Source organism: Columba livia, chromosome 5 (assembly GCF_036013475.1).
Source record: "Columba livia isolate bColLiv1 breed racing homer chromosome 5, bColLiv1.pat.W.v2, whole genome shotgun sequence".
NCBI lineage: Eukaryota > Metazoa > Chordata > Aves > Columbiformes > Columbidae > Columba > Columba livia.
Window position 1 is genome coordinate 5,302,066 of NC_088606.1, and position 130,297 is coordinate 5,432,362.

General features: G+C 51.5%; 4 protein-coding genes and 1 long non-coding RNA gene across 15 annotated transcripts; 2 read left to right on the forward strand and 3 right to left on the reverse strand.

Annotated features, from left to right (window-relative positions):
• The first annotated feature begins 3,591 nt into the window (after positions 1 to 3,591).
• On the forward strand, positions 3,592 to 19,484 carry NID2 (nidogen 2). 2 transcript variants are annotated; one of them, XM_065063192.1, is made up of 22 exons: positions 3,592 to 3,926; positions 4,579 to 4,887; positions 8,168 to 8,400; positions 8,930 to 9,363; positions 10,186 to 10,335; positions 10,413 to 10,658; positions 11,295 to 11,495; positions 11,628 to 11,846; positions 12,212 to 12,355; positions 12,679 to 12,807; positions 12,892 to 13,035; positions 13,114 to 13,233; positions 13,322 to 13,564; positions 14,102 to 14,338; positions 14,469 to 14,690; positions 14,844 to 15,013; positions 16,028 to 16,157; positions 16,519 to 16,690; positions 17,216 to 17,373; positions 17,735 to 17,858; positions 18,515 to 18,627; positions 18,715 to 19,484. In XM_065063192.1, exons 1-22 carry the CDS (start codon positions 3,726 to 3,728, stop codon positions 18,723 to 18,725), a joined length of 4,110 nt encoding a protein of 1,369 aa, XP_064919264.1. In that variant the 5' UTR covers positions 3,592 to 3,725; the 3' UTR covers positions 18,726 to 19,484. The 2 variants fall into 2 exon arrangements, with proteins under 2 accessions (XP_064919264.1, XP_064919265.1); XM_065063193.1 differs by having other exon boundaries at positions 13,325 to 13,564.
• A 210-nt stretch (positions 19,485 to 19,694) lies between these two features.
• On the reverse strand, positions 19,695 to 33,025 carry RTRAF (RNA transcription, translation and transport factor). Its single transcript, XM_065063198.1, has 8 exons — positions 32,809 to 33,025; positions 30,494 to 30,618; positions 28,879 to 28,978; positions 27,664 to 27,750; positions 26,823 to 26,911; positions 24,208 to 24,276; positions 20,674 to 20,722; positions 19,695 to 20,038 (listed from the first exon to the last, which is right to left on the reverse strand). Exons 1-8 carry the CDS (start codon positions 32,867 to 32,869, stop codon positions 19,884 to 19,886), a joined length of 735 nt encoding a protein of 244 aa, XP_064919270.1. The 5' UTR covers positions 32,870 to 33,025; the 3' UTR covers positions 19,695 to 19,883.
• Positions 33,026 to 35,922: 2,897 nt separating this feature from the next.
• On the reverse strand, positions 35,923 to 62,214 carry GNG2 (G protein subunit gamma 2). Of its 5 annotated transcripts, none has more exons than XM_065063205.1 (5): positions 61,909 to 62,130; positions 46,482 to 46,536; positions 41,175 to 41,241; positions 39,405 to 39,520; positions 35,923 to 38,448 (listed from the first exon to the last, which is right to left on the reverse strand). In XM_065063205.1, exons 4-5 carry the CDS (start codon positions 39,489 to 39,491, stop codon positions 38,320 to 38,322), a joined length of 216 nt encoding a protein of 71 aa, XP_064919277.1. In that variant the 5' UTR covers positions 39,492 to 39,520; positions 41,175 to 41,241; positions 46,482 to 46,536; positions 61,909 to 62,130; the 3' UTR covers positions 35,923 to 38,319. The 5 variants fall into 5 exon arrangements, with proteins under 5 accessions (XP_064919277.1, XP_064919278.1, XP_064919279.1 ...); XM_065063206.1 differs by having other exon boundaries at positions 46,482 to 46,532; positions 61,909 to 62,106; XM_065063207.1 differs by lacking the exon at positions 46,482 to 46,536 and adding an exon at positions 42,079 to 42,171 and having other exon boundaries at positions 61,909 to 62,093.
• On the forward strand, positions 61,536 to 66,203 carry LOC110361548 (uncharacterized). Its single transcript, XR_010472700.1, has 4 exons — positions 61,536 to 61,659; positions 62,939 to 62,983; positions 64,350 to 64,565; positions 64,913 to 66,203. It is a non-coding gene; the product is annotated as an uncharacterized LOC110361548 (long non-coding RNA).
• FRMD6 (FERM domain containing 6) lies at positions 66,126 to 106,023 on the reverse strand. Of its 6 annotated transcripts, XM_065063202.1 has the most exons (16): positions 105,800 to 105,940; positions 105,492 to 105,564; positions 99,212 to 99,310; positions 79,067 to 79,250; positions 78,146 to 78,236; positions 77,743 to 77,885; positions 76,987 to 77,063; positions 75,736 to 75,922; positions 73,773 to 73,928; positions 72,836 to 72,901; positions 72,688 to 72,756; positions 71,901 to 72,075; positions 70,773 to 71,108; positions 70,046 to 70,171; positions 69,070 to 69,161; positions 66,126 to 68,950 (listed from the first exon to the last, which is right to left on the reverse strand). In XM_065063202.1, exons 4-16 carry the CDS (start codon positions 79,163 to 79,165, stop codon positions 68,666 to 68,668), a joined length of 1,902 nt encoding a protein of 633 aa, XP_064919274.1. In that variant the 5' UTR covers positions 79,166 to 79,250; positions 99,212 to 99,310; positions 105,492 to 105,564; positions 105,800 to 105,940; the 3' UTR covers positions 66,126 to 68,665. The 6 variants fall into 6 exon arrangements, with proteins under 6 accessions (XP_064919274.1, XP_064919276.1, XP_064919273.1 ...); XM_065063204.1 differs by lacking the exon at positions 99,212 to 99,310 and having other exon boundaries at positions 77,806 to 77,885; positions 105,800 to 106,023; XM_065063201.1 differs by lacking the exon at positions 99,212 to 99,310 and having other exon boundaries at positions 105,800 to 106,015.
• Between the last annotated feature and the right edge of the window lie 24,274 nt (positions 106,024 to 130,297).

Here is a 130,297-nt window from a genome sequence, read left to right on the forward strand (position 1 = left end):
ACATTTGCATCCTCAAGGATGCATCTGAGCAAGTCCTGATGTACCTTCTGGTGCAGACCTGTTGTGGAAGGGTGTCCATGTGTGTGGGAGCAGCTGGACAGGGCAAGAAGGTGATGAGTTGTGAGGTGAAGCTGATTCAAAGAAATGAGACCAAAGTCGATGAAAACCGTTCCCAAAAATGGAAATACCAAGAGTTGGGCACTGCGCTGGAATCGGCCATTCTGCCACAGCTTCCTCGCTGTCAGCACCCAGCGGGATGTTCCTGGGAAAGGAAAGAGCCACGAGGAAGACAGTGAGCCCAGCCAGGAGTTATGGTCCCACGGACCATCAGAGGTTGTTCCTGACAGCGTCAAGCTGGGATCACCCCAGCCAGGCACCTGTTGGGGTTTCTCAGATGGTTTAAGCTTTGAGCTCAAACCCAAGGCTGCACCCACTTTCTCAGGCAAGGTAGCAGCTAATGGGGTCTCTCATTCTCCTCTCTAGTTTTACAGACCCTCAGAGACGCTGCTGTCAGATTTGGCTGGAATTGTTCCAGGAGTTTCTAGTTATTAAGGATGGGGGGGCGTGGAAACCTGATAGACCTCTCTTTTTCCTCAGGACGTGAGGCCAAACAATTTGTGTGTGCTGATTCAGGGAGATGTGCACAACCTCTTGCCTGCGAGCGTTCTTTCCTACCAGAAGCAGAAGGATGTTTGAGGCACTAATTTGTTGCTCTTCCTGCCAAATAGCTCGACCTCAAGAAGGACTGGTTTCCGATGACCAGGAGGAGAAATGCTCTGAGGACATTATTGTGGTGACCCACTAACCCAGCTGGCAGCTGGACATTGCCAGCTTCTACCCCAGCCCCACACCACCCCTGTTCCTGCCCCACATCCCGAAGTGCTGAACGGCTCCTGTGCACCCTGCAGCATTTACTTTCTACAGCAGCCTCCAGCCACGCTCCAGTCACCGGGAATCAGTTTCCTTCCCTGGCCATCCCAGGAGAGATGCACATTTCCTGCTGCTTCCCTTATCTCCAGCGCTCGCAGCGGCTCAGCCATCCCAGGGCTGCCAGGGCTTGGGGAAGAGGCTGCTGGGATTTCCTGCCCAAAACAGCAGGATTTGCCTGCCCTTCCTCCTCCTCCTCGCTGGGACCCTTCAGCAGGGCAGGGGGTTGCTGCCCCCTCCTTGGCAGCCACATCTGGCAGAAGCACAGCAGGGGGGTTTGCTGAGCATGGAGCGGTTTGTCCTGGTTTGCCCGATTTAGCAAGTGTCCATGGTGATGGGGGCTTTGGGTCAGGCTGGATCCATCCCCAGCCCTGTCCTGCAGTGCATCCTCCTCCAACTTCAGCACATCTGTTTCTGCACAAAACACCACCAAATCAATGCCTATTGATTTTTTTTTTCTTATGCCCAAGCTATGAGCAAGACTAACCCCCCAGCCAAAGGCGCTGCTGACACACATGGAAGAAATTACAGGGATCAGTTCCCACAAGCACCCCCTTTTCCAGCACATGGTGTGAACAGGCACAGTTTGTCCCCATTCCCATTCCCAGACTCACTCATATTCTTATCCCCATCCCCATCCTTGCTCCCATCCTCATTCTCATCCCCATTCCTGTCCTTGTCCCCCTATCAGTCCTCAACCACATCTCATCCTCATCCCCATCCCTGTCCTTGTCCCTATCCCCATCCCCATCCCTGTCACCCTCCCAACTGCTCCTTTTTTAACTGATTGGTGCCAGTTTTGCAAAGGGAGTGGTAAAATGCATTTTTTAGCATCTTAAAGCTTATGCAAAAAGCCCAGTAGCTGCCCCTTCCACATGGCAGAGGGTCCTCAGGGCCTGCAGGGTCCCTTTTGACTGGGCACAAGGCAGCACTGGCTGGACCTGGTGTAGGAAATTTGCAGGCTTATCAGCTCCTCCCTTGCAAACCCAAGTTAATTTACCCTTCAAAAAACACATTAGATGATAAGTATCTTAATGAAATGTCTCAGGACAGCAGCCAGAGCAGCCTGCAGGTCATCCACCCAAATCTTTCCCTTGCAAGAGCAAGACATTTTAAAACTATGACACTTCCACCCCGCTGAGGATGGATGGGTTTGTATTTTCAACAGCCCCCAAACCTTCCATGGGGCAGCAAGGCTGTCCTCATTCCTTTGCCCACCACCACCTCATTGGTGCCACCAAATGCCACCATTCGCCGTGGAAGGGACATCATGACTGGGGTCTCACCAGGCAGAGGGGCTTCCAGCCCCTCGTGGTGCCTGATTTCCCCAGAAACAGCCCTGGGGTTGTCTGAGCTTCAAAAAAAGTCTATTTTTTTGGCACAGGGAACTCCTCGAAGGCTGCAGACTGTGTCCAGCTGGCTTGAACCCTTCTCACAGCCCTAATGGTTTTCTATGGCCAGGCGAGGAGTCTCCCTCCAAGGGCTGGAGCCGGCCAGCTGCCTGCAGCCAAAGCGGGGGCAGCCTGTCCGGATTCGGCCCCCGCCGGGTCATGCTCGCTGGGACAGCTCGTCCCCAGCCCCGGCACGGGTGGGAGCTGCTTTCCAGGATACCAGGGCTGTGGCAGCCCACATGCTGCCCGGGATGGAGGGAACAGGGGCCACAGTGACAAATCCCCAACAGCACAACAGGGATGGCGCGGATGGCATCCAGCTGCTTCCCCTGGGAGGATTCCTACCAGGAATGCCATGAATGTGTCCCTGATTTATTTCTCTCACCAGTCTAGGGGTTTGACACTTCTCTCCTTGTTATCTGGCATTCCTCGGGCATGTATACGTTTTGGGACAGATGTGATATTAACAATGGCCTGGGGCCAGGGAAGCAGGGAGCTCTCCAAGAAGATGGAGCCAAACTTTTGACTGTAATGGATTTCCAGAGCGCTCAGTGAGTCCAGCTGCCTGGATTTGGGGTTGTCCTTATCTCCACCATTGCAGGTCCCCCCAGCCCAACACCCCAAATTCAAAGCCAGGGAATTCCCCAGCTGCCTGTCCTCGAAGTGTTGACCCCTCCAGACCTCTCTGAGTGGAGACGATGACGGAAGATGGGTCTGAGAAAGGATAAACAGCGGTGACTCCGTGCCCAGGCCATCGCGTGTGGGGACCCCATGACCTCTGCTCGCTGACAACTTCCCAGTTGAGCTGCACGACAGTTTTTGGCCCTGTGGCTGCTCAGTTTTCAGTCCTCCCCCCTGCAACTCCCCGGTCCCCTGTGGATAAGGAGTCACGTTTCTGCGCGGCTCCAAGGGAGCGGGATCCGCGGGGACGGAGCGGGGAGCGGCTACGGCCTCTCGCCCACGCCCCGGCCCCGGCCCCGGCTGGCTGCGGGCCCAGCTCCGGGGGCGTTACAGCGGGGGGAGGTTAATGGGGGTCCCGGGGAGCAGCGAGGCACGAAGCGGGGAATCCCCGCTCTCCCCTCTGCAGCATCGCTGATATCCCACCCCCCAGGATGCCCAGCCCGGAGAAGGGGGTGGGCGGTGAGGGTGGTGGGGGGGGTCTTACAGCCCGGGGCGGATTTTGGGATACGACCTGATTGGTTGGGACTGGGGCTGAGGGATCCAATAGCGGAGCGGCCGCGGGTTGATCCCGCCCCACTAGCGGCGCGCCCCATCTCGTCCCGCCGGCTCCGGGTCCCTCCGCCGGGTCCTGGCCGTCCCGTCGGTCCGCTCAGCTTCTCCGCTCCGGTTCGCCCCACTGGGTCCACTCGGTGCCGGCGCAGGGAGGAGCCCTCGTGTGCCGGCGGGATGCGGGGGGTGGTGACGGCGCTGGCGGCGGTGCTGGCGGTGGGGACAGCCGTGGGGACAGCCCTGCCCCGCCCGGGGCTCCTGCCGTACGGGCCGGCCCGCGGGGATGCCCGGCTGCGGCCCGGGGACGACGAGAGCTCGCCCGGGGTGTCGCTGAGCCGAGCCCTGCACCTCTACGGCCACGCCGCCCGCCGCCTCTACGTGAGTCCCGACTGGTCCCGGCCCTCCTGCCCTCCTCCCCCCGGCCCCCAACTCCTCCTTTCAGCCCCCCTTCCTCCTCTCCAGCATTCCCTTCTGTCCCTCCACCTTCCCATCTCTCCTTGTTTCTCCATCTTCCCACCTTCTTCTCTCCACCCCTCTGTCCCACCATCCCTCCCCCCTTCCATCTTTTCCCCCCCTCCATCTTTCTCTCCCTCATCCTCTTTCTCCCCAGCCATTCCCCTTGGCACCCCACTCCACTTATTCCCTCTCCCTGTCCCTACGTCTGTGTCCTTGCTGCCTTCACCCCTGCACCACCACACGTGTCTTTTCTCCATGCCTCCCTTTTCTCTATCCATTTCCCCCTCCACACCACTCCCACTGTCTCCTGCCCGGTCTCTCTGGCTGTGGAGGAACAAGAGGGCCTTCTCCTTCGCAGCTGTTCCCCACCAGCAGCAGCTGCAGCTGGGATGGCCTCAGAGCTGCAGCTCTCTGGGGGCTGGAGAAACTCGAGGTCTTTGTTTTCTCCATGGCCAGACAGGGCCATGTGGTCTCAAGGCTCTCAACCCTGTGCCCCAGAGGGGGGACGTGCTGGGGGACCCATGGCAGAGGCACCTCTGCAGCTCCTGAGCACCTTGTGCCACTCTCCCTGCAGGTGGGGACCAACGGGGTCATCTCCACCCAGGATTTCCCCAGGGAGACCCAGTATGTGGATGACGATTTCCCCACGGACTTCCCTGTCATCGCTCCCTTCCTGGCTGACCTTGACACCTCCGGTGACAGAGGGAACATCTACTATCGGCAAGATGACTCTCCAGACGTGTTGCACCAGGCTGCAGCCTACATCCAGGCTGGGTTCCCCCACATTGCTGGCTCCTTCATGCCCACCAATGCATTCATTGCAACCTGGGAGGACGTGGGTGCCTACCAGGAGCTCTCACAAGACACCAAGCCCTCCCAGAAGGTGAGGCTGATGGGCTGAAGTTGGACGCACAACTTACATGTTATGGGAGGATGATTCTTCCTTGCATAGCACCCAAAATGTTCAGCCTCTTCTTTCTGGGCAGCTGGATGGTGGGTCCAGCACTGGATGAGCACCAAGAGAGGTGTGGAGCTTCTCCTCTCTGCTCAGAGCTGCAGTGGTGGTGGGTCTGTTGGCTTTGCTGGTGGGCAGAAGAGGTTTAAAGGTTGCCTTCAACTCCATGGTTGGAGGTGTTCAAGGTGTTCCCTGCTTTTCAGGCAAAGCTTTATGGTGCTGGTGCCTCTGGATTTGCAGGGCAGGGTTGGGAGGATCTGAGGAAAGCTGTGGCCCAGGTCACCCATCGTGTTCCAAACCTTTTGCCGGTGGCTTGGAGCTGGTCCTTCCTTCTGATTAATGCTGCTGGCGAGGAACCAGCTTCAGAGTTTCCACCGTGGGTTGATTTTTTTAATCTGGAAAACAAGCTTGTAGGTGGTCCATCGGGTTGGGGAGGTGACCTGAGACTGATAAGGCTCCTGCGTGGGTGCGTGCTGCTGGACCTTTCCCCGAAAACGCTGGATCTGCTGCAGGAGCCCATCACATTGAGCTGATGACGTGCCAAGGAGGTGACGGTGACGCTCTGCAAGCAGGACAGGCCTTCTTGAAATGAGCTGAGTGTGAAGAGCTGCAAGAGGAAAACTCTGGTGATGAGCACCCAGAGCCATGCGATGGGCGATGAGCTCTTGCCGCGGTGGGGTGGGCTGAACCCAAAGTCTGTCAGCAGCCACCAGGTCCCCATGGGTCACCAGGAGCCGTCTCCACTGGCTGTCCCCTGGCTCTGGGGCCCTTTGGTCGCGGGTTGCTGAGAGGGAAGCCAAGCAGGGGAAGAAACGGAGGTTTGGAAGGAAACAACGGACATTTTTTCCTCTAATTTAAAACTTGAGAAAGCAGCTGAAGAGATGCCATCAGGGGCCTCACAGTGACCTCGCACTCACCAAAAAGCACAGCCTCCTCGTCTCTTCCCAATTGTGTGGGTTTTTTTTTCCTCTTTGAGAAGTTGGATGGGGCTTTAAAATGAAACCAGTCTCGCTTGGAGATGAGCAGCTCCAGGGAAAGCTTCTTTCAAGACGCACTGAAATGCAGTTTGTGCCTGTGCTTTGCTGAGCTCCCTCTTAGCCAAAACTGCTACAAATCTCCCCAAATGCAACTGGTTTTTTCCCTTACCAAATATGCCGTTTAGTGAAATGCTGCCTTCCAACTGCTCAGAACCCGGACTGACCTCAAAGCCTTTACCCTTTGGTTTGGAAAGTTGTGATTTATCCTTTTTGAGCCACAAAAGCAGAAACCTGGGTTAAGATTTGGGGGGTTAAGACACTCCCTGGTCCCCAGCCTTGGGGGTCCTGCTGCCAGCAGCACCCTGTCCCCTCCAGCTCCTTGGGGACACGCGCCTCATCCCTGCAGTGACACTTTCCAGGGCTGCAGAGCGGGGCGAGAGCTGACGCCACTTCTGCGGGAGGAAAAAATGCCCTTTTGGGCTGGAATTTGCCCTTTGCAGCTCTTTGCCTGGAGCCACCGGCTGCAAGCCAGGGGCTGCCTGCCCCCTGCAGTGTCCCGCAATGCCAGCACATCGGTGTCACCCACCGGGTCCCCCCCTTGCCACCCACCACAGGGAAAAATGAATCCTGCAGCTGCTGCCACAATTTGGCTGCGTGGGGGTGGAATCCAACCCCGAGGCGGGGGAGTTACCCCCCCTGACTTTTTGGCTGCCTTTCCACAGGGTCTCTGAATGCCCGAGTGTGTGACACACACAACAAGGCTCTATATCCTGCTGGGCCACTGGGAAACCCTGTGATGCCCCAGGGGCCCTTCACCCCAAAATTTGGGCTGGTGCTGCAGGGACAGGCAGGGCTGGGCTGGGGGGAGCCCCCACCCCTCCTACTCACTGCTCTGGGGCTGAAACTGGGGATTTAATAATTTTTCCTTTGCTTGTTGCTGGCAGTTCCTGGGGAAGAGCTGCTGCTTTGTGCTTATTTTTGGTTTTCTTTTAATTTATTGGTCCAGCAGGACATATGCAGGGTGGGGGGAGGCTAACCCGAATGCTGCAATTGTTGGTTTCTCCGCATTTGGGTTGACTGTGAGGTGTGTGTGGATCTCGTAAGGGTTGTGCTCACCCACCCATGGGTTCTTGCTGTGGTCCTGTTCCCCAGTGCAGGGCTGGCCCATCCCCAGGGCTGGCAGGGCTGTCATGGTAGGTGGTCAGTGTGCCTATAGCGGGATGTATGGGTGTGGGGAAGGCGGGAGCACGTGCATGTTTTTTCCTGAGGAAGCCAAGCTAAAATTGTTCTCGGGGGAAGCAGGGGGTGTGGGTTTTCCTCCTGTGCTTCTGGGATGGAGGGAGGCTGGTGGTGGCAGGAGGGGATCGGGAGCGACCCGATGGACAGGATATACGGTTAGGGATGCTCCTGGGCATGGTGCAAGGCTGTCATCTCCCTGTGTGACAGCTCCAAGGGACATCCCTACACCAATGCAGCTGAGAGGGGGTGGCGGGGCTGTGTCGTGGGCTCCCGTGGAGGATGCTGAGCATCTTTCCAGCATGTTGCACTGGAGTCTGGCCATGCACAAGCAGCTCCTGCTCCTCCCCAGGAGGTATCTGCAGGCTGATCATAGAATCACAGAATGGTTTGGGTTGGAAAGGATCTTCCCAGCTCCCCCAGTGCCACCCCTGCCATGAGCAGGGACATCTTCACCAGCTCAGGTTGCTCAGAGCCCCGTCCAGCCTGGCCTGGGATGTCTCCAGGGATGGTTCATCCACCACCTCTCTGGCCAACCTGGGCCAGGCTCTCACCACCCTCAGTGTCAAACATTTTTTCCTCATGTCTGGCCTGAATGTCCCTTCCTTTAGTTGAAAACCATCACCCCTTGTCCTATAAAAGCCTGTCCCCATCTTTCTTATCAGCCCCTTTTAAGTATGGAAAGGCCACAATAAGGTCTCCCCAGAGTTTCTCTTCTCCAGCTGAACACCCCAACTCTCTCAGCCTGTCCTCCCAGCAGAGCTGTTCCAGCCTCAGATCATTTCTGTGGCTCCTCTGGCCCCTCTCCAGCAGGTCCATGTGTGTCCTGTACTAGGGACCCCAGAGCTGGACAGATGGGGGGTTGTTTTGGGGTGCTTGCATGCACTGTGGTGTTTGGGAAGCTGGCTGTCACATCTCTAGTCCCCTTCCCTGTCTCTTCTGCTGAGGTCCTGCCCCTCCATGATGTCTGTCTGTTCCTGTTCTCCCTTTGGCAGCTCAACACCTTCCAGGCGGTTGTAGCTTACGATGATGAGGACACGTACGCCATCTTCCTCTACCCCAAAGGTGGCCTTCAGTTCCTGGGGACACGGCCCAAGGAGTCCTACAACGTCCAGCTGGAGCTGCCGGCCAGGGTGGGCTTCAGCTGGGGGGACGGTGATGACCCGAAGAGGGACGGGCTCTTCCACAGCCTGGCCAGCAGCGAGCGGGCGCTGAGGCTCCTGGAGCGGTACGTGGGGCTGGGGGGTTGGCAGGAGAGCAGGGTCACCTTCCCCCAGCCCTGGAGCCTTTGAAGGTTTGGGAGAACGAGGGGAGTGAGCTGGGGGTGATGGGCTGTGTTGGGGGACTTGGCCCTATGTGCACAGGAGCTTTTTGGGGTGCTGGGAGGGGTGGAGTGGAGTGGGGTAGGTACCTTTGGGGTGAGTTTCCCACCACGGCTGTGATGATGAGGGGTTTGGTTTCATCTTCCAAGTAACAAGTGGTAGGACGGGAGGAAACAGCCTTAAGTTGTGCTGGGGAGGTTGAGGTTGGATCTTGGGAACAATTTCTTCCCAGCAAGGGCTGTTGGGCATTGGAACAGGCTGCCCAGGGCAGTGATGGAGTCACCATCCCTGGAGGGGTTGAACAGACGCAGAGATGAGGTTCTTAGGATCATGGGTTATTGCTAGGGTTGGGTTAACAGTTGGACTCGATGATCTTGAGGGTCTTTTCCAACCAAAATGATTCTATGCATGTGCATGTGTGTTGCTGTCTTGCAGGGAGAGTAACACGGGGATACCTGGTGTGTGGGTCTTCCACGTGGGCAGTGTGTCCCCCCTGGAGCACGTGGAGCCGGGGGGCGGTGGGGGAGCCAGCCCTGGGGTGCCACAGAGCCCCGAACCTCACGTCCCTGACACCGCTGGCTACACCCACGCACTCTACAGCCATGCAGACCACGTGGCCACAAACCTGCCAGTGCGACACGGCTCGGCGGCCATGTCACCACATCCCGATCACGGACACCATGCCCCTACACTGCTGGGCATCGTCCCCAGGGGTCTGCCTGTGTCCCCATCGGGGCAGGAGCGGAGCCGCCGCCTGCACCTTGATGGGGACGTTGGCACCCAGCAGAGCTACTCTCCGAACCCCTCTTCCTACAGCTCCGGGCATCACGGCGTTGGCGTGGAAGAAGATGTTCATTTTAACCCTGATGGTGAGTGGCTGTAGCCCCTCTGATGATTGAATGGGGATGTCTCATGGTGGGTGGCTTCTTAAGAAAGGTCTTTTTGCTGCAATCTCATCCCTTTCCTAGACATGAGGAAGAAATTTTTGCCCCTGAGGGTGGTGAGACCCTGGCCCAGGTTGGCCAGAGAGGCGGTGGATGCCCCATCCCTGGAGACATCTCAGGCCAGGTTGGATGGGGTTCTGAGCAACTTGAGCTGGTGAAAATGTCCCTGTTCATGGCAGCGGTGGCACTGGATGAGCTTTGAGGGTCCCTTCCAACCAAACTATTCTATGATTCCTGAGCAGCCAGGGCTGGAGCAAGTGTGGGCTGACAAGGCTCCAGCCAAACTTTTGCCCCTCCAAATCCTCCCAGCCAAATCCTGCTGCCAAAGAGCTGCTGGGGCCATATGTCCCTGCTGCTGGGTTTGCCGCTGCTCTGCCCCATGTCACAAGGAGGGAAGCTCAGGAGACAGGTCCTGGCATGGGGCCCTGCTGACCCTCCATCACCAAGCTGGCTGTGAAGTCACCATGGCATGTGCCCTGGGGAGCAAAACCCCATCCCCAGATGGTTGTCTCCCAAAAAATATGCAGGAACTCGACCTCTTGCCCTCTGTCAAGGGTGAAATCAGGCAACAGGTTCAAAACTCTCAGCCTCCCCTGTGCATCCTGGGTGGGTTATTTGAGAACCGCTGCTGCCGGCTGTCATGTCTTCCTGATGGTGTTTTGGGGATTGAGGGGACAGGGTGTCAATCCGACCATGAGAGGTTGGTTTGCCTCTGTGTCCTCAACCCTCTCCCCTCCTTATCCCCAGTGTTCACCTACAGCGCGGCCAGCAAGGAGACGTGTGCCCAGCACCACGGGCGCTGCTCCCCGCACGCCTTCTGCACTGACTATGCCACCGGTGTCTGCTGTCACTGCCAGGCCACCTACTATGGCAATGGGCGGCAGTGCCTGCCCGAAGGTATGTGGATTGGGTGGCAGGGACGGGGACCCAGTGATAGGGTGACCACTGTCATGGGTGTCCATCTCCCTGCCCAGGAGCTGTGCATCGCCTCAATGGGAAGGTGAGCGGGAGCCTGATGGTGGGACGGATGTCCGTCAGCTTCCAGGATGTCGATCTTCATGCCTACATCGTGGGGAGCGATGGCCGAGCCTACACGGCCATCAGCGGGGTGCCCCAACCCGCTGGCCGGGCGCTCCTTCCCCTCCTGCCCCTCGGCGGCCTCTTCGCTTGGCTCTTTGCGCTGGAGGACCCTGGCTCTGAGAACGGCTTCAGCATCACTGGTGAGCACAGGGGACCTGGGATGTGACACCGAGCCCCATGGCTCTGAGGGACACAGCTCCTGGTGGAGCGGCCTGGCTCCGGGGAGGGCTTATTGTGGCACTTCCGTACTCAAAAGGGGCTGATAAGAAAGATGGGGACAGACTTTTTAGCAGGGCCTCTTGTGATAAGACAAAAGGTGATGGTTTTAAACTAAAGGAGGGGAGATTCAGGCTGGACATTAGGAAGAAATTGTTTACCCTGAGGGTGGTGAGAGCCTGGTCCAGGTTGGCCAGAGAGGTGGTGGATGAACCATCCCTGGAGACATCCCAGGCCGGGCTGGACGGGGCTCTGAGCAACCTGAGCTGGTGAAGATGTCCCTGCTCATGGCAGGGGTGGCACTGGAGGAGTTTTGAGGGTCCCTTCCCACCCAAATTTTTCTGTGATTCTATGATGTGTGGCTTTGGGTGGGTGACGAGGGGTGCGGGTGGGCACTCGGGGCAGCGCCACGGCTCCTCCAATCCCCTCCCCAGGCTCAGCTGGTTATCACCTCCCTGCCACCCTCGTGGGTGTGCCAGAGGAGCAGGGAAGGATGCTTTGGGGATGTATTCCTTAAAAATCCTACAACAAAATGCTACCTGTTCCATTTTCCCGCCCAGGTGCTGAATTCACCCAGAGCCTGGAGGTGACCTTCTATCCTGGGGGGGAGACGGTCCATGTCACTCAGACAGCCGAGGGCCTGGGGCCGGACAATTATTTAAGCCTGAAGACACACATCCAGGGCCAGGTGCCGTTTCTCCCAGAGAATGTCACTGTCCACATCACTCCCTACAAGGAGCTCTACCACTACTCCAGCTCAGGTAGGAGCCCGTGCTCAGCCCATCCCTGCGTGTCCAAACCTACCCCATCCCCACTGTGCTTCCCAATGTAACAGACATCGATGCTGAAGCTCCTTCTCCCCCATCCGGGGTTTTTTTCTTGCTGTCTGGCAGTCGTGACATCCTCTGCACAGCGGGAGTACGTCCTGGCCGCGGGGACGGCCAACCAGACCTTGTCCTACCGCCTGCGCCAGAACATCACCTTCTCCGGCTGCCCGCACACCCGCCTGCCCGCCCGGCAGCGGCTCAGCGTGGCCCGAGCCTTCGCCCTCTACGACGGCCACGAGCACGTCCTGCGCTACGCCCTGGCCGCCCGCATCGGCTCTGCACCAGGTGAGCTGCAGCACCCACCCCGGGGTGCTCACCCCCACCCAGCACCCACCCCAGGGTACCAGCCCTCACCAGGTGATGCTGCTGTCTCCTGCCTGCTCCCAAAGTGGCAGCCTGCTTGCTTTACCCAAAACCAGCCAAAATAAGTTATTTTTTGTTGTTTTTTATCCCAACTGAATCACTCCTGGCATGGAGGTGGGGACTGCAGTGGTGGTGGCACTGGGTGACACAGCCACAGGTCCCTGTGTGGGATGTGGGTGCTGTGGTACAGTGATGATGCCTATGGCAGATAGAAATGGGAATGGTCGTTCCCTGCTCCCCGTGTCTCCCAGGCCTTTCCCCCCGCTAACACCCACCTTTGCACGCAGATGGTGCCGAGAACCCCCTGGTGAACCCATGCCACGATGGCACGCACAGATGTGAGGCACCAGCACGCTGCCAGCCTGGCACAGGGATGGAGTACACATGCGAGTGTGTGGCTGGGTACCGCAGAGACGGATGGGGCTGCCGAGGTGAGCTGGGGCTGCAGGTGGGTGCAGGGGGGTGGCTGGTGCACCCCGTCCCCTATGGGACACCAGGGTGGCCACTGGGATGTGCCACAGCATCACAGCACCTGCTGTCTCAAGAGCTCCCAGAGCTGCACTAAGGAGATACGGATGAATCATGGGGGGAAACTGAGGTGGGGGGCTGAGGAGGTGCTGCAGGAGCATCGTGGGCACGGAGGAGGTGGCAGATGTGGGGTGGGCAGCTTGGGATAGGACATCCCCCCCGCAAGGCTGGGAGCAGTCAGAGCCCAAAAATGGGGTTGTCCCCTGGTGTCCCCCTCTTCTTCTAGATGTGGATGAATGTGCGGAGGGCCTGAGCCAGTGCGGCCCCTTCGCCATCTGCCTGAATGCACCGGGCAGCTACCGGTGCGAGTGCCGCAGCGGGTACCAGCCGGCAGGGGATGGGCAGATGTGTGTGCGTAAGTGCCAGCCCCAAAGTTCGGGGTCCCACCACCTCTGTGTCCCATGGCCCAGCCATCCCCTCACCTGCCCTGTCCCTGCAGCCCTGGTGCCAGCGACCGACCCCTGCGAGGATGGGAGCCACCCTTGCGCGCCACCGGACCGGGCACGCTGCTTGTCCCATGCCGGGGGACACCCCACCTGCGAGTGCCTCCCTGGGTACGCCGGTGACGGCATCTACTGCTCCGGTATGGGGACATGGGAGGGATTGCTGGGTGACACCAAGCTGTCCTGCCCTGGTTGATCCTTCTCCTCTTCACACATAGATGTGGACGAGTGTGCCGAAAACCCATGTCACCCAGCCGCCACCTGCTACAACACACCAGGCTCCTTCTCCTGCCAGTGCCCACCTGGCTATGAGGGTGATGGCTTCCAGTGTGTGCATGGTAAGGCTGCCAGGCTCCCTCCTGAGCCACCTCTGTCCCCGTGGCTGTCCCTGTTCTCACCATGCTCTTGCTTTGGGCATCCCGCCAGCAGCAGGGAGCACGCAGCGGCTGTCACCATGCCAGCATGAGCAGCTGTACCCGCGGGAGGTGCCATCAGGACCCTCACCCGTGGGTGACAGGCACATGCCCCAGTGTGATGAGGAGGGCGGGTACCGGCCCCTGCAGTGTCACAGCAGCACCGGGCACTGCTGGTGTGTGGACACCGCAGGACAGGAGATCGCGGGGACCCGGACAGCGCCGGGCAGCACGCCACCGCGCTGCGGGAACCCAGGTCAGTGCCACCTGCTGCGCTCGAGAGAACAGGGGAGGCTGGTCAGGTCCTTGGGCATCTCCTTGGCAACTTGATGGGGTCAGTGGGCACCCAGGAGTTGCCCTGGCTGGCTGGGCGGGTTGTGCTGGGTGGCAGAGGGTGCTGAGGGGCTGCTGGAGCACGCAGAGCTCTGCCCATCCCGCACGGCTGTGGCAAGCATGGGGGACCCAACCACCTGACCAGGACTTGTCTGCCATGGCCTGAGTGCAGGGTGCTGCCAAATGGGTGTTTGGGCATCTCAGGGGGCTCCTGGATCTTTAGGGCACCATGGTCTGTGGGGTTACAGTGGCAGTGGGCACAGAGGAAACAGCCACAGGATGCCAAGGGGGCTGGAGAGGGGCAGCCCCAGCCCAAGTGGGGAGGCCAAACTGTGCTGGCAGAGCATCACCAAGCACCTGCAGCCTTGAGTGAAGCGAGCACAAATCTGGGTGCCAAGCAGGTCTGGGGGAGCTGTGTGGCACCCCCTGAGCCCAGGGTGGGGGTGTTTGCTGCCGGCAGAGTCCACCCAGCGGCTGACCCCCTGCCAACACGAGCGGCTGTACCCACGGGGGGTGCCACCGGGACCCTCGCCCGTGGGCGATAGGCATGTACCCCAGTGCGATGAGGATGGTGGGTACCGGCCCCTGCAGTGTCACAGCAGCACCGGGCACTGCTGGTGCGTGGATGCCGCGGGGCAGGAGATCGCGGGGACACGGACAGCGCCGGGCAGCACACCGCCACGCTGCGGGAACCCAGGTCAGTGCCCATCCCCTCCCTGCAGCACCCCAGCCTCCTTGGCAAGGAGAGGGGGGACCCGGGGCTCTGGCAAAGCCCTGAGTCCCCCCTAAGCTTGCACATGGAGTGACTGTCACCTTCCCCATGCCAGAGCCCACAGAGCGGCCCCGCAGCATGTGTGAGCGCTGGCGGCAGAGCTTGCTGGAGCACTATGGGGGCAGCCCCCGTCGTGACCAGTATGTGCCACAGTGCGAGGTGGGGGGGGAATTCACCCCGCTGCAGTGCCACGGGGACAGCGGGTACTGCTGGTGCGTGGATGAGAGCGGCAGGGAGATCCCGGGGACGCGCTCAGAGCCTGGCAGCACCCCCCCATGTAAGAGCTTGGGTTTCCAAATGTGACCCCTCTCCTCATCCCCAGCATCTAGCACAGCATGGGTGCCTGGCACCACACCCTGCTCCTGATCCTGGTACCTGATGCTCCCTGAGCATTGTATCTCTCCCTGTTCCCCCTCAATTTATGTGCCAGGTCTCCCCAGTGTCGCGCCACCCAGCGTCCGCCCGTCACCCCGGCCCGATGTGTCACCACCAGCCACGGGGACATTTCTGCTCTATGCTCAGGGACAGCAAATCGGTTACCTCCCGCTGAATGGCACGCGGCTGCAGAAGGAGGCGGCGAAGACCCTGCTCTCCCTGCATGTACAGTATCTCCTGCGCCGGAACCACAGAGATTAGGGACAGGCTGATGCATTTCACATCTCCCTGTACCCCTCTTGTCTGGGCTGGGGTGGTTTGGTGGTCACAGAATCATAGATTCATGTAATCATAGAATAGTTTGGGTTGGAAGGGACCTTCAAAGCTCACTCAGTGCCACCCCTGCCATCGATGCAGGGACATCTTCACCAGCTCAGGTTGCTCAGAGCCCCATCCAGCCTGGCCTGGGATGTCTCCAGGGATGGTTCATCCACCACCTCTCTGGCCAACCTGGGCCAGGCTCTCACCACCCTCAGGGGCAATTTCTTCCTCATGTCTTGCCTGAATGTCTCTTCTTTTAGTTTAAAACTATCACCCCTTGTCCTATGGCAACAGGCCCTGCTGAAAAGTCCATCACTTCCTGAAAGTTGATGTTGGATTTTGGGGACATTGGAGGATGGAGGAGGAGGAGCAGGTCACATCCTGCCAAGGGCAGGAGCTCAGGTGCTGGTGGAGCTCCCTGGCCCTCAGTTGTGGTCCCTGAACTGCAAGTCTCTACAGCAAAACTTGCCTTTTCCCTTCCTTGGGCTCCTCTTGGAGCCTCATGTGCACCCCCAGCCAGGCCAGAGCAAGGGAGAGGAACGCTGAAAGCTGGACCATGACCTTCCCTGCACCCCGGGGAACTGGAACACCTTGCCAAGTCTTTCCTTTCCCCATCCTGAAGGTCATTCCTCAGGCTGGGTTCACTGTTGGAGCAAGTATCTCCATGAGCCGAAGGGGTTTTAAACCCATCTGGATGTGGGTGTGTGCCTGCGACAGCTGGGCTGAAAACCTTGGCAGCAGGCTTCAGCTGGGGGTGTGAAGGAAGAGCCCCTCCGTCTTGGGTTTTGTTGGGGAAAAGGGATTTGAGCATTATTGCTAGATCTTGCAGAGTGCGCCGGTGGGATAAAGGTGCTTTTTGAGGTTCTAGGCTGTGACTCAGGTGGGATTTCACCCCGTGTCCCTCTCCAAACCCCGCAGGGCTCCATCGTGGTGGGGATCGGCTACGACTGCCGGGAGAAGACCATTTACTGGACTGATGTGGCTGGGCGGACCATAAGCCGGGCGAGCCTGGAGCCAGGGGCTGAGCCAGAGACCATCATCAGCTCAGGTGTGTGCCCTTCACCGGTGACGTCTCCTCAAAGCCATGTAGAATCATAGAACAGAATCATAAAATCACCTTGGTTGGAAGAGACCCTCAAAATCATCGAGTCAAACCATAATGTAACTCTGTCACTAACCCATGTCCCTAAGAACCTCATCTCTGCATCTTTTAAACCCCTCCAGGGATGGTGACTCTACCACTGCCCTGGGCAGCCTGGATATCAACAGCTCCACACCAGTTTGTGCCCGTCACAGCTCTGGGTCTCTCCTGCTTTGGACTTCTCCATCCCTTGGCTTTGGGTCAGGGCCCTGAGACAGAGCCAGGAGCCACCTGTTCCTAAACCGCTGACTGTTCATCCCTTTGGCAGGGCTCATCAGCCCCGAGGGGCTGGCTGTGGACCATCTGCGCCGAGCCATCTTCTGGACCGACAGCGGCCTGGATAAGATCGAGAGAGCCCGGCTGGACGGTTCTGAGCGACAGGTTCTCTTCAACACGGAGCTTGTCAACCCCCGGGCCATTGCCGTGGACCCCGTCCGAGGGTGAGCAGCAGCGTTTCGGGAGGGATTTGCACACTGGGCTTTGCAAGGTGCAAGAGTTGGACATGTGCAGTGGTGCCAAAGCCTCATCCTGACCCTGGGAGCAGCTCTGCTATGCTGCACACCCTGTAGGAGGGCTTGGCTTTGTTCCCCATGTCCTCTTTTATTTAATAATTCAGGATTTGGCTAAACCTGCTGTTTCAGTGTCGGGATGCACATTATTTTTTAAAAGCTTTGAAGCACGCCTGGCGTTGGAAAACACAAGCTGTGCCCCTGGGGTGCTGTTGCGATACAAAATGTGCTACTCCTAAGACTCGCCCTCATCTAGGAGCTACAGTTTGGGTCGTAAACATGTTTGACATCATTCTGGTTTTCTTTTAAGAGACTTTTCATAGCAAATAAAGATTAATTTCAGGCACTGTTGAAGGGAAAAACAAACTTCTTGCCTAACAAAGAAAAAGCCGATAATCTCCTACCGCTCCTTACTGTTGTGCGTCCTGTTTGTTCATGATACATTTATTTCCCAAGCAACCTTTACTGGACGGACTGGAATCGCGAAGCACCCAAAATTGAAACTTCTACAGTCAACGGAGCCAACAGGAGGGTCCTGGTGAACAGGGACATCGGGTTGCCCAACGGCCTGACATTCGACCCCTTCTCCAAGCTGCTCTGTTGGGCAGATGCAGGTAAATTCACCAAGGACAGATCAAACTACGACACACTGAGCCTCAAGGGGAAATAATATCTATGTTTTGTCTTTAGCTGTGGCTACCTGTGGGCTTCTCTGCCCTCCTCCACTGCCCTGCCCCATGGGACTTGGGGTGATGGGGTTGGAGGACTCACAGCATGAGCTACTTCTACATCCTGAGGCTGAGAAGCTATTTCTAAATTTAGCCAATATAAGAAACACATTTGATGTGTGTTGCTTTGGTTTTGTTTTTTTCCTCCTTTCCTTTCTTTTTCTTTTTTCCTTCTTTTTGTATTTTGTGTGTTTCATTTATTTGTTTGATTTTTTTGTGGCCTGGTGACTGTCCTGTGTTTGCAAAGGAACGAAGCACCTGGAGTGCACATTCCCTGATGGTACGGGCCGGCGCATCATCCAGAACAACCTCAACTACCCCTTCAGCATCATCAGTTACGCCAATCACTTCTACCACACGGACTGGAGACGGTAAGGGAAGAAAAACCCCAAAATAGCCGTGAACCAGCCCCCGGCATCCCTGGGGAGTCGCTTAGAGGGACTTTGAGCCAGAGGAGGGACCCAAATGCTGCCCCCAGTCTGGTCCCTCATCCTGAGTGCTCTCTTGGGGCTCCAGTGCCACATTCAGCAACACCCGCTCATCAAGCTCAGTTTAGAAAGAATCCCAGTTTCCTGGCAGGGACAGAAATAGTTGTTGTGGGTTTTTGTTAAATTAAACTTGGCACAAGTTTCTGAATCTGAAGTCAAAGAAAAAGCTCTGTCCTCAGCCGTTCCCTCTCCCCCCGCTACCCCCAGCAGCAGGGACTCGCCTCGGTTCCCGCTCCAGCTGGAGCCTCTCAGAACTTCCACCCCGACTTTGCAGATTAAAACAAACACTTAAGAGTTCACTGCGCTCAGAGGAGGCTCTCGGGGAGATCATCTCTCTCTGGAACGCTGTCTCTGGCTCCGCAGCACCAACCAGAAATACACTGAATGAGCTGGATGGATGTTTTACAGGGCAAATTCCTTTTCGCTTGTTCTGCAGGTGGTTCAGACCAATCTTTTTAGCTGCCTCTTTTTAAAAAAAAAAAAAAGATTTAAGAACAATTAATAGATCAGTAACGCACTTCTCCCCCTTTGATCCCCAGGGATGGTGTGATAGCTATTGATAAAGAAACCGGCTCCTTTACTGATGAGTATCTTCCCGAGCAGCGATCGCATCTCTACGGAATAACTGCAGTTTATCCCTACTGCCCCGGAGGTAAAACACACCAAACCCCACCTCCTCTCGCTTGCCGGACAGCTGCTATGTGCTTGACACACTAAAGATATCCATTTCTCTCTGCAGCGAGGAAATAGTTAACTGCTATTTCCAGAAACAACAATCTTTGCACCCAAAAAAGAACTTCAGACCCAGAAACCTGTCACTGCATACAACTAAGGGGGGAAAACCCTCCACCAAGGCCAATGAATCGACTGACTTCCCTGCAAAAGATTATAAAGTTGTTTTTTATTTTTTGAAGTTATACCTCAAGTCTTTACTACTGTATTTTCTTTTTTTAAAGTGAAAAACATTGATATAGTACAAAAAAAATAATGGTTCTGTGAATCTTAGGCCATTACTCTTGCTTATACAAGCAAATTTAAAATGTAGCATTCTTATTCAAATGTTTTATTTTATTGGAAGAATGGCTTAATTTTGAAGAGTTTTGGCAATCTGACCACCAGGTCTTTTTATATCCAAAAATTAAGTGCCTATGGGGAGCTTTGGCTGCGGTATCTTGCTGGGTCTGATTCATCTACAGCCCTGAGGACACAGACTGTGTGTGCTCCAAACTCGTGCAGAACAGTTGGGTGATACAGCAAAGGCATTGAAGTTCGTTATTTTCCAGAGAACAATTCTGTATTTTCACCACTGCCTCAATGCATGTCTTTTAGTATTTATATTAGAAGAATATGCTAGAATTGATCTGTTCATGCTTGTTGGTTCTTCCAAGTGCCTTCATAGACCTACCCAGCATACACCAATACATGTTCAGAAATACCATTTATATTTTTAACGCTTCACTTTTTTCTAGGTTACTTCAATAATTGAATAAAATGGTTGTTTTAAGTTTCCCTTTGGATTTAGGTTTTTAAATATTTCAAGTTGTAGGGTAGGCTGGGGAGAAGCAGCAAGCGAGCCAGGAGCGAGCTGTTCATATGGCAGGACTTCAGCAAAAGAAGAATCCGCACGGCCTTTATGTAACACTCCCTTCCCGCAAGCCAAAGACAATGAAAAAGAAGAAGAAAAAGTCACATTTGCCAACTCCAAGCTAATCAAAACAATTTGTCTGTTTTCCCCAACTTCATTTATTTAAAGAAAAATGATAATTCAGTGGAAGTCAGAATTCAATTTCCTGTTTTCTTTCCAAACAGTAAAATAATACCATTTCAAACTGCATGCCAGAGTTGTACAGAGTTGTACATAGTTCCTAATTGTACTAAGTACACAAGAGCCTAAAAGCTTTTATCCCTTCATCTCCCAACTTTCCCCAGTCTGTGGTCCGTCTTGGGATCAGCAATAATTGCCTGAACTGCTACGATGGCTTCGTTAATTTTTGTTTGCAGCTCTCGGAGCTCTTCTATATGCAGCAGTCGGAGAATTTGGGCGGCTTCATTGAGAACAGCATCTGGGTGAGTTGCAGAAAGAGAAGTCGTATTAAGCATTTTCATCTGACACCAAGGGCCTAAGAGAAGTTTAGCCTAAGTTAAGAACAGCTTTCCCTGCTGCTAGACAGGGACAGGGTGCTCTGCAAAACCTCGCTCAGCCAAGTTGGGTCAGTATGGAGCACTCTGAGTAGGAATTTAAGTGTATGTGGGGCAAAAGTGAAGCCAGACTAGTGGAGTCCCAGGTCATCTGGCCATTGCTTACAAGATAATCTATCAGGTCATGATAATCTATGAGATTTTGGGGTAAATTAAGCAGCTCAAGCAGAGGGAAGCAGCACAGAGGGCCTCTGCTGGCAGAAGCAAGATTTACAAGACAACAGCAAGATAAATTCCTTCTGCTTGCAAACGTGGCTGCCATTAAAAGCTGTTATTTAAACACTACTCTGAAACAACATATTCCACCAGCTAAGATTTATGCTTTTTTTATTCCAAAACAAAATGCTCAGGAGTGCTCGTAAATAACAAACGAGGAGGGAGCAATTCTTTCCACGACAGGCTTTTTGTTACTGTACGCATTATCTACGTATTTGACAGTAATATACTTCGTCAAAGGCAAACACCACTATTTAAAAGTAACATTAAGAGGGCTGCTTACCTCCCGTGTCGAAACCAAGAATGTGCTTTTCTAAAGCAACAGGCAAACCCTTTAAAAAGAAAAAAAGCATCAGAAATGTCATTTTGCTTGTCTGGAAAATAAGTAATGCAGCAGAGGACACTTGAGTTTTGTTTCTACAGACGTGTGTGACAACTTCACAAAGTCACCACGCTGATTAAACAAGTGCGCTTGTGTCCCGAAATGTCAAACCCAGAGCCTTAATAAAGAAAAATCTTCATGCTTAATAATCCCCCTACTTGTCGAGCAAACCCCATTGGATACATGCTGCCCACATTCAATCCTTAAAAGGCCAATACAGCAGGACTATGATGCACTCGATCCAGCAACATCGCTCTATGCACAAAAAAGCCCACCAACTTGTACAAACCCGGCTGGCTGAGAAACTATGGCCCTAAAAGAGCTGCCAGCTCTCACAGCACCGGCTGATTCAAGAGTTGTAAAAATTCTCTGTCATCAAGTTGAGCTTCTTAAGCACAGAACTTGCACCCCAGAAGGACTTTTCTCATATGTTAAGCTTAAGAATAAAGCTAAACATTCAACTTTTCTAAACGCTTGGGCTATTGAGACAGTACAAGGAAAAATTTATTAGTGGTCATTTATAAGCATTGCTCTCTTTACCCTCTTCAGCTGCTAAACAATCCCTCACCATATGTCAACACGCACATAAAATTAGATTTAAACAATGCAAATCTTAGAATTTGCTTTTATTATACTACCTCTACCTTTTTTGTTCAGCATTTGCCTTGCATGGCAAAAACACTGAAGTTCAATACCATTTGTTTCTACAATGATGAGGCTGTAAACCTCCTAAACCACCAGGACTTCTTCTGAGGGTTTTTAAAATTCTGTGTTGATCGAAACAACACAAACTAACGACAAAATGCTGCCTGCAACTACCTCTTCCACCCTGTTTTCAAAAAGCGGTTCTTTTCCACGGCCTTTACAGTAAATCTTAAAAATACACCTGCATTCTTTGAATTTAAACAGTTTGTTGTTAAGAACTCACCTTCAAAGAGATTCTAGCAGTATCAGACCTCATACGTGTATTTTTGAGAAATCAGGTTTATGCTTAAGGCTACAAAGACCCCCTTGCCGCCCCTGTGTGTTCTCAGAGCCACAAATCATTGATTCAGTCTCTTCTTTTGTGGATGAACTCTCCAGGGCCACTGCAGGCAGCTCCAACACCCAGGGACCACAATGGTACCCTCAGAGGTGGGATTCTGAGACACTCTGGTAGTGCAGCATCCCTCCCCCTGCTACCCCTATATTTTAGCTCCTTTTTGGCTGGTGGAAACTCTCTCTGACAGAGCAGATCAGCTTTTCCTGAGCCCCAGAGCAGGGGGGTCTCAGAGCAGGCACTGGGCTGTTGAGGCTCATTTGCACCTCAGCTTCCAACAGTGAGAGAAATCAAAAGCACCTTTAAATCCATAACTACATAGACTACTTCATTTCATAGCCTTATTTCCCAAAAATTTAATTCAAAACTGCTGCACAAAACACTTGCAATGGGCCTGACCACTGTAGTCATCTCCCCCATAACTGGAGTGTCAACAGTAAAACAGATTCCATGAGAATGGGAAGAAAAAATAGTTTCCAGATTTCAGAGTAGGGGGAAAACGTGCCCACTTGGTTGTGCTTTCAAACCAACTTTGTTGTGCTTTCAGACATGTCCAAGGAACAGCCTTTGGGAGCATCCTTAAAGTGATCCTGAAGGGGGTTTGTTGTACTTGATCCTGCCCAAGACAGGCTCAGCAGGCCAGGAAAGCCCAGGACAGGCTGCATGGCTGTCAGTATAAATCTGAATCCTGTCTAGATACCGAGTACATGGAACTGCCGGCCATTCGAAACATGATCTAAAATATAATAAGTGACATGTCTTATCTTGAAAACTGTACCTTGACAACCCAACAAGAAAAATCTCATTTTATCTGGTACATTTAATCCACAAGCGCAGCAGTACAAGTTTCCTCAGCATAGTCCTCATACATATCCTTCACTTGGAGAACATTGCTGCATCTATTTTATCTTTTCCCCACTCTATCTTGGTATTTTCAAGAGTGTAACTCATGACATTTTGTATATTAAGTCATCTGCCACGTAGCAGTCAGAAATTTATAACCGGTTTTTACATACAAAGTGTCACTGACTAGTATTTTGGCCATTAACAAGCCAGACAAAATCAGAAGCAGTTTATTTTTCTTCTCCCATCCTGTGACCCATCTATCCCCTCTGCTTTTAACATTTCTTTTTCATTCACCTGGTATGATGTTGATGATCGCTGCTGGCACAGATAACACTGTTTCCCTCCCTGCCTTTTCTCCACCCCACTAAAAATTTAACATTTCTAATGAGAATAAACTCCCCATAATATCGATCACACCTTAGGCAATATTCCAGCCTATGACTTAACAATGCTTTGAGGATCTATTGAATATGAATTCTTTGTTGTGGAAAAAAAATCACTGTTCCTCAAAGAAGCTAGTTCTGTCAAACTCACAGAAAATCCCATTTTGATCCCTGCATGTCAGCTGTGCAGCTATGTAAACAACAACAAAAACCAGCTTTTTGTTAACACTAGTTATAGAACCTAATATGACTACAGTGGTCCCAGCTGCTTTCGTATTTTCCTGCTCTTTTAAACATTTTTTTTTGTTTTGGATATACAAGACCAAAGCTTTGATTTAGTGTTCCAATGCTTCTGGCAATTACCACACTGCAATTAAGAGCACCTGCGATTGCCAATTAGTAAACACCATCGGCAGTGTTTTAATAAAGCAAGTGTGGACTGTTCTGAGCAGCTGCTGGAGGAGATGAAGGGACTTGTAGTGTTTGACCAGGGACACATTTTTAGTGGGGACACATTGAAACGTGCACCTGCAAGAGATGCTGCCTTCCCCTGCTGTGCCCAAGAGAAAAAAAAGCTGGAGAACAGGGCTGGTTAAGAAATTACAACCTGAAAAGGCCCAGTAATTCCCCAGAATATCTTACAAATATACAGCTTGTAGGTAGACAATAATTCTGCAAATTCTGATATTTAAGTGCAGAAGTTTCCTTCACCATTCCTTTTAGGGGGAGGAGGAGTTGGATATCCAACATCCCATTCCTCAAACATGTACGAGGTGTATGTATGAAGCAAAACACTCCATACAAGAAACATTTTGACCTGTTAATGCAGCCAACGCTGCCAATTCCAAGGAAAAGCCACCTCACGCATTTCTTCTCACTGAACAGCAAGAATAATCCTCTAGCAAATAACAGAACAACTATCTACATGATATATCGTACAGGTACATATATTTGTATTCAACCAAAATAGAAAGAGCTTCATATACCCTCCATAATCCTCTGGTACTTTTAGAATCAAGATGGTGAAGATAAAGCAAGTTTCCACCCATCTCCTAATTGAGGTATTTAAACAGAACCGTTTTTGACCGAGATGATGGATATTTACGCCTACATTTCTTTACTCGATATGGAATAATTAACACCAGACATTGCAGCGTGTATACAAACCTCCTTGGACTGACTGGCCTTCGCTATGGCGTCCTGCGTCAAGCGCTCTTGAACCAAAATGCGAATTGCCTGCGAAAGAAACATTTAAAGGCAAGAGTAATTAATTTATGTCTTGATACATTTCTCAGCAGTTCCAAGGGAAAAGGAGCCAACACTATAACCTGGCATAACCTCAAACCCACAGTTTTGTGAAAGACTCTTTGGAAAACTCTCTCAGACCTTAAACCTTTTCAAATAGCACTATTCTTTGCAAGGAGTGTCTCACACAGGTGGAGTCTCTTGGGCTGCGGGAAGGCAGCTGAACTAGAAGAGACAAGGACATCACTATTAATTTCAGCCACGACTGAGCTGCAGCAAAACAGCTTCTTCGGGAAGAAAATCCTGCTATCGGCATCTTTTAGTAGGTGCTGAACCATCTTCCACAAGCAGAGAAACCAGGAGCAAGGTTTTTAAATGACCGAGAGCAAAAAGGAATTATTTTTAGACAGGAACAAGAACAGCCTTGATTTTAACAATCCTGCTGCTCATCTGTTTTTACTGGCTCCAGTACATAGCATGAAATCGTATCGCAGCTATCAGTTACTGATACCTACAGCTGTAAATGCCTCTAAAAATAACGGAAGGAATACTTCCACCAGCAAGAACTGGGTCTGTCAAACATACTCCTCAGACTTTCCCTGATGAGCAGCCAAATGTGACAGAAGCAGCCTTACTGCTTCATGTTTCTCCCCCAGGATTTCTCTCTCTGTTTTGGGCATGATTAAAGTCAAGATGATACTAGAAAGCTGGCACTGAATATTCCAGAAATCTTTCTAACTGAAGGGAGTAGCCTGGACAAAAAAAGTGAGCTGATGAGGAGTTTAAATACCAGCAATGAAACCAGACCCTGTATAAGAGAGTTTTGAGTGCCTTTTGCATTAGAAAAAAAGATATCCAGCAGAGATGCTTTCTGATCAACTTGCCAGATTTAAATTAATAAAATGGGACTTCAAATATCTCTCTGCTCACTCTGGCCACATGTCTGTGGCACATTTGCACCCTTTGGCCTTCCCTAAGCATCCACTCCCGATTGTTTGAGCTTGAACAGGAATCATAAATTCTATCCGTGCGCATTGCAAACCTGCTTATTGTGGTGCAGAATTAATAGTTTCACTGACACATCCTAATAGCATCAAACCCTGAAAACTAGCAGTGCCGTTGTTCACATGAGTTGCCATTGCAGGAATCTATTCTCACTGTAATTAAAAACAAGAAAAATCAGGCTGGTGTTTTTATCCAACCAATTCTATCTGGAAGAAGTGAGACCAGAAATGTAGAAATAGTGACAAATACAAATAAATTTATGCAGAAAACATATTCTGTTTTCTCTTTGAGTTGCTAGTGCCAATCTAATAAAGTTTGCTCAGCCTCAAGACAATGCTGTAAGAAGACCTGAAGGAATTCTGTCTAATAAGGGCTGAGCTCATCCTGCAGATCCTCAGCATCACCATCCACAGGTCACTTCTCTACCTGATATCCATTTTTCACTGTTTTTTGTAGGGTTTGAGGTTTTCTTTTTTGGTAAGGGCTTGATATAAGAGATCTTCACTGCTCTTTAAAAATTGGTGAAGGATTTGAAGGCTATTTTGGGGAGGCAAAGGGGGATAACATATGGGAGAGAATGAGAAAATGGCTGATGGGATAACTGCAGGTTGATAATTCCTTAGGAGACCAAGCTAACATGATAATATTGTTCAAATATACCTGCTATAGACTGACACACACTATATAAATTTCAATACCCACAGCATTTAGTTTCTCTAAAATAAGTTTAGCAAATATCACAGCTACTGCAATGAATGGGCCTCATTGCTTTTTTCAGTGAAATTAGTTTATTTTGGTGCCAAACAAAACTAAGCTTATTTCCACACTATGACATGGTCAAGCAGGAACTCAGGATTGCTGCAGTCTCAGTAAATACAGTACAGGTTCAACCCAGGATTTACAGATAACTACAGAATCCATCTCCAAGTCAGAAATTTTCTCCAAGTCGTAAAATAGATGCTTTAGAAAAATAACTTGCCTGATTACTGCCTTTAAAAGCCATGATGAGTTGACTAAATTAAACTGACTTCAGTAACGACAAGGAGTAAACAGTTCATAGGACCAAAAGTCAGGAGGAGGTAGCTGTTAGCTGTGGCACCTCCGTTGGTTGGTTGTTTTAAAACATCCTTTGCCTCAGCCTCTACTTTCACAAGTTTTTCTTCACTTCTAGCACTGGAATACAATATTTTCCTTTGATTATGTTCCTCAGTATTTCTGAGGTTGATTAAAAACACAGAAAGCAGTACTTCAGCTAAGCTAGAGCATTTCAAAGTCTGAGCAACAGTTTTCAGTGTTGGAATTTCAGGAACTCAGCTACAATTGAACTATTTACCAACTATCCCTGCATTAATTTCTGTGATTTATATTCTGGGTCCTTATCTGCTTGAAGAGGCACATACAGGATGAGTTTTACTTCCTATTTGTGCCTGAAAAGTCATAGAAATCAGTAATTCTGCACCACAAGCTATTACATATGTCCCAGCCACTGGGGAAAAGGAGGAGGAAAGGAAGTCTGGAACTCTGAAACTCACCTTAAGCATTACCAAGTAATCATCATGTCGCTGAATTTGAAGCAGATTAGCTAAAGCCATCACTCCAGCCTTGAAATCAGGATTATTCACTGTAAAAATAATCATCATCATTAAAAATATATACTAGTTTAACTGTCTCCAAAAGATAGAATTGCCTTCCTGACTCCACAGTATCGGATCGCTGTCTTTTTGTAAAAGGAGCAATGGGAAAAGACTTGGGGGATTTATGACTCATTTTAGCAGCTATTTTCCACCATTTCCACTTATTGTCAATGTTCCTAGCAGTCAAAAAAAAACAAAAATCAGAATTATTATGAGAGAGGTACAGCTGGGGAAGACAACGCCAGCACATAATATATGATAGTATTGAGGTAAACAGTCTGCCATAATATTTCCTTTGCTGTTTTTTTAATATATGGTAAAAAGGCCTCTTGCTATTTCCCCCTGACAGTTAAATACTCATGTTTTACAGAACTCCCTAATAAATACCCTTCAGCTGTTTCCTCATTGCCTGATGTTAAGAGCCCTCCCAGCTTACTCACATCTGCTCAAGTCTATGGGCACCTCATTCTTTTTCCCCAACAAGAAAAAATTCCATATCACTGCACATCCAGATACCTGGGATTCACACGGTAGTTCCTCCCTCCTTTAGTAGGAATGCAGACAAGTGCAAACAACTCCAAGTAACTTTTTAAACACTCTTCACAGAGAGGCAGTTTGACCCAGCAGTATAAGCATATACAAACCCTGCATTCCTAAAGCTTTAGATGGGGCGTTAAAAAGTTTAACAGCTTAAAATTAACGTATGATGCTTCCATATCATTGGTTGCTGCACACTTACCATCCAAGTTAATCAGCGGTTCTGCATTTTTGGCTGTATTGTCAGTATTTTTAGCACCATCAGGGGTAGAATCCTTATATTTGTCAGCTGTTAAATTAAAAAGCAAATAAGAGCATCATTAGAGACAATGACAAAAAGCTTAGCGCCAAGCTGAACTACAGCTTTAGTAGCTGTATTTTTGGGGTGTGGTAGTTGCCCAAGAACCTTCTGGGCTTATATTTTGAAGCTCCTTGCTAATGCTGCTCCAGTGAGCTCCCATCTGTGGAGACCTCTGCTGTCCCAGAGGAGCTCCACACTTATGTAGGGTATTAAACTCTTGATTAATGCTCTTCCTACATCTCAGAGGGCTGAACAAGCTGCACCCCACAATTCCATCACTTTTAAAATCCATCAGTTCAATGAGCATTGGCCTTCTGCCTCCACCAGCAGCCTACATAGAACTACAGATTGAAGTTGGTTCTGACCAGTGAGTAAAACGTTTCCAGTGAAGGCTTTATTTCATAGACTGCAAAATCAATGTACAACCGACACTGGTCCTTCAAGCCTTTTGAGGATGGGACCTCCTGGCCTCTGTCTTCACATAACCCTCAGTCCCAGGCAGTTCATTTTCTCCATCATGAAATCTCTAGTGCTGGTCCTCAGTCCTTCAAGTATTTATTAATATATCCTGTCCTTGTCTCAGGCAGAGCTCAGCCCTGCAGGAATTAAAGGTAACGGAAAACTGTACTTTGGCTGTTATGTTTGCCACCAGTAATTACATTTGTATCTGCACTCTCACTATATGGAAATGAAACTGCTGCTGACTGTTGAGATTTAGCTCAACTTTTTTCATGACCTTGCCCTAGTTCCCAAGGGTTCAGGATCTACTCCCTGTAAAACAAGGGTCTAAAAATAACTTATTTGAATAAATGTAGTACTAAAGAAAATGCATTTAATACCCTTTAGAGTAAGCTCTCATAAAAGCAATCCCACAGGGAGAAGGGTATAAATATACAAAGGTTTTGGCTATATCCAGAAATAAAGTAATAAAAGCAAGTGTGCTACTGCATCATCCCACAGGAGCTGAGGAGAATCAGTTCACATCTGAATATGATGCAAAACCAAGCAGATGAAACTGTATTTAAGAAAACGTACAAACGTTTGACAAAAACTTCATGAAGTTAAATAGAAAACCATGCTTCCATATTTTGAAATATTAAATAAGTTCACTCATACCATTATCTCCATACTCGAGCCTAACCGCTAAGCCGAGAAGCCAGTCCACTGTTTCTTGTCGTTCTTGTATTTTGAAAGGACAGTTTACATCTTTCATATACTGAGGAGCAGAAAGAGGAGAAAACAAACAGATGTTATTGGCCTGTATGATTAGCTAGGAGCAGAGAACTGTTCTGTAAATAGTTACAAAGATAGTCATTAACAAGAAGCATCACTTTGAAATGTTCTGCTGTGGCATCTGATCCACATTTAGAGTGTTCCAATCCACTGCTAACTTGAGTCTGAGTTTTTTTAATAAATGCTTTTTATTAAATGTTATTCACATTATTGTCAGACTGCAACCAGAGAAAGCAAACATACTGTGTAAAGTGAACAGAGAGCAAAGAAAGGGGTAAGTGGAGGCAAGGGAAAGGGCAGAGAACAAATTAAAGCCTAAACTTCCCATCTAAAGCAGGAAGGAGGAACGCTGCTACCTAAGGCTTCCATAATACCAATATTGGGGTATGACGCTGCCTTTAAACCACCTGGGCAAAAATCGGAGGGTTCTGAGGAGCAGCAAAAATAATTTTGCCTTTCTTAGGGATTCTGTACAATGGGAGATGGGACATCATCTCTGCTCTTCTGCAGCCAGAACACAGGAGCCAGCCCAACCTGCTGCCAAGAGTCCCAAAGCCCAGGACACAGTGACATTCTGCTGTGTCCATTCTCTGGAGTCACACAGTCTCTGTTCCAGCAGCACAGGAGGGAAAGGGCACCAGGGACTGGAGAGCAGGAGCAGGGAGGAATTCCCTGGCAGACATGCAGAGACGGACAGTCTGGCCAAGCCAAGACAGACACCACTGACACCCCAACAGCACCAGCAGCCAGTAATTCTAACACCACGTACATTTCTGTGTATCAGAAAATGCTTCTGTAGGTGGTATCAGAATACTTAAGGTTCCCCCCTGCAAAGCATGAGCACTGCAACACCAGTCCTCCTGGGCAGTGGGCAAGGCAATATGTTCCATGGGGAAGAAAAAGGTGAGATGAATGGGCACCGAGCACTATGGAGCAGCATGTTTAGCTCCTCACAGGGCTGTTTGGAGAGAAAGGAGATGGGAACCAAGCAGGAAAGCTCAACAGCAACTCAAAATGCTCCCAAGTGATGGCTGCTTGCCATGCTCTCTGTTAGCAGCGGAAAATCATCTCTCTGAAAAAACAGGAGGTGCAGAGATGAGCTGCAGTAGCTTTCTTCCACATGCTTGCAAAGCCTACAAGTGCATTAGCCTGATCCATTTTCCCTTTGGTACAACAGCAGCATTAATGTAGAAGTTGTTCATCTGTAGTCAATTTTCCTTCTACTTCAAGAGCTGAATCAAATCAGGCAAGAACCAGATTAGGATGGATACCAGCTATTGCAAAACCACAGCTGAGTGAAAATTATGTGTAAAGTATGCTATCATCTTAACTCCTACAGCTTGGCTTCAATAATATATTTAAATTCCTAGAAACGTAGAAGTTCAGAGACAGGACAAATATTCAGAGTCATTTACATTCAATAACTACAGCAGCTATTAATCATTATTTACATAAGACACCTTCATAATTTAAAATTGTGTTTGAAACAACAAGATACCTTTTCGAACGATTTGGGCCAGTCATCGCTGTGTATGTTTCTTAAATTCCCTCGGTCTTCAATCTTGTAATGTCTGATTTTCTGGTCTTCGAGCCACACAATAAAATTTCTGAATTCTGTTTCATCTGTTAGGAAAAGTAAACACAGCAAGAATTAACCGATATCTTAAGGGCAAAATTCCAATTCATACAAATACTGGTACCCTCAAGCACTTTCATATTTTACCATAAAGAAAGATTTATCTAACACTAAAATAATGTATTCCAGGATAACCTCTGACCAAAACTCAACACTGAATGTTTTCCATTTTTCGAGTCACTTTGAATTGGCTATGGTTGACTGACTACACTAAAAGGCATCAAACAACCGACTGTTTTTATTGGGAATACAGTTATATTAAGTGAAGAAGGAAAGGTGAAACAACGATAGAGAAATTCAGTTCCTGACTCTGTTATCTGGACAAACACGTTACATGCAGCAGTAACCCCCCGTCTCTTCCAAAAAGCAATACATGCATCTCAGGACTGTGCAAAGGCATTTTCTTCCTTCACTGTTGACTCAACTTCTTTTTGGCTGTTGTCCCAACACCTCATTATTTGGGAGCTGGAATTCCACAATACAAAGACTGAGGTCCAAACAAAGCTATTTGTACTGGACAAAGCAATTAGTCTGCACCTGCGCTTCAGCGACAGAATTAATTTCTGGACACAGCCCCAGGATTTCACTGGCCTCTCAAAAACCAGCTGTGATATTTGGGATTTGGATGAGTTTTAAAATCCTGAGTTAATGAGTTTAATATCCTCCTACATCCCAGAGTGGGGGAAGCACAGCATTTTTGCCCATCAGGGATAAGAATGATACATCTGCTTCTAAAAAAGTGTCTTCTAAGTGATATAAGTGCCCTACTTTTGTCAAATGTGTTGTAATAAACAGAGACGCAGTCACAACACAGGTCAATAAGATATTTTAAAGCCTCTACGCTGCCAATATGAACCTTTAAGCAAGAAAAAAATGTTAAATATAAGGAACTTAAGACCCACAATAAAAGAAGATTCTGGTAGACAACATCTCTTTAAAGAGAAGCACTGAAGAAAGAACAACCTATTAAAAGGATGACCTGAAGCCTACAACTGATCACACTGGATAAATACATTTGTTACAGGGTGCTTTCAAGCAAATCTAAAAACAGTGTTGCCAAAAAAAAATCAAACATCAAAGTATTCATATGTATCAGCATGTTAGAAAATTGATCTAATCATGTTCCTAGACTACTCTTTGTGCACAGGACACACCAGGCTCCAGGCAGGTTAACACTGCAGCTGAGGAAGTTTTCTGCATCACAAGTGTCTCCTGTCCCTTGCATTACATAAACCACAACTCTTCACAGGAGGATGCCAAGAACAACAGCAACATTGTCCACGCCTGGATCACATCTCTGCTTTTGCTCTGTTCCCAAACAACACTCACAGAACCACCTAATCTGAGCAACTGCTGCTATCATACCATGGTTTGGGTTGCAAGGAAGCTTAAATATCACTTAGTTCCAACCACCTGCCATGAGCAGGGACATCTTCACCAGCTCAGGTTGCTCAGAGCCCCGTCCAGCCTGGCCTGGGATGTCTCCAGGGATGGTTCATCCACCACCTCTCTGGCCAACCTGGGCCAGGCTCTCACCACCCTCAGCGCCAACAATTTCTTCCTCATGTCCAGCCTGAATCTCCCCTCCTTTAGTTTAAAACCATCACCCCTTGTCCTATCACAAAGTCTGTCCCCATCTTTCTTATCAGCCCCTTTTAAGTATGGAAAGGCCACAATAAGGTCTCCCCAGAGCTTCTCTTCTCCAGCTGAACACCCCAACTCTCTCAGCCTGTCCTCCCAGCAGAGCTGTTCCAGCCTCGGATCATTTCTGTGGCTCCTCTGGCCCCTCTCCAGCAGCCATCACCCCCTGTCCTATCACAACAGGCCCTGCTAAAAAGTCCCTCTCCGGCTTTCCTGCAGGTTCCCTTTAAAGTCCAGGTCTTCCCGGCCCCACCCCGGGTTTCTCCTCGAACCCCGCGCTCCGAGCCCAGAGCTGCCCTCTCTCCCAGCGGACACGTCCGGCCTCAACCCGCCTTCCCCGGGAACCCCCTCCGGGAGACACGGGAGGGTGAAAGGCGGGAGGTTTCCGAAGCGCTGAGGGGAGGGGACGGCGGGGAAAGGCCCGAGAGGGGCCCTGAGGGGAGGGCAGAGGGGGGCCCGGGGCCGTCGGTGCGTGAGTGGACGAGCGGGAAAGTGACAGCGCAGCGGCCCCGCGGAGGTTCGCCACAGCCGCTCACCCCTGCAGTTGAAGCCGGCCGGGTTGTGGTAGTCGAGCGCCGAGAGCTTGCGGCGGAACATGGTGCCGGTGCCGCCGGCGGAGCCTCCGCTGACGGGCCAGGCTCAGCCACTCGTCTCACTCAGGCCGAGCCGACGGGAAGGACCACCCCCCCACCGAGTTCTCTGCTCGCCCATTGGCCAGCACTCTTCGAGCGGCAGCCAGTATGACCAATCAGAGCGCGGACAGGACTGCCGGGAAGGGAAGAGGTCCTCCGTCTAGTTTTATTGACACGCCGGCGGGCAGAGAGCGGCAGGGGGCGGGGCCTAGAGCCGGGGGCGGGGCCTGGACCCGGACGGGGTTGGCAGCCGCGGGCAGGTGTTCGGTGCGACCTGGGTTGTACTGGGAGCACTTGGGAGCATTGAGTAGTACAGGGGAACACAGCGCTGCACTGGGGACCCCTGGACAGCACTGGGGAGCATTAATTCTGCTGGGGAGCACTGAGCTGTACTGGGGAGCACTGGGCAGCACTGACCTGTACTGAGAAGCACTGCACAGCACTGGAGAACACTAAGCTGTATTGGGGAGCACTGGACAGCACTGGGGAACACTGGGCTGTACTGGGGAGCACTGGGCAGCACTGGACTGTACTGGGAGCACTGGGGCAGCCCCACAGCACTGCCCAGAGCTACATGTGGGGCCAGGGGGCTCAGACCCCCCATGGCCCTCTGCCCCCCACATCTGCCCCATGGCCCCCCAGCACCAGCTGAGGGCAGAAAGGCTTTGGGGGACTCAGCCGGGTTGCCCCTACCCTGGGAGATGGCAGGACAGGCACCCCCAGCTCCTGGGCACACTGGGGGGATTTTGCACTACGGGTGGCCCTGGAGCCACCGTGCCCCCCATGAACGGTGCCTGGTGCCCCTGAGGGCATTTCTTGGGGTGGGTTGTCGCCGCAATGGGAATTTTGCTGTCGGCTTTGGTAGAGTGAGGAGTGTTGTGCTTCCACCCCAATTCACTACACTTGTAACACCACACTCAGGGGAGGGCACCAAGAAGTCATCACAAAATTAGGTAATAGCGGAACTGAGCTTTCTGAAAGGGAAAAAAACAACCCAGCAGAGAATCACAGAACAGTCTGGGTTGGAAGGGACCTTCAAAGTTCATCTGGAAGGGGCATTTGTTTTCCGTTCTTGGTGCACATGTGTCATTTGCTCTCCAGACTTGAGAAAATTGGCCTTTTTAATAGTTTTTCAAACTACGGGTGAATCATCCCAATTTCGCACTGATCCCCAGCCCGGAGCTGGCTCAGCATTGCTCCATCATCCTCCTGGGAAGGAGCAAAGAGGCTTTCTGGACAGGGACGGGGCTGCCCACCAAACCTCAGCCCCCCCTCCTCTCCGTGCCACCTCCAGCTTGTAAATAAACCACTGCCCATGTAAACGGTGCTGCCATTGTCATCAGGTGCTTGCTCCTAGACATATTTTGGTTATCTCCAAGGGTTTCTGTGGTTTATAGGCAGGAAAAGTTTCTGCTCTGTTGGCATCTTGCAAATAGGCTCTGCACAGTGCCAGCAGCAGGTGAAGGATGCCTGGGGAAAGGCTTTTTGGGTGATTTTGCATGGAGAAGGTGATGAGCTTGGATTGAGAATGAGACCATTCCTGTTTCCCCACCCTTGGGTGTAACTTTGCAGATGTTGTGCTGACAGCATGACGAGCCGATGCAATATTCATCCTGACATTTCTCTTCATGCCAGCCCTTGCCAGTGCTCCAGCTGGCAGCCGGCACAGCGATGGCGGGGTGGCACTGGGCTGAGCCCACGAACACATTACCACGCCGGTGACACATGCACAAGTGGTGACGTGCAAGTGACAGTAAAGACACAAAGACTCTGACGTGGTTAAAAGGAGCTCGGGACCATCCCAGGGGTGTAAACATGTCCTCAGCAGTGTGTTACACGTCATAGAATCATAGAAACACTTTGTTTGGAAAAGACCATCAAGATCATCGAATCCAATCATTAACCCAGCCCTGGCATTAAACCATGTCCCTCAGAACCTCATCTCCACATCTGTTCAACCCCTCCAGGGATGGTGACTCCATCACTGCCCTGGGCAGCCTGATCTAATGCCCGACAGCCCTTTCCGGCAAGAAATTGTTCCCAATGTCCAACCTCAACCTCCCCTGGTGCAACTTGAAGCCATTTCCTTTCGTCCTGTTGCTTGTTAATTGGGAGAATAGACGGATTCACCCTCACTCCAACCTCCTTTCTCCGCCCTTCCTCCTCCTCTCCTGCCTTCATCACCCTCAGGACAGCCCTTGCCCTTGACGCACAGGCTGGCCAGACAGGTGGTGGATGTTCCATCCCTGGAGACGTCCCAGGCCAGGCTGGATGGGGCTCTGAGCAACCTAATCTGGGTGAAGATGTCCCTGCTCATGGCAGGGGTGGGACTGAATGAGCTTTGAAGGTCCCTTCCAACCCCAAATGTTCTATGATTCTGTCCAATCTACTCCCATCCCACCAGGGATTTTCCTCTTCCCTGGGGGGTCCGACCCCTCCTGCAGTAACATGCTGCAAGTCCCCCAGGACAAAGCCAACCAACACAGGGTTGTGCTGTAAATCTAACAGGCTTGCATTTAATGAATGCAATCAGTGCAAATGGGTTTACTCTCATTAGTGAGCCACTGTTGGGGTGTGCAGGGCAGGCAGCAGCATGGCGGGCAGGGAGCAACATCTCACCTACACCTTCCCTGGGTGTTCCACACCTCCTCCGGCTCAGCAGATGCTTTGGAGCTGAAACCTGGGGAAGCGAAGATGAAACAAGAGCAAATCTGGGAAATGGAGGAGAGCCAGCCAAGTATGGTGACAGCTGAGCATCGACTGGCTCGGCACGCACAGCCTCAAACTGAGACGGGAAATCATCCGTCTGCACCAGGCCCCTACAAAACCAGAGGAAAAATTCACCAGGCTGTGGCTCGAGAGGGGCTAAAACCCCAAGAGGCTTCGCTTTCCCTTACCAAAACTCCTACCAAACCCCACAGGAGACCCCCCGACCCCACTGGGAACACCCAGCCATAACCAGGGTGGGAACCCCCCTCCCCACAGACTGGCAAAGCACAGAGCATCATCTCCAAAGGCTTGAAACAAATCCAAAATTTTATTTCTCAACGAGTACACAGAGCACGTGGGATGGGGATGCGCTACATCACAACGCCGACCTCCCCAAAAACCCTGGCAGCAAAACCCATCGGCACCGGTGGGACTGACTCGATCCCCCCACCACCGGCAACCTTGGTAGGAAAAAAAAGTCCTTTTTTCCAGTACTCCAGATATTTTTCTTTAAAAGCCTGGGGGTAGAGCTGGATGTCATTTGATACCACGCTGGAAATACAGCATTGGGATGGAGAGATGACTGGTATTTTTGTTGCGAGGGGGGGAAACGGTCTTGGCAGGCGTTCTCTACTTGGCTAACAAAGGCGTATCTGTGTAAATATAAATACTGGGGTGAAATACCTGGCAGCACACCAATGTCAACACCACTACCAACAGAAAATAAAGACTGGCAACGTAAAACACCTTAAATTAGTAGTTTAGGCTAATTCAAAATTCACCCCCCCCATACTCTTCATGCAGCTTTATTTCATCATTTATTTATTAAGAATTTGAGTTGTAAAATACGCAAGTTATTAAAAAAATTATTACAAACCACTTCATGACAGCGTTTGAGAAGGGTTGGGGCGTGAGCCCCGGGTCAGACCAGCTGCGCTTCACTCTCCGTGACGGTAAATCAGCGTTAAAAAGAAAAGACAAACCCGAGACGAGGTATTTACACATTTGCCTTGAAACACCGCGAGTGGAACCAGCTGCAGAGCAAGCTACTTCATCCATCCTTCATCCTAAAGCTACGTGAGCTGTAGTAAAAAGATTGAAATACAGGGTCTGGGGGGCCAAAATGTGGGACCATCTAGGCTACTTGTGTCATATAAATGTTCCCAGATGCCAAAAGTTTTGAGTCCAGTGTAAGAACAACTGGTCTTCTCTGTAGAAGACTAGAAAAAGAGTATGAAAAGGTAGAAAAACCAAAATGCACTTGTAATGGGCTAGAAAGATTTGCCAAAAGGTACCTAAAGACTATTGCCCTCTTGAATCCACAGGGATTTTTAAGCTGATACCTGATTCGGAACTATGGTTTAGTGGGGTCACTGCAGACTCCCCAAACCCCTATGTGACACCCACCGCATTTTGTCCACAGATCCCCAAGTTATGATTCCTAAAGTTTTCCAGGAGTGAGGGGAAGCTGGGAGGTGTATAACAGCAGAAAGGAGAGACAAGCCATGTCCACAAAAGCATTAATCCGAGGCCAAGCCAAAAAAAAGGTGGCGTGTGTCCCCCAAAGCGCTGACAGCGGGAATAACTCCCCAGCCTGACATGGAGCTCAGGCTGCATGTAAACAAGATATCAGGCACCTCCATGAAGGGGGACAGCATCCCACCATGGGGACAGCATCCTGGTCCAGCCCCAAGGGAAGGAGATGCTGCCGGGAAGCCAAAAGAGCAGGACACAGACCAAGTGAGGAGGGCAGAGGCACAGAGGTGTAGGAGAAGAGGAAAGACCCAGAAAGAAGTGGTCAACTTTGATTTTTCAGATTTCTTAGCTACCCTGCAACACCCAGGGCAGGGGCAGCCCTGTGCCTGGGGGCTGACACCCACCCTAACGCAGGAGGTATTTCAGGCACGTCTAAGGCATCGCAGGAATTGTCTTTGCTTTCAGGATCACCTTGGTTTCCTCCCTACAGCTTCTCCCACCAGCACGTGGTGTCAAACGATAGAAAAGAAAATTCTGGAGCGGATGAAAAGAGAGGAACTCTCATGCACTACCACCGAACGTCGTCACAGGAGTATGAAGCACCAACCACGACACACGATTCACTTTTACTTGCAGAGCCGAAGCTAACCATATACAAAATGTTAGAAAAGTGGGGGTCGCTAGAAACACAGAGGTGCCGACGTCCTCGCTAACCCGCCGCGGGGGCCGCTCAACCCCTGTGCTACGCTACCGCCAGAAATTAAAAAGCACAAGACCAAACATTGAGTAACATTATAGTAATCTAGCCTGTTGCTATATATCTGACAACTTAAATAAAAAATAATACTTTGGAAAGGAACCAACAATATCATTCCAAGAAGGTTATACACATCCTTAGCAGTTACTTTGCTCAGCACAGCTCTGGTGCTTTAAATATGGAACAATCAAACTATTTTGTGAGCAGAAAAGTGACACAAATTTATTCTTTACATATTTTTTTTTCTTTCTAGGCAACTCTACAGACTTCAGATCTTTTGCCTTGCAATGCAGATCATCTTATTCCCCCAAAGGTGGCCAGGTTCTTTAAACATGCACATCTCTGTAGCTTCCAGGCCATATATTTTACTTATTTTTTGTTTAAATTCTGCAGACTAGCAGGTTGTCCCCGTTCCTAAAAACTCTACATCAGTGTTCAGGGTGGCCTGAGTGCCAGTCAGGCTCCTTGAGGGTTTACAGGATCACGCAGAAGAACTTCTTCTCTCTAAAGGGGTTTTCTGAGGCTGGGACAGGGGTCAATAGAGGGTCCTCCTTGGCATGGGCTTCACAGTACGCCATCAGGTCTGCTGCTGCTTTGGACACCTGGAATGGAAAGACCCCCACGTTAGGGACATGCTGTGCTGGGAACATCCCACCCTGAGAGGTCCCAATGGTGGGGCTGGGCTTGCAGCATCACCAACCCAACATTGTACCCTAGCCAAAAACCCAACCAACAAACAGACAGCAAGTACCCAGTGGGGCTGGTTTGTGACCTCTGTGGCTGGTTTGTCACCTCCAAGCTCTAAGCTCACCTGCCAGCACGTGCTCCCGTGAGCATCCTTCACATCCCTCACCCATTCCCCCGACTTGATCACAGCGAGGACCGACTTCAGCGGGCACGGCATCCTCCTCATCCCTGAGAAGGGACATCCACAGCTGCTACAGCAGCGTTTTCTGCCCACAGCCACCAATTTGGCTATTTATTCAGGACACAGCAGCAGCTCCCAGGCTGCTGGAGCTGACCCTGGCCCCAGGAGGCAAGATTTTGCTTGCAAGTGCCCAGATGTGCCAGCAGCCAGCAACGGAGCATTTTTTTCCCCTAGATCAGCTGTCATGCAAAACCACCCTGGTGGAAAAGACAAATCCAAGCTTGAAGCTGATGAGCTTTCACGTGCCCAGAAGCAGCAGTTCCACTGGGTTATAGCAGAAGTGGTTGGAGTGGAGGAAGCACCTCCCAAAAATGATTGGGCTTTCCACAGGAAGAGGCTTCAGGACAACGTTGCTCATAGAGTTTCCCCACTAACCTCAAGGCTGAGCACCAAGCACTGCCCAAAGGACAGTTTTAACAGCAATGGTGACAAACAGCGTGGATTTAACCTGTTCCTAGGGTGAGACGCATCTCCCACTGCCCTGAGCCTCGGCCATCGGGATCGCTTAGAGAAGCATCCTCCATAACCGCCGCATCCTGGCTCCCACAATGTGCTTTTGGCAGCTGCTCAGCAGCAGGTACGGCCTCGCAGCATCCCTGTGAGCCAACATTGAGCCCCAAGCCACGGTACCTTTATCCTGTCGATGTTGGCCTCCATCTTCAGCTGCTCCACCAGCTTGCGGGCTTGCGCGATGCCAGCAGTGTTGTTGCTAGCCATGGGCAGGCCAGGTAGGTTCTCCCGATGTGCTGCAGGCACAAAAACACCTGGGTGAATTCTTGGGGTTGGGCAGAGAGCTGCTCCCAGTGCTCAGATCCCCCAAATGATGGGCTGGGGTTGCATGTGTGAAGCTGTCAGAGCTGAACCATGTGAACTTGTCCAGCTCTGGGTCCTCAGCACAGGACAGACATGGACCTGCTGGAGAGGGGCCAGAGGAGCCACAGAAATGATCCGAGGCTGGAACAGCTCTGCTGGGAGGACAGGCTGAGAGAGTTGGGGAGTTCAGCCTGGAAAAGAGAAGCTCCAGGGAGACCTTATCGCGGCCTTTCCATACTTAAAATGGTTTATATGAAAGATGGGGACAGACTTTTCAGCAGGGCCTGTTGCAACAGGACAAGAGGTGATGGTTTTAAACTAAAGGAGGGGACATTCAGGCCAGACATGAGGAAAAAAGTTTTGACACTGAGGGTGGTGAGAGCCTGGCCCAGGTTGGCCAGAGAGGTGGTGGATGAACCATTCCTGGAGACATCCCAGGCCAGGCTGGACGGGGCTCTGAGCAACCTGAGCTGGGTGAAGATGTCCCTGCTCATGGCCATGAGCTTTGAAGGTCGCTTCCAACCTAAACTATTCTGTGACTCTATGAGGGTGTGAGGATGGGAGATGCAGATCTGGGCATGTCAGCCAGCATTTATTCCCATGTTTATACCAGGGCACTGAGCCACCAGCCTTTGTGGGTGTGCGGGTAGTCACAGGCTGCCAGCAACACCCTCCTGTGCCCTCCCCATTGTCCCCAGAGCAGGGGATGCCCTAAGAGCCATGTGTGGAGACACCAGGACCTTCCTGCAGCAGCAGGACTGCAGCTGAACTGTACTTCGGCTTTTGCTGTTCTATCAAGGGCTGTGGTGGCACCAAGGCAAACAAAACCAGAGAACAGGCTCCCCCTGAGCAGCCCTGTGCTGCCGCTGCCATGCCAGGCTCGTCCCCCTGTCCCGAGCCAGACACATCACCCAGCCCCATGCCAGTGCCCAGCGTCCCTCCAATGTTCCTTGGCCTCCCTTGCTTTGTCCCTGCTGCCAACTTGAACACTGAGATGCTAAACAGGATGCTGGAGTTTCCTGTTTCTCAAGATTTCTACCTCAGGCAGGCGGCGGGGGATGCTCATTAAGTCCACGCCGTCTCGATCACGGATGTTTTCGTGTTATCTTATAACAGCCATGAGCTCCTGCAGCGGTGGCCAGAAACCCAGCGTTCAGCTTGCACAAGCATCAAATATTTTACAGCGGAGGCACAGCCGTGCTGTGCTGGGCCCTGCCTGGCTGGGGCTGCCTGCACGCTCCTAAAAAAGGGGGTTTTGGGGGATGTTCTGCAAGAGCAGGGCACGGCCAGCCCCCTGCCAGCCCCTCGGGTGATGGGACAAGGATGACACAGCCCTAAAATGAGGGGCTTGTGGCATTTTAGGGAGGATATCTTCAGCTGAAGCTCGTCTCAGGGGATATAAGGGTGTTTCAAAAGAAACTCATTCTGGGATCTACAGAAAAAAGCAACCTGGCACTGAGCAAGGTACCCATGCTCTGAGGTGACCAGAGAATGATCCACGACGAGGGCAGACAGGGTGGCAGGATGAGAACCCTCCCCAGCCACCCCCCTGCCCATCAGGGAGCATGAACAGGAGCGATTTTTTACCAGAAGCAGGTCTCTCCGGTGATTTGTGCCTCTAGGGGAAGATCCGCTCCTCTTGGCCGTTTGCTGCCTTTAAATAAAGAGAATATAAAAAAAAAAAGGAGCTGGGTTAGGTTGCTGTCATGCCATTCAATGCAATGAGAACATTATTTATGGCACCAGGAAACCCGGAGCCCTTGCAGACGCCGAATGCCGAGTGCCGTAACCCGCCGGGGAGGCAGAAAGGCTGCGGGTTTCCTTCCATACCAACCCCCCTCCCCGCCCCAAGCCCGTCCCCCAGCGACATTATTTGTTTGCATTCAGTGAGGTTTTTCGGCACAGGAAGAGGTTTCAAGTCAAATGGGCAACTATCCGAGGCTTGCTGGCAACCAGGCTTTTAGCTGTTCCCGGGATACGACACATCCAAAACATGCCGTGGGATGCAGGGTGAGAGGGGTTGATACGATTTAACTGTTGGAACATGTGGTGGGGTGAAGGTTGTTCCTCCCCCTCTACCCTGCCCTAGTGAGGCCATAGCTGGAGTTCTGTGTCCAGTTCTGGGCTCCCCAGTTTAAGAAGGACAAGGAATTACTGGAGAGAGTCCAGCACAGAGACACAAAGATGATGAGGAGTCTGGAGCATCTTTCTGATGAGAAGAGACTGAGAGCTGGGGTTGTTCAGCTGGAGAAGAGAAGCTGAGAGGGATCTTATTTATGCTGATAAATATCTCAGGGGTGAACGTCAGAGGATGGACCAGACTCTGTTCAGTGGTGCCCAACGACAGGGTGAGGGGCGACGGGCACAGACTGAAACACAGGAGGGTCCATCTGAATCTGAGGAGAAACTTCTTTACTGTGAGGTGCCAGAGCCTGGCCCAGGCTGCCCAGAGCAGGTGTGGAGTCTCCTCCTCTGAGACATTCAAACCCACCTGGACCGACCTGTGTGATCTGCTCTGGTGATCCTGTGTGAGCAGGGGGGTTGGACTGGATGATCTCCAGAGGTCCCTTCAACCCGAACCACCCTGTGATTTTGTGAAAGACCACCCCTTTAGGAAGGCTGCCAAAATCCTCCCCCTCTCACCATAGCCCCCACCACAGCTCCCACCAAGCATCCCCGCAAAGCTCTGCACCATGGCTTGAGGTTTAACTCAGGCATGTGCATTGTTTCCACACTGTTTTTTCTCAGCTCTTCACTATTTTTTTGCTGGAGTAGCTTTTGAGCAGCAGGTTACCAGGGTGCCTCTCTCCTACTTTTGCTTTCAGTTCTCCCTGCAAAGCCACAAAGTGGGTGGCAGTGGTGGTGGCACCACATTTCTGGTGATGTGGCAGCCAGCGCTGAGGCTGGTGGGAAAGCTGGTGCCTGTGTAGGTTCACTGAGTTGTACATCACCCAAGACACTATTGCATGGTTTGCATCCCACAGAGACTTTTCTCACACAGCAAATTATATTCTCAGTGATTTTGTGCCATTTCATAGAGAGGACCATGGTCTGTTCTTGCTCCAGTTGCAGGGAGTCACTCAGGGACTGAAGTTTAATGTCATGGAAGGAGGTGCAAGAGCGGGGAGAAGTGTTGAGGGCTTCTATATGCTACAGCCCTGATCTTAAAGAAAAAAAAAAGTATACAATTAAAAAAAAAATATATATATAACCAAGAAGAAAACCCTCCCATGCCCTTACTACATCTGGCCCTAGAGGCATTCAGGTGGAAAAGAGCCCCAAATACAAAGCCGGAGAAGACTGAGACCCTGCTGGGACAGAGCAGGAGACGTGTATGAGCACCCTGCCGTGCACCAGGCTGCTGGGACGATGCTGGGGACACAGGGACAACTCAGTCAGCTCACACAGCCATGGTGTCACCAGGAGACAGCAATGTCCCCTGGCCACACTTGGCCCCTCTGCAGAAACCTGATGTGGGAACTGGAACCATTTTGGGGCCATGGCTGGTTATACAGCCTTTCCCTGCCACGAGCAGCTGGGCGTGCTTCCTTCAGCGAGAATAACAACCAGATAGCAGGCGATGCTTTGAACTGAGCCCATGAATGTCCTGCACCAAAAAACAACCCCAGCGCGTCTTGGGCAGCAGCAAAACACTTCAAGCAGCTTCTTTTATCCCAATATGAGAATACTTGGGAGGTCATGGAGCCACCAGGAGTAAACCCAAAGCCTCCGAAGACTTTTTGTTTGGATTTAAGCCAAGCCAAGCTGCTAGAGCATCCTCCTCTCCTTTAACCCCCTGTGCCTCTTTACCACTAACTGCAATCAACCCAACTACACCCTGCCCCAAACCACAGCTATACGTGTATTTCAGAAATTGTTGACACTGAGGGTGGTGAAACGCTGGCCCAGGTTGGCCAGAGAGGTGGTGGATGAACCATCCCTGGAGACATCCCAGGCCAGGCTGGACGGGGCTCTGAGCAACCTGAGCTGGTGAAGATGTCCCTGCTCATGGCAGGGGTGGCACTGCATGAGCTTGGAAGGTCCCTTCCAACCCAAACCATTCTGTGATTCTGTGATGTATTTCTCTTCCCCAAGATCCAACAAGGTGTGGAGTTCCCTGCCACTGGACCCCATGCTGAACTAGTAAATACTTGTTAGTGGGGAGATGCCAGGAACATCAGACTTCACACAAATTAAAACCACCCTGGATAGTATATAAATCCTCAGATCAGAGGAAAAATGAACGCAAAAGGAGCCATCACATAGGAGCCATCACTTGTTCCAGCTTTCACCACATCACTCTGATTTAGCTATAGAATCATCCTCATGTCCAGCTTGAATCTCCCCTCCTTTAGTTTAAAACCATCACCTCTTGTCCTGTTGCAACAGGCCCTACTGAAAAGTCTGTCCCCATCTTTCTTACAGGTCCCCTCCGTCTGGCAGAGCTCAGCCCCTGCCCTTAGCATCAAAATCCCCACCTCAGAGCTAAAAATCACCGCGCTTCCCAAGTTTTCCTGATGCTCCCATTGCTACAGGCCTGTTCTTGCGCCCAATGCTGTTGAGCTAAACGTTGCCTGCAAAGAAAAGGGTTTAATGGCACTCACAAGGGAATATGGATGGCATCTTATTTCACCTGCTTAATGGCACATGTGCCTGGATAATAGGATTCCTTCCTCAGAGCCCACAGGTTAATGACTAAGGACGCTATTTTATTGTCATGCTAATGATGTTTAGCGTGTACAGTCCATGGTTATTGTCTCTTTTGGGCTCTGCATTGTAATTACAACTCAGGATCTTGCCAGGTTGTTTTGATACTTGTCTGTTGTGCAGAAGGGTCACGGTTTATTTACTGCATGTGGCAAGAGGCTGAATTCATTTAAAAGGATGCAAAAGTACTTGTAATAAATTGTGGACTCGGAAATTTTGCTGCTGTTTTTTTGCTATCTGGTACCTATGCTCCAAGAAAACACCTAATTTCTTGTTCTCCTCGTTTAATGAAGATCACTTGATAGTGAAATAATATTTTCTTCTTTCACCAGCAACACCCATCCAAAACAGGCACAAAAATGGAGATTTAGGGAAGGATTTGCATTAACTCAGATGGGCAAAAGGTGAGGGATGTGGGGGCAATGATCCAGCATTTATGGCTGTGTCACCTCTTGGTCTGCTTGCTACAGCTTTACCTAAATCTTCAGCTTTTACCTGAAATGTAGAACAATAAAACCCAACCTGTTAGCAGCCCAGCTGCTGAGAACTCATTTAATTCATCAGTAAATTAATTTGTCAAGTTGCCTTCTTCTCCCCAACCACTTCCAACCTCGTGAGCCGCTGCTGCTGCCTCCAGGCACCAGCTGCTTTGCCACCACCTTGACTGCAAAATCAACGCAAAATGCCACATACTACCCAAAAAAAGACACTGCAAAAGGAGCATCTCTTGCCACTGGAGCAATTGAGACCTTCTGCTAAGACATAATCCTCCTCCTCCCTCCCAAACTGGGCTCCTATGGGGTTCTGGCATCCCGCAGCTGCCAGCCCTGCTTGCAAGAGTAATTAGCCTTCGTTTGCCAGCTCCTCGTCAGCGCAAGCTGCCGCCTGCTTTGCACAGAGCTGTGCCCAAAGGGGACACAGGGTCCCCTTGCACCAGGCCCAAACCCACTAAATCTGAGCCAAACCTCTTCCTTAGCTCTATTTTCCGCTTTTCTTTGGGTTTTATCTCAAGTTGTGTTTGGGTGGAGATGGGATTTCTCCTAAATGTTTTTTAAAAATGCATTTTAAGGGTGATTATTTAGTCCAATTACCTTAAATAGGCAGCTGCCATTACATAACGGGTATCTCAAAACACACGTTTTGCACTGTTCAAAAGCAGCACTAACCCTGTCTGGGACACCAGCATCCTTAGAAAGCATTTCTTCATGTTCTTGAAGATGCTAATGGGCATTGAGTGACACTTCACAGGTGTCACCAGACACCTCCTGCATGTCCAGGGCTTCACAGCCATTGCCCACCCAACTGAGGTTCCTCTGTGGCTTTAAACCTGTGGATCGCATCCTCTCCTGTCAACCAGTTTTCCAGACTTCTTTCACTTCCCCGTGGGTTTTTGGCAGAAAACCATTCTCCCCAAATCTCCCGGCTGAACCAAAAGGAAAAGCAGGTGGGTCTGCAGGCAAGAAACCGAAAGCACTGACATCTGCCAGCGCAAAACTTTGCTGATTTTCCACCTAAAAGAGCACTGCACAGCATCACTCACCACCGAAAACAGCTCCTTTTCGAGTTGAAAGCAGGAGCTTCCCTTCTTTTTGTTTGCCATTAAAAAGTCTCACTTTCCATCACTGATGCACCAGAATTTTCCACCCGGTTAGGAGCAAAATGAGTGGACCCCATAGAGGGCAGCCAAGATTTTGGGGAGCGCAGGGCTCAGGCTTGTTCCTACCAGGCACAAATCACCCAGGTTTTCTTTTTTTTAGCCAGAAAAGGTGTCAGGATGAGTATTATAACAGTGGGATTTATTCCACTCTTTTGTGCTGGGATCGCTCCTGGCCACTGCACATCCCAGGGGCTGAGGCCGGCCCAGCTCGCCGCATCCCAGGGGCACAAACAGGGGCAAGAGCAACGTCACCCCCAGGGAGGCAAGTGGACTGTCCTCCAAAATGCCTTTTTTCGCCCCAAAACTAAGTGTGATGCAGCATCCAGAACCAATAACTGTGCCGGTCAGTGGCCGGCTGGAGCGTGGGAATCCCTCACAGGGGGCTGGATGGCTTTTGAAGCCATCCTGTGGCTTTTACTAAAAACCATCGCTAAAAATAGGTGGCTCGACTGAAAAATAATGACTAAATATATACAGGAAAATGTAAAAATATTGCAGACAAAAAGAAAATAGCAAAAAAGCCACATTACCAGGGGGCGGAGGCTGGTGTAGTCACATCGATCTCGACAGCACTTGGAGACCTGGCTGGGAAAGGAGACTTAATACCACCCAAATTACATGTGTTTCATTATTTCCTTAAGCAAATAAAACATTACGAGCTAGATTTGTGCTTGTGGGCTCCCATCACACCGCTTTGCTGGGGCACAGGACTTCAGTCCTCGGCAGCGGTTACAGCCACAGCTCCCAGTTCCCATCCACAGGGATTTTATTCCTTTTCCCAACATCCTTCATTTTTTTTCCTTTCCTTTTTATACCCGATATCCAATACGGTATTTAAATCACTGACGAGCAGCTCGCATGTCGGAGCCATGCCAGCAAATAAATAAATAAATTAAAAGGCGCCTTGGTGGGAAAAAAAAAAAAATGAGCCCGTTTCCATGGAAACAGCTCCGTTATCACACCGGTATCTGATCCCTCCTGCCAAACCGGGGCGAGGTGGGATGTGTGCCCATTTTGGCCCCGATGCCGGTGTTTTGCCGGTGTTGGTGGGTTTTGGTGCTTCCCACTGCTCCTGCAACAGTTGGGGAGGGCGCCTGATCTGTTCCCCATCTTAGCCTTGTGCAGCCTTATTCAGCCATATTTCACCCCAAAAAAGCAGCGCTAGGGTCAGACCCAGCCTGCCCAGCCCTGGCTTGGCCAGTAAATCTCATTATCAAGGCAAGACACGGCACAGGGAGCTGCAGCAAAGCTGTTTTTTTTTCTCTTCCCTAAATTTTGCTGGGGCATTAAATAAAGAGCTCAGCACTGGAACTGGCTTTGCAAAGCTGAGCTCAGGATGTTCCCTCCATCCACTGTGCGCTGCCAGAGCCAAGCTCATTAGTATCTGCAGCCCATAGCATGTTTTTCCATCAAGTTTGCAAGCAGTAAAGGTTTTAGCAACATCGTTCCCTTCGGAGAGCTGAGCATGTCCCAGCGCAGCCCATCAAGACTGAGGCTTCAGGACAAAACTCCTTCCCAAGAGGCAGGGACAGACCTGGAGAGGAGCACGGGAGCTCAGCTGGGATGGAGCCAGGCGGCTCCGGTCCCATGGGGACATTTTGGCTCTCTGTCCCTTTGGCTTGGAGAAGTCACCGTCCCGTGGGCGTCACGCGAAAGTGAGACTTACAGCTTCTTATTTTCTCACAGGCATCCTAACGGTTCAAAACGAAGGCAAACAGAAACTAACCTCAACTTCCTTTTTTAAAATTTTCTTTTTAGTTTTTTGTTTGTTTGTTAAGAGATTATTGGGGTGAAGGATCAGCCACCAGACTGTCCCTCCTGCCACCATCCATAGGAAATGGTGTCTCTCTTGGCCAGGTACCATGGGGAGGGAGCACTGACCTGCTCTGGCTTTGGCACAAGGCTCCAGCACCACAAAAATGCCACTGAGGTTGTTGATCCCAGTGCTGAAGGTCAGGGGTTTAACAGCAGCATTGTAAACTGGATATTTCCAAAAAGCTGTGCAATCCCCCACCCTGCTCCAGGGCCTTCGGGGATGTACCCCTGAAAAGGAATCACAGAATCACAGAATGTGTGGGATTGGAAGGGCCCTGGAAAGCTCATCCAGTGCAATCCCCCCATGGAGCAGGAACACCCAGATGAGGTTACACAGGAAGGTGTCCAGGCGGGTTGGAATGTCTGCAGAGAAGGAGACTCCACAACCCCCTGGGCAGCCTGGGCCAGGCTCTGCCACCCTCACCAGGAAGAAATTTCTTTTCATATTTAAGTGGAACCTCCTGTGTTCCAGTTTGTACCCATTGCCCCTTGTCCTATCATTGGTTGTCACTGAGAAGAGCCTGGCTCCATCCTCCTGACACTCACCCTTTACATATTTATAACCATGAATGAGGTCACCCCTCAGTCTCCTCTTTTCCAAACCAAAGTGACTTAGCTCCCTCAGCCTTTCCGTTGTTTAGGAAGGATAGCCCTGGGAAAAAGTGGGTTTTTTTTCTAATGCACAAGGGACAAACCCAGCAGCACGTGCAGATCAGGCATTAGGACAATGGGTGCCCAGGATGCTCAGTCAAATACTGGGGAACAAGGATGCCCAAAACCGTGGTCCAGCAGTCCGAGCAAGCCAAGCTGCAGCCAAGCATCACCTGCTTCCCGTGGCCCGAGTTTTCATCCTGATTAAAAACACTCATCGCTTTGCCGACTCATTGCTGACCTCCGGTCAGCCCCTTGTCCTGCTCTCCACACCCACGCACACTCGTGGCGATGCTTTCTGGGGATGAGAGGGGACAATGCCTGCAGGCGACTTATTTTTATTTTTATGAAATTTGCCTGAGAGGAGAACATGAAGCTTTGGAAACTCCCTAAAAGCGCTGGTGTTCCCCAGAAAAACAGGGGTTTTCTGAAATGCCTCACTGGCCGCCTCCTGCAAAGTGGCACGTGTGCTGCCTAGGGTATCCCTGACTTCCCTGTTGGGCTGGAAGATGGAGACATCTCCACCAGCTTTGAAGTCCCCCCAACAGACCAAAGTAAATCCAGCACACAGATAGCCCAGTAAATACAGAAAAAGAGAAGAAGGAGAGAGCTGGGCAGAGAGGAGAAGTGCCTAGGAGGGATGTACGGATGGGTCATGCTTCACCCCAGGGTCCTGCAGGTGTTTTTGTGCAGGAGCTTGCAGGAGCCCCTGACCATCGCTCACCGGCACAGACCTCCCCTCCCAACATCCACAACAGAGCTCCCACCTTCCTTCCCCTGCCAAACCAATGTGTGGGGCTCCCCTATGGTACCACATCCTCTCGCGACTCAGTTTCCTGGATTTCTCCCCATCAGGTCCCTGAAAACCTTGGAAAAGTGGCCGTTAAGCCTCAGGGCATCACAAGCCCCCAGGTTACTCCCAGGCTGGAGGGTTTCTGCCCTGCACAGGGGTCAGCCCAGGCTGGAGCTCATAGAATCATCACATGAATTGGGTTGGAGGAACCTTCCAAGCTCATCCAGTGCCCCCCCTGCCATGAGCAGGGACATCTTCACCAGCTCAGGTTGCTCAGAGCCCCATCCAGCCTGGCCTGGGATGTCTCCAGGGATGGTTCATCCACCACCTCTCTGGCCAACCTGGGCCAGGCTCTCACCACCCTCAGGGGCAACAATTTCTTCCTCATGTCTGGTCTGACTCTCCCCTCCTTTAGTTTAAAACCATCACCCCTTGTCCTATCGCAACAGGCCCTGCTAAAAAGTCTCTCTCCACCTTTCTTATAAGCCATTTTAAGTACAGAAAGGCCACAATAAGGTCTCCCCGGAGCTTCTCTTCTCCAGCTGAACACCCCAACTCTCTCAGCCGGTCCTCCCAGCAGAGCTGTTCCAGGTCCATGGCACTATCTGCAGCCCTGGCCAATGCACCTTTTAACATCAGTTAAAAAACTACCCAGGTATCCTTGAAAATACTTGAGTACATTATTTTGCATTTCTACTGCAGCAACGGCCAAGGAAAGTCTAATTCCTCTTCTGAGCCACACTGTACTCACGTTATGTAACGTGGCAAACCCTTTCTTTACTATTATTCTGTCAAAATACTTATCGAGCACATGACTCTTCCCAGGCTGGACTGACCCTGATACAACCATGTCAGGGGCAGCTGGTGATAACCCAGCACTACCAACACCCACACAACGATGCAGAAGCAGCAACTATATGATAAAAGCACGAATGAATCGACCAAATAAAAATTTCTCTTTGAAAACCTGATCACTTCTTGACTACCAAAATGCACCCCATGTCTCCTGTGTCCTACCACTGAAGTGGCAGCATGCTGGGTCGCTCCTTACTTCATGGGGTAGAAATTTTTGGTATAAAGGAGACTTTAGGTCTAGGAAACACACACCACCTTCCAGCTGGTCAGAAAAAAAGCAGAAACCCTCAAAAGAAGTTTGGGTTATTTTTCCCCCATGGAGAGAGCTCTAGAAAACCAAAATCACTCTCTAATTAGAAGCAACATCATGCCTATGACTTCTCAGTTCTTTTGCTTCTTGATTTCTTCCCAAAACAAACTCAGACTGACTCTGAAATGAATTCTTTGTACACACCTTGCTCAGAAACCCCAGGAAAAATCCTTTTGTACCAGGAAAAAAAGAGATGGTTAAAGCTGCAGAGGAAGCAATGAGCTCCTGTACCGGGAAAAGGAGTTCAACATCTGTTCATACAGCTCTGAACTCCTGACCCTTAATTAAGGGAAGCAGCCAAGAGCTATTATTTCATGTTAATTAACTGACCCATTCTTGGGTTTCAGTTTTTAACATCCTGCTCTTAAGTATTTGCCAGGGTCCAGATAAAGACCTTTAAGGGAAGGTGCGAAATGAGGTTTGAAAAGGAAGAAGAAGAAAGCGCTGCGAGGAAGAGGCACCACATTTCCAAAAGGATTTGGGTTTTTAGCTGTGTCAACATCACCCTCAAAGGGACAACCCCCCCTGAGCCTCACCCAAAGTCACCCTGAATTCAATGCCACCATGATTTACTATCGATGCACCTGTCAGTGTGGGGGTACAGCCATCCTGAAGGAATCGGGGCAAGCCACCGAGTTGCCCTGATTTGGCTAAAATGTCACATTTTTGGGGGACAACCGCCCCATAAAACCAGGAAATCAGAAGGAGCATGTGGATTTTGCAGTAGCTCCTGCCATAGTGCCATGCTGCTGGGTCCATCCTGCTGCAAAACACTTTTCAGCTAAAATAAAACCAAAACCGCTCCTTTATTTTATGGCACAAGAGCCTCGCCGTGCCTTTTCACCCAGATAACTTCTGCAGCACGTGAAACCCTCAGCAGCAGAAACCATTGCAACCAGAAATCATTCTCCCATGATTTCACCCCAATCAAACCTTTATTAGAATTTTATTTTAAGTAACACTCACACAAAGCCTCATAACCCTTCTCCAGCCGCTGGGAATCACCCAACAAGTTACATCAGCAAAGAAACAACCCCGTTAACCATCCCATTAGTTTAAGCCCCTCCAGGAATTACCTTAGACTGCTTTAATTAGGTATCCACCGTACAAAAGAATTAATTAATTAGTGATAAGCACCTGAACCACATTACTCATAAGGTTCTATTTCAAGCTTCAAATACAGCAAACAGGTCACAGCTATAGCAAAGCCCTGGTGCTGCTGCCGGGTATTTCTCTTCCCATCCCTGCCAAAGCAGCAAGGCTGGGAACTTCTTTTTTATCCTTCTTTATATCATTTTATCTAATTTTCAGGTTTTTCCCAGCATCCAGAGCTGGTGTCTTTAGATCCACTACTCAAATAGTGGCTGTACCACGCAGAGATGGGAGAGGTTTGTAATTACTTTTGGAGGTTTGCTGTGCTTTAGGCAGGGGTTGTGGGGGAAGAAAATCCTGTATTTGCAGCTACAGTTACCCTGTGAAAGTTTCACTACAAAGCTGTTGCGCTACGGCATCACTAAGACACCCCTTAAATGAGTGAAGTGCTTGCTGGTGGCCAGATCCCAAGCTGCGGGTGGAGGATCACCACTAAATGTGGGCGATTTTAGCAGGTTTCTGAGGGGAAAAAGAGAGAGAGAAAAAAATCCCTGCGCGATTCTGTATGTTCACAATTGATAATTTCAAAGAGTAATTTATTGTGCTGTCCCGATTTCACGGCCTGCGATCTCCCCACTGGCAAACTTGGGGCTACCAGGGGGTTTTCTCTGAGCTGATGGTCCAGGGCAGGGTTGCAGAGCCCTGGCAGTGCTGCAAACCGGGTTGGCTGGGGAGAAGTAGGTTGCTCCTCTGTCCTCGGTCGGTGAGCTGACCCATATTATCTCAATTAAATTTAACTTCTGTGGCCTGCTGCTGCCTCTGCTTTTTTTTTTTTTTTCTCCTGTAACCTGGTCTAAAGTAGGACCCGGTTATGGAGACAGCGAGTACCCCCGGGTCTGTCCCACTGCGATGAGGAGGGCACGGCCACTGTGGCAGAATTGGGACAGGGACATGGTGGGGAATGGAGAAGCTGCAGCTTCCCCCAGCTCAGCCCTGACCCACCTGCGTTTCTCCTCACCACGATGCTTCTGCAAAACTGAAAAATCTGCTCTTATCCTTCTGATCTGCACCCTTGGAGCCTTTCCCATGCTATTCCCCCAGCTTGTGAACCTATCTCCATCCTCACCCCCTCTCCGGCATGCTCATCGCTAACCTCTGCAAACAACATTCTTGGTTTTCCCATGGAGCCCAAAACCCCCAAATCAGCCTGTTTTCTCTTTAAAATGCACGCAAAGCATCCCTGCCACGCTTCCTGCTGAGTCAACGGCCCTGCTTTCACCACCACCCCTTATTCCGGCGATATCGTGAAATGACACATGCTCAGCAAACACCGATATAACGCAGACGGGAGGAGAAAGCCACCCTAGATCTGCGAGCCTGGGCGGTGTTTTTACACTTGCAATCTCAAGCATTGAAGAAAAAAAATATATATATATTTATACATATATATATATATATATATGAACCCAAAGAAACTGCAAAGCCCAGATTAAGCAGCACAAGACGGCGTTACTCACGCTGGCTCGCCCTTCCCTCCTGTGCATCGATACCTCCTGTGCTGGAGATCAATCCGTCCCAGCCGTGCCACCAGCACCACGTGCTTCATTTATCCCCTCCGCCCCATGCTCACTCCTGGAGCTTTAATCCTTCTGCCAAACAAGCCGGAGCCACCGAATTTGGGCTCCACGAGCTGCTTTCCCAAGGGCAAGTGCCTTTCCCTGCCCCCCTGGCTGCTGGGAAACCTCAGCTCTGGGCTGTGCTTTCTATATTGCTTTCTATATTTTTCGGTTGCTTTCTGTATTTTTTCCCAGAGTGATTTATGAAAACCAATGAAGGCTCTTTGGGGAGGCTGGCTTTTTGTTCCAGGTAGGGTGGAGGAGAAGCATCGATTCACAGCCAGCCTAACTTTTATGGCAATTAATGGAAACACACAGGGTTTAGAATTAGGCTTAAAAAAAATCAGTGCCTACCTTATTTGCTGCTTATACCTCTCCATAAGCCTGGGTTGTTGCACGAAAATCATCTTTTTATAACCCCCCGACACGGTGCAAGGGAGGACACAGGGTCCCCCCCACTGGGGAGCACCGGACATGAAAACAAACCCCCCAAGCGAGGATGTGATGCTGAGCAGCAATTATATTAAGTCAGCTGATAAATAATGCAACGTCTTTTGATGGTACCAACCCTGCGAGTGCCGCACAAACACCATCGTGTCTCCACAATATTAAAAATACAAGGGATGAAGTGCAATCAGGTCGGTGTGACTTGAATAATTGAACTTAAAGCCCTAGGAAAAGGTTGTCCTTGGGGCATGCCAGAACCACTGGACCACACTGCCTCTTCATGAGGTCCTACACAAAGGGATGGACTTTACCAGACCTGGTCAACGTTCAACACTTTCCCATTCAAGGTGAGAGACCTCTGCTTGGGCTCTTTCCAGCCTGAGCAGAACTGCTCCAGCTGCAGACATGGTCATGGGGGCTATTTGTCATAGAATCATAGAGTAATAGAATCATTTGGATTGGAAAAGACCCTCAGGATTATCGAGTCCAACCGCTAACCCAACCCTAGCATCAGTCCATGCCCATAAGAACCTCATCTACATGTCTGTTCAACCCCTCCAGGGATGGTGACACCACTACTGCCCTGGGCAGCCCGTTCCAATGCCCAACAACCCATTCTGGGAGGAAATTTTTTCCCAATATCCACCCTAAATTAGAAGAGCTCTGAACAGGTTTGCAGGTTGTGGATAGCTGATGATCCCCTAAAGACCTCAAACCTCTACAGACCTAATGAGGGAGTAGGAAGTCCACAAGAAGGCATGTAGAGACGTGGAGAAGACTTGGCCTTGTTTCTGCATGACACCCTGGAGCCACCTGAACCCACATGGACTTATACAATGTGTAGATGAGGTTCTTAGGGACATGGTTTAGAGGTGGCCTTGGCAGTGTTGGGTTAACAGTTGAACTTGATGATCTTAAAGGTCTTTTTCAACCAAAATGATTCTAGGATTCTGTGATGCCCACGGGGACAGCATCGATCTGCCCATGGCATTGGCCCTACTCTGAGCAGGAGATGGGACCAAAGACCTCTAGAGGCCCCCTCCAACCTAAATGAGTCACTGACCAGACTGGTTCGTTACCAAAATCCCGGTTCACTCACTGGAAAGTCCCTGAAGGATACAGAAAACAACACAAAAATGAAGGGGCGGTGGCACAAATCTTTGAGCGTCTCTCTCCATAGCCACTGGCTCCAAGGACTGACATGTACCAGCCTGGTGAAAGGAAAAACCACAGCCAGAGTCTTCTTCTACAATATATCTTCACAGCACAGGCTATCAATGGCCTGAACTTCACCTCCACAACCAGACAGCCCGCTCCTTTATCCCCATTCAAGATGTCTTGGAGTGGTAATCGTATTGCCATGCTCTTCATCCAGCTCCTGCCAAACATGGGTCAAATTCAAGAGCTGATACAAGCAGAAGTTACCCTTGGAGCCAACACAACAACAATGCAAGTGAAATAAAACTGCATGACATACCAATGGAGCATCCTCCAGAGCAGGTAAAGAAGCCAAAATCCAACCATGAAGAGAAAACCCAACCTCCTCATACAAAAGGGGCCACAGGCAAGGAAGCCTCCACTGTGCAAATATGATGGTTGGAGGTTTTCATAGAATCACAGAATAGTTTGGGTTGGAAGGCACCTTCCCAGCTTATCCAGTGCCACCCCTGCCATGAGCAGGGACATCTTCACCAGATCAGGTTGCTCAGAGCCCCATCCAGCCTCGCCTGGGATGTCTCCAGGACATCATGTTCATCCACCACCTCTCTGGCCAACCTGGGCCAGGCTCTCACCACCCTCAGGGGTAAAAATTTCTTCCTCATGTCCAGCCTGAATCTCCCCTCCTTTAGTTTAAAACCATCACCCCTTGTCCTATGGCAACAGGCCCTGCTGAAGACACCTGCTGGGACCCCAGGAAGGAGGACACGTCCCACAGAAGATCTGCTGTCCTGCAGCAGCTCAGGGCTCATGGGAGCTTCACTGGGGGGTGGAGGGGAAGCACCAGCCCCAGACACCTCCCATGAACAGCTGTGGTCGGAGCAGCAAACAGCACCGCTCCGCTAAAGAGAAGCTTTACGGAGATCACGAGAGGTCTGGTTTTGTCAGATAAGAAGGAACAGGAAACGTCACGAGGTTCACTACCAAGCAGCTACAGATTTGAGTCCGTCTACCTCCAGGATGACTAATGAGCTTTGTGCCAATCCTGGAATGTTCACTTCAGAGCTTCCCAAGGCTGCAGAGAGGAAAGACCCATAATAAACTCCCTTCTAACACATACCAGCACTAGGGCTGCCTGTGGCTTACAAAAATGGGTACTGAGGATTTCTCCTGGTGCTTTGGTGCCCATGACACTCGGACCAAGGTCCTGTTGTATCTTCATCTGAGATTACTCTTTCCAGAGGCAAAAGGCAGACAGGATCTGGTAGAAAGGTCTGGGAGCAGCAATGCAGTGAGGAGACGGTGCCAATGGGCTCCATGAGTGCACAGCGATCTCCAGGGACATTCAACCTTTCCCCAAAACCATAAATTTCAATGGGCTGGATGCAGCCCATACCTAGGGGGCCACTAGCACCATATTGAACCGACAAGATGGCTGCAGGCACTGGGGACACACTAATCCCCATCAGAATGCTGGCTGCAGATGTGAAAGCAAAAGAAGCAACAAGGAAGGGGGTCTCCTCAACTCACCCCCCATATTTCTCCTGCCCCACAGTGTCCCCTGTGTGATTATCATAGAATCATTGAATGGTTTGGGTTGGAAGGGGCATTCAAAGCTCATCCAGTGCCACCCCTGCCATGAGCAGGGACATCTTCACCAGCTCAGGTTGCTCAGAGCCCCGTCCAGCCTGGCCTGGGATGTCTCCAGCGATGGGGCACCCACCACCTCTCTGGCCAACCTGGGCCAGGGTCTCACCATCCTTGGTTGGCCCAGGGCTCTCAGCAGGGCACACAGCCCTAACTCCATGAGCAGATGATGGATGGTTATTTACTCTCCTGCACCCATGACACTGCTCCTCCCAAGGTCTGGTTGAGAAGAAACACATCAAAATGGAGAACAAACTCTTGCAAGGTGATTTCTGCCTTGAAATGGCTCATGTGTCACCTTCCTCCTGCTGACAGGACTGGGAAGAGAAGCTGAAGCCCTGGCCCCCCACCCCAATTCATCTGCTTATCACCATCCCACTCTGGTTGGACAGAGAGGTGGTGGATGAACCATCCCTGGAGACATCCCAGACCAGGCTGGACGGGGCTCTGAGCAACCTGAGCTGGTGAAGATGTCCCTGCTCATGGCAGGGGTGGCACTGGATAAGCTTGGAAGGTCTCTTCCAACCCAAACTATTCTCTGATTCTATGATGGTTGTGACATGCAGGGACATGCTGGCACCGTCCTGTCATCCCCCACTGACAACAGGATCGGGAAGATACATTTCTTCACAGTATCACATTTCTTGCACCCCTCTCACACTCAAGATCCATTCCCTGACTCCCAACACCTTCTTTATCCCCCTCTCTCCTGTCACTGCACCTGCTCCACAGCAACACCAAAGACACCAGGACTGAAAAGGAATTAAATCAATAATGAGCATCTCACACCTGCCGGCAACTGGTGCTTTCTTATCCAAAATGGCCCAAAAAGCACAACTCCTCCACACTCACAGTTAGTGCAACATGCTCAGTCTGCAGGAATTCACAGCTACAGGGGGTTTTAAGACAAGTAAACCTGAAGCATCACAGAATAGTTTGTGTTCAAGGGACCCTCAAAGCTCATCTAGTGCAATGCTGCCTTGAGCAGGGACATCTTCAGCATCCCCCTTCAGGGGATCACCCCTCAGGCTCCTGACTCTGGGATGCCTGCCTGTGCTCCCTGTGCTGTCCCAGGGAGATGCTGCAAGAGGCTAAATGCACTTGAACTTCATCCAGCTTCAGCTCCCAGTCTCTCCTGTGGGACACAGCTCAGATGGGAACAAGAGAGTAAACACGGCTGTTCTGTGTCCCTGCAGATGCTGGCAGGTGCATGGGGACATCCTGACACAGAGAGGCGTGATAGGACTGAAACGACCCCGCTCTAATTAGCACACAAACACACCCAAACCCTGTCACTATTTTCCCTGAGGTGCCAGCCAGGGAGTGGTGGGGCACAACGGTTTCTTAACACCAACTTACTCCGGGCATCTTCTACAATTAGGTCTGTGTCTCTGCACAGAGGTGGTGGCATAGGGCACAGATGTCCCCATGGTCCCCAGCTGCAGCTGGTGGCTCAGCCCACAGGGATGGGGACAGGCAGCTCAGACCAGAGCAGGCAGCAGCCAGGCTTTGTTTGGGGATGAGTTTTAGTCTCCCCGGTTGGGAGGATGCTGAAGGCGGCAAGAGGAGGGATGCTGAGCAGCGCAGCAATGCAGTGGCGTTTGCAGCAGGGACATCCCATGCTGTGCAAGGGATTTCTACCCTTTGGTGGGATGGTGTGTGATGTAGTTAGGAGCACTGGTGAAGGATCCCTGATGAGCTCCAAGGCCTGGGCAAGGCTGCTCATTTCCACCCAAACCTGTCCCTCTTACAAACCCAGCTGCTCAGCCAGGACCTTCCTGGCCAGGAGAGCTGCTCGTAGGGAGCATCACGGGAGGGACAGAGCCAACTTTCCTTCCCAAAGCCCCCAGGAGAGAAAGTGAGGGCAGGAAAATAAACCTGTTAAACCAAGACACTGACTCAGTTAAAGGAGATTACCCACCACAGCAGCACCTCCACCCTGCACCGGCTACCAGGGTGTCCTACCATGCTGACTACAGCACTTTGGGCTTCACATCAGCACCCCTAAGAATAACCAACACCTCATTGCATCTCAGCAGGCTTTGGGATGCTGAACGAAAGCATCACTGACTACCAGAGACCTCCCCATGATGCTGGTACCCACCAACCACCACCTGGTTACACCTGGACCTTCTCTTAGATAAACTAATTAGCCCGAGTTAACAATGATGATGACAGACAACGGGGGAAGAAAATTGCTGTGTGACAAGCAAGGGAAGGACAAGATAAGGTGAAAAATAATTGTGTTTGGTAGGATAAGCAGGTCCTGGTGCAGGTGCCACCCAGGAATTGTCAAGGGTTTCTCAACTGCATGTGAATAGCAAGGTGGTGATTTGTTTAAGGTTTGGTACGATGCCATTTCAGGGATTTTTTTTTACCCCGAGCCTATGAAAAATTGTGTTTGGTGTCTGAAGTCCATCATGCCTACGTGAAATACAGGAGATCATTATTTTAGATTTCAGCCTCAGCACGGCTGCATCCTTGCCCAGACCAGGGGTGCCTGCATCCAGCTCCCGCTGCCTCCCAGCCCGCACAGCGCTGGCGATTCGCTTACCCAGCTCTGATCAAAGACATCATTAATTAATCACTGGCCTGACCCAACGCCCAGGCTCAACAGACACCATCCCAGCGACTTCAAATAGGTTTTGGAGCAAGCCCTACTTCTCCACAGAGCCAAATCTGTGTCCTCCCAGCAGCTGGAGCCCATCTCTCTCCCCAGCTCAGACCTGCCTCAAAATGGGGTGAGTGCCAAGCGGCTCATGCCAAGCATGTGTGGAAAACCAGGAGAGAAAGCCCGTGCTCCTCCGCAGCCATCATGCGCTCACCTCCAGCAGCAGAAGCAGGAACCCCCCCTTTTCATTTCTCCCCATGAGTTTGGCGGGGGCTAAGCTGCTCCTGTGCTTTAAATGACCATTTTGGGGGGTGTTTACACCATACATGTTGCACACAGAATCAAAAAATATGCATGAAGAAGGGCAGAAGCCCCACTGGAAGTGAACAGGTGATAAAACTGTGCAAGGACAAGCACAAAAATCCCCTTGCCAATGAACCATGGGGCAGCATCTCCTCCTGCCCTTCATCCCATCCCTTCTCCCAGCAGCCGCTGCGACCCCACAAAGTGGCTGAGCAAGAAACCAGAGGGGGAGAAACAGTGAGAAAAGAGACTGAAAGGCAAGAAAAATTGAAAACCCACCCTCATCCCTTAGCTAGTTCCTCCCTCTTCTGCACTGGCTGTGAACACACATGGCTGCATCCTGCTCCTGCATCCCGCTTTGGGCCCAATAGTGAAACGCTCGGAGAAGTCATGCTGAGAACTGACACAACTCGTGTCTAAAATAGTGCTTTTCCCAGGGCAAACCCCCTTTTCCCAACCCAAAACAGGGTGATGAGGCGGCAGGAGAGAACAGGTGGTGCAGCCCCCTGGTCCCTGGTGACAGCACATGTGTCATGAGCATGCCAGCCTCGAGCATCCTGGCACTGACACATGGGATGGAGAGGAGCAGCCGCCCCAGTAGGCACTTTTGGGGGGTGCAAGGGTTCACAGGCCTCCAGCACCAGCTCACCAGCCCAAATTACTATGGTAACAACCTGTCACGATGCCTGACTGTCCTCCTTCGGTGACTCACTGGGTTTCAAAATGAAAAGCGGTGCCTCGGATGCTGCTGTTTGGAGACCAAAGCACTGGAAGCCCAGTGGGCATATCTATGAGGCCACTGAGTAGGAAGGCATTGCCCACCCTTGCAAAGTTTGGCTTTTTCTGGCATTTTCTGCTCACAGCCGCCCCGGTGCAGGGTGGCAAAGCAGCAGGCTGGCTTGGGGATTAAAAATAATAATAATAATAATAATAATAGAGCTTCATCTCCAGCTTGCAGGCATCTACCCACCGGGAATCCTGTGAGAAAATGCAATGAGCATCCTTAATGCCAGTCCCTGTGTTGCTGGGAGCAAAACTGGCACCTCCCAGGGAATCTGGGAGAGAGGATGGGCATGTGCAGGCACCATGTTAGTGGTGGGGGGTCCTGTGGGTCCCCCAAGTTGGGGATACCCCATTTCAGAGGTGATGCTGACTCCTGTCATCATCCAGGCAACGCTGAGCCCACCAAGCTCATGTCACAGGTGAGCAGCCCGCTGCACCAGCGGCAACAAGCAGCAGCCTCTGCTTCCTCTTGCATGCAAATACAAGGCTGAAAAAGCCAAAATAAAAGCAGCAAAACTGGTGCCAAGGCAGCAGGATGGCTGATGCCCAGCCTTGCAGGGCTGGGACAGGATGGGGCAGAGCCACATGCCCTCATACCCCACAACATGGGTTGAGAAAAGCCCCATTATAACACAAGGAGCACCTCAAAGCATCCTCCTGGAGAAAGGCTTCACCCCGGGGCTTTCTTGGCCATAATTAATTGAGTCCTATTTCAATCCAGCCAGCGGCCATATGGTAGAAAAGAGGATTAAAATCGCATGCTCCAGCTGCATTGAAGGAAATCCAGTTATAAGGGAAAAAAATCCTCCGTGCCTGGCCCCAGCCTGCTGCCAGGGTACATGCCACCCCTTTTCCTCCCACAGCCGGGGAGTGCAGGATCACTGGCAGAGCAACGGTTATGTGGAAATTTGAGGGCCTAGAGGGAAACAGGGAAATAAATAACACACGGGACCTGCAGTGATACCCGGCCCTGCACGCAGCAGGTACAGCAGTGGCAGATAACACACGCCCTGGGTCACTACCCTTCAGGGTAGCATGCTTTAAGTTCATTAGTAACTAATTAGTAATGGGTGGGGTTTCACTGTGCTTCAAGCTTTATCTTAAATATAAATCTATTTTCCACCAAGCAGGCATGAAGACAAAAGTTTTTTTGCTGGATTCCCTTCCCTCTCGGGCAAGACAGCACCCTGGACCGGGTTTCCCCGAGCACATCTTCCCGGCTGACCCGCGGTATTCCCAGCGTTACCGTACCCAAAGCGCTCATCCCACAAACCACCGCTGGGAAAAATAAGGATTTTCGATGGAAATGATGTGGAGAGGGACAGCACCTCGGGGATGGCGCGGTGGGGTGTGGGGTGCCCCTCCGCCTGCGTGGCCGCCACCCCCAAACCCACCCCCCAAGCCAGGCTCAGGGCAAATCCATCCCGGCTGAGGTTCCCTGCAGGGATTTGGGGTTGGGAAAGTCTGACCCTTCTTTCCCAGGGAGAAAAAAACAGAGAAAGCGAGAACACTACGTCTCATTCATCGGCAGAAAAAGCCTTTCCTGTGATGGCAAATCAGTTGATTAACTGAGGACCAAATCCTCTAAATCAAACCTTTGTTGGGGAGACTGAACTCTCGGTGCCAGGTACCTTTCCCCCCCGTCACCCTCCGTGGGACTGGGACCCCCCGCAGGTGCCATCGCCACCCGGGTCCCCATGGGGCGGGGGTGACGCGGGGATTGCCACCCGGGGGGAATTTGGGGGAGATTTGCTGCTGATTTTACAGCGCTTCGGGGGCCTGCGGGGGTTACTGGGGACCGCCCTGCCCAGCTCCAGCGTATCCAGTGCTCCCAGTTCCCCCCAGCCCCGGTTTTCCCACCCGTGCCCGGCGGTACCTGGTGGCGGGCGGTGCTGCCCCGAGTCCCCCGCGGGGCGGGCGGCGGCGGCGGGACGGATGGAGGGAGGGATGGATGGATGGATGGACGGAGGGAGGGAAGGATGGATGGAGGCAGGAGGAGGGGGGTCAGCAGCAGCCCCGAGCGGCGAGTCCCCACCCAGCTTTGTCTGCGCTCATCCCTCTGCCTACAGGAAGCGGCTCGGCCCCGACTTCCTCCTCCTCCTCCTCCTCTTGCTGCTGCTGCTGCTCCTCTCCGGTCCCCCGGGTTCTGCAGATGGCGTTTCTCCAGACCCCCCTGCCCCTCAGCGTGCCTCAGGCCCTCGCCCTGTCTCTGCCCCACAACCCTCCCACCCACACCCCGTACCCCCATCCTGCACCCCGCACGCCCATCCCTGCACCTCACAACACCCCTCATAGAATCACAGGGTTAAAAGGGATACACAAGGATCATTGAGTCCAACTCCTGTCCCTGCATAGGAGGACAACCCCAAAATTCACACCATGAACATCACTCAACCTCCTGCACCCCACAACCCCCCTTCACCCATCCCACACCCTGCACCCCACACATATCCACATAACCCCCCTTTGCACCCCATCACACACCCTAAACCCATCCCTTCATCCACAGCCCCCCTGCACCCCACAACCCCATTTCTGCACCCATCACAAACCCTGCCTCCCACATGCCCATCCCTGTACCCACATCCCCTTGCACCCAGCCCTGCCCTCCCTTCCCCGCCCGGCACCTCCTCACAGCTCCAACACCCCATGACTGGATCCCCTCTTCTGCCCCCTGAACCCCCTAATGCTCACACCTCTGCCCTGATATTGGGCACCCTGACAAACACATACATCCCAACCCCCTGACACCCCCAGATCCCTCTCTGCCCCCTCCAGCCCTTCCCAGCTCACAAGTTTCCCCCTGAGCCCCTGACTGCCCCCCCGCCCCTGGCACAGCTTTGGGGGAGACCCAACGCTCAGTATTTTCTATTTTATTTCTAATCAATGTGATCCCACGTACCCAGTTTTTAGGATTTCAGCTGGAAGATTTCAGAGACACAGGAGAGCTGGTAAGCACTGAGTGGGTTTTTATCAGAAAGCCTTTTCCTTCCTCCTAGTTGCACCCTAAAAAACACCCTCAGCCAGCCCAGCTGTACCCTCAAATCTGCTCTCTGGAGATCTCAAGAGCCCCATGGTGCATATATACATCGAAAATACATTAATGTGTTCCCTGGGCAGAGCTGGGGGGCAGCATGTCCCCCCAAAACAGGGTGCTGCAAACTGTGCCCATAGCAGCATCACTGGGTCCCATGGGACAGGTATCCCCTAATGGGTGGAGGTGGGAGACCCCGGGGACATGGGGGGCCTGTGTGTCACCCCCCACTGGCCAAGCTCCACACTGTCTGCCAGAAACCAGGTTGCACCCCCTGTTTCCACAGCAACACTTGATGACTGATTTCCTTCACTGCCCTGCGAATGGGGCGCAGGAGCTCCCAGCACCCACAGAGCCCACCCACAGCTGCCCCTAGGGCCTTGGCAGCACCCAGCACAAGGCTGGGACCACCACCATCCTCCCACCCCATAGATGTTGAGCCACTAACCCCAACACAGGGACAGACAGCAGAACGTGGGGTGTTTTTGTAACTATCACCAATTAGTTGTCGGTGCTTGATTGAGATGATGTTGAAAGGTATGTCCAGCAATGCTTGTTGTGGAGGGGCTGATGAGAGAGAGATGCTCTGCAAGGCACCCGCCTGGGGACAGTTGTTGCTGCATCAACAGCAGGTGAAAGCACCGCCTGGTTGGATCTGGCGGCAAAATTAAAAAAAAAAAATATATATATATATATATATATATATTACTGCAACATGGCACTTTTCTAAAGTGCATTTTGCAGTTGGCTCTGTAGATGTGGCATTTGCACGTGTCAGCCTGCAAATCCCAAACCTTCGACCTCTCGAGCTGCCGCAAAATGATGGTAGAGGATGCGAAATCTGGAAGTGCAGTGACTGGAGATGAAAAGGCCAAAATCCAGCCTTTTTGTGGGAACTTAAATTTGTGAAATGGTAATCCAGAGCAGCAGAAGGGCTGCCAGCACCGGGGAGCATCCCGGGGAAAAGGCCAGCGTGGGTGCAAGGCTGCCTGGGGACAGGCTGGGGTGGGAACGGGAGGACCTTTCCCCCTGGGGACCTCTCCCATGGTGACATGAAAGAGCAGTGGAGGCCAAAACTTCAAATGCCTTCAAATGGAGGGGAATTCATTTAAAAGTGTAGCTGGGGGGTACAAGACCTTGCTAAATGCAGCCTGCAAGAAGGGGAGAGCCCCCTTGCCTCCCTTTCCACCCACCGCCCCCCAAGAAGCAGGGCTGGCTCTGGAGGCTCGTGCAAAAAACCATTCAACATCTGGTTTTAGAGAAAAATTCTTTGTTTTTTATAGGCCCAAGATAAAATCTGGAGGCTATACTTAGCAGCAGACAATGCAGCCCCCCTCCCAAAAGTTGCTTGCTCCTTCGTGAGGCAATTAGCTGCCCTGAAAATGCCTGGTGTTGGGCAGCAATCAGCACCGAGGCATCGAGACCCGCGGCTGCCCGATGGTCAACACTCACCTTCCTGAGGACAAGGGCTATTTTTGGAGGACAAAAGGAAATCACTGGTAATGTGCAATTATTTTTGGAGCCCGTAGAAAAGGCATAGAATGCTCCCTGGTACTGCTCTGCTGCAGATGTCTGGGGAGGGGGGCAGCAGGGGTACCCCACATCTCTATCCCTTGTCCAACAGCTTTGGGCAGCTCCAGTGCAGGTCCCAGGGATGCCGCAGGCTCCTGGGCAGGTGGCAATAGCGTCTGATCCTGGCATTACTGTGGCACGTGGTCACATCCAAGTCCGCAGGACAGTGGCACGTGCTGGGAAAAAACACTCCAAAGGCTTTACTGGTACTGCGTCCCCATGGGAGAAGAGGCTTTTCATCTTCTGCATCTTCATCTATCTTTATTTTCTGCAGGAAATCATGATTTTGCTGCTAATAATGGTGAAAATGAAAAAAAAAGAAGATCCTGAGCAGACAGCCCTCATCTTCCTTCTCTGCCACTTGTGCCTCAGCAATCAGGAGTAGGTTGGGGGTGAGGGGATCGATACGCTGAGGATCAAGAGATGCTCGGGGAACAGGGACAGGGAAAAGCTGTGGTTATTATTACAGTACCTTGCAGAGCAGCTTTCCCTGGCTGGAGGAAGTAAATGCCAGGATCAGCAAACCCGGCAAAATTAAGAATAGAAGAATGGGCTAATTATGTTCTGAGGAGTTTAATTAGTGCTATGGAAGATGGGAGGTATTGGAGAGGGGGAAGGCTGTAGCACAAACCTTCTATCGGACACTGACAAATCCACATGCTTCACCCAAAAACATCAATTCAGGAAAGAGAAAATGAAGAGTCACCCTTGCTCACAATTTGCAGAGTGGGGATGTGGAAAATCTTGATCGAGTGCCTCGAGAGTAGGCGACAGTTCCACAGCATCCCCAGACTTGGCCCGAGGATGGATCCTGTCCTGAGCTCTCAGGCAGGATCCTACAGGGACACCTTACTGCAGCCTTTCTGTACTTAAAAGGGGCCGATAAGAAAGATGGGGACAGACTTTTAGCAGGGCCTGTTGTGATAGCACAAGGAGTGATGGTTTTAAACTAATGGAGGGAGATTTAGACAAAATCTAAGGAAGAAATGTTTTATGCTGAGGGTGGTGAGAGCCTGGCCCAGGTTGGCCAGAGAGGTGGTGGATGAACCATCCCTGGAGACATCCCAGGCCAGGCTGGACGGGGCTCTGAGCAACCTGAGCTGGTGAAGATGTCCCTGCTCATGGCAGGGGTGGCACTGGATGAGCTTTGAATGTCCCTTCAACCCAAACCATTCTGTGGTTCTACTTGAGGTCACATCTTTAACTAATACAGTGCAGCGCTGACCCCCACCCTTCCCACTGCCCACAGTGTCTCCTCCAGGTTGGGGATCCCCTCTGGCTCCCACCACATCAAATCACCAAAAACCAGGATTGAAAGGACCAGGCCATCCTTCCCCAAGGCAGGAGTTGTCTTAACCTGTTCTCTGGAGCCAGGTGATGCTGGAGCAGAGAGCACAATAATTATGTACAAAATTCACTAAATTCATCTGTATTTCATCACTCACTTAAGCCTGGGAGCATTTTTAAATGGCCAAGAATCACAGTAATGCAAACAACTGTCACTTTATTCTCATTTCCAGCTGTACTGCAAAAGGCACACAATAAACTTCATTGGTACAAAATCATTTTGCTGAGGGGTTTTTGTATAGTTTTCCTTGTGGTTTTTTGTTTGTTTTTTTTTTTTCTTTCGCAACACAGTCACTGGCTCTCCCATCACCCCCGATGGGAAGATCCTTTCACAGAAAGGACTATTTCGTTCGTGCAGACAGATAATAGCTCATTATTGCGGGGGGGAAGCAGCACGAAGGGCAGGCGGGTACGGCCACCCTGTGTCCTCCAGGACCCCGCACAGCCACCTGTGGAATAAATGGCACTTCTGTGTCCCCCCTGCTCCCCGGCACGGCTCGGTCAGCTCGACCAGCTTCACTCCACTCCCCCTTGTTCCATCGCAGCCCCCAGCATCGCTCCAGCCCCACTGGCTGGGAAGCTTCGGTCTGGGTTTGGCTGCAGAATAATGGGGGGGTGGGGAGGGGGAAGAAACGGTCTAGCTGCACCCCCCCCAATGCTTTCCAAACTGCACTGAGCATTTATTTATTCCATTAACCCTCAATTTACTCCAACTATATGTTCGTGCAGAGCAGCAGGATGAGGGTCCCATGGAGAGACCCCAGTAGAGTGGTTGCCAGTGGGAACCCCCAGCTGGGTGCTGCAGAGCCCCCACCTCACAGGCGCTGGCAAAGGGGGAAAAAACAGAGGCCGGGGATGGATTTAGGGGATTTTCCTGCCACGTTCCAGCACAGATGCTGGTGCACACACTCAACCCCCACACACCGCAAACCCAGCCATGGAAGCGGGTCTGGAGTGGCAGGGCTACTAGCGCACCCCGACATCCCACTCTGGGATGTGCTGCCCACTGGAGAGGTTTTTGGGGTGCTTGCTGTGGTCTCCCCAAACCAGAGCGGGGCACATAGCCCTGAGCCCCCTGGGCAGCATCACCCCAGCTGCCCTGGGCAGGTTTCCTCGGCAGCTAGTGGTCCTGGGTGGCTACTTGGCCACCATTGTCCTGCTCCCCTTGCCAGCATTTGGCTGTCTACCTCATTTTCCCATAATATCGCTCGTGCCAGCCTCCCTACGGCAACAACACCCATTTGTTTGGTTTTTTTTTGCACTGTGCCAATAGCTACACTCCTCTTCTTTTGGTACCAGTTCCCCCTTCTCAGCTCGTTCGCCCAACATTTCTTATAAAAATAAGATTGTGCTTATTTATAAAATATTTTTTTTTAAGAAAAGCTTCCAGTTAAAAAAAAGGTGGTATATCAAAATATGGCAAAACTTTGGCTGTCAATCGCTAAATTCTAATTAAAAATATCGACTAAAAAGGCATTGTGCTATGAATATTAGCTGCTGCAATGCTTTACCCTCTGGTACCGATGGTCAATGTTACACCTGGGCAGGTTAAGCTTCCCTAGGACACGCTCAGAAGCCACCCCCAAGTTTTTCTAGCACATCACCATCATCCTTTAGCAGAATTATTCAAAGTGTAAGAGAGTTAAAGACACATGAAAAGCCTTGGTAAAATACAACGGAGACTGCACTGGGAAGAGCCACACTTACAAGGCAGTTGCATACCGATTCTTCTCGAGAGCAAAGTCTATTTTCTCTCCTTAGTGCTTAGAAAAAAATATGATTGTTTATACGGTTCATTAAAGAAGAGAGGCAGATCCTTTGTATAAAAGGTATTTTAGAGCAGAAGTAAAAATGAGAATGGGTCTATAAGATCCAGACATATATAAACATACATACCTCGATCTATTTATATATGTAATCTCTAGCTGTTCAAAGTTTGGGATGCATTATTGCAATATCCTTACAGGTGACCTGTTCTTTTCCATTTTCATTTGCTTTTGGTTTGCTTGGGTGGGGTTTTTTTTGCTAAAAAAAAAGAAAAAAGAAAAAAAAAAGACCACTCCAGCCTGACCTCCAGCACATGTTTCTGGAAGAACTGGGTTGATGCTCAGCCCCAGCACATGTTTCTGGAAGAACTGGGTTGATGCTCAGCCCCAGCAGCCTCCAGGGTTCATGATCTGTGTCTGGAGCTCCCCAGCTGGTTATTGCTTAATTCTGCCTTCCCATACTGGCCTTTAGGGTATTTACATTTCTTTGGCTTGACTTTGAAACACAACAGTCTGGCACTTTTCTCTCCAACGTCCATTGTCACTAAAGCCACTGGCGGAGCCATCAGCATCATGCTGAGGATGGGGACAGGGAGGAGAAGAAGCCACCTCGCTACGAGGCAACGAGAAGACACTGATTGGCTTCTGCCAGCTCCGAGTCGTGCTTCTCCCAGGTGGTATAAGACAACTTGTGTTTTGCCCAAAATCATCCGGAGGGGAAAGGACACTGGGGGACCAATGGTGAGACCATGCCCAGGGGTCTCCATCCCACCCGCCGTTGTGCTGATCCTCCGGGCGCAGTGGTTTGCAGAGAGCGATGCGGGAAATGATGGAATTGATGTCCCCCTGTGCCAGGCAGGGAGCCCCAGTGTCCCATGCCAAGTACGGGCAGCCAGTCCTGCCCCCCACGGCACTCAGACGACGAATTCAGGGACTTCATCATGGGTGAGATCCAACGAGAAGTATTTGCTGGTTCTTTTGCTGGGAAAGGTCTCCTGGATGTTGATGCACTGCTGGGCCAAGCAGCCATTGCAGTAGAGCCCGTCCTCCTCCAGCCCGTGGGCGCAGCCGAAGGTGAAACTCTGGGCTGTGTCCTGGCAGAGGTTGGCCAACTGCAAGAAGTCCTTCTGGTAGAGCCGAATGTCATCCAGGCTCAGGCTGTGTCGGTCCGTTGATGTCTTGGGTTTCCGGCATGTTGTCTGGGCAAAGCAAGGAGGGGGCTCAGGACCCACTCAGAGCCAAGGAGATCAGGGAGACCCCAAAACCCCAGTGCCAGAAGGACTTTGGGATTCCTCAAAGCCCCACCAGCACCACATACCTGGGGTAAGGAGTCAGTGCTTTGTCCCCGCAGCTTCACCACTGTCTCTGAGGAGCTGGAGGTGGAGGAGCTGATCTCCTTCACGATAAGCCCTGCACGGGGGAGAGAGCAAGAAGAGGGTAATAAGTTTATTTTGAGGCTTCTCAGCTCATGGGATCCATACCTGCTGCCTTTGGGGCTTGCCCTTGCTTTGAGGCAAAGGCATCCACAGCTCAATGGTACCCCAATGGCTCTGCTTGCAACCAGTGTTACCTAAAAAGCATCCCAAATTTGCACTAAAACAGCTTCTCCCCAGGGAGACTGGCACCCTGGAGACCTCCCAATAGCAGAGGTCTGTGATTTCCAGAGCTGGAAAACATAAAATAACTTTGGTTGGAAGAGACCCTCAAGATCATTGAATCCAACCATTAACCCAACCCTGGCACCAACCCATGTCCCTCAGAACCTCATCTCCGTGTCTGTTCAACCCCTCCAGGGATGGTGACTCCACCACTGCCCTGGGCAGCCTCTTCCAATACTCGACAGCCCTTTTGGTGACGTGGGTGACTCTCTGGGTGCAGGCACAGCTCTAGAGAAGCCAGGCTCACACATGTGATAACAGCACTCATGCTCATAGGAACAAGTGAGTGGTTGTCACGAGAACAAAAGTGGGAGCCAGCAATTGAGAACATCACCAAAATTACTTCCATTGCGCATGGGCAGCTCCTGCCATTATTCCCTGGTATCTCCAAACAACCTGACGTGCCTGGGCACACACCCCCGTGCCATGGGGTGGCTGCTTGGAGCATCAGCCCTGCTCTGACTAAAACCTGCATCTTTCCCCTGCACCAAATTAACCACATCTCTCCATCAACCCACTGGGCAAATGGCTTTTTCTGGTGTCTCAAGTGGACACCATGGGCTAATTTTGTTCTGCTGAACACCAAATGTATGACTTGCATTGGGCAATTGGAAATAAAAGCAGCCACCACCTTACCCGAGTGCCCATTGAACTTGCGGGACAGCAGCATGTCTTCGGTGATGTAGACGCACATGTCAGGGCTCACCTCCATCTCGCCAGCCTGCTCCAGCTCCCGGGGGTCATCCACTAGCATCTCGATTTCTGCAGGTGAGGAGAAGGTGGGACAAGTCATTGATGTGCATCGCCAGAGCATCTGACAACCACAGTTCCCTGGTGAGACCGAAGCTGGAGCCCTCAGCACAGGACAGACATGGACCTGCTGGAGAGGGGCCAGAGGAGCCACAGAAATGATCTGAGGCTGGAACAGCTCTGCTGGGAGGACAGGCTGAGAGAGTTGGGGTGTTCAGCTGGAGAAGAGAAGGCTCCAGGGAGACCTTATTGCGGTCTTCCCGTACTTAAAGGGGACAATAAGAAAGATGGGGACAGACTTTTTAGCAGGGCCTGTTGCAATAGGACAAGGGGTGATGGTTTTAAACTAAAGGAGGAGAGATTCAGGCCAGACATGAGGAAGAAATTGTTGCCCCTGAGGGTGGTGAGAGCCTGGCCCAGGTTGGCCAGAGAGGTGGTGGATACCCCATCCCTGAAGGCATCCCAGGCCAGGCTGGACGGGGCTCTGAGCAACCTGAGCTGGTGAAGATGTCCCTGCTCATGGCAAGGGTGGCACTGGATGAGCTTGGAAGGTCCCTTCCAACATGAACTATTTTATGATTCTACAAGCTGGAAAGCTCAGCTGGTGTCTCACCATCATCCTGGGAATCCTCCTCCAGCCGGTCCTTCCCCCCGCTCTCCACCCCGGAGGTGTGGGAGCTGCCATGGCTGGTCATGGAGCTGCAGGTCTTCAGCTTGCGGTGGGCACCAGCACTTGAGAAGCCGTCCTCGGGTCCCATCTCCCTGGGTTTGGGGTCGGTCTCAATGCCCGAGGTGTGGGAGCTGCTGTGGCTGGCAGTGGAGTGCCGGGACAGGCGCTTGTGCCGGATGCTGCCAGCGCTGCTGCCGCTGGCGCGCGAGCGCTTCTCCAGCTGCTCCATGTCCAGGTCCAGGGTGTCACTGATGTAGGACTCGCGGTACTGCTTCTTCTCTGCGAAGCCAGCGGCACACCGTCAGCACACGATCCCCTCGGGGTGCCATGGCCAACCTCAGAACCCAGGAGCACCCAGAGACACTGTCACCCAAGCCCTGCGGGGTGGTGCATGGGGTACCAGCCCTGTCCTGGTGGCATTTGGGGTTGGTGAGGTGGGGTGGGGAAACTCAAAGCTGCTGTGCTCTGTGCTGTGTCATCCATCCAAATGAGGAAGAGGAGGAAGAGGAAGAAGAGGGGTATAAAAAGAAGAGAAGGAAGAAGATGATGATGAGGAGGAACAAGATGAGGAAGAGGAGGAGGAAGAAAAGAAGGAAGAAGATGAGGAGGATAAGGAGAAGGAAGAAGATGAGGACGCTGAGGAGGAAGAAGAAGATGAGGAGGAGAAAGAAGAGGAGAAGGAGGAGTGGAAAGAGGAAGATGAGGAAGAGAAAGTGGAAGATGAGGAGAGGGAAGAGGAAGAAGATCTTATGTTGGCACAAGGGCTTTCTGAGCTTGGAGATGGGATGTGGGGCACTGGCAGCACTGCACTGAGGCACTGGGAGGAACTGGGCCACCAGGGACCACAGTGGGGCTTGTGCCCATCTCTAAGCAACCAGGGGAGTCTGTGAGCCCCCAGCCCAGTCAGGAGAGGGTTTGCCCACTTGGAGACAGTCAGGGTTGAGGGGGACATGGGGACACACACCCCCACCATGCTCCCAGCCACAGAGCTGACACAGTGACAAGGTGCTGGTGCAGACAGAAAAGCCATGTGGGTGCCAGTGGGATTTACACCCCAGGGGGGTCACCTACCCTCATTCTCCTCCAGCTTGCGGACCTGGCGCAGGACGGGCTGTAGGTTCATGTAGAGCCGGTGGCTGCTGCTCAGAAGCTGCAGGAGGTGGCGGGAGCGGAGCGGGCAGCCCGTGTAGTAGATGAGCTTCCTGGCTGAGGGCAGCCCGTCTGGCAGGATCTCAAACTTCTTGCCCTACATGGGAGAGAAAAATACTCTAATTGTCACCCAGAACTACCGTAGCCTGCCTGTGAGAGTCATAGAAAGGTTTGGGTTGAAGGGACCTTCACAGCTCCCCCAGTGCCCCCCCTGCCATGAGCAGGGACATCTTCACCAGCTCAGGTTGCTCAGAGCCCCGTCCAGCCTGGCCTGGGATGTCTCCAGGGATGGTTCATCCACCACCTCTCTGGCCAACCTGGGCCAGGCTCTCACCACCCTCAGGGGCAACAATTTCTTCCTCATGTCTGGCCTGAATCTCCCCTCCTTTAGTTTAAAACCATCACCCCTTGTCCTATCACAAGAGGCCCTGCTAAAAAGTCTGTCCCCATCTTTCTTATCAGCCCCTTTTTAATACAGAAAGGCTGCACTAAGGTCTCCCTGGAGCTTCTCTTCTCCATCTGAACACCCCAACTCTCTCAGCCTGGCCTCCCAGCAGAGCTGTTCCAGCCTCGGATCATTTCTGTGGCTCCTCTGGCCCCTCTCCAAACCTCCCGGATTGCAACCACCCTGCCTGGGGTCTGGGCAACACTCCCCTGTGCCCCAGAGCCCAGGAACAGCGATGCTCTGTCTGGGCACAGTGACACTCACCACAAACACCAGTTTCCCCACGTTGGTCCAGGGGAAGTCATAGAGCAGCTGCTTTTCTTCATCCAGGTTCTGCAAAAAGAGAAGGGACAGGCTGAGGACACCAGCAGCGGGCAGGGAGCCAAGCTGTCACCCTTGCTCTGCTGCCTACCTGGAAGATCTGGATGCCCCGTGTCGTCAGTCCCAGTGTCAGGGAGGCTTCCACCTCCCTTTTGTCCTATGCGGGAAAAAAAAGATGCTTTTACATATATGATTTGCACTGTGAAGTGAATAAATCTGCCCCTCCCAGCTCAGGTATCCTCCTGTAGCCACCCCAGATGGTGCCACATTAATTATAGAATCATTGAGGTTGGAAAAAACCGTTAAGATCATCGGGTCCAACCACTTGATTAATGATGCACAAACACTGCACAGTTGCATCGTTTAACAGTCTCACACCCAGGTGCCTGCCAGCTCCCTCACTGCCCAGAAACACCCCAGGTTAAGGGTCTGGAAAAGCAGTTTAACCTTAGAAAACTGACCTTCAGAACCAGAGCTGGGGCACTTTTACGCTTAAGCCCAACCTGCTCCTGCACTGGCACGGAGTGGGTGACAGTGGGGCAGCCTGCCCTGCCCTGTTCCCCATGCACATCTCCCCAGGGGGCTGGAAACAAGCTTTTTATTTTTCTTTACAGTCCTTTTTAACAACACACCCCCTTGCCATTCCCTGTGCTCTCCTAAAGGCTTCTCCTCTTGAACTTAAGGATGCTGCAAAATGCTCTGTGAAGCAACAGGCTCCCAGCAGAAAAATTGTTTTGTTCCCAGGAGAAAAACCCAGCATGTATTTCTTAGAGAGGAAAATATCAAGAAATAAGATCCCAGAAATCTTACGGCTGCCTCCTCACCCCTCAGCACACCTCTCACCTCTCCCTCCATCGCTTGTAGAAAATGGCAGGACTATAAAAAGCTGCATATCCTTGAGATCTCTCTACTTCAGCCAGTGAGTGCCAATTCAAATGCAGCAATTCCCAAAATACCTTAGAAATTGCTCAGCAGTTGATCCTTCTAATAAAAACCAGCCCTGAATCCAAACCTCCGCCCGGGCTCACCTTGTACAACCTGTAGTAGTGCACGGCCACGTCGTCCAGCCGCACGGCCTCCTTGATGTACTTGAGATGGGCTTCGGATGCTGTCAGTGCAAACTGGTCTTTGTGCATGTTGGGGACGTGCTTCAGGATGTAGTCCTTGCCCCTCTTGGCAACCACCTGTTTGGAGGAGAAGAGAAGCTGGTCCAGGGGAGCTGCTCCATGCCAGCCCCAGTGCTCCCAGACAGCAGCAACTTCCAGGGGAAAAGGGAAATTGGAGCAATATGCCCCATTCCTGGAGACATCCCAGGCCAGGCTGGATGAGGCTGTGAGCAACCTGAGCTGGGTGAAGATGTCCCCGCTCATGGCAGGGGTTGGACTAAATGAGCTTGGAAGGTGCCTTCCAACCCAAACTGTTCTATGATTCTGTTCTATGCTCCATTATAGAGACCTGCAAACAAAAATAAAATAGATATAGCAGCCAACAACTTCTCGCCAGAAGGATTTCCCATTGGGAAGTGCTGTTCCGTGGAGCTCCCACCACCGGTGACACCTGTGCCAGGGCAGGGAGAACCACACACAGGGTCCCTGCATGGCTGGGGACACAGCCCCAGGGCCATCACTCCTCAGTGACATGTACAACAAAAAGAGAAGCTGGCAGACTTCAGGTAAAACCCCAAAAGCACATAAAGTAGGCAATGGTGCCTCCAACTTTTATTAAATCTTCTTATTAAATCTGCACATGCTGGCAATCCCGGCTGCAGGGAACCAATGGTTGGACTCGATCTTGAGGGTCTCTTCTAAGCAAAATGATTCCATGATTCCAAGAACCATGGCACAGGTTCAGCTGTTTGGGGTGCAAGGGCACGTCACATGTAGCCATGCAGCCCTCAGTGCTCCTCTGAAACTCATATTTACCTGTCTGGGAATAAATGGACTTGTTTCTGGGTATCCTGGATGGGTTGGTGTTGGGCCCTTGCAGTGGGGAGGTGGGTCCCTGCAGAAGGGCAATCCCAGTTGGGAGCTGCTTGTGCCACTGCTGTGCCATAAGGAACCAGTCCCTGCTCTGCTCCTGCATGAAGTCATCATGATGGCATTGCCCCAGCACCCAGCTCTGCCTACTGGTCAGAGGTGACCTCGGGCTGGGTGTCATACCATATCCTCCCTCAGTTTCCCTCCAGAACTATCCCATAGAGCCATGGAATCATTTGGGTTGGAAAAGACCTTCAAGATCATCGATTCCAGCTGTTAACCCAACCCTGGCACTACCCCATGTCCCTGAGAACCTCATCTCTGTTCAACCCCTCCAGGGATGGTGACTCCACCACTGCCCTGGACAGCCTGTTCCAATGCCCAACAGCCCCTCCTGGGAAGAAATTGTTCCTAATATCCAAACTAAACCTTCCCTGGTGCAACTTGAGGCCATTTCCTTTTGTCCTATCACTTGTTACTTGGGAGGAGTTGCCTATACCCATGGCTGCTGCCAGCGTGGAGGACACCAGCTCCCAAAAGGCTGCAAAGCCTGTGCAGGTGCCCACCATGATGACTCGGTCAATGCCATGATGGCACGTGGCACACAGGGAAAACCCCAACGAGCATCTCTGCAGCACACAGGGAAATCCCAGCCACCCCCCTGACCCCAGCCCTCCCTGTCTGCAACTATTTGCAGCCCCACAGTTGTCAGAGGTTATTAATAATCAGGATTAAGCCACAGACAGGGATGCAGCAGGAACACCGGCTGCCCAGGGAGCCTCCAAGCAGCCTGGCATCAGCAGCCTAACAGGGATTCATGTGAGCTTAAAGCAGGGACTCCAGGGTGGTGGTGGATGCCCCATCCCTGGAGACATCCCAGGCCAGGCTGGACGGGGCTCTGAGAAGCCTGGTCTGCATGAAGACGTCCCTGCTCATGGTAGGGGTGGGACTGGATGAGCTGTGAAGGTTCCTTCCAACAAACTATTTTATGATTCTATGATCAAAGCGCACTTACCCAGGCAGGGAAATAGGCTTCGGGCTCGAAGTACTTCCCATAGTGCTTGTTACGTTTGAAGTCGCCCAGGTCGGCTTGGAGGGCGAAGGCGGTGAGGAGGAAATACGCCTCCTCGCGCAGCACACACTGCGAGTGCAGCACTTGCTTCCGCAGGTGCCAGTAGTAGTAGTAACGTGCGGTCCGGTCACTGTGGAGTAGCAGAGGAGAGAATGGAGGAGAGAGGAGTCAGTGGGACACCCGCCCACTATCCAGCAAGGGGGTGGGAGATAAGTCCAGCACCTTTCTCTTGGTACAAAGCTCTTACGGAGGGAGCAGGGCTGGGTGCGGAGTTGTTTGCTCCCTTTTTCCACGATCATTAAAGCTCAGGATCACGTTAGGTGGTGCAAAACCACAGCTGCTTTACTGTGCTGAAATTCCAGGCCCCTCACAGCCAGACTAAATCCCCATGAAAGCATCCTTGCGTGGCTGCAGATGCCATCATGTCCCCACATTACCAAGACCCTGAAAATCATTTTTGCCCTGAAACACGACCTGACACTCCCTCCCAGCCACAAGCATATGCATGAATTATAAACAGGCTGTGCCATGAGTTAAGCTGTGACAAAACCCTGAACATGATGTCCCCAGCCCCTCAAAAGGCTTTGTCATCGCTGGCTGAGAGCAGTGTTCCCACCTGTCCCTGTCACAAACAGCCCCAACAGAAAGGATGAGCTTTTGGGTGCACAAGCAGCATCCCTCAGTGTCTTGCAGCATCCCACAGCTTCTTGTAGCATCCCACAGCATTGCAGAGTATCCCACAGCACCCTGCAGCACCCTGTAGCATCCCAGAGCATCTCACAGCACCCCACAGCATCCTACAAAATCCTGTAGTATCCTGCAGCATCCCACAGCATCCCTCAGCATCTCACAGCATCCTGCAGCATCCCACAGCATCCCTCAGCATCTCACAGCTTCCCACAGCATCCCACACCTTCCCACAGCATCCCGCAGCATCCCACAGCATCTCGCAGGATCCCACAGCATCCTGTAGCATTGCACAGCACCCTGCAACACCCAGCAGCATCCCACAACATGATGCAGCATCCCAGAGTATTCCACAGCATCCCATAGCATCCCACAGCATCCCATAGCATCTCACAGATGTAGCCCCTGAGAGTGGTTCCTTAGCCAGGGGCACCCCTGGGTGCTTCCCCACCAGCCGCTTGCCCTGGGGGGGTGCCCACAACGAGGGGGGCGGGGGATGCACCCCACCTGATCAGCCTGCCGTTCTCCACGTAGTACTGCACTCGGAAGTGGATGATCATGGGGGGGCCAAACTGGTCGATCCCCTGGAACGGAGGAGACATTCAGGGCTCCTGCAGAGACCCCAGCATCGCGTCCTCGTCCCCAGGCCCTCACCTCAGCCACTGGGGGCCAGGACCATCACGGCCACCCCTTTGTCCCACATGGGTTGAAAGCCATGGGCAAGAATTCACTAGCTAGCACCAGTCACATTTTTTTCCTGAATTGAGTTGACACCCATTTTTTACCCCTAATATACTGAAACACGAAGGGGATTTGGATTTAAAGAAGCAGGTGGCTGGGTTCAAGACTGCTGGGGGTCTGCAGCCCCCCCCAAGCCACGGTCCCTCCCCAGCCCACCTCCCACCAGTCTCTGTCTCAGCCCCAGCACAAGGACATTCACACAAACCCCCTTTGCATATTGCACTGAAATAATTAAAAGGTGCTTTTTGGGGAAAAAAAAGCCAAATGGTTGATTTTAGAAACCGGAAGAAGGGATACCTTAAAAATATGAGGAAACAACAGGGGGAAAAAAATTCCCATCAACGGGGTGAGGAGCGAGAAGAACATGTCCCCAGCTGGGGTGCTTGGTGACACTTGGAGTGACAGTTACCGAACACTATCTAGGTTTTGTTTTGCACACCCACCCCTGCTTCCCCATGGTGCTAACAGCCAAGTACCCCCCCCCCACACCCCTCAGCTGCGTTCCCATGTCCTGGAAGTGACCTGCGACGGGGACAGAAGTGGCCTTAGTGCCGTCAGCTCTCCATGCAAGACCTCACCGCTGACCTTGCTGGCCTCCTTCTTCCACTCCTTGGGGCAATACTTGTAGAGTTTCTGGGCCAGGTCCATGTAGACGTGCTCATTGTCTGGGTGGGACAGAGGTGACATCAGCATCCCCCCATGTGTCCCCTGCATCCCGCCAAGCCCTGCCCTGGCCCCCCAACCCACCAGGGTGTGGTGTGGTGGGGTCCATAACCTTCTTGTCACCTAATGAGAAGCCACCAAAGGGTTGGGTAAATTTGCACCCACTTTTGGGCAAACATGCACCCTGTGCTCGGTGGCACTGTGCCTTGCCAAGCTGTGGTGGCATCGTGCCAGACCCACGGTGCAAAAGCCCCTGACTTACTCTGGATGACGCTGAGCCCAAAGAGGTGACAGTCCTTCAGTCTCAGGAGGTCACACACCTGCACCAGTAACTCATGGCACAAAATCTTCACCTGCAGAAAAAAAACTACACATGGTCCCCACTGCATCTGCGCCCAGCCCAGCTGAGCCAGGCAGGTGCCACCAAACCCCCCCACCAGATCCTTGAGCAGAACCAGGAGGTGACAGGCCAGGCTGTGGGGCTCATTTCTGCATGGGGACAACATGGCAGTCCCTAAAAGCAGGTTCCCACCCTGGGGTGCAGGGCCAGAGCTCTCCCAGGGCCCATGGGGCAGGGGGTGGTGGACACCTCTCTGAAACCAGCCTGTGCCATGGAGGTGGATTCAAGGGCACAGAGCAGGTCATCCGCTGAAAATCCCAGTGCTGCCAGCAGCACATTGAGTCAGGAAGAAGCAGGACAGCATAAAATGCTGCCACAGCCTTCAGGGGGAATAACTCGTGTGTATTTCTCTGGCAGGGCAAGAGCAGGCAGGCTCCAAATTAAAACCAGAGCTTACAAATGCACCTGGCTGCAAGCGCCTGGGTGTGATGAAAACACTGGTGCTCAGGGAAGGTTTCATAGAATCACAGAATGGTTTGGGTGGGGACCTTCAAAGCTCCCCCAGTGCCACCCCTGCCATGAGCAGGGACATCTTCACCAGCTCAGGTTGCTCAGAGCCCCGTCCAGCCTGGCCTGGGGTGTCTCCAGGGATGGTTCATCCACCACCTCTCTGGCCAACCTGGGCCAGGCTCTCACCACCCTCATGTCTGTCTTCTTCCTCATGTCTGTCCTGAATCTCCCCTCCTTTAGTTTAAAACCCCAATTCTGGCAGCCCGTCCCCCAGCAGAGCTGCTCCATCTCCCCAGTAGCAAAGGTGTTTCCCCAGCCCCCAGGCAGCCTTACATTGATGATGATGTTGAGGGAGTCGTCGTTGGGGAGGAAGATGCAAACGCTGCGGCGGTCCTGCATGACTCTGTTGTTGTGGAAGGTCAGTTTGTTCATCCTGGTCCAGGCTGGGGGCTCGGGTTGGGTTGGTGAGCACCTCACCAGCGGGCCGCGGTGGCCTCGGTCCCCGCGGGTGCCATCCCTGTGGGCGAGAGGGATGCTGAGCCCCATGCACAGAACCCCCAGTTTCCCACACCCATCACCACGTCCCCCCAGAAACAGGGTTTCCTCCAAAACCCCTGAGTGCACCACGCCACGGCCACCCTGCATCCCAGCCCTGGCACTGTGGTTGGGGCAGTGTAGGATCACAGCCAAGACCAAAAAACCTGACCCAGCAGTTTTATTCTCCTGGCTCGGGTTCAGAAAAACCTTAGGAAAGGCTTTCCTGGCATAATTTTTTTAAAAGATACAAGTTTATCCGCTGGGAACAGCCCTGGCTCTGCCCGGGAGGAGTGGTGCGGCGGCACTGGGGGTTTTGCTGCCAGCAGGACCCCCATGTCCCTTCCAGCATCACCTCCCCCAGCTCCAGCTCTTTAGGGGGGTTAAATAAAACCAACCCAAGCACTAAGAGCGATTTGCAAATGGGATTCACCATTTCTTGCCACTTCCCAGCAGTCGTGAATCCATCCTCTAATAGCACTAACCCCAGGCAATTCTTATTTTTGAGAGCAAATATTCCTTAAACACTTTTTACCCCACGACCATCCCTATGGACACAAATGAGCACACAACACCGTGAGCATGGATATTTAAACTCTAAACTAGTTCCCCCTTTTTCTATCCCACAGATTTCTGCTGGCACTGAGGACAGTATATAGTATCTCCCTCTTCACCAAATATTTGCTTTGGTCTAAATGAAAATGCCTTTGGCTTCCAAAACAGTTTAACTTGCATATTTGTACAGCAGGGAAAAAAGTGCCCTGAGGTGACTTTGTGTTCAGTAGTTACTGGGGTTTTCCAGAAGTTGGGAAATCTGGAGACGATGTCACCCTTGGTTTGCAGAACTGAGGCCCTGTGTAGCGGTGCAGCTGGCCATGCCTTGTGGCCATGCATTGAATCCATACATTGTGGCAGTGCATTGTGGGCATGCATCACACCTGTGTGTCTCAAATGTGCAACGTGGCCATGTGTTGCACCTATGTATTGCAGCTGTGCATTGCACCAATGCATCTTGGCCATGTACTGCATCTGTGTGTTGCATTTGTGCATTGTGGCCATGCATGGTGACCACACATTGCACCCATGTATTGTGCCCGTGCATTGTGGCTGTGCATTGCATCCACGCATCATGACTATGTGTTGCACCTGTACATTGCTTTCATGCATTGCCTCTGTACATCGTGACCATCCACTGCAAGTGTGCATTGCTTTTGTGCATTGTATCAGTGCACTATGGCTATGCATTGTGGCTGTGCATTGCATTTGTGCATTGTGATCGTGCCTCGTGGCTATGCATTGCACCCATGCATTGCGGCCATACATTGTGACTGTGCATTGCATCTGTGCATTGTGGCCGTGCATTGCACCCATGCATTAGATTTGCACATTGCATCCATGCATCGTGGCCATGTATTGCACCTGTGCATCACATTCATGCATTGCATCTGTGTATTACATTTGCGCATTGCATCTATGCATTGCATTTGTGCATAGTGGTCATGCATCATGGCTATGCATTGCACCTGTATATTGTGGCTGTGCATTTTATCTGTGCATTGTGGCCATGTATTGCACCTGTGCATTGCATTCATGCATTGCACTTGTGCATCGTGGCCATGAGTTGCTGCTATGCACTGTAGCCATGCATCGTGGCTGTGCCTTGCATCATGGTCCCATTGCATCTGTGCATTGCAGCTGCACGTCGTGGCCACGCACTGCATGTATACATCGTGGCCACGTGTTGCATCCGCACACCATGGCTGTGCATCGCAGCCATGCCCAGACACGATTGATCCCAACTGGGAGCAAATAGGGCAGCACACGGGTTGGTTTCAAGGTTCATTAAAAATCACAACAGTGAACAAAAAGGGGATGAAGGTATTTGGCAAATGTCCTGGCCCAGGCCGGCTGCCCAGCAGCTCTTGTGCACCGACACGGGGCTGGGCGTGAAGCGACTCGCACGGGCCGTAGCAGGGAGAGTGCCAGCTATGCCTGGGGGCACCCTCCAGCACCCTCCGCACCTCAATCCCACCCAAAGCCCTCCTGCAGCCCCAATGGGTGCACATGAGCATCCTTCCACGGGCTACAGCCTGCTCAGAACTATACCCACAGGTACAAAATACCCCCGATTTATTGGCAAAACCATCACTACGCAGTGGTTCTCTGTCACCAGCACCAGCCCCACACACCCGAGGCTGGAGTGGCCAGTTGGGAACGGGTCCCTCCGCCATCACAGCCTCTGCTCGCAGCGGGATCCCCAAGGAAAACACCTTCTTAAAAGCACTTGGCAATGAAATCCAAGTCTTCAGGGTGCTGGCAAAATCCCCAGTGTCACAGCTCATCACCTTGCTGCCTTCAAATTGCCTTTAAAAAACAGGCAGGGGCCAGGCATCCAGCCCCACCGTGCAGCGTGTGCGTCCCCCAGGAGAGCTTCCCTGCGGCACCACACTGCTCTTGGCATCTCGGGGCTGTTTGTCCCCATGCCAGTCAATATATTTACTCGTCTTCCTGCGGCCTGACTTGGTCCCTGAGCATCGGGGATTAAAACACACAAGCTGGCATCTGCGGAGCACGGGCATCGTGTGGCTCGGTGGGGATGGCAGCACCAGAGCCAAAGAAAACAGCAGCTCTGCAGGGTCCTAGCTCCAGAGGAAAAAAAGCACAAGTATTTTGGTATTTGTAGAGAAAATGCTCCAGTTCCTGCTGCTGAATGATAACACCCCATCAGACCACCACATGGAGCACCATGGGGGTGGCCAGTGAGACCCCCCTCATCTCCAGGAGCTTCCCCCATGGGCTCTGCCAGCTCTCTGTAAGCCGGAGCTACGGCAGATTTAGCAAATGGGCACAAAAAAGCCCTTTTCCAGGGCAATGTGCCTCCAGCAGCCTCAGGCCAGACGCCGGCAAAATTCTTTCCGAGCATCTGTTGCTCATTCCGACAATGTCAGCTTTGATTCCCCAGGACTCCACGCCGCTGCCCTCGCCTAGACACTTCTGCTCCAGTGCAAAAGTCGACATGAGGCACGAACTTGCCTGGTTCTGAGATGGAAAAAGCCCGGATTGCAGGGAGAGACCCCCTGGAACGCTGCAATGGCGGGGGACATGGGTCACCCCATAACCTGAGCAGGAGCCTCCACCCTGGCCAGTTTTGCAAGGCGATTTCCAAAGAAAACCCCTTGCAAAAACCAAAGACAGCTGGAAAAAATTCTGGCAATGAGGATTCAGGCACGGACCAGCCTCCACATCACTGGGATATCCAGGTTTTCCAGCTGTGCTTTCCCTGCCCTAGGGAAAAAAAGCTTTAAAACTCCATAAGAATGCACCGCAAACCCCTTATGCGCTTTGTAACTCCAGAGCTACGCCGAGAAAATTCCTCGATCCACCACGTTTTTCAGCCCAGGCTGCTGGAATATTGTCTCCCTCCCTTGTACCAACGCCATGGGATAAACCCCGTCACAAAGCTCTGCTGTAAAGTAAACGTCACGCAATAAAACCTGCCGGGCTTGGGAAAAGCAGCTGGGCCCGTCGCTGCTGACTCGGCGAGGGATTTATTCAGCACAGGGTCTCGCAAACACGGCCGAGGGCAGGCGGAGGTCCCGGAGCAGCATGCCAGGCTCTCATAGGAAATATAAATTCAGATGCAGTTCCAAGGTTGCAGATTTAGCATCGCTTGAACTTGCCGGCTGAGGTGGGTTTTTCTTCCGAAGAAGCAAAGGCGCAGGCTCTGTGCACGCCAAGCAAGGCTGGTTTGCATGTGCAGCATTTCTACCCCCCTACAAGGATTTAATTACATTTAAAAGAAGTGGCTGAACCTCTGTGCCCATGGTTTTGGGTCAGGTTTGTACCCCTGTGGTACCAACCAACACCAATGGCTCAAACCAGCCCCAATCTCCAGCCCCTAGACAGATCCAGCCCATATCTCCATGACCCAATTCATACCCTCCTTGTCGAAATACCAATTTTTAAAAAGTCTACCTTATCAGATACCTAACCCATTGCCAAGCTTTTGTTCCAGCCTTCCCGACCCACAAGTGGGGTGAGGGAAGGGATTCGGCACGGGCCATCCCGCAGCGAGAGGCAGCCCAAAGCATTGGGCAAGACGGGAAGATGAATTCACAGGGCAGGAATTTCTTGTTTTTAAGAGTTTAGAGTTGGTTTTTACCCCACATCACAGGGAATAGGTATGCGCGAGCTGTTATTACAAGTTTTCAGGCCATCACTTAATGCAGCTTCTCCTAACCCAAAAGCTAGATTAATTCCTGCCTGTGGTTGCCCCGTAATTAAAATCGTCTCCAATTCTTCATGAACTCAACAGTTTCCTCCTAATGAAGAGAGGCAGATGAAAGAGACCTTCACTGGGAAAAAGGACTCAGTTATAAATATTACATTACTTCATCCACCACAAAAGCTATTTATTTGGATGCTGTAAACTCAGCCTGGGCAGCCGGAGGCCCACCTCACCAGCCCCAGAAAATGCCCTAAAGTGCTGGAGGTGTCCAAAAAAGCCTCTGGAAGGCAGGTCTCCCCAGAAGCAAACCTGTCACCAACTCTGCAACACTCCTCCTCTTCATTCTCCTCGTCTTCCTCGCCTTTGGCTGCTGCAATGGGACAACAGCAAGGGGCAGAGAGGGTGCTGGGGACACCCAGGGTTAAGCGCATCACACCAGAAATGGGATAACGGCCCCTTTGTCACCTCCTGTTTGTGTTACAGCAGCAATAGCAGCCAGCATTGGGGACAATCCCCGCAGGACATCACAGCGGGAAGTGGGGAAACATGGGGTGAGCCACGGCAGCTCGGGAATCCTCTCCCCCTGTCTGTTCTTCTGCCACGCATGGAGCCGAATCCCGCCTGGAAGCGGGGATTTTCCATCTGCCTGTGACTGACAGCGCAGCCACCCCAGGCCTCTTCATTCCTTTACTTTGGCGTACTAAAATATAAATAAAGCCGCCCAGCCTCTGCGGAGGATGCACGCAGAAATGGATTTCGTTGGCGCAGGCTCCAGTGAGGGAGGGACGGCGCCTGCTCTTCCTCTTCCCTCTTCTGCGACTGAACCGGCCCCTTCCATTTTATTTCCTTCCGGAAAACTTTGCCCCAAGCCTTGGGGATTAGAGAAATATCTGCGAAGAACATCCAGTTGCATCAAGACCGCACCATCCCAACGCTGCAGAGAGCACAGCCCTGAGTTTCCAAAGCATGGACCTCTCTATGTAATAAACTGCCCCATAAGATGCTCCAGCCCTGGGCAAACCCGGGGAAAAGCACTTTTGGGGAGCCCCATTCCCAGCATCCAACTCCCAGACACTCTCCCATGTGTGGGATCAGTGCCCAAATCCATCCCTACTCCGGGAAATACGCACATGGGGAGGAAAAATAAAGGATGCGCAGCACTCTGCAGATAGCCAAGAGCCTCCAAACAGCTCAATTTTATACCAAAATGCACAGAACCACGCATGGACCATCTAGAGCATCCTCACCTCCAGATTCAGCAAAACGAAGCCAAACAACGTTGCTTGCTTTTAATCCTGAAGCAGGCAGAGCAGGGGGATTTGTCTTCCCCTGGCAGCGCCGTTCCCGGTTCTCCAGCTGGGATTGCTCCTCGGCCACGCCGGAGCCTCCATAAACTTCCCTGCCCAGCAGCAACAGGGAAAGGCTGTATTTTTTTCCCCTTGAAAAAAATCCTAAACCCACTTTTCAGACAAGAAAAAAAAAGCCTAAAACTCAATTAAGAAGCAGGCAGATATTTTAACTACCGCCATCATTTGTATACTCCATCTGGAGTCCAAAGGCTGCTATTTTTTTTTAGGAGGATGGAGCTGACATCATCTTAATTTGAAATTCACATTTATTTTTACATCTGGTCTGAATTAATCTTTTTTCAGCATACTGACTTTCATGTAATGGAATAATTGCTTACAGACTCTGGGTTTAAAGAGCCTGAATAAACCCAGTTTAAAAAAAGAAACCCCTTTACAAAATGATAGTAAAAAGCCAGTACCTTTAACCAAACCCCAATATGCCTTCGGGACTGGGAGTTTTAAACAAAACAACATCGCTTTCAAGCAAGAGAGCCCAAATTAATCTCTGGCCAAGAATTCGAGAGGGCGAGCGAGCTCCGTGGAAAAAACACCGTCACAAACCAGCCCGGGAATGAGGCAGAGCAGCAAAGCTCCGCATGCCCGACTCCATCACCACCACGCAGAGCATCTCTGGAAAAGCAGAGTTTGGCTTTGAGGGAAAAACATCCTCATGACCAGGAATGCAGAAACAAAAAAAAAAGCTGATTCAGGACCACAAGATGACAGCAAAAGGTGGCAGGGGGCATGGCGGGGACAGGCACTGCCTGACGCCCACGTGAGAGTCCAAGGACATGGGAACACCAAGCATGATCCTGGGAAAACTTGGCCCGTATTTCCCTGCTGCCACGAGGGCACTATGTCAGTTCAAGCCCAGCTTAAGGGCTGCATGGGTTTACCCTTGACACCTCCAGAATGTGGAGGGGATTTGCATCCCTGGTTGGAAACATGGAGGAGAGCATTAGTGGTGCTACCAGGTATCAGCTTGCACCCCGAGCCACAACAGCCCCACAGCCAACCCACGGGTAAGGGGGTCCATGGGCAAGGGGGTGCCACAGGTGACTGTGACCCAGAGACAGAGGGATCCATGGATGAGAGGACCCATGGGTGAGGGGACCAACAGATGACAGGACCCATGGGTGAAGGATCTCATAGGCAAGTGCAACCCATGGGTGAGAAGACCCATGGGTGAGGAGACCCATGGGCGAATACAACCTATGGAAGAGAGGTCACACAGACAAGAGGACCCATGGGTGAGGGGACCCACTGGTGAGCATGGCCCATGGGCAAAGGGACCCACTGGTGAGTGTGAACCATGGGTGATGGGACGCATGGGTGAGTGTGACCCATGAACAAGGTGTCCCACAGGCAATGGGACCCGCCGGTGAGTGTGACTCAGGGGTGAAGGGACCCATGGATGAGTGTGACTCAGGGGTGAGGGGGTCCCATGGGTGAGTATGACCCACGGGTGAGGTGAACTGTAGGCAAGTGTGACCCACGAGCAAGGCACCCCATGGCTAAAGAGATGCATGGGCAAGTGTCACCCCAAGGCAAGGGGTCCCAAACACAAGGGAACCCATGGACGAGTGTGACCCACAAGCAAGGGGTCCCAGGGGTGAGAGGACCTACGAGCAAGTGTGACTGACGGATGAAGGGACCCGTGGGCGAGTGGGACCCACAGATGAAGGGACCCATGGGCAAGTGTGACCCAGGGATGAGGGGTCCCGCAGATGAAGAGACCCGAGGGCGAGCGTCCCCCCTGGGTCGCCGGGCGAGGGGCAGGCGGGGGCGGCGGGGCCGAGGCGGCGGCGGGGGAGCGGGTGGAGGTCCGGCGGAGCAGCCCGGCCGCCGTTCGCCCCCAGCTCCCGCGGGCGGAGGAAATGACTCGCATTCCTGCAGCCGGAGCCTCTCGCACTTCTCCGCCACTAACTCATCCCCCAAAGCGCAACAAGCAGCCCCCCCGCCGGCCCCACGCCGGGGCCACCCGCGGCAGCCCCCGCGGGGGGAACCGCGCCGGGCCGGGAGAGCGGCAGCTCCGCCAAGCCGAGTCTAACCGAGCCGGGCCGGGCTTAAACCGGGCCGGGAGCGCGGTACGGGGGTGCTGGGCGCGCACCTACCTGCGGCTCCGGGGACCGCGCTGCCTGCCGAGCCTTGCTGAGCCCTGCCTTGCCGAGCCGAGCCGCGCCGAGCCGAGCCTAGCGGAGCCGTGCCCAGCCCAGCCCAGCCCGGCCCAACCCGCCGCCCCCGCCCCTTCCCGGCCCGCACCGCCCCGAGCGGCACCGGCACCGCCTCCCGCCTGAGCGCGGTCCCCGGGACAGCCGGGGCGGGGGGAACCGGGCAGCCCCGCGGAGCGGACCCAGGCAGCCCCGGAGGGATCCGAGCAGCGCCCCCCGTCCCGTCCCCAGCGAGGGAAGCCGAGCATTTGAGCCGGAGCGGGAAGTCGCGCATCGCCCCCGCGGCCCGGTCCTGGGGGTCCCGTGTTCCCCTGGGGAGACACGAACCTGCCCTGGAAGGGACCTGAGCATCCCCTGGATGGGACACGGACAGAACCCCTGGGGGACTTGTGCATTTTCCAGGAGGGGACCCAAGCTCCCCCAGAGAATTATACTGTCCTCAGAATTATAGCCGCCACAGAAGCCCAGAGAGAGGAGCTGAGCATCCTCATGGGGGGACCAGGACATCTCCCGGGCAGGAGACTCACATGTCCTCAGTGGGGACCTGAGCATCCATAGAGAGAGGAGCCCAAGCTCCCCCGGCGTCCAGCCCAGTATCCCCAGCCCTGGCTGTGCTGCTAGTGTATTAAACCAGTACTTAATAGTTGGGTTGAGGCAGGAGCGGAATTAGGACCCAGTCCTGGACCCATTAAAGCCACTGCTGATGTCCTGGCAGCCGAATCAAAGGTGAGTTGGACTCACTCGTGTGATGACCAACTGCCGCTCAGTGAACGTAACGGGGCCAATATGCACACAGGTCTCTATAGGTGACTCAGGACAGGAATCTCAGCAGCAGCACCAGAAACACCATAAATTAGCAGCAAAGCATCTCCAAGCCGCTCCTTCCTCAAAAGTGCCATATGGTGAGATTGTTTTTGGAGTAGTTATTTATTCCTCACTTTTAAGTGTCTACAGGCATTTTTTGGGATGACCTGCGAGGCCGCCTCTGCCCCCACAGTCTTTACAAGGCTCTGGGAGAAAAAAGCCGCTTGTCCCCAGACCTAAATAAAGAGCAGCTCTGCTGTGAATACCCTGACACTCATTTCTGAAGTCTGTTTGCAGCTCAACAGATCGTGCTGGGTAATTACATTATGCTAGTGCACGGTACCAGCACTGGGAATCCAACACACTGCTCTCCTCATGGAAAAAAAACAGCCTGGCTTTCCGCAGAGCCGGGGCTGTAAAACCCTCAGCTTTGGGCTCGTTGTGGTGCTCTCGTCCATCCCATGTGAAATTCAAAGAGAATTTCTACCCAGCAGCTCATTCCTTCTTGCGTCGTGTCGTGTCCCTGCAAAGCCACCTATGCTGAATGCCACCACAGCCAAGGGCATGGGTGGCATCATCTGACCCCTGTTAGAAAGGTCTTTTTTCCCAAAAAATTCACTCTGAAAACACCCCTTCTGCAGATAACATGATGGGATAGCCAGGTAGGGGCCAAGTGTGTGGCAGAGCTGCTGTTTGGCTCATTTAATCCAACTCATAAAATATTTTAGGGGTCGGGAGGGCACAAGTGGGATGCAGCCCCGTCACTTTGTGGAAGATGAGTTGGTCCTGCTGAGCATGTCCTGCACAGCCCCTGCCCCATCTCTCACCCCCCTCCCAGCCTCATGTCGTACAGAAATACATAACACAGTGCCTGCCTTGCCGCAGAGGCTAAATAAAGCAGCAGGAAGAGCTCTCAAATACCAGCAAGGCAATATATAAACATGTGTGTGGATGGCACATATGCTAATGCTGTTCTATAGCCGAAGAGAAAGGCCGTGTCACGAATTGACGTGAGATGCTCTCATGATCGGAGATGAGTCTCTGGGAAAAGCCGCATGAGCTGCCCCAGACTCTGATTTTGGGAGAGCTCGGAAAGATGGACAATAGCCAGTGTCCGGTCTGCCTCTCCTCTTTGGGAAAGGAAAAGCCCAAAGACTCCAGTGACATTTCTCTTTGACAATTCTGGAATTAATCTTGCTCAAAGTCCAAAGAAGAGGAAACACAGATGGAAAATGTAATAAATGGAACTCTTGTTTTGGGTGGGTTTTTTTTTTGGACAAGGTTTAACTGAACTAATGGCATTGCTAGGCGTATCTTAAATAAAGAAAAAAAAAAGGTGTTGTGGTTATGACTGAAAATACCATTCACATAAAATATACAGATTTTTCTAGCACTAGATATATTTATATTAAGAGGACGGGAAACAGCAGCTGTTCACTGTGATTCTGCATTATCACCAGCCGAGTATCTTCCATCCCAGTGTTTCAATAACAGCATTGTTACTGGCAGGGATGGTCGCACAAACGTGTGAGCTCTCTTGTCTCGTACATATTTTCCCTAGGATTTTGCTAATGAGACAAAAATTATGAACAAAGCAACAGAGTAACGACTAAATCCAGCCGGATCTCAGCATCCCGCTCCCTTTCCCAGGAGCTAATGCTCTTATGGGGATAATTTGCAAATCTGGGTCTGTGCTGACCATCTCATGGTCACTGTCGATGCTCAGCATCCACCCAGGTGATTTTTAGGATGTTTTGTTCAGAAAATTTACCCCAGCCCAGCATCATGGGGACACCAGTGTCTGTCTGCAATGCTGGGCTTTTGGGAGGGCACTTGTGGGGTGCATTTGGGGACAGAGGTGTCACCGCAGCTTGACAGCGCCTGGCATAGCATCAGGGCTCCGGCTGCAGCTGGGGTTTAAAAATTCTTCCCTGGACCAAACAGGAAAACAAATCCCAGCTACTGTGAAGGGGCTGTGCTCAGGCCGGGGATGGTTTCTCAGCCCATAAGGGGAAGAAAATAAATAAAGAAAACCCCAGCACGGAGTCACAACAGCCAGCGCGTTGCTATAAACTCCAGAGAGGAGCTGGACCTTGCTCTGTTTCTTCTATTTCATGGGGGATTTCCAAGGAAGCTTTTCGTCCCTCCCCATCCCGGCTGGGGGGACATTTTCCCCCCTGGTAACCGGGATGGAGGGACCTAAGCTGCACGCTGGGGAGCGGGTGCTTCCTCCAGTGCTTGCTGGGCCTTTTGGGAGAACGGCCTCTGATTTTTGGCCAGAAATACCCACTTTACAGAGACATAATCAAGCTTTTCACTTTAATTTGTTTTATAATGAAATTCCTGGGCACACATTGGGATCCCTCTGCAGGGTTTTTGCCCCGATGCTGCTCCATTTTGCTATTAGAATCATAGAACAGTTTGGGTTGGAACGGACCTTCCCAGCTCATCCAGTGTCACCCCTGCCATGAGCAGGGACATCTTCACCAGCTCAAATTGCTCAGAGCCCCGTCCAGCCTGGCTTGGGATGTCTCCAGGGATGGTTCATCCACCACCTCTCTGGCCAACCTGGGCCAGGCTCTCACCACCCTCAGCGTCAAAGATTTCTTCTTTGTGTCCATCCTAAATTCCCAGCTGGCCCCAGAGGAAGTGGGAGTTTCCTGGGGGGTGGCCTGGGGACACCCCAGCTCAGGACCCGGGTGGTGGCCGGGGGCAGGGTGACCCACTGAGCATGCTGGGGCGGCTGGCCATGGCACACAGCCATCGGCGCTGGAGCAGGAATTCCAGCAATGCAGAACCACCCCCGGCTCCCCGGCCATCATGGGGAAGCTCATGGAGGGGGGGCTGCTGTCAGGTTTTGAACAGGGTGGGCATTAGTATATTTAACTGGAACCTCAAATTTCACTCTGTATTTATGCTGCTACCCTCGCTCTTTGCCTGGGAAGTCAGCGAGGATGAAGATAGAAAGGAGTTTCATGAGAGCTAAATCAAAACAGGGCAGGAAAGAGAGAAAATCCAGCCTGAATACACAATATTGGAGACACGAAGAAAATTTAAGCGTGCATCCCGGTGGGCAGGCATTCCCCCTGCTTGCTGCTGTGCCAGTACTGCTGATACGCTATATTCTGCTAATCTACCCCACGGTATTTACAGCTGCCTATAGCCCAGGATCCTCTTTAACATCCAGCCGGATGCGACGCGAGCCTGTGGGATTCCTCGGGATGGCCGGATGGAAAGCGGGATCACCTCCCCTCCACCAGACCCTCAGCTCCTTGCCTGGCCTGGGACCCTGAGCTGGGTTTTATTCACAAGTTATTGATAAACCTGGGCTGAGATGGGCAGGGACTTGCCGCAGGGCAGGTCTGGTTTTGCTGCAGCCCCCCCGGCCCTTTGCACAGCGAAACACTTGTCATCTCTGCAACCCCCATAGAAAAGCCTGTCCCAGTGCATCCCATCCCCAGTCCCCCATTCATTCCCTTTCCTGGGGTCCTAAAGGGGCTTTTTTGGGTGCTCTGGGCCTAGGGGTTATTCCCAGGCTTGCTCTCAGCTTCTGAAAAACCCATGGAAATGTGCTATAATTCAGGAAATGCAGCGGCCAGTGTGGGGCGGGGGTGGGGGGGTGTGCAGACGGGGAGGAAAAGATCGCAGAAGCGGGGGAATATTTTTAGCCCGTCTGTGTGTCTGCTCGCCAAGCTTCAGAGACGCCCGGCTGACTTCAATCACATCAGATGGAAGGACAGACGTCTCCGGGATGCTCCCATCCCCCAAAACAGGAAAGAAACCCCAGCAAGGGCCTCCCCAGGGGTGATCACCACCAGCCCCAATGCTATGAGACATCAGAGAATCCACAGCAGGCTGGTGGAGTGGGCGGAAAACTGGTCTGTGAGTTTCTCTGCTGAAAAACAATTGCAATTTGTGCAAACAACAGCGACATGAGGAATGAATTGTGCACAAGGGGTCATGGACCAGTCTGCCATTGGCACTGGGGGAACTGGAGATCTTCCAATGCACTTCCTCTGTCGGAGCGACTCCAGTCACACCCTCCTGCCCTAAGCTGACGCTTAGATTAGGCTCTTGCCATAAATACATTTAAACCAGCCTCAACCCCAGTGCAGGAGAACACGAAAGACTCCACTGCATGGGGCAGGGTGGGCATCTCACCAGCATCTCCTCCATGCCCAGCGCCATGGCCTGGCGATGTCCCACCACACTGGGGAGAGGTTTTTCTTTGCCCAGCATGGTTTAAAACACCCGGGACAGGCAGTTGGCTGCAAACCCAGCAGCTGCCTGTGGCCAGCACAGGTTTCAGGAATCCATTGCAAGGTAGACGCTGATTTTAGGTATCACCTGTATCCCTAGGGTGGGTGGGCAGCCAGGGGTGTGATTGGGCACCTCTTTGCCCATGGAAACGAGGCTCTGGCCTCCCGCTTCATAAATATGCAGGATTGCAGCAGGGAATCAGAATTATCAAAAGTTTGGGTTGGAAGGGACCCTCTAAGCTCATCCAGTGCCACCCCTGCCATGAGCAGGAACATCTTCACCAGCTCAGGTTGCTCAGAGCCCCGTCCAGCCTGGCCTGGGATGTCTCCAGGGATGGTTCATCCACCACCTCTCTGGCCAACCTGGGCCAGGCTCTCACCACCCTCAGTGTCAAAAATTTCTTCCTCATATCCGATCTGAATCTCCCCTCCTTTAGTTTGAAACCATCACCCCTCATTCTATCCTATACTAAAATGTCTGTCCCCCTGTCCAAAAAAAAAAGCCAGCCCAAGCCACCCATTGTCCCCCCAGCCCCACCAGCCCCAGGGACAAACACCCCAGCCTGCCCGAGATGATGAGGAGCTTGGCCATGGCCCGATGTATCCGTCACCCATCTATCAATGATTTACCGCTGCAGTCAAGGGCTGTTTGTGCTGCTGGGGCTTCCCAGAGGCCCCAGCCAAGGTCAGTGCTCTGCTCAGAGGACAGACGGACACTGAGGGGGAGAAGGGCCAGGAGTCCACAAAGTGCTGGTGGGGATGAGGCAGGGGCAAAGCAAAGCCCCCTCACATCCCACCAGTGTGATGGGTTCCCCTCAAGCATCCCTCCTCCCCAGCATCCCTTCTCCCGAGTGTCCCTCCGCCCTGCCATGCTGAGGAACCTTGGGACAGCTGGGGACACCCAGCTAATGCTGCTCTTACACCCCGAGGGGTTACAGGTGCAAACAGCCCTCACCAGGGCTCTGCACTACAGGGGGGTGAAAACCCCTTTTGGAGGCACCTTCCGTTGGAGCCAGGGCTGGGAACTGTTTATCGCCAGGGTCACCGACACAGTGGCCATCACAGCCTAAAACTATCCCTGTGAGCACCGGTGGCTGCGAGGTGCTGGGGCTGGATGGCACCAGGCGCCTCGCACACGGGGTTACAAAATGCCGGTGTTGCGGTGCAGTGCAGGATTTGTGCAATTCCTCTGCTTTTTGAAGCAGCCACGGCATCCTTTAAGTACCTGACGAAATACAAATTGATTTTTAGGAAACGGAGTGAGCAGACCTCCACCAGGATCCATAGCCTGGCTAATATTTATCTAATGGGTTCTCACAAATAGCTCGTTAATCTCTTTGTGTTTAATTAATGGTGCACAGGACCCAGCCTGCTGCAGCTGAGTTCCCCGGACATGTTGCTGGGGTCCCTGCAGCTCCGTGTCGCTTTGCCCTGGCCACCTCTTCTTTCCTCCCCACCCCATCCAGTACCTCTCCTTCCCCGCTTCTTCGCTCTACTCCACCCCAAGGAGATGCCCCTGTGCTCCACTGTCACCTGGGGCCAAAAACCCCGTTTATGTGGCCTCACAGTGAACCAGGAAAGGCTTGAAACCTCATGGCTTCAGGCCCCAATTGCAAATATCTCACCTCTCTTGCAGCAAATATTTCATTTATCTATTTATTTAGTTATTTAGCTGCAAGTTAACACCGGAGGCCCGAGAGCATCCTTGCAAACCTACAACATGTGAGCAAATGCATTGGAGGGGTTGCAAAACTGCAGTGCATTATTTCAGCGTATTTGCCAAGGCAGTATTTTGGGGTGCTCCTTTTGCAGGGAACGCATGTGCATATGCCTGTTTATACGTGTATGTACATATATATACATAAGCACACACACACACACACATATATATATATATAAAGGCCATGGAACTCAGCATTTTCCCAGTGAAACACACCGTTTTGTTTTGGTTTTAAGGGCAATTTTCAGTGGAAACATTTCCCAGACATGCCATTTCCCTGGGAAGCAGCAGCTGTGCAGCCTCCATCCCACCGCGTCTTCCCCCTGCCAGCTCACACATGCGACTCCCAATTAATTGGACAAAGAAAAAAAACCAAAACATGTTTAAACGGTGAGTCAGTCAGGCGCAGGCAGGGCTTGGGCAGAGCACCACCAGATTTAAACTTGCTGGAAAAATATGGCTCTGAAATGGCATCATCTTCCCTCAATTCTGGGCTGTGCGGGTACCCAAATGGGTTGGGAGGACAACGAAGCCGGGTCGGGCTCGGGGACGTGTTCGAGGAGGACCAGGTGGTTTCCATCCTGGATTCCTCCAGCATTGGCTGATGTGGATGAGAGGCCTCAGGGTGAATGCAGTGCCCAAGCCACCCACTTTTGGGTGCTGAGGATGCCCTGACCACCCACCTTTGGGTGCTGGGGGTGCCCTGGCATCCTGCGGATGGAGAAGCAGACCCAGCCCTGACCCCAGCCCAGGGTCCTACATGTACTTTGCTCAGGTTTCAGACCCCTGAGAAACCCCCTCCCTCTCTCCCCAGTCATCCCTGGGCTGGAAGAAGCCGGGTGCTCAGTGGGAGCAGACGCGCTGGTTATATTAAAGCAAACTGGGAGGGAAGGAGTCGTCTCACCCTTCCCCAAGGCTGCATCTGGGAGCCAGAACAGGGTGGGAGGGAGGAATCACGGCTTTGCAGACCCAGCTGGGCCACCCTCTAAATGCCACAGCCCCTCCCCACCCCACCAGGCTTTTACCCCTTTTTTGGGGTCTCACCCCAGCACTGGGTGCCTGGCAGAGGGGGGATTTGCACACCAGCACCCGTGTCCCCAGGCAGGGCATTATCGGTGCAAGCCCTGATCTGCAAAACCCTGATCCCATCTCATGTGTGCTCACATTTTCATGGCACCCTGAAAATGCCCAGGAAGTTTTTGGGTGCTGTATGCAGCCGGGTTGCCCCCACAAACACCCCCTGGCAGCAGCAGGAGCCAGGAGCACTTTGCAAACCCAAACTGTTTATGAGCTATATGAACACAATAAAGCAAAAGCAGCTGTGGCTACTACCTTGTTTTATGTGATTTTTTTTCTTCTTCTTCCCCCCTCCTCTGAATTTTTATGATCCGAATATAAAACCCCAGGATACATAGGTTTACAGTGCTGACACCCCTTAATGCAGGAGTATGAAATGCAGTGCCATGACTCTCATCCATCCCTGGAGCTGGGTGTAGGGATGGGGATTACAGCAATTCCCACAGTGCCCGTGTGCACAGAGCCTCTGTGCTCCAGGTTTTCCCATGATTTTTGTTTTTTTTTTTAAAGAAAATACTAAAAATAAAGTGTTGGTAATCCGGTGATGGGCAGCAGGGCAGATATCCCGGGTGTTTCTCATTCAGCTGTGCCACAGCTCCTGTTTGCACAACACTGCCCCTTGCCAACATTTCTTTGCCTGAGCTCCTACCTGAACAAAGGCGAAGGGGTGAAGGATGCTGCAGGAGTCCCAGAAAAGGACTGGGAGATAATACTGTCACCCTCGCTGAAACCCTGCTTTCAGCACCGCTGCCGGCTCCGATTGCTTTGTCAGCACTAGCTGTATTTAGGATTAGAGTATTTTTTTCTCTTTTTGGCTTTTTGGAGAAGCACTCTCAGCTTCAGAGCTGTGAGCAGGAGAGGAAAGCAGGACATTAATATTAAAACATCACCTCATCCCTGCGGGAGGGACTGTGGGACAGGGTTTACCAGGGGCCATGGCCTGGCAGGGGAAAGCATGCTGGAATATATATATATATTTTCAAAGTAAAACAGAAAAGCAGGATTAAGCTGATTTTCCCCCCTGTCTCTTGCACCCCAACTGTGGTAAAGCTGCTGTTTGCTCCCCTATAGCTGCTTGGTCCTGGGGTTGAGCTGACTGTGAGTGGCACCTTGGGGACCACGGCATACTGGTTTGGACACTGGCTCTGCCCCAGCACCTGCCTTCTGGCATCTAAGAAATATTGGAGCTTTTCTAACTCAGCGGAGCAGGTTCCTAAAATCTGGGAATCTGCCCAGCTTGTGGGTCCATAACGCATGGGTGAGCTCAGCTGTTCTGGTACTCACCCTCCACAATCTCAGTGTTATCCATGATCTTGGTGTTGCCCACTCCAGCTCATGGCAGAGGCACTGGGGTCCTCCTGCCTTATCCCACCCAATAAACCCCATCCCACTGACCCACACTCCCCGTTCTGCTCCAAAGTCCAGAGGAAGCAGCACAGATGGCTCGTTCGTTTCCAGCCATACTTCTCTCCAGTACACGGCACTCACTTTGCACCCTTCCCTGTGCAAAGACAGCCCTTAGACCCATTGCTCTGACGAGGTTCATTCATTTTGGTGCTTTGCACAACCACACTGGCTAACTGAGCCTCTGCCCCAACTCCCCCTGATTTACACCCCTCCTGCCATTGCATGTGGCAAGACAGTGCATCCTCCTCCTCTGATTTATGCAGACCCTTCAGCACATGCTTGTGTATGGCAGAGTGACTCTTTTTACATCATAGAATAATCTGGTTGGAAAAGACCCTCAAGATCATAAAGTACAACCATTAACCCAACATTGGCACTAAACCATATCCCTAAGAACCTCATCCGTACATCTTTTAAACACCTCCAGGGATGGTGAGTCCACCACAGGTAAGGTAACAGCAGCAGCGGCAGCAAGCAACCCCTGGAGCAGCTGGGACCTCGGCACAGGCTGTGTCCCCAGGGCTGTGCCGGAGACTGCCTCTGGAGTGAAGGCGGGTGCTGCTTCTCCCTGCCACCCTCTCGTCCAACCAGATGGGTCAGTAGGGACACACCAGTGCCAGGAGGCTGTGGGTGTCCCCAGCGGGGACTGGCCAGGATTCATCGGCTTCATCAGAGACCCAGCTCCAGCTCCTAGCCTTTTTGTGATGGTACTAGTACAGGGGGTTGTGAGCAGGAGCATCCATTTCCCAGTGGGACCCCCTGCCATGGCAGCCAGCCCAGGCAGGAGCAGCCCTCAACTGTGATGGGGATTTTCTCATTTTCACAGCACAGCTAAGAAGTGATGTGTACCTTGGTTGGGGTTCTCTTAGCTCTTCGGGGGTATGGGATACTGCTGCAGATGTGCACTGGCCCAGCCAGTGATCCTCGTAGGTGATCAGGTAAACAAAGTAGAGAAAATAATGTTTACAAAATACTTTTCCAAGTATAAGTCCCTATTTTTTATTATGAGGGTGGTGAGAGCCTGGCCCAGGTTGGCCAGAGAGGTGGTGGATGAACCATCCGTGGAGACATCCCAGGCCAGGCTGGACGGGGCTCTGAGCAACCTGAGCTGGTGAAGATGTCCCTGCTCATGGCAGGGGTGGCACTGGGTGAGATTGGGAGGTCCCTTCCAACCCAGACCATTCTGTGATTCTATGTTTTTTCAGGTATAATGAGGCCAGTAAAAGGTCTCTTCCATTTCTTCACCACCAAGCTCAGCAAACAAACCTACCTGTGGAGCAGGATTGGATGCTTTATCACCTTCCCCTATTTGTGTTTATGACAGGGCTGGTTCTTAAGCTGCTGCATGAAAAACACCAGGCCTGCCCTCCTTTGCATGGGACTTCACACCCAGCCTAAGCCAACACTGCACCTCCTCCTGTCCCTGTCCATCAGACACCCCAATTAACCTCCGCAGTGATTGCTCAAGGCTCTGCAGCACATGGGCTTCTGCTGCTCCCTCCTGATCTGGGGGGTTCAGCCTGGAGAACAGGAGCTGAGGGGAGACCTTCTCACTCTCTGCAACTGCCTGAAAGGAAGTTGGAGCCAGGGGGGGTTGGGCTCTGCTCCCAGGGAACAAGCAACAGGACAAGAGGAAATGGCCTCAAGGTGCACCGGGAAGCTTTAGTTTGGATATTGGGAACAATTTCTTCCCCCAAGGGCTGTCGGGCATTGGAACAGGCTGCCCAGGGCAGTGCTGGAGTCACCATCGCTGGAGGGGTTGAACAGAGATGAGGTTCTCAGGGACATGGGGTAGTGCCAGGGCTGGGTTAATGGCTGGACTCGATCTTGAGGGTCTTTTCCAACCAGAATGGTTCTATGATTCTATGATCTACGGGACCAGCAGCATCCCATCCCAGTGCTGCCCCATCCCAGTGGCGTGGGAAGCTTCCCACAGCAGTGCCTGGGCCAGCTGGGTGAGGTGAGCCTGGAGAAGACATTTAATTACAGAGTACTGGGTGTTTTTCCAGTTGCAGAGGGCTGGTTGCATTCCCTCTACATGCACTGGGTGCCATTAGTCCTGTTTAACAACTAATTGGCAATTAATAACATCTTTGGGTTATGCAAATGGGTTATGAATATTCCGCAAATCGATTTATTCAATGCCTTTGTATTTACTTCTAAGTACAGTGGTGTTTTGGGGCTTGAATTATAAATATTTCTTCTTTTGCCACGAGATCGAAAAGCGGGTGTTTGGGGATGCAAAAGCAGAAAACCCTTCCCACAGAACCCAGCATGAGTGTCCAGCCCAGGGGATTGCTGGCATGGGAGTTTTCCCGGCTGATGGAGCGCTGGATGACGGCTGCGAGGCAGGGCTGAGCCTGCTGGCAGCAATGCTGCTGCTGCTGCCGCTGCCCGGCTGATGAAAGGCCATGGGGACGCGTCTGTCTGTCCGCCGAGACGTGCTGGGCTGGCCTCGTCACTGCTGGTAACGCTTTAGGTGGCACATCAGAGTAGGAAAGAGCATTGAAAATAGCCTCAAATACCAATAGGAGCAGCAAGAGCTTGCACTCAGCATCCAGCCAGCTTAGCTTTGCTTATGCTAATGGAGGAGAAAAGGACGGCAAATAGCTTGAAGTGAGAAGATGGAGCCAGCTGGGACTTTCCACGGGCAGGCAGCCAGCACCAACCCTTTTATCTGCTGTTGGGGAGCGTCTGGTTCCTCGGGGAGCTGCACCCTTGTGCGGGTGCTGGGGGTGAGCTGCTCCACCGCCTGTGTTCCCTGGGCTGGGGTATCATAGACCCGTAGAACCATAGAATCATTCTGGTTGGAAAAGACCTTTAAGATCATCGAGTCCAACCATTAACAATCTTGATACACAGCTTCTAGAAGCATGATGCCTGATCTCAACAGAGAAAGGAGGTTCGACTTCCCCAGAGCATCTCATACCTTCATCCATCTGCAAGAGTCTGGGTAGAAGCTGGACAACTAGTGTAGGGTCAACCTGGTGTTCTTCAGCAGCTTTGAAAATGCTGCACGTGGGGTTTTCTGGGAAGGGCAGGAAACATGGTGTCATTTTTTTGTTTTCTATTTCCAAGGGCTTTAATGGGGACTCTTGTATAGAGTGGTCCTTTCTCCTCTGTCCTCAAGGCCCCGTCCCAGCAGGACCCCTGGGCTTGCAGTAACTAAAAGCCACGGCAGTAGCTACCCCTGCTCAGCCATTGAGCTGCTTTAAATCCATTGGGATGCAAACCTGAGATGCATTTTCATAGCAGAGGCTATTTACTTATGCTCAAAGTTCAGGCCCTGCATTGCCATTACCTTTAATTTTGGGGGAGCAGACAGTTTGCATCAGCCCTGCTAATGCTGCTGGCTGCCCAGCAAGTCTTGCTCCAAGCTTAAAGAGGTGTCTTTAAGAAAGATAAGCAAGATAAAGAAATTAAACCACCTCAAATAATAGGAAGAGACATGCTGAGTGCAGTGTGAACACCTGCACTTTTGTCTCCCTGACGCTGGGGCTGGTTTTGCAATCAGATCTCCCAGCACATGAACTTAAACAAAGAACATGGAAAACCAGTAAAAGCCCCGTTTTTCCCCAGTCTGGGCAATTCCAAGTGATATGTTTGCAAACCCAGAGACCAGGAAAAATTAACTCACTTGTAAAATTGTCTGCACGATGCTGTCAAGTGCTCAGAGAGATGTTTCACAGGGAGGAAAGTTATTTGGGAAAAAGCAGAGCTAATTTTTTCCCTGCCTCTGCCCACACACTTTGCCTTACACTGAGCAGACCCTTCTCAGAGGAACACCTCAAGAAACACTTCGCCTCCCAGGCTTCGCATGAACTTCTTATAAAAAAATCTGCGTTCCTTTGATAAATTGCTTACATTTAAGGTAATTAATATTTAATCATCAAAGCCAAAGAAACTGAGATTTTTTTCCAGCAGAAATGATACAGAGATGGACCTGATTACCTATCAGATGTAACATGCCTCATTAAAACAGCCCAGCTCCTGCAGGTCTCTCCTTCACTCTTGTAGTGTGAAACAAGACGAGGAAGAACTAAGGGCGGGGGGGAAACAGCAGGAAAATTCAGGCATTTTCCAAGTGAAATGACATTGCTTAGTTCATGGAGATAAATATTACCTGCTTGTTCCCATTTGCTTTCTCATGCCTCAGTTGCAAACCCTCGGTGCTGGAAAAATCCTCCCCACCCAGGCGAGGAAGCTGAGGGACAGGTAACCTGCTTATTAGCTGAGCTGGATGAGCCAGCAAGCAGGCAGGACTGCAGGCAATGCACGCACCACGGGCAGGAGGGTGCTGCCTTTCCCTTCCTCCATCCCCTTCTTTTTCCTCATCCCCATCCCCATCCCCATCCCCATCCTCATCCCCATCCTCATCTCCACCCCCATTCCCATTCCCATTTTCAACCCTGTCCCCATCCTCATCCTCATCCTCATCCTCATCCTCATCCTCATCCTCATCCTCATCCTCATCTTATTCCCATCTCCATTTTCATTCCCATTCATCTCCATGTCCATCCCCATCCCCATCCCGTCCTCTTCCCCATGGGGGAAAGACCCTCTCCTCCAGCAGCCAGAGTGAGATTGCAGGTTTTTTTTAGCAAAACTTGGTTTTTATCAGGTTTTTACCAGGAGGACAAGACTGGCTGATGTGCAGGGCTCAGCCAGACACCTGCCCTGTCTGTGAGACCCAGCACACAGGTGACAGTCCCACTCAGCCACTTCCCCCAGGAAAAACCACCCTGAAAGCAGAGTGTAGCATGGAAAGAGAGTGAAACCAACCCTGGGGACAAGCTGTTTGCAAAGCCACTGAGCATTCCTCCTCTTCCCTGCAATCATTAACTGATGTCCTTCTCTGCTAATAACTCATCGGGACACCAAAATAACAGCCTGCACCCTTCCTGTGGCATGGGGTGTGCTGGCTCCTTGACCAACATCCTTGTGCTGGAAAATGGTTGTGCTGTGTAGGGCCAGAAAATAATGGCCCAAAAAGCAAGTGAAAAAATGATATTTTGGGGGTACTTTGAAGGGCCAAATGTGGGTCTCAGGGGAGGAAATGCTGGCAGAAGCCCTGGCACCTCCTTCTGGGAGCAACATGGGTCTTGCTTGCAACTGACTGCCTGGGTGGAGGACTGAAAAACGGTGTCATGAGGACCCTCTGCAGGAAGCTGAGGTCAAGGGTGATGCTTTTGGGTGCTGGGGGTGCTTATGGGGTGCAGGTCCCCAGAGCACAGGGGTTTGCTTTGCCTCTTTGCTTTGTGCAAGGGGCAGGTGAGATGGAGGAGAGGGCTGGCTGCAAAGGGAAGGAAAGAGAGGAGGAGGAAATGAAAACTAATTAACTAATAAATGTGCTGGGTTGGCTCAGGGGCAGCAGGAGAGCAATCCAGAGGGCTGACTCACTCTGACTCAGTCTGCAAAGAGTGGGTTGAAATCTGGTACTGGCACATCTGCTGCCCAACCACATGAACGCGGAGCTGCCGGGGCCCAAGCATCCCCACAGAGACCCACCTTGTACAGGTACCGCTTGGCTTGCAGGAGAGAAATAATTTTCTCCAGGGAAATGGAAACAGATGGAACTCACATAGAATCACAGAACGGTCTGACTTGGAAAGGACCTTCCAAGCTCATCCAGTGCCACCCCTGCCATGAGCTGGGACATCTTCACCAGCTCAGGTTGCTCAGAGCCCCGTCCAGCCTGGCCTGGGATGTCTCCAGGGATGGTTCATCCACCACCTCTCTGGCCAACCTGGGCCAGGCTCTCACCACCCTCAGGGGCAACAATTTCTTCCTCAGGCCTGTCCTGAATCTCCATCCTTTAGTTTAAAACCATCATCCCTTGTCCTATTAGAACAGGCCCTGCTGAAAAGTCTGGCCCCAACTTTCTTATTGACCTCTTTTAAGTATGGAAAGGCTGCAATAAGGTCTCCTTGGATATTCTCTTCTCCATCTGAACACCCCAACTCTCTCAGCCTGTCCTCCCAGCAGAGCTGTTCCAGCCTCAGATCATTTCTGTGGCTCCTCTGGCCCCTCTCCAACAGGCCCATGTCTTTCCATGGAGCTGAACCTTTTGGATGCAGCTCCCTGTTTCCCTACTTTTACCTTAAAACTGAGAAGGCTGCAGGATAGGTGGGAAATCCCCCTGTACACATCCAAAGCCAGCATAGCAATGGGAGATGTTACCACAGTGCAATGATCCCGAGCACTAACCGCAAAGCCAGTAAGCCATGACAGTGACCAAAGGGCTGATGCTGAAGGATGGATTGAGCCCTACCTACCTCACCGAGCAGGGACCCCAGCGAGGAGGCAGTGCCAGTGCTGCCGGCTACGCCGCCCAGCATGTCGGTGCATGCCGACGGGGAGGCACAGCCTTCCCCTCCGCTCCTGCGTGCCCTGGCTTCGCCTCGTTCCTGCCTGATGACTGGGTGCTATTGCTTCACCCCACAGGCCATGGGGTGAAGGTCCCTCTTTCCTCCCATTCCCTGCTCCCTGAGGGGGTACAAGCAGAGGGGTGTGGGTTTAGATGCAGTCAGGAGCATCACTCGAGGCTGGGGGCTGTCACCTCTCTGTACCTCCATTTCTGGGGGGCTGTGACAGTGTTTCAGGGGAGACATAGCTCCTCAAGGAGGGGCACAGTTCCCATCTCCCCCTTCCAACACACCAGGGATTGGGCTCAGCCAACACTGTGCTGTTTGAGGCAGCTGAGTGAGGTGAGAGGAGTCCCACCCTTTGCACAGCCATTAAGAAAAAAAGCTCTGCAAAAAGTTCTGTAGACAAGTTGGTTTTTTCCCACCGCCAGAGGCTCTGGAACAAACTTACTTATTTTTTTAATTTTCTTTTCTTTTTTTTTTTTTTTAATTTGTTCTCTCTCTCTTTTTTTTTTTTTTCCCTTTTTTTAATATTTTCAACCAATGTGTTACTGAAGTCTCTTGCCTCCTGACAAAACCCAGGCTCCCTGCCAGCACATATTTTTGATAATTCATCCATTATTAAATGAAATCAAAGATGTGAGTTAAAAAACAAAGAAGACACATGACTGTCTGCACCCAAGAGAGGCTGTTTACAGCTGGGCTGGGAGTTTCTTTAACTGCAACAGGATCTCCTCAAGTAAAACCCACCCAAAATTCTTGCTCTGCTCCTCAAACTGCAAACATCTCTGGGTGGCCATGCCAAAACCTGGGGATCCTACGGTGTTTTCTTGACTGGATAAAGGCGATTCCCTCCTTGCTGTGGGCTGGGCTGATGGAAGCCCTAATTCGGAGGGGCTGCTGGATGAATATGTCCCATCCCTGCCAGCGGGCGCCTCGGGAAGAGCCTGCAACCCATGGCCAGAGACAACCCGACTGGCTCAGCCGGTCCTCTCCAAACCGGAGAGAGAGGCAAATCTGATGGAGAGGGAGGGGCACAGCAATTACAGCCTTTTCGCTTTAATAACCCTTGCTGCTTCCCCAAATCCGTATTTACATCCTTCTCGGCACAGAAGTAGTAATTAAAGTCTCTCCGCTCAGGTCTAAACAACAGCAGACCCTCCTGTTATGAAAAGCAGAGAGGCAAAGCTGAAAATAAACTTGATTCTTATGGCTGGAGAGGCTAAAACCCCTCTCTATAAGCTGGCCAATCAAGGAAGGCAGCAGGATTTAGGGCCACCTATTCATCCTCTGCCAGAGCATCAATACACTGCATTTATCTCCATGGGATGCCAGGGATGGAAAAACACTTGGAAAACATCTCCATGCTTCTGGTACCTTCTCACCCCACTTTTTTAGCTCTTTCCACCACCCATCATGGAGAAAATGGGTGTCGGGGTCTGTGGGCACCAGCTAGCGGGTAGAGCCACGGTGGTGCTGGGAGCTGCTTGGCGGCAGCCTGTGCCTTACCAGAGCCTTGCAGGTCCTCCTCTGGCTTTAAAGAAGCGATCAAAAAATTTGAGAAAATTAATTATTCACTAAGACTGCTAATTAAGTTGATTTCTTCTGCGAGGGCACGGAAGTAAATGAGCTGGAGAAGCTTTTAATTGTTTGAAAAGAGCCATCCTACAGGCGTTCCTCCCAAGCTGCTCTGCCTGTCGAGAGCACCCGGCTTCATGTTTCACCAGGTCCGGAGGAGTTTGCTGATATCAGTGCCAACCTCACACCTTGCAGATGCTTTCAAAGAAGCAAAGGTCAGCAGCAAGCCACAAAGGGCTCCTAAGCCCCTGCCCCCAAAGCACCTAGCACTGTGCTCCTTGAGGAGCAAGCAGGGGCTGCAGAATGCTCTGTGGGTGAAACCAATCCAGAAGAAATAGCACCTTTCTCATGCAGGTTATTTCTAGATGGCCCAAGAACCTAAGGAATATCTCATCCTGCCGTGGGGTCCAGCACAATGTGGCACTGTCTCCTGGTCAGGTCTGCACCGTGGGCATCCCCAGTCAGGAGTGGTCCCACCACCCATGCCATGCCTTGTCCTCTCACTCCCAACACCAATTCATTTCGATCCCGCTTTACCAGGACCTTCCCTTCCTGTCCTGTAGGGGTTGAAGGAGAAAAACGTTCCAGGATCTCACATGGCGGAGAACCAAAGGAGTTGTTTTAAAACAAATGGATTTGTCTCCAAGAATGGGGCAATGCTGCACCAGCCTGGCCTCCCCTGTGGAAATCAGTCCTGGCACAAACATGGTGGGCACATCCCGTCCACCCCAAACCTTCCCCCCATGGCAGCTGCCAGGATGGGAGAAATTCGGGACTCAGCGCAGGCAACAACCAGAGATCATGCAAAGAAAACTGAGGGAAAACCGAGTGGAACCAGCCAAATGGCATCATGCCGGGAACTTGGGGTTTTCCCAAAATAACACCGTCCTCAATGAGCATCCCTGGGGACCTGCACCATTCCTGGCACAGTTCTTGTACCAAAATGCCATGGTGAAGGAAAAGGTGGCCCCAAGGAGCATGGCTGCCAATGCTTGGCCGACCGTGTCCTCACCAGGGGAAGACAAAGCTTGGTAACACCACAATTTCTCTCTCCTCTGCTGAATTTCCAGCAGCTGGAAATCATTTAAAACCACTCGCAAGCCACAAGTAACACATGGACAGGCACTTCTCAGTCAATGCCGCAGCCCCACAGCTTAGCTGGGATCCAGCTAAGATGGCCCCTCCAGCACCAGGTCACCATCTGCACCACCTTTCCTTTCCCTTCCGCAGCTCAACGCCATTAAAAACAAACACTCGTTTTCCTACCTGGTGCTGGGAACATCTATGAGTCAGGTTCTTCCAGCAGATCCATGGTGAGCTTTGGGTGATCTCAGAAGAGCTGGAGGATAAAACCACCAAGAGAAAAACTCAGTGTCCCTGCAGATGTGGGACACTTCAAGGCAGGTTATTCCTGCGTGGCTGGTGAGACCCCATCCCGTGGGAGCCAGTGGGACCGTAGGGCTTTCCACGTCCTCCTGAGCTGGTGAGGCACCAGGATCCCTGGGAATCGTGCTCTGCTTCAAGGGACCTACCCTTTTTTGACTGGTGTCCAACCCTAAAATACATGTTCTTACCTGCTCAGTGGAAGATGGGGGAAGGCTTGAGCACCTTCCCGAGAAACACATGGGTCTCAGCAGCGTGTGGATCTTGCCTGGTTCCTCCTGCTCTTCAGCCAAGTGACGGTTAGGAAAAAAGGGGGACGCAAAGTTGCAACAAGCTGGAGAAAAGAGGCCAGCGGTGCGAATGCTCCCCGCAGCTGGTGTATACAGCTCTGCCGGTTGGTTAACAGTGGAGCTCTGATCAACAGGTACATTGATGTCAAGCTGGGACTTGTTCTCCTTGGCGAGGAAAGGGAACAGCAGAGATTACTAAGCAATGTAGGAATGTGGTTTGTTTAATATGAGCCATCAACACAGAAGAGTAAAATAATGACAGATGTGTAATCACATTTCCTGAGTCTAAAACCATGAGATAGAGAATTTAAACACCACTTTTCCCAAGATCAAGAAGAGGAGCCGTTTGGCTAAGAACTCATTTGGTTACTAATTTCCTCAGCATTAAATCAGCTGTTTCCCAAATCTCTTGACATACTTTGCTGAAGTGCTCCAAGGATGGGGCTGCTCCCCAGCTGGCTTTGATGTGAGGGTAAGCCAGGCGAGAAGATGCTTTGGAAACACGGTACACCAGCTGACCGAGCTGGCCCAGATCAGAGGTTCCTGAGAGTTGCTTAAGTGGTTTATGTTAATGAAAGATGTTGAGATAAATTTCACGTGACTCTTTATTGGGGGAGGGGCGAGTGGTGGGAGACAGAAAGCAGGATCTGGGTTAAGTCAACTCTCCTAGGGCAGGCTGGGGGGAAAATGGAGCCCTTTTCCCCCAGGAAAAGCCTGGAGATCTTGGAAAGCCAGAGGTTGCTTTGTTTCGGTCTCTCCTGCAAGGCTGATCTTCAAAGGGCATGTGGCTGAGGGACACTGGATCTGAAGCCCACCAAGACAGGGGGAAGAAATCAGTGCTCAGCCTCAGTGTTTGCCTCCGGCCTCAGCAGTTTGCTGAAGTTCAAGGGTGCAGAACCTGGAGGGACCTGGTTAGGTGACATCCCTAAGCTGCAGATGGTGGGGAAGGGCTGGAAGGGAACCGTGTCATTTGCTTGTCGGGTGTTTTTATTTATCTCTAAAGATCAAAAGTGGGAAAACCACCAAGCCAAGTGGAGAAGGTGCTGCTGAGTGCAGGAGCCAGCTGCAGGTGGACTCCGGTCTGACTCTTTAGATTTACTAAGTGTGTTGTTTTCAAGGCTGAGAGGCTGTTCACCCTGGAGAAGAGAAGGCTCCAGGGAGACCTTATTGTGGCCTTTCTGTACTTAAAAGGGGCCAATAAGAAAGATGGGGACAGACTTTTAACCAGAGCCTGTTGCAATAGGATGAGGGCTGATGGTTTTAAACTAAGAGAGGGGAGATTTAGATAAAATTTAAAGAAGAAATTTTTGCCACTGAGGGTGGTGAAACACTGGCCCAGGTTGGCCATAGAGGTGGTGGATGCCCCATCCCTGGAGACATCCCAGGCCAGGCTGGACGGGGCTCTGAGCAACCTGAGCTGGTGAAGATGTCCCTGCTCATGGCAGGGGTTGAACTAGGTGAAGGTCCCTTCCAACCCAAACTCTTCTATTATTTTGTGATTCTCCTGGCCAAATTATCAGCCTTTCCTCTGCTTCTCCTCCCTAGCTTTGCAGGACCTGTGGTCCCAGGTCATTTCACTCATGTGCATCCATGGGATTTCTCTGGTGGCCTCAGACAGTTGCAGAAACAGTGTTGGAGTGGAAAAGGCCCCAGTGTGTCCCATCCTCCTGCCCCATCACTGCAGCGAAGGGCAGGAAAGCAAAGCTCTGCAGAGCCTGCAGTGTGATCTTCTGAGAAATGGGGGCCTCCAAAGCATTCCCTGGCATAATAGTGGCCATGGAGGAGTCACTGTACCATCTCGAGATCTTGCAGAGGACACTGTCAACATCAGACCTAGGTCAGGCTTATTTTTTATGCCCAGGAACAGGTCTGGGCTGCACGGTAAACCAGGGCCAGGTCAGAGGGGTACTTCTTGGTCTTGGAGCCTCCAAATTTGGCTTCATCTTCTGGATACTCATATCTCCCAGGGACTCTATCTCCAGGAAACCTGGTCTGGCACCAGAGAGGTTTGCAGCTGGCCCCCACACCAGCTCTCCACATCACCACAGTCTGGACGAAGCTCCTGGACACTCATCCAGGGATCCTGGAGAACATCAAGAGAACAGCTAAGCCCTGGTAGCCCTGTGTCCTTTGCAAGCCCCTCTCTGCTCCTCCAGGAGCTTGATGGGGTGTCCAGTCCTGCCTGCTAGTTGTTTCAGGAGAGCAGCATGCAGATGGACAAGGATTTTGCATGGCACATCCCTAGCCCAGCAGTGCTTTGCCTGCCAGACTCTGGCAGAAATGCCCAAATCTGGGGGTTCAGGGAGCCAGAAGAGCCAAAAAGGAGGTATCCAAGGGTGTGGGACCACTCTCACAGGTCATGGGAGACCTTGCAAAATCTGGGGGTTCAGGGAGCCAGAAGAGCCAAAAAGGAGGTATCCAAGGGTGTGGGACCACTCTCACAGGTCATGGGAGACCTTGCAAGGCTGGAGTGTGTTGGGGTGCAGCACACAGAGAAAATACATGTCCTAACATGGAGCTCAGCCAGGACAGAGTTTATTGATTTATTTTGTATTTTCAATCATGTCCTTGTGTTGGACATCCTTGCCAGTGCTGGCAGAGTGAGGTCCCAGTGCTGCCAGAGGAGATGATCATACAGCCAATGTCCTTACAGACCAGTGATGCCATCAGCTCACATCTCCCTGGTGTGAGCAGGGAAGTGGTTCTTTATTTCCAGTTAACTGAAAAACAATTGTTCCTCCCCCAAAGACATCTAATGAGCAGCATCCCCATACCCACAACCACATCCCTACCTCTCCCTGACTTTATCTGAGCACACGAAGCTGCTGCCTCCTGCCATGGGAAAGGCAGCTCCTTCTCCTAAATGGACTTTAATTAGCCTGACCGCCTGCCAACAGCTGTTCTGGTGACACCCGTGCTCCAGTTAAGTCTTGGTTTCACCCCAAATTGTGCAGAACCCAGGCACAGCTTGTCCCTGGGTGGTGGTGCAGAGAAATGCCTGAAGTGGTGCTGGCCGAGCTCAAAGGCCACGTTCAGCCTGAGGAATTGGGGGACAAATGCCCCGTTGGCCAGCACTGGAATGGTATTGCTGACCATTGCATGTGACGCAAAGGGATAATTTGGGATATGGGAAGATGAGGTTCTTAGGGACACAGTTTAGTGACAGTGTTGGGTTAGCAGTCAGACTTGATGATCTTGAGGGTCTCCTCCAGCCAAAATGACTATATAATTTGATGATACAGGGAAAATGACCCATGAAGTGAATTTGGGAGCTTTGATGGAACAGGAGCAGCCATGGGAGGCAGACCAGCCTGACAGTCCTGCGGGCGCAGAGCAGGTCGCCCCATGCCCGGGGCACAGACAGGTTCCTGGGTACGTCTGGCAGCCCCGTGGCTTCCATTCAGGGCTGCAATTTCATCGCCACCGACTTTATGACGAGTCACCTTGGGTGGGATGCAGATGTCGGCTGCGTGCCGAGCTGAATCACACCCTCCCAGCCGGTCCTCTCTGCACAGGGAGTCTAGACGGCTGGCTGGTGTGGAGACATCTCCTCTCCGAGATACCTGCATGAGGTCTGGGGCGCTCCCCACATCAAAGGGCCCCTGAGCTACTCAAGTGAGGTTATAATTAAGCCACCCTGGGGCGAGAGAGAGTTTCTCTCAGCACTGGCTTATCTCCCTCCATGGCTTCATCACTTTGGGGTGGTGTCTTCTGCCACCATCCCAGGAGGTTTTTGCAGCTGTAGCGGGGGCTCCTGTCCCAAGTCTTGCAGGATTCATGCTTGCTTCATGCTGACTCCAGTCCAAAACCCAGAGATCCAAACCCTCCTTTGCAAGCAGGTCACCCTCCCATGTCAGCTTCTTGCACATTGAGAGGGGAGCCTGAAGTGGGGAGGGGGACACAGATGCATCAGGAGCTCCTTATACTCATTTTGCTGCCAAATAGCTCCAAAATCCAAGGGACAATCCTCAGCAGCTATGGACTGTGGGAAGGGGTGTCCCAAAGAACAGAAGGAAGCTGAAACCCAAGAAATCATAGAATCACAGAATAGTTTGGGCCAGAAGGGACCTTCACAGCTTATCCAGTCCAACCCCTGCCATGAGCAGGGACATCTTCACCAGCTCAGGTTGCTCAGAGCCCCGTCCAGCCTGGCCTGGGATGTCTCCAGGGATGGGGCAAACCCACATACACACACAAATCCTTGCAAACACCACCACAGCCAAACAGCGATTTGCACTGTTGGTGACCAAGTGTTGCAATGCAGCAGGGTGCAATTTTGGCTTCAGAGAAAGCCCAGGAAAGCAGCCATTGAATTAACCTGCTTTGTGTCACTCATTGCTGTGGAATGCATTGGAGTCTCATCTTTAGTTACACAAAAAGCCTCAAGAAACCAAATGCCTTGCAGGTGGGAGGTGCGGGATAATGTTCTCATCTTTTAGTGGAGTTTTGTACAGCTGGACCTTTTCACAGAACCAGATGGTGACCACAAAAAAGGAGAAAACGGGCACAAGAAAGAAGGCCATAAACTCTGGTGGGCAGAGAAAGACGAGCCAACTGCCAATCCTACCTGCCAGCATCAGGAGGGCCAGGTGTGACATTGCCTTAATAAAAGCAGGGACACACTCCTCAAGTCACCGTTAAAGCTTAAGCTCTATAGGACATCAATAAAGCCCATATTAAAGGACTAAAAACTGTCGAGGAGATCCCAGGAAGCAATTGTCCACCAAAAAGCCTCCATGAAGCAGAACATCGCTCCTGGGGGTTTCACCAGACCAGGCACTGAGCCTTTTAATCTGTAATCTGGAGATTGCTGCAAAATCACATCTGGGCAATGGTGTGTGACATGCCCCGTGCACACAGCAGAGTGCACCCTAACCAGCAGGGGGAGGTTTTTTGTAGGGAGCTTAAAAATAACACAAATGTAAATAAACTAATGGACTAAAAGAGAGATCTCTCATCCACCCAGCTGGCTCCTCAGATGGCTAACCCTCAAAAAGGGGGTTATTTGGTAGGATGACATTACCCTCCATGCACACAGTGACTGGATGGGCCTTAAGCAATGTGTCGAGCATTACCCCCGGCAGCCTCAAGGCTGAAAGTCAAACGCAGTGGTCTCAGCACATCCCAGCATGTCCTCCCAGCACATCCCTCCTGTCTCACCAGTAACTACCTCTGTGCCAGGACAATGCCTGTTCCAAAATGCAGAGCTGGCTGCTCAGGCTGTAATTCATCTCCACACAGGAAAAATCATGCCACTGTTATTGTCTGGCTGTCCCCAAGCAGACATGCCAACCTGCACCAGGCAGAGGTTGTTTCTGCAGAGCCACTGAAGCCATCTTGCTGTCCCTGCACAGCCCTGATGGCTTCGTGGTTGTTTTCTCTTCCCACCGTGTCATTCACTCTCTGGATTGCCCTGGAACTGACATTCCACTTTCCAACAGAACAGTTTTATCTCTGTTGTTTTTTTTTTCTATTAGCTGTTACATCCAAAATCTGTTGTGAACACAATTTGGGTGCATGCTCGCAGATACATAATGGCCTCATTTCCTAACAGACCCAACTGGGGAAGGTTAATTTGGGAAGCATGCTGAGATAAACAAAGAACACCTCTTTTAAATGTGGAAACCTTGCTTAAAGCTGAGGAAGGGTTTCAGGTTAGTGATATGTAAGGAACAAGCCAACGCAAAAATACTTTTATGATTCACTCTGTCTCCAAACTGGTCTAGAAGTTATTGCAGATTTTGACTCAGATGATCAGCGACATTGAGATGAGAGGGACAACAGAGACATAAAGATAATATAAGATGTAGTGGCATGGGTTTATGGGCTAATTTATATTAGCCCCTGCCCAGACAGAGTTCACCCACAGTTTGGTGTGTTTATCCCGTATTGTGCTCAAGTGGATGGGTTAGAGCAGGGGACAGGAGCCGTGCATCAACATGTGCCCTGATCCAGGAGCATGAGGGGCCAAGGGGCAGCAGCATGGGGTGTCCAGGAGAACCTTTGGATATCCTTTGGCTCACAGATCCAGTCCCCTTCCTCCCACAGCTTTTGCAGAATTGCTCCTCATATGGCAACACCGGTTTGAATTTGAGGCACGAGGAATTACCCAACCTCACTGCCCCGAGCAGTTCCAGGGCACCAGGTAAGACCAGGAACTTGTCAGTGCTGCAGTTGATTTGCAGATTATTTATTTGTTTATTAGATCACATTTGGCTAATAGTTTCAGTGATGCTCCGTAGTACAAGCTAATTAATCTTCCCTGGAGACCCACTAGCATCTTGCTTGCTGGCCAGCTTGAAGGCATCCCTAATTAAACCAGTTTTGCCTTGCTAACAGATCCCTAGGAGTCAGCCAGCAGAGACGAAGGTGTTTACCTACCTGCTACGCTTTGATGACAGAAGTGGATGTAAGGACGAGGAGGTGCACTTGCCTGATGCTGTGTCACGTCTCATCACAGCCCCAGCCTGCTGAGACCTCTCATGGTGCCTGAGTTCAGGTCAATGTGGATGTATGTGCTGCCTGACTGTGGACATGGGTCCTTCCATGGCTTCTCCTCTACCACCACCTCTTCTTGCATGGGATGGGGCAATGGGGTATTGGTGGAAGAGGGTCTCAAGGCAATGGGGAGATGTGGGAGCCTTGCACACAGGTTTCTGGCAGTATTTTCCCAGGGGAAAGGCTTTGTGTCTGCTCTGTGGAGACATGCTAACCTCTGCTTGCCTCTGAGTCATTGTCCCAATGGAACATCTGTCTGTCCATCCATCCATCTGTCCGTCCATCCATCCATCCATCCATCCATCCATCCATCCATCCATCCATAAGAGCCTGCTCACCTGCAATGCATAAGACATCCTATTCCCGTCCCAGCTTCTCCCTGCTTACAGCACCAGTGATGGGCTCTTCTCCAGGAACCTGGTGTCCCTCCCAAAACCCTGTTCTTTCCATCTCACCGAGACCTGTACTTTATCTTGTCTTGCCCCATCGAGGTTCTCACCCCTCTGACATGAGAAATCATAGAATACTTTGGGTGGGAAAGGACCTTCCAAGCTCATCCAGTGCCACCCCTACCATGAGCAGGGACATCTTCACCAGCTCAGGTTGCTCAGAGCCCCGTCCAGCCTGGCCTGGGATGTCTCCAGGGATGGTTCATCCACCACTTCTCTGGCCAGCCTGGGCCAGGCTCTCACCACCCTCAGTGTAAATGATTTCTTCCTCATGTCTGGCCTGGATCTCCCTCCTTTAGTTTAAAACCATCACCTCTTGTCCTATGACAACATGCCTCTTCTTGACACAGCTCAAGCATTGCAAAAATGCGTCCCAGCTGGCTGGGGCTGAGTGAGCAGCACGCTGTGGGCAGGCATCCCAAATCCACCTCTTCTCCAGCCTGGGGCCAACAGCCCGTCCCTCACCTCTTCCTCGTCTGCCTCTTCCTCGCTACTCACCCCCGCCTGCAAAACAAGAAGTCTTTGTCTGCTCCCCCCGTTCAGAGAAGCACAAATGGCTTGAACTTTCCCTGAGTGAGTTTTTCCCCTCCAGCAGGACTGCTTGCTATGTCGGTGCCAGGTATTAACTAAGAGGATGACTCAACGAACCGGTTCAGACCAAGCAAGAACAACTCTTCACTTTTCTTCCAAAACTCCAGCTCAGCCCAGCACAGGCTGTTCTGAGGCATCAGAAAAGGTTATTTAACATGAAATATATCTTTTAAAATGGTTTATTACATCTCTTTCGGGTTGCAGCTGGAATGGGAGAATGGTGGAAATGCAATCAAGGAGATCATTCCAAGGTAGTTTTCCCCTAAATTTTTCTGTCTGGTTTTGAGGTTTCCCTGTGAGATTTTGGCATGTAGCTCAGAGAAGAGATGTACTACATGGTTTATACTATGAGAAGCGGCACACAGCATGGGATGGCGATAGGGCTTCATGAACAATGAGCTCCCCACTTGGTTTGTGATCAGCAGACTCATGACAGCCCCACATCCCAAGCTCCCCAGCATCCTGAGAGCCCTGTCAGCCTCTGCCAGATGCCTCTGGTTTGTGATGTGGCAAAGGGACCCATCCTTCTTGCAGAGGGTCAGTGGCTCCAGCTGTGACAGGGAGCAGAGGCAAAACGGAAGGCTTCAGCTTGGGAAAGATGCAACACTGAAATGGGCTGACAAAGGCAGAGAGGAGGGGAGGGGAGGGGAGGGGAGGGGAGGGGAGGGGAGGGGAGGGGAGGGGAGGGGAGGGGAGGGGAGGGGAGGGGAGGGGAGGGGAGGAGAAAAAAGGAAAAAGGAAAAAGGAAAAAGGAAAAAGGAAAAAGGAAAAAGGAAAAAGGAAAGGGAAAAGAAAGAAAAGAAAAGGAAAAAAGAAAAAAGAAAAGAAAGGAAAAAAGAAAAGGGAAAGAAAGAAAAGGAAAAGAAAGAAAAAGGAGAAAAGAAAAGAAAAGAAAAGAAAAGAAAAGAAAAGAAAAGAAAAGAAAAGAAAAGAAAAGAAAAGAAAAGAAAAGAAAAGAAAAGAAAAGAAAAGAAAAGAAAAGAAAAGAAAAGAAAAGAAAAGAAAAGAAAAGAAAAGAAAAGAAAAGAAGGAAAAAGAGAAGAGAAAGGAGGAAAGAATAAAAGACTGCAAAATGCCAAGCAGCATATGGTGTGGGAAACACGGCTGGGCAAGGCTGTGCTACGGGCTGGAGCTGCTCTCTGGGATCGAAGCTGCCATTTCCATGGAAAACATCAACACCGTGTTTTTCTCTGCTGGTCCAGAGCTGCTTCCAAGCCCGAGAGCCCAGGTGGTGCCAGGAGCCCACTGGTGACAACCTGCACTGATTGGAGTTGCACCAGCAGCTCCCACCGTGGGACATGGAGGGACAGACTCCAGTTTTCATGTCACAGCCTGTCTTCTGGCCAGTGGTGGGTCTGCACTGACCTCAGAGCTGCTGGCGTAGTTGTTCCCATGGGCACTGCATCCCTACATCCTGGCCACCATCTCTGCTGGCCCTGCAACGTCCAAGTCACTGCTGGGTGATAATGTACCCAGGAGACATTTCCTCTCTTTGCTTTCTTATGGATGACATGGATAACAAGAAGGAGGAAAGACAGGAGCATGGGGTGTGAAGCAGCAGCGCCCAAGTGAGGGGCAGATAGGGTTCCCCAGGTGTGGGAGCATCAAAGGAGGATGAGGGGTTGATTTGTGCTTGCCAGTTTGCAAGCACTGCAAGCACAGGGGTTGAAGTTCGTGCCGCTCATGGTTCACCAGCATTTGCAGAGAAGGAAGCCAGTAGGTTTATAATGGCAAGGTAACATCTATGCCCAGCTCCACCAGGAGAAACCCTGCAGTCAACTGGGACTGTCTCAGGAGAGAAAGGAGCAAGACCAGTTCAGGAGAATCATGCCAGACTAGGCAGAAGTGCAAACCAGGGAGAACAACTTCAAGGCAATGTGGAAACCAGCTCCCCTGCATCTAAAACAGGCTCCAGACCAAGGTGGCACCTGGAGGGAGGCTCAGCAAACTGCATCCCAGTGGCCAAATGGAGGGTGAGGACCACCCAGCCATGAGCACGGCTGCATCTTGGGATGTCCCCAGCCTTGCAGAGTCCAAGCAGAGCAACGCCTCATCCCTGGATACATCCCAGGCCAGGCTGGACAGGGATCTGAGCAACCTGATCTGGGTGAAGATGCCCCTGCTTATGATACGGGTTTGGACTAGATGAGCTTGGAAGGTCCCTTCCAACCCAAACTATTCTATGATTCTATGAAGTGCTCAATGAGAGGGATATGCAGTGGGAAGATGCCTTGTGCCCCGAGCAGAGCAGAGGACCAGGGCTGAGATGTGGGTTTGCCGTGGGAGAAGACCAGGGCACAATAGAGCTGCTCTGGCAGAGCTGAGCAAGGTCAGGGTGGGAGGGTAGATTTCCCAGTGTTGAAATGAAATGTTTCGTTTGGATGTTTTTTCCTACATGAAGCTTTCTGCTTCCAAACAACCAGAGCTTTCTGTTCAGCCGCTGACCTCAGTGGGAAGAAAAATTGCTGCACAAAAGGGACAGCGAGCCTGACGCCAGAAGCATAAACTCAGTGCTGGTCCCACGAGCAGATCTGGGTGGATCCAGACAAGGCATTTTTCAGAGCTTTTGTTAAAAATAGTGAAAAAAAAGCCTTGAAAATCTGATATTTTTTTTAGAAATCTGAAACACGCTTGATTTGGACCCTCTACGCTAACACCCTCCCAGTTTTCTGGTTTGCCCCCTACACCAAAAGCATCCACAACCACCCTGTTACTTTGGCTTCTCTGAGATCCTTTTACTCATTCATGTTAATAGGGAAACATCACCCTAATTCATAAACCCTGCAAGAGCCACTGAAATCCTGAGTACTTCATCAACCCTCAGAGCATTAGTGTATTTTTATTCCTCTTTTGGCACTATTGCCTCCTTCACTTGACTGTGGAGATTGTTGCAGTTTATACTTGTGTTTTTATTAATAGCAGAGAGCACATTTACCTCTTCTGCAAAAAGCATTGGCTGTTTGGTCCCTCTGCCCACACAGGGCTCCCAGACACACACCTTTTGGGAGGACATTAAAAATAAACATGCTGCCCAGGGGAGCAATAGCATTTTGGTGGCTGCTGATGGACCTTCCCAATAATACCTTCTCCAGAAGAAAGTAATGTTTCCCAAAAGGTGCTTTACATTTTTGACCCATCAGCAGTCATTTTGGGTTGAATTGCCGCTTTTTGCTCTCCAGCAAGGCCACCACGGAGCACATGGGTGATGGAAGAGACCCAAGACATGGTGGCTATGAGCAGGTTTCCCATTATGCCAAAGAAACCAAGCAAACTGCACACTCAAAATGTCTTAAAGAGAGTTTTGGACTAGCTCAAAAGTCCTGTTTCTGCATGTGCTAAATAAAAATTGACTGGCTTCTTTTTTATTTTCAAGGCAGGGCAATTATTTCACTCCAACATTCCACTCAATTAATTTTAAAATATGCTTAAGAGGAGGAGAGAAGATGAAACCTGCACCTAACTTTTCCAAATTCTGGGCCTGTGCCAAAATACATCTGAGCTAAACCATCCATGACATTTGCTTCCCAACCCCAGGCTGGGAGTTTTCCAAGGGATGTGTGGGCAAGGAAACCAAGACTGGGAAGACCACTGGGATTCAGGGGTGGCTGCAGGATCAGCCTACTGGGTCATCTGGATACTTCTTTTTGGAGGTTTAACTGCTGGTTTTGGAACTGAGCTGCAGCATCCATCCATGTTCCAGTGAGCATCCCTCATTGGATCCCAGTGTTTGGCATAGCTGGGGTCTCCGACACCCTTCCAAGCACTCTCCCGGAGCCCCAAAATTGGCATCTAATAGTGCCACTGCTCACACTGGCAATCCACTCAAAGGTCCAGACATGACAGACAGGTATGCGCTCGGAGGATTTCCAAGAAAATACCAATTAGGTGCTTTTCTGCCCCAGGCTGAAGTGTGCATTACTGAGCCCAGGTCTGGGCTTCTCTGACTCTCCCTGGCGGCCACCACACTCTGTTGTGACCTCACTTCATTAATTTGTGGTGCTTTGCATGACCCTATGAAGGTATAAATCACTGCACCCCACACTAGGTATTACTTGAAGAAGTTCAAAATGCCTGTAAAGCTCTCTGAGGCTCTTTAATGACAAGAAACAAAGGAAAGCCTCAGCAGCATTGGGTGATGTTCTGCACCGATGAACAAGTGTGTTGCTCCAGCAAGAAATGATCTCCTTATGGTCTCCCTTAATGAACTGTCTCCCAGGAGTCAGCCAGGCTTCCTCAGAGCTCAATGCTAAAATGCAGGATGTCTTTTTCAGCCTTGGCCAAAAGTCTTTATGTTCATAAAATGCTGAGAAGCAGCTGGATCACAGGCGATGCAAGAAGGAGAAGGTGAAGCCCCTTCACCTGCCTGGGCTGCCCTGAGCTGTCCGAGTCTCTGAGGGCTGAGACCAGGGTGATGGGCAAGCACAAGCATAGCATCTGGGCACTTTCTCAGTTTTCTTGGTCACAGTAGCATCCCACAGCTATGAGTTGCACGGCTCAATGGTGCACTGAGTGCACAAATACTCCCTTTGGCATGACTGGGGTTGCAAGTTGTTGTCTTTGGTTCTCCCATGTGTTCCTCAATGGGGACATTAAAGGATGCTCTTGACCTGAGGAAGCACAGCCAGGCTGGATCAGTCATGCTGGCTGGTAATGGTGCCTGCCTGAACTTTATTTCTGACTCCAGGAGCTAAATCCCAGACTCTGAAAGCAAGAAGAGAAGCGAATGTCTGTAGGCAGCAGCTTTGGGGCTGGCTCTCAAAAGAAATCGGCTTGACTGTGTGCTCGTGCAAATCCTGGCTGGGTCTTCAAACCTGAGCTTCGGTCACCCACATCCACTCAGGCCCTTTGGCCACCCACCCCACCAAAATCCAGGAGCGGGACCCCAAAGAACTGAGGGCTTCCCAACTCTCCCCTTCCCCAGGATTATTTGCAGAGCTGAGGAACCAGCACCAGCTTTTTGTCTGGAAGAAAACTTCAGGAGAGGAAAAGACAGAGAGAAAAGCATCAGTTGCAAGGGAGGTTTTGCTTGGGTCAACCTCTAGCAGGAGGCCCTTTGATTCAGTATCACTGGTGTGGATGAACCGCTGCAGGTGGAGACGTTTTCTCCATCCCTTGTATGCTTTGCTGCAGCAGGTTCAGAGCTGCTGCCTGTCAGGATTGCTAGGACTGTGCTCCACCATTGCAAACTTGCTTCAAAAACATTTTTCAATTCCTCAGGAAAATAATTTCCAAAGAGGAACTGGACACTGGGGTGGATCTGGACCTGCTATTCCACTTCTGATTTAAAAAGATAACCTGTCTTGTCATGGAGAGGAAAATTTGTCTCTACAGCAAAAGTCAAAAAGTGCCCTTGCAAGGAGGGTCAGCCATGTTCCTGCAAAACACCGCCGTCTTGATGAAATAATTGTTTTCTGCCAGGAAAATGACTTTGTAATAAAATACCAGCCCACGGGAGATGGGATGTGGCAGAAATCATCCCTCATGGCTGTGTCAGGGAGTTGTCACCGCAGCTGGCTGGTACCAGGACCTCACTGCTCTGCAGGCGGATCACCCCAACTCCCCAAAGTTTTCCTTGGCTCCAGAAGACCCTCTCAAGCAATTCTTGTGTTTCTGAGCTGACATTTAAAATGTTGGGAGGTTCTGGCTGGCTACAGAGTTCTCTAATTACATTCCAGTGCATTGCTTGTCATGAACTCGTTACTGGACTGATCCAGTGTGGACAGATTGCAAGAGTCAGATTTTGTCTGTGAACACTTGGGTTTTGGACCTCCTCCTTGTCAGAGACTTACCCCAAGAGAGCTGCGAACAAAAGGAAGTTTTTCCAGTTTTCAGGACTTGCAATGACTTCATCGTGTTTTCTCAGTGCAGATCAGAAGTTCAATGGCAAAGAAAAAGAAATTAATCCAGGGATTAAATTTGCAGTGAAAGAGCAGCGATCTGGGAAAAAACAGATGTAAGAAGGCAAGAAAATATCAGTTCAATACCACAAGCTTTGAAAAAACAAAACAAAACAAAACAAAACAAACAATACAAAAAACAACCAACCAACCACACACAAACCCAAAACAGAACAAACAAACAAAAAACAGAAAATGTGAAGATTTCTCACTGCTATTCACAGTTTTCTTTGTCCCAAGACTAACATTTTGATTTTACGACCTGTGCCATGAGAACAAGTCAAAATGCTCCATGCCCAGGAGTAACCAGGCGGGCTTTGGACCTGCTCCCTTTGAATGAACCAACAATGGGGTTTTAGGAGCTGCCCAACTCTTCTGGGGTCCCTCCACGCATGGGTGCAAGTCAGGAGAGGAGCTGCAACATGGTGGGTTGTGTCTGCAACACGCTGTGATGCATCCAGATGGTGATTTGGATGGGAAAGTAAAGATTTGTAGAGTTTGCTCACAATTTGCAGATACAACCACCCGTCTTGGACCAGGATGTGGGGTTTTCCTCCCAGCTGTCAGTCAAGTGGAGTTTAAGGATGGTGTTACTTCTGCTTAGGCTGGAGACTATACAAATGGCCTCAGAAACTTGTGAGAAGTCAATGGGGGCTGTGCAATGTTAAGCTCAACCTAAAAAAGAGTAGCTTTGCTCTTCCTTCTTAATTACGATGCTCCTGAGTGCCAGCAGAATAGGAGCAAAGACTGCTTTTCTCTTCCCAGTCATCTCTGTGCCATCTATCTCCCAACAGTTCATTTTAATTATGCAATTACAGTGTGTACCAAGCTTTCTGTGAGCTTTAGTGGCTAATTAAAACAGATGGTGAGCTTAATGGGACCAACTCCTTTTTCTTCTTTTAATTAATGTGTTAACAGTTTACGAACAAGCCTGTGGAAATCTGTTATTCAGCAGCTCTGTGGGTCTACAAGCCCTCCTTGGGTGTACGGCCCTGCCACAAGCATAGATGCGCACACGTGCACACGCTGTCATGAGCATGGTGGTGCTCTTGATCAGGTCTCCACACACCTCATGTATCACCTCCATGGTGGCATGTACCTCACTGGTAAGACACAAGAACCCTCGAGGTGAGGGTGGATGGATCATAGAATCATAGTAATAGAATCATAGAATCAAAGAATTGTAGAATATTTTGGGTTGGAAGGGACCTTCAAAGGTCATCCAGTGCCACCCCTGCCATGAGCAGGGACATCTTCACCAGCTCAGGTTGCTCAGGGCCCCGTCCAGCCTGGCCTGGGATGTCTCCAGGGATGGTTCATCCACCACCTCTCTGGGCACCCTGGGCCAGGCTCTCACCACCCTCAGTGTCAACAATTTCTTCCTCATGACTGGCCTGAATGTCCTCTCCTTTAGTTTAAAACCTGCTAAAATGCAAGTCTTCCAGGCACGCATTGACCTCTTGCAGGACCAGGACACTCAAGCATCTCTGAAGATGATGTTAATCTCTGCTGGAAGCGATAGGGGAGGAACAGGAGGGGGCAGGTGTGGGTCAGGCACACAGATGAGTCCCACAGCACAGTCTCCTCCATTTCCAATCTGCAGGCAGAAAGGGGGATGCAAAATGTTCTCGGGTTGCAGGTGAGGGGACCAGCAGTGGTTGAGGAGCAGCAAAAGGATTCAGAAACTGGTAACAAGGGACAGCCCTCCAAAATGGAAGAGCAGGGAGGGGATGAGGCAGGATAGGCTTTGCCAGAGGCTGAAATGATGCACCAGCATCATTTCATGACATATGGCCAACAGCAGCCTCCAGGCAATTCTGACACAAGGTGTGGGTTGTCCAAGGCCAAGCCAAGCTGCAGATCTCATGGTTCCTGGAGGAGTTATCCCACCATCAAACACCAGGCATCAGGATGGACATGGAGGAGGAGCAGGTGGGACCTTGAACCCGGGGTTGCATCAGGAAGAGAAGCTTGAAGATGTGCAGAGGGCACCGTGCAGGGAGGGAGAGAAGAGCAGGGCAAGGATGGACATTTCCCCCTGTTTGCCCAAGGTTCCTCAAGGCTGCAAGACAAGGCAATGGCAGGCTGTGAAATCTTGGTGGTCCCAGGAGGGCCTGTGGCTGGTCTCTGTTGATGCCGGACCAGGCAGATAGCAAATGATGCCAGCAGGAGCCTTGTTCGCAGCACCCAAAATAAGGTGGCTCCCCAAACAGCACGTATTTAACTTGCTTAGCTCCACACCTAAGAACACTGTGGATGCTGGCCTTGGTTGCCCAGAGAGGTGGTGGATACCCCATCCCTGGAGACAACCCAGGCCAGGCTGGATGGGGCTCTGAGCAACCTGAGCTGGTGAAGATGTCCCTGCTCATGGCAGGGGTGGCACTGGATGAGCTTGGAAGGTCCCTTCCAACCCCAACAGTTCTGTGATTCTATGATTTTATGATTCTGTGCTGCTGGTTGCATGGGTTCAAGAAGACAGTTGAAGAGTTTATGAGATAGAAATCCACTGGGTTGCAAAATTCACAGAAGCCCCATTGGGAGGCCCTTGAGCTGGCTGTGTAAGATGAAGTATCCATTGCTGAATGGCTCTCACAAGCCTTTGGCAGTGGGACAGAATGGGCCAAGAGGATTAACTTCAGCAGGGTAATGCTCTTTCTACAGGCAGAAGTGCAAAGCCGAAGAGGAATGAGCACTTCCAAAGCTGCTTCCAAGCCTGTGGGTTGCTGGCAGACATATTACAGAAGTGACTACCCTGACGAACTGATAATTTTTTTTGTAAACTGGCCCTGGTTACGGTAACAAACAAGACACTGGGCACATCTGGAGGGGAATCCATCCAGCCCACCATCGAGCTGGGGAAAAATCACAGCTGAGGCACTGGCTGCACCCTGGGCTCAGTTGTGCCACTGGGATTAATTTCTTGAAAGATCAGCAGCTTCGTGGGATGAATCCCTGAGCAAAAAGGGTCAACTGATGCCATTTAGCAAGAAAACCTCCCTGCAGAGGTTTGCTTTGCCCAGGCCCTGATGCTCTTCTGGGCAGTGGGATGCTGAGCCACCCTCCCTGCTGTGGGACAGGGACAATCGCTCACCCACCAGGCGGGACGTGAAACTCTCACTGCTAAAAGGATGGCCAGAGGATGAGCACCACGGGTCTGAACAAGCTGGCAAGATGAAATAATTCCCTGCTCAAGGGGAAAAATAACGTGTTATTTCTGAGAGCACAGGGGTTTGTCTGTTTTTTATCTCATGCTGTTTATCGCAGACTGAACTACAAAGTGGCTTTTCAGCCTTGTGGAGGGATGCAGAGGTGCAAGGTGCTGTGCAAAATTGATGATGAGCCCTGTTCAAAGATGTATACCCTACATGCACAGGGCAGACAAGGCCAGAGGGGATGGGGACACATGTCCATGCCACGGGCTGGCATGGGCTTCCCCCAACACATCTGCAGCCCAGCTGCTGGGCTACGGCTCAGCATCGCTCACTGTTTCCATCCCTCGCTTTAAAATGACATTGAAAAATGTTAATGGCAGGGAGAGGGACACGTCGGCGAGGAAAACGTGGCTCAGCAGCCACATCCCAGCACCGGAGGCGTTTGGACGTTGGGGCAATGGACTTGCAGGAAAACCACCCAACCCTTTCCAGGCCAGACCACAGTGATGTACTCACCCACACCAAGCATGCTGTCCCCAGGAGGGACACACAGACAGGGCAATATTAATCACCCTGCTCTGAGCCCTGTCCCCCTCAGCCAGGTTGCCTCAGCTCCCCTCATGCCCCTCACTGGAGGACCACATGCTTCCCAGACCTTCCATTGCATAAGGACCTTGTTGCTACAACAGAAATTGCAAAAAACCATGGAAACTGCTTGTCTCAGCCAAATCCAAACTTAACTGTATACACAGCATAAAATTTAGTTGCTTGAAACTTGCATTTTTTGGCTCAACTCTCCTGGCCACATCCTGAGCTCAAATGGATTGAATTACTGAGCACAAAATAAATTCCATCTGAGCAGGCTGCAGCCATTGTCTCCCTGAACAAACGCTGAGGTGTTTGCTTTGCCTTTTTTTTTTGTGTGTTCTGAAAGAAAATGTGCTAGTTTTGTCCATGTGGAGGAAGAGAGTCTGGGATGCTAGGGAGAAACAGCTGTGATTCCCTGACACCAGCCACATTGCCTACAGCTCTACACCAGGGACTGAAGGTGAGCAAAAGCAAAGAATCACAGAACAGTTTGGGTTGGAAGGGATCTTCAAAGTTTATCCAGCAAAACCCCCTGCCATGAGCAGGGACTCAATCAGGTTGCTCAGAGCCCCGTCCAGCCTGGCCTGGGATGTCTCCAGGTATGGTTCAGCCACCACCTCTCTGCCCAACCTGGGCCACCCTCAGCATAAACTCTCTTCCTCATGTCTATCCAGAGCAGAGGTGGAGCAGAGAGCACTGTGCCATTGCCTCTGGATCATCCCCAAGGGCCATGATGCTGCTGTCTCCAGCAACCTCCTGGCAGATGTAATCTGATGTGACAGTGTCCCAGGAACCCCTCTCCAGAAGCCAGACACTGCGCAAAGAGTGAAGGAGGACTCCATGTCTTTGGGAGGGGGGTAGCAATGAACAGGGCTACTTGGGGGTTCTCTTTTGTCCTTAAATTGGGCAAGAGAGTGAGGAGGAAGGAGGAGGGAGAGGGAAGTAGAAGGTGGTGGCAGAAGAGCTGGAGAGGAGCTGCAAACACCCACCAAGCACCAGCATCCTCTGCCAACTGGGGGGTGTTTCTGATCCCCCCACTCAGCCACGGTGCACAAAACCTGGACACACATGGAGGGAAATACCCCCAGCAGTGCCCAAGCCATCATGGTGAGGCAGGAGGAGTTTGCATACTGGGGGTCCAGGAGACTCCCATGGTGTGAATGAGCCGGGGGGGGGGGGGGGGGGGATCCACCTGTGCAAACAAGGAATTGCACACCCCAGGTGCATCTGCTAATTCCCAGATAACCTGAGGGGGTTCAGCAGCCAGACCCCCACCACTGTGCCCAGCTCTCACAAGCGTGGGGTGAACGTGGAGGAAGAAGACGGAGAGAAACCCCTGGTGGCCCCTCACCGCTGCCTCCAGCCCAGGGCGTCTCTGTGTGCAGGCGTGGGAAGTGGCTCAGCCGGCTCTGCCTGTCCTGGCTGCACCTCACTCGTCCCAGCCGCCGCTCCACCCCGGAGCCAACATTCTCCCGGCCCTGCGGGTCTGGATAGAGTTCAGTCCTCTGGCTCGTAGACCTGCTCCATGGTCTCCTCCATGAAGGATATCTCCATGGGGTCTCCTCCCACAGGGCCACAAGAGCCCCTGGTCCATGCTCCAATAAGCCCACCAGGAGGGCTGACCCCAAAGCCATCTTTAATCATAGAATCATTTTGGTTGGAAGAGACCCTCAAGATCACTGAGTCCAACCGTTAACCCAACACTGTCACTAAACCATATTGCTAAGAACCCCAACTACACATCTGTTAAATCTCTCTAGGGATGTCACCACTGTCCTCGGCAGCCTGTTCCAATGCCCAACAACCTTTTCTAGGAAGAAACTTTCCTGAATATTCAATCTAAATCTCCCCTGCCACAAATTTCATGGGACCTGGTCCCAAAGCTCACTGGTGTTGGGAGTAGGGCTCTGCATGGGATGAGGAGGAGACTTGCGACTAGCTCTGGTACAGCAGTAGGATAGGTGCATCCTCCATGGGAGAGGATGGAGAAAGATGGACCTTCTCAGCAGAACTTTCCAAAGAGACCAATCCAATCAAATCATGGATGTCATCCCAATCTGAGCTGAATCTGACAGCTGCCTTGGGCTAAAATGGAAAAGTCCCTCCTTACCTTCCCCAGGAACGTCCCATCTATTGGCAAACAGGTGTTTGCTTCTGGAAGGAGATGATCTGGAGTCTTTGCCAGCCCCATGGTCCATGGACAGAGTTGTTGTCATCAGTGCATGGCTTTTCCCCAGTCACAGCTGCTGATGCAGCACGACATCAGGATGCACCATGGGTGTCCAGGAGGGAGAAACACGGCTGCAGATGTGTTATTTTTGCGGACAAGAAGCATGGAGGATCCGGCCTGACCCCTCATTACACACGTCTGAGGAGCGACGTGCGTATTTAATTAATCCCTTCAAAGGGACTGGTGAGGAGAGAGCATTGAAGTATTGATGAGCCAAGCTGGCACCAGGATTGATCTCGATGCTTTTGTGAATTTTATTAATGACTTTAGAGAGGGCGCACGGCACACCGGTGGCACCGCACACAGACATGTCCCCCCTGCCAGCTGCCCCCCGCCAGGCTGTGACAGGTCCCTGTGTCCCCACCATCAGCCTTGCTCAGCTGAGGATGGGCCAGGGGTCCCCTCATCTGACCCCAAGCTGGTCCAGCTCTTACCCCACTGGTTTGGCTCTGCCTCTCTAAGGCCCAGAAACTTCTCTTATATCCTTAGGGCCTTGGAAACAGAGGCACAAACAAGAAACAAAGGCAGAGTTTGATGCTGATCATAAGAAAATATATATCTATTTTTAAAAGGGTTAAAAAAAGGGGGGGAATGGGGGAGAAGGGGAAAAAAGGGAAAAACATGGGGACAAAAGAGAAAAAAAGGTGGAAAAAAGAGAAAAAGAGAAAAGAGAAAAGGAGAAAAAGAAAAAAAAAAGGAAAAATAAAAATTAAAAAAATAAAAATAAAAATAAAAAATAAAAATAAAACAAAAGCAAAAGCAAAAACAAAAACAAGAATAAAAAAGGAAAAAAGAAAAATATAAAGAAAAAAAAAAAAAAGAAAAAAATTTAAAAATGGCATGAAACAGAGCCTCCTCTACTCCTCTGTGTTTTTTCAAGCAACAGCATGGGAATCCCCCATGTCCCCATGGCCATGTCTCCTTCCAGCCCATGTCAGCCTCTGCTCCTGCAGCATCTCAGCACCCACGAGGGGCTCCGGCTGCTCCTGACCCAGAGCAGCTCTGGTCCTGCTGTGTTGTCCTCTGGTGTTGTTGTCCCCATATAGATCAGAGGATTTTCAGGACTCTGCTGTGAGACTTGCTGTGTCTTGTTTCCAGATTGCCGTGGCTCCACTTTCCTCCCTGGGCTTTACAGATAAACCAGATGATTATCAACAAGGGCTTAAAATGACCCCCAGACTCTGCTGCAGATAAGCCAGGGTCTGGTGGGTCACCCAGCCTCACATCTCCTGGGCAGGAGCTTGAAACATCTGAGATGCTCCTGGAGAGGGGTTGGATGGGGGGTTTGGTTTTGCCTGTCTCCTTCTTGCCCCCATGAGGTGGTGATGCATCCCATATAGCTCAAATCATGGCCATGGTCTAAGCAGCCTGTTCTGTTCCCAGACACGTTCACCGCTCTCCTCTCCCTGTGTCGTGACTCTCCTCCTGGGCTGTATTTGAACTCCTTGTCCCCAGGGCCACGAATTATGCAGTGACACACAAGTCAGGACTGGGGACTCAGGGGGATTTGCAATTCAGAGCAACCCTAAGACTGAATGAGACATCTCAGACCGGCAAACGGGAAAGGGCAAAACCTGAGATGCGGCCAGTCAGTCCCAAGAATAAAAACATCCTTGGGTGCTCATTCAGTTGGATGCAAAGCGGTGAGCACACTGGCAGAGGCCCAGCCAACATGGGGTGCTGGCCATTCCCACAGCGAGCCCCATTCATCCCTACGGTGAATGCAGGTGCCCTGTGGGATGCTGCAGAGCTGGAGGGGATGCACAAGGGTGAGGTACCTTCTCTAACGTCAAGGGGATTCTGCCCCTCTGCTCCACTCTGGTGGGACCCCCTGCAGTGCTGGTCCAGCTCTGGATCCCTCAGCACGGGACAGACATGGACCTGCTGGAGGGGGGCCAGAGGAGCCACAGAAATGATCCGAGGCTGGAACAGCTCTGCTGGGAGGACAGGCTGAGAGAGTTGGGGTGTTCAGATGGAGAAGAGAAGCTCCAGGGAGACCTTATTGTGGCCTTTCTGTGCTTAAAAGGGGCCGATAATAAAGATGGGGACAGAATTTTGAGCAGGCCCTGTCGTGATAGGACAAGGGGTGATGGTTTTAAACTAAAGGAGGGGAGAGTCAGACCAGACATGAGGAAGAAATTGTTGCCCCTGAGGGTGGTGAGAGCCTGGCCCAGGTTGGCCAGAGAGGTGGTGGAAGAACCATCCCTGGAGACATCCCAGGCCAGGCTGGACGGGGCTCTGAGCAACCTGAGCTGGTGAAGATGTCCCTGCTCATGGCAGAGGTTGTACTAGATGACCTAAAAAGGTCCCTTCCAACCCAAATTATTTTGTAAGTCTATGATTCTAAGCTCCAACCCTGTTTTGCAATCCCACGGGATGCTGGAGTATTTGGGTGAATGTGGGGAGTCAGAGACAGCAGCACTTGCAAACTGCAAAATCTTCATTTTTTTTTTGGTTCAAACACAGTCTGCAAGTACCCAGGTAGCAAAGGATTTCTGTCAGGTGCTTCCTCCTCAGCCTTGAAGAAAATAATTATGTGGCAAGAGTGAGCAGATGATACAGGACAAATTAACTTGGGAGATGAAGTACAAGAGGCAAGCTCTAATGAGGTGAGAAGGAGGTTAGAAGAATTGACTACCACAAGGTGTGAGAGAAATGTGAAATAGACCCACCAAGTGAGAAATCTGAGGCAGGTTTTTATCCAAATAACAGCAGCAATTCCCACAGCTGATGCTCCCCAGAGCCACACGAGCAGTGAAAACTGGTCATGTGCAGAAACCTCAAGCAGGAAAGAAGAGACAAGAAGGGAGGCTCCAAGCCCCAGAATTTGTGAGGGTTTGGGGTGGGGATTTTGGTAAAGCAGATGAACAAAAAAATAAATCACGGTAGAGAAGTCTACCCCCACCATTTTTTGTTTTGTTTTGGGGTTTTTTTGGGTTTTTTTTGCACTACTATGGCAGCCGGGACAACCCTGGGATGCAGAGCGGCTCTTGGAGAGGCTGGTGTCACACTCTGCTTGGCCAGCCATGAAGCTCAGCGGGACACTAGCTCTGAAGTCACACAGATGACCTGGTAAAGCCATTGAATGCTGGTCCTGGGGAGCTTCAGAGGAGGCAACAGATGCTGAACCTTCCTGAGTGATAAATATTGCAGGAGAGCCTTGATTTTCCTTACGCAGATGGTTCCCCACAATGTGGGAGAGGGGATGCAGAGCAAAATAATTTGCATCCAAGGCAGAGAGGTGTGCAGGCAGGAGACACTGTAAAGACAAGGACTGGCAGATGGCAGGGACCAGTGAGCGGCCACCAGATGTGTGGAGAAGCGATTTGGGGTTTCTCACAATGCAAGAACTAAGAGGCAGCTGGAGAATCATCGCAGAATCATAGAATGTCCTGAGTTGGAAGGAACCCACAAGGATCATCGAGTCCAAGTCCTGTCCCCGCACAGGACACCCCACAGTTCACACCATGTGTCTGAGGACATTGTCCAGTCTCTTCTTGAACACTGTCAGGCTTGGGGCTGTGACACCTCCCTGGGGAGCCTGTTCAGTGTCCAGCACCCTCTGGGTGAAGAACCTTTTCCTCCTATCCAACCTAAACCTCCCCTGGCACATCTTCCTGCCATTCCCTTGGGTCCTAATCTAAACTAAGAATCTAAGAATTAATCAGGTGTCTGATTTAAAACTGACCAAAGGACAGACTCATCCTTGAACAGCGGAATTTGCTGGGCAGGATACAGTTGAGAGCAAAAATATTCATAAAGTGGTAAAGACAAGTCCACAAATAGAAGCTCTACCCATAGGCTTTGAGAGTGAGGTTGCCAGTGCAGCTCCTCCAGACCAGGAGATGCTGACACCCTAGACCCCATCCATAGCCCAGCTGTGAACATGGGGGTCTCACAGCAGTGTGCTGCATCTCCTATTGCCAGAGAGAGGATGCTGACCTGTATGGGCTCTTTATCTGATGCAGGATATGGTTAGCCCTGAACAAAAAGCCTGCTCTGGTAGTGATGATGCTCCAAGGAAGACCAAAAATTTGGTAAGGAGGTTGGAATGTGTGATTTGCAGCTACCCAAAGAAGAAAGGGAGAACAGCTGCTGTCTCCATGCCAGTAGCAAAGCAGTGCCCGTTAGATCCCAGCAGCTGGCAGGACACAGACTCTTGCTTTGACCAGCCTAAGATGGCTTTGAGTAACATCATCTGAAGGCAAATGCCCAAATGATCTTGTTACAGCAGCAGACTAGACCTTTCTTGTCAGCAAAATCTGCTCTTGATTGTCCTACCAGGCAGGGGAACATGCTTCTGGTACCTGCTCAGAGGGACTGGGAAACATCATGGGGACAGACTGTTTAGCAGGGTCTGTTGTGATAGGACAAGGGGTGATGGTTTTAAACTAAAGGAGGGGAGAGTCAGACCAGACATGAGGAAGAAACTGTTGCCCCTGAGGGTGGTGAGAGCCTGGCCCAGGTTGGCCAGAGAGGTGGTGGATGAACCATCCCTGGAGACATCCCAGGCCAGGCTGGACGGGGCTCTGAGCAACCTGAGCTGGTGAAGATGTCCCTGCTCATGGCAGGGGTGGCACTGGATGAGCTTGGAAGGCCCCTTCCAACCCAAACCATTCTGTGATTCTATGATTTTTGGTTGCCTGGTCTCCTGCCAGCCTTCCTGAGGAACAAGATCACCAATCCGGGTCTACACTGATGATGCTCATCCCTGTATAAATACAGAAAAAATACCCAAGAGATTTTAGCATGAGGCACATTCACGCCAAATGCTTAGAAGAAGCCCTATAAATCAGGGCGTATGCATGTTTTGGCTGACACCACCAACCAGGTAAGAGCTTTCAGGTGATGGACTGATGGCTGTGGAGCCAAGCCTGGGCATGGAAGCCTGGCAGCCGCTCAGCACCCACTCTGCCAACCTGCTGCCAAGGTGTCCAGGTCAGGAGGAACATTTCCCTCTGTTGTAGCCAAGCGATTGTGATCTTGTGTTGAGA

Excerpts from the sequence above, each read along its gene's own strand:
- NID2 (XM_065063192.1), top strand. The coding sequence starts at position 3,726 with ATGCGGGGGGTGGTGACGGCGCTGGCGGCGGTGCTGGCGGTGGGGACA. Across the intron at positions 9,364-10,185 it reads TGTTCATTTTAACCCTGATG|TGTTCACCTACAGCGCGGCC; the intron begins GTGAGTGGCTGT and ends CCTTATCCCCAG. Across the intron at positions 12,356-12,678 it reads AGACGGATGGGGCTGCCGAG|ATGTGGATGAATGTGCGGAG; the intron begins GTGAGCTGGGGC and ends CTCTTCTTCTAG.
- RTRAF (XM_065063198.1), bottom strand. The coding sequence starts at position 32,869 with ATGTTCCGCCGCAAGCTCTCGGCGCTCGACTACCACAACCCGGCCGGC. Across the intron at positions 30,619-32,808 it reads GGCCGGCTTCAACTGCAGGG|ATGAAACAGAATTCAGAAAT; the intron begins GTGAGCGGCTGT and ends TTTTCCTAACAG. Across the intron at positions 20,723-24,207 it reads AGGCCAGTCAGTCCAAGGAG|GGTTTGCCTGTTGCTTTAGA; the intron begins GTTTGTATACAC and ends TTCTTTTTAAAG.
- GNG2 (XM_005506347.3), bottom strand. The coding sequence starts at position 39,491 with ATGGCTAGCAACAACACTGCTGGCATCGCGCAAGCCCGCAAGCTGGTG. Across the intron at positions 38,449-39,404 it reads CCAACATCGACAGGATAAAG|GTGTCCAAAGCAGCAGCAGA; the intron begins GTACCGTGGCTT and ends TTTCCATTCCAG.
- FRMD6 (XM_065063201.1), bottom strand. The coding sequence starts at position 79,165 with ATGAACAAACTGACCTTCCACAACAACAGAGTCATGCAGGACCGCCGC. Across the intron at positions 77,064-77,742 it reads CACTTCTGTCCCCGTCGCAG|GGGATCGACCAGTTTGGCCC; the intron begins GTCACTTCCAGG and ends CCTCCGTTCCAG. Across the intron at positions 71,109-71,900 it reads CAAGCTGGAGGAGAATGAGG|AGAAGAAGCAGTACCGCGAG; the intron begins GTAGGTGACCCC and ends CTGGCTTCGCAG.